Source organism: Podarcis filfolensis (assembly GCF_964270895.1).
Source record: "Podarcis filfolensis genome assembly, chromosome: 13".
Taxonomy (NCBI): domain Eukaryota; kingdom Metazoa; phylum Chordata; class Lepidosauria; order Squamata; family Lacertidae; genus Podarcis; species Podarcis filfolensis.
This window is the reverse complement of record NC_139615.1, coordinates 4,941,810-5,052,807: the sequence shown is the minus strand read 5'-3', so window position 1 is coordinate 5,052,807 and position 110,998 is coordinate 4,941,810. Positions and strand designations below refer to the sequence as shown.

Genomic DNA, 110,998 nt, shown 5'->3' with positions numbered 1-110,998 from the left:
TAACTTCTTCACATAAGTTTTGGATAAGTACGATGACTGACCAGAGCCATGCTGATTTATGTGAACATACAAGAAGGGATCAAATTTGGCAATTAATTCAAACAACCCAAGAAAGTTAAAATTGTTCGGTGAACCGGATGTTTCACCACCTCCCCTAAATGCTAAGTCACGCTTTGCCAACTGCAATGACTCACTGAAGGACGTGCCCACAATAATCCTGTCTTTTGCCACTTTCGTTTAATGGCACCACTTACTCATTCTTTCAGCTTATGAAACAACCTTGATGGCAGAAAGTGAGGAGGAATTAAAGAACCTTTTAATGAGGGTGACAGAGGAGAGCGCAAAATATGGTCTGAAGCTCAACATCAAAAAAACGAAGATCATGGCCACTGGTCCCATCACCTCCTGGCAAATAGAAGGGGAAGAAATGGAGGCAGTGAGAGATTTTACTTTCTTGGGCTCCATGATCACTGCAGATGGTGACAGCAGTCACAAAATTAAAAGACGCCTGCTTCTTGGGAGAAAAGCGATGACAAACCTAGAGAGCATCTTAAAAAGTAGAGACCTCACCTTGCCAACAAAGGTCCGTCCCAGGTGAGCGTGCGTGGGAGTCAGGAGGGGCCGACTCCTGTTCACTCCCAAATTCTCTTCCAAGCATCAACCCTGCAAGGCGGAGCAGTGGGGGAACTGGCTGGGCTTCTCCTTTGAACAGCCAGACTCTGGGTGGGAAACAGGAGGAGGGAGAGGGAAAATAAAAACCTCGCTGGCTTTCATCAAGGTTTCTGGAAAAGTCCCGCAGCTGCAGCGTCCATGGCTAGTACCTACAAAATCCGGGTTGCCACAGGCAACTACCTGTGTGCAGGGACCATGGATTCGATCTCCATCACTTTGGTGGGGTCTCGAGGGGAGAGCCCCAAAACCCAGCTGGATAAATGCGGCAAAGACTTTTCGCCCGGAGAGGTGAGTGCTTTGGGTTTTCGGAAGGCTGCCTAGCTCAGCATTGTCAGATTTCAGCAGGATTTTAGCGCAGCCCTAATTTTTCATTTCATTTCAGTTTTAATTCATGTACGGCCTTTCTATGTTACTATACACAAGGCGGTTCACAGCAACAAAATATACAGCAAAGAACGCACACCTTATAATCATCTGATCCAATACAAAAAGCCATAACAAAACGTAACTTTAAAATGGAATGAAATAAAGTAATACGTAATAACCTATTAGGGACGCGGGTGGCGCTGTGGGTTAAACCACACAGCCTATCACTTGCCGATCAGAAGGTCGACGGTTCGAATCCCTGCAACGGGGTGAGCTCCCATTGCTCAGTCCCTGCTCTTGCCAACCTAGCAGTTCGAAAGCACATCAAAGTGCAAGTAGATAAATAGGTACCACTCTGGCAGGAAGGTAGATGGCATTTCCGTGCGCTGCTCTGGTTTGCCAGAAGCGGCTTAGTCCTGCTGGCCACTTGACCCAGAAGCTGTATGCCGGCTCCCTCGGCCAGTAAAGCAAGATGAGCGCCGCAATCCCAGAGTCGACCACGACTGGACCTAATGGTCAGGGGTCCCTTTACCTTTACCTAATAACCTATTAGAATATAATAGTGCATGATAAAATTAACTCTCAAAACATCAAACAGACACTTAGCAATGACAATAAACAATGATCAATACAAAGGACTGAAAGGCACAATGCATAAAATACCACGGTGCATGCAAAACCATGTAAAAGGATCAAATTAAGAAACAAAGGCAACATCCAAAATGATTATTTTTAAAAATCCATGAACTCCAGTGCTCCCTTCCCAGCTGCTCCTGCTGTTCTGATAGCCTAGTGATGGGCTAAACCTTCGTGAAGATGCAGGTGATGGCGTGAGTGGGTGGAGAGATAAACTCAAAACTGATTTATTGTGTACAGAACACTTTTGGGTTGGGTTAACTCTCAGGCTTACTGCCAGAATCCTTTAAGAAAGTCCTGTGTCCTTTTGCCGGAGGGGAAGGCGGTTGCGAAAACACCACCTTCTTTGCGTTTCGCAGCCTCTTTCGGTTGCCATGATGCCTTTAACAATGGGTAGGCAAACTAAGGCCTGGGGGCCGGATCCAGCCCAGTCGCCTTCTGAATCCGGCCTGCAGACGGTCCGGGAATCAGCGTGTTTATCCATGAGTAGAATGTGTCCTTTTATTTAAAATGCATCTCTGGGTTATTTGTGGGGCCTGCCTGGTGTTTCTACATGAGTAGAATGTGTGCTTTTATTTAAAATGCATCGCTGGGTTATTTGTGGGGAATAGGAATTCGTTCATTTCCCCCCCCTCCAAAATATAGTCCGGCCCCCCACAAGGTCTGAAGGACAGTGGACCGGCCCCCTGCTGAAGACGTTTGCTGACCCCTGCCTTAAACTCTCCCCTTCTGCCTCTCAGGTGGGTGAATATGTGGTCCAAAGCAAACAGGACTTGGGTCCCATCCTGCTGGTCCGGCTGCACAAGGAGAAGTACAGCATCTTCCCTCAGACAAACTGGAACTGCAGCTATGTTGAAGTGGCCACCCCCCAGGGAGAGACATATCGCTTCCCCTGCTACCAGTGGCTTCTGGGGTTCCAGACCCTCGAGCTCAGAGAAGGGGCAGGTGAGAGACCCTGTCCGGCTTTCTGGTATTTCCACAGAGGGGAAGGAGCGACGCTTTTCTGGCTTGGCGTATCACACCCAAGACTTCCTTCCCACCCGATTATCATCCCTCATGGCCAAAGGCTCCGTGCTGCCACAGCCACCCACTCCATGAAGGATATATACAGTGGTACCTCAGGTTACAGACGTTTCAGGTTACAGACTCCGCTAACCAAGAAATAGTGCTTCAGGTTAAGAACTTTGCTTCAGGATGAGAACAGAAATCATGCTCTGGCAGCACGGCAGCAGCAGGAGGCCCCATTAGCTAAAGTGGTGCTTCAGGTTAAGAACAGTTTCAGGTTAAGAACGGACCTCTGGAACGAATTACCGTATTTTTCGCTCCATAAATTTCCCTCCTAAAATGTAAGGGGAAATGTGTGTGTGTGTTATGGAGCGAATGCAGGGGGGAGGCAGGGAGGAAAAGCCCCTGCGGCTCTTGTGGGCTTTTCCCCAGGAGGGAGAAGGGACTGATGTGGCCAGTCAATCCCGTTTCCCTCCTCGTGTAAAAGCCTGCAGGAGCCGTGTGCTCCTTAAAGGGTGCGCGGCTCCTGTGGGCTTTTCTACAAGGTGGAGGAATTCCCCCACCTCCCGCAAAAGCAGGGAGAAGGTCCCTGAGCTGCTCTTTGGGGCTGTGGGGGGGGGGGCTAACCGGGCTTTCCCCTCCAGCCGCGAGAAGATCTGAGCTGGGATAATATTTTTTCCCTTGATTATTTCCCCCTCTGAAAACTAGGTGCGCCTTATGGTCAGGTGCACCTTATGGAGCGAAAAATACGGTAAGTACTTAACCCAAGGTACCACTGTATATATTTCATTGTAATTATGATTGTTATTGACTCGCTCTTTAGCCAAAAAGGCTCCAGGTGCGGCTTACGAGGTCTGTGGCAAGGTAGTATCTGCCCTGAGGCTGACAATCTGAAAGTCATGACACAAAAGGAAAAAGCGATGGGGAGGGAAGAAGAAGGGAAGCAAGCTCAGGCTTGAGTTCTGGAAGCGGCAGTCCTTATTAGAATTAGATCTCTGGTTCTCCAAAGACAGGGCTGTGGCCTCAAAGCTGGCCCTGGGTTCAGAGGGATGGAGCCAGGTTGCCAGAGAAAGCCCCGCCCTGCGATCTTTCCTCTCCCCCAAAACTCTCTTTCCATCCCGCCCGCCTCTCTCCCCTCCAGCCAAAACCGTTTGCATGGACAAGGAGAACGAGCTGCTCTTACAACATCGGAGAAATGAGCTGCGAGCGAAGCGACAGGCCTACAGGTGAGCAGATTCTGTGGCTAAGCTCACCTGAACGGGCCAGGAGTCAGCTGCAGGGACGAGGCAATCTGTCAACATTGGGTTCTCCCCGGACAGCGCCATATTGTACAATTGAAAGCACATTTCATACATGGCTTCCCCCAAAGAGCGCATGCAGTATTTACCGTATTTTTCGCTCTATAGGACGCACCTGACCATAGGACGCACCTTGTTTTAGAGGGGGAGAACAAGAAAGAAAAAATCTCCCCCTCTCTGCTCAGCGCCCCTTCAGCGAAGCGGCAGGAGAAACGGAGCCCCTTCCATTTCTCCTCCCGCTTGGCTGAAGGGGCGCTGCGCAGCTCTCCCTCTCTGCTGAGGCCAGGAGAGTCTTGCTCTCCCGGCTTCAGCAAAAGGAACCCGAAGCCTTCGGAGTGCAGCGCAAGGTCCTGCTGCGCTCCGAAGGCTTCAGGCGGCTATCCCTGAAGCCTGTAGCGCACCGACCCCTCTCGCTCTCCAGGCTTCAGCGAAAGCAACGCGTAGCCTCCGGAGCGCGGAGGAAGCGCTCCCTCTGCGCTTCGGAGGCTTCGCGTTGCTATCGCTGAAGCCAAGGAGCCTGCATTCGCTCCAGAGGACGCACACACATTTCCCCTTAATTTTTGGAGGGGGAAAAGTGTGTCCTATAGAACGAAGAATGCGGTAGGTTCCCGAGAATCTCAGCAACTTCCTACTCCTCATGGTTGGCGTAATATGCTTGGCAGTGTGAAATCTCAGGAACCGAATAAGATTTCAGGGCGCTTGCTGAACCGTACATTTGAAGCGCTTACTGCAAAGGAAACTGGGAGCTGTCCTTCGGCAAGGGTGCTGGGAATTGTAGCTCAATGAGGGGGAACTACATTTCCCAGGGTTCTTTGGGAGAAGTCGTGTGCGTTGAATGTATGGTGTGGTTCTCCCCAGAGTTTCTCACTTTCCCCGTCTTTAGTTTTCCACATTTCCAAATCACTTTGAGGGGCTTTTTCTAAGTGCCTGCGAAAATTTAGCAGCATTTCACGGCAAAATTCCCTATGCTCGTTTTTTTAAAGCACTTTTGAGTAATGCACACAGTTCTGCAAGCAATTTTCATCAGATATAATGCACATTTGTATTTTTGCTGATACGTTGATTTTTATGCAGTTTCCCCCCATTTATGGATTTTTGCAAACGTTTATGTTTATTTGTTGGGACAGATATAAAGAATACCAACCGGGCTGGCCCCAATGCCTAGATGTTGACTGCGTAGACAATTTGCATCCAAACGATCAGTATTCCTGCAGGCGATACAGTGCCTTCCAGGTGCAAATGGTGGCTTCGTAAGTATCTGTTGGGACATGGGTGGCAGAGGCGGGAGCTAGAGGAGGGATGAGAGGAGTTCCCCAGGATCTGAACTTGTGCAATAATTCTGGTTCAACCGTTTTGCTCATAGCAAATTTCTCACCCTGATCTCGCCACTGTGATCCACGCAAGTTATTGTAACTCGCTCTACGTGGGGCTGCCCTTGAGACTGACCCAGAAACTCCAGCGGGTTCAGAATGCCACGGCGAGACTCCTTACGGGGTCCTCGCTGCGAGATCACATTCACCCGGTGCTTTACCAGCTGCACTGGCTCCCGGTGGAGTACAGGATCAGGTTTAAGGTGCTGGTTTTAACCTTCAAAGCCCTATACAGCCTAGGACCCTCGTACCTACAGGACCGCCTCTCCTGGTATGCCCTGCGGAGGACCTTAAGGTCCACAAATGACAACATTTTGGAGTTCCCAGGGTGCAAGGTGGTTAGACTGGTCTCCGCTAGGGCCAGGGCCTTTTCAGTACTGGCCCTGACTTGGTGGAATGCTCTGTCACAAGAGACTAGGGCCCTGTGGGACTTGACATCTTTCCGCAGGGCCTGCAAGACAGAGCTGTTCCATCAGGCCTTTGGCCAAGGCACAGCCTGACCCCCTCCTTTGGCAATCCTCACAGAACTCTAGCCCAATGGTTGCCATTAATCTGATTCGAATTAATTTTATAATGAAATGATTTTAGAATGTTTTATCATTCTACTGTTGTTAGCTGCTCTGAGCCCAGCTTCAGCTGGGGAGGGCGGGATATAAATAAAAATTATTATTATTATTATTATTATTATTATTATTATTATTATTAGATTTTAAATGTACCGACAAGGGAACAACCATGGATTGGCAAGAATGTACCTCTGTGTGGAATAAGTGGCGGAAGTATAAAATTCCCAGCCTTTTTGCCATTAAGACTTGTAGAGCAGACAGGAACTCAACAGGTGAAGTTCCTCGCTATCATGCTTATCTATGCTGTGGGAAATATCTATGCTGTAGCTGTTTTATTTCTGCCAGTCATGGGGGGAAGAAACAAGAGGAGCTTTGGAGACCCAGTATCCCCCACTTTTCAATATGTTTTATTTTCCTTTCTGAATGCCAGAGAAGTTGAGTTGAAACTGAAGGGCTTGCTGGATTGTAAGAATTCTTGGCGGAAGCTGGATGATGTACGGAGGGCTTTTTGGTTTTATCGATCCCCTGTTTCAGGTCAGTATCTCCATCCAGACCACATTCATCCTATAAAACATTATTATTATTATTATTATTATTATTATTATTATTATTATTATTATTATTTCTATACCACACTTCATCCAAAGATCACAGGGTGGTTTACAATATAAAAGCAAAACAAAAAACATACCATGACAACAAACAAAACCAATAAACTCACTCCAAAGGCCTTAGAGAGTTTAATTAGCCAAAGGCCTGGGAGAAGAGGAATATTTTTGCCTGGCGCCGAAAGTGATGTAGTGAAGGTGCCAGGTGAGCCTCTCTAGGGAGAGAGGATTCCACGAATGGGCAGCCAACGCAGGAAAGGCCTTTCCTTTTATTGCCACCATCCAGACCTCATATGGAGGCACACAAAGAAGGGCCTCAGGTGATCACTGGGTCCAGGGCAGTTCATCTGGAGAGAGGCAGTGCTTGAGGTCTTGCAGTCCTGAGCCGTTTAAGGCTTTATAGGTCAAAACCAGCACTTTCAATTGAGAACGGGGAACTAATTGGCAGCCAGTGCAATTGAGCCAGGATTGACATTATCTGCTCAAATCTTGCCCCGGTGACCAACCTGACTGCCGAATTCTGCACCAGCTGAAGTTTCCAAAGCATCTTCAGAGGCAGCCCAGCATATAACAGGTTGTAATCATCTAACCCCAAAGAATTCTGGGAGCTGTAGTTTGTTAAAGATGCTGAGAGTTGTCAACAGACCCCTGTTCCCCCCTCAGAGGGGTAAAATCCCCAAAATTCCTTGTGAAAAGCAATTGATAGTTAAACCACTCTGGGAATGGCATGGCTATGATCCTAAAATCTCATTCAGCTCCTGAGATTTCACAGTTCCAGCATCTTTTCCCAGCCATAAAGACAGCAAATTCTTCTGGCTGAGATTTCCAGGAGCCTAAATTCTGCACCTGCTACCACAGTCTAACTCTAAGCCTTTTTCTGTGGCCACGCAGAATCCTGCCAAACATGCAGACCTATTAGACCCACTCGGTCTCAGTCCAGTATACCTGAAGGAGCGTCTCCACCCCCATCGTTCTGCCCAGACACTGAGGTCCAGCGCAGAGGGCCTTCTGGCGGTTCCCTCACTGCGAGAAGCCAAGTTACAGGGAACCAGGCAGAGGGCCTTCTTGGTAGTGGCGCCCGCCCTGTGGAACGCCCTCCCACCAGATGTCAAAGAGAACAACAACTACCAAACTTTTAGAAGACATCTAAAGGCAGCCCTGTTTAGGGAAGCTTTTAATGTTTAATAGGTTATTGTATTATTATTGTAAGAGCTGTTCAACAGTGGAATTTGCTGCCAAGGAGTGTGGTGGAGTCTCCTTCTTTGGAGGTCTTTAAGCAGAGGCTTGACAACCATATGTCAGGAGTGCTCTGATGGTGTTTCCTGCTTGGCAGGGGGTTGGACTCGATGGCCCTTGTGGTCTCTTCCAACTCTATGATTCTATGATTCTATGATTTTAGTGTTTTGTTGGAAGCCGCCCAAAGTGGCTGGGGGGACCCAGCCAGATGGGTGGGGTATAAATAATAGATGATGATGATGATGATGATGATGATGATGATGATGATTATATTACTTTATGGATGGGAGGAACTGAGGACTGAAGGACTTTTGCGGTTCGTCCCATCTGCCCCCACCCCTGAATAAAGGCCTCCTCTAGCACACCCACCAAAGGAAATCTGTCCTCTCTGATACCTTACCGTGGACATCTCTGTGTCCCCAGAATACGTCAGCACGCACTGGGATGAAGATGCTTTCTTTGGGTACCAGTATCTCAACGGAGTGAATCCTGTCGTCATCCGGCGCTGCACTGAGATCCCCACCAATTTCCCCGTCACACATGAGATGGTTGCCAAATCCTTGGAGAAGAACAGCACCCTGGAGGAGGAGCTGAAGGTAAGAAGACAGGGCGGGGGGCCCCCACCTTCCTAACACAGCCTCACAAAGATCTCAGCTGCGATCAGGGATACCCTTCGCTCTATCCTCTTGCTTTGTTCCTTTTTCGTGAATTGTTGAGCCCACTCTGCTTTTGCTGCTCGTTCTCTTTCGCAATTTTGATGCTCTTTCGTAAGATTCCGTAATTATCATTGAAAGCTTTGGTTGTTTACATTGTCTCCAATAATTTCACATAGTTTTGCTACAGACTTGGGATGTATGAGTCAATGGAAAGAAGATACAATTTATATTATTAGACAGGCAGCTAGACAGATGCCACTTTCCTTTTCTTTTCAAAATAATTTTTATTAATTTTCCGATACGATAATCTTTATGGTCATTGTCCCATACAGAACAACGAAATTGAAAAAATCTACATCAGACGTTCAAAAACCAACAAGCCTGCTATCCCAGCTATCCCAGCCTGGTTAACCCCCTAAAAACTCTGATACCCCATAATTGAATACAATATACTCCCACAGAGACTACCTTATGCTACGTTTAAAACCAAAATCGCATTTGGATAGAAACTGTTTCTCAGGCGGCTAGTCCTAGTCTTTATAACCCTGTCCCTTCTTCCAGAAGGCAGAAGCTGAAAGAGATCATTTCCGGGGTGCGCACTATCCTGCGCTATCTCTGCAGCTTTCTTATGGCACCTGAAAACATAGATTTGATCCAAGGTGGGAAGAGCGCACCTAATTATTCTCTCCGCAGTCTTTACAACCCAGGACAGCATTGTTTCCCCCCTGACCGTGCAGCTCCCAAACCACACACACAGACCATAAGTTAATACACTCTCCACAGTACAATTTGAACATATATAATCACATCATTATTTCCACTTGACCTCTTTGGCTCTTTTGAGCCTGTCAACTTCCTCCCCTCCCACCTCTTGGCTTTCAAAGTAAACCTTCATATCACAGCATTTTATATATTTGCGGGCCCACGCACTAACCCTGTCCTTGGGTCCCCTCCCCCCCCCACAAAGGACGAGACCTGACAAGCAGCTATGGGTTCGAATTGGCCACAACTTTATTGAATTCAGATGTAGGCAACCTGGAAATGTCCTTGGAAGGTATTCCTCTCAACCCCACGGGGGGCTGAGGATGTGGAGGAAGAAAGTTGCAATGTGAGGGGACCACAACTGTGAACTTACACAGCGCACCCACGCACACAATGTGAGTTTGACCTACTTGCTGCCTCTCTAGGGCCAGGGACTCCCACAAACACCCTTTAATGCAGCCTTTCTCAACCTGTGGGTCCCCAGATGTTGTTGAACTACAACTCCCATCACCCCTAGCTAGCAAGGCCAGAGCTCAGGGATGATGGGAGTTGTAGTCCAACAACATCTGGGGGACCCACAGGTTGAGAACCGCTGCTTTAACGGGACCTGCAAAAACGCCGTGGCATGGGGGGTGCATGAGATGTCACCCCCTTTCACTCGAAGATAGACTAAAGGATACCTAACATGAGTCTTGGCCGGGGACCGGCCCCTAAACGTACCCCCAGGCCACACCCCCACTGACAGCCCATTGGCCCACCAGGTGGGGGGGCCAAGCCCGCAGTTACCTGGTGGGTGACACCTGGCCAGGTGGCACTGCTCGGGGCCACAGACTCCACCCACCTGTTGGGAAGGGGTGAGCAGGAATTTCCAGTTCTAATAAGACATCACAAAATACCTCCAAAGTTTAAATAAATATGGAAACATATATTTTTTAGATGTCCTTTTTATGTTGAGATTCGTAGAGACCGGTAATGAGAGGGTTCTTCATCCAACAGAATGCGATTAAAAACAAGAATAGAGAGAAAGGAAGGAAGGAAATCCTGAGACAAATAATGGACAATGAACAAAAATTAATTAAGAAACCAAATAATCTGAAAATAAAACAAAACATCAAAGCCCTGCAGACGCAATTCGCAATGATTATAAACAAAGAGGTGGAATGGAATATCAAAAAGCTAAGACAAAGAAATTTTGAGTTCGCCAACAAATCAGGAAAATGGCTTGCATGGCAAATTAAGAAAAGAAAGGAACAAAGTACAATTAACAAAATTATAGTGGATGGAGAAGAGGTAGAAAATCCCAAAGGTATTAGGAAAGGATTCTTGGACTTTTACAACCATTTATACAACAATAGAGAAAAGAATAACATGAAGAAAATAGAAAGATTTCTAAGAGAAAAAAAGGTGCAAAAGATCCCGACAGAAAAGAAAGACAGACTGAATGCTCCAATTGAGAATGAGGAAATAACTGAGATTATAAAAGAATTGAAAAAAGGAAAGGCACCAGGACCGGATGGTTTTACATCTAGTTATTATAAAGAACTGAGGCATACCTTGACAGTACCATTGAAGGAAGTTATGAATAATATTCTGAAACAACAAGATATTCCGGAAACGTGGAAAGAAGCCTTTATTACACTTATTCCTAAGCAAGATTCCGATTTGACACAAGTGAAGAATTATAGGCCGATCTCATTGCTGAACACAGACTATAAGATTTTTTCTGGAATATTAGCTAAAAGATTAAAAAAGATTCTGCAGGAAACTATTCATGCAGACCAGGCAGGTTTTCTCCCAGGCAGACAGATGAAAGACAATGTGAGAAATATAATAAATATTATAGAATATCTGACTGCCAGGAATGAGAAACAAGCTATATTAATGTTTGTGGATGCGGAGAAGGCCTTCGATAATATATCGTGGGAATTTATGCTAAAAAATTTAGAAATGATGGAAGTTGGAAGCGACTTCTATAATGGAATAAGGGCAATTTATTCAGAACAAAGAGCGAAATTGATTGTAAATAATATACTTACAGAAGAAGTTAAGATACGAAAAGGTACTAGACAGGGATGTCCTCTATCACCATTGTTATTTATAACGGTCCTGGAGGTCCTCTTGTGTTCAATTAGGAATAATGGAAAAATAAAAGGAGTGACAGTCGGTCAAAATGAATATAAAGTTAAAGCCTTTGCCGATGACCTGGTAATAACAATAGAAGACCCCAAAAACAGTTTAAATGAAGTATTAAATGAGATAGATCAATTTGGCAGAGTGGCCGGATTTGTGCTAAACAAGAGGAAAACTAAAGTAATGGTCAAAAACATGGACCAGAGTATGATAGAAGAAATGCAAAGAGAATCAGGGATTGAAGTGGCTAAAAAGATAAAATATTTGGGAATCTGGTTAACCCCAAAAAGTATTGACTTATATCAGAACAACTATATACCGGTGTGGAACGGAATTAAGAAAGACTTGGAAACTTGGAGTAGAATGAAATTATCTTTCTGGGGCAGAATATCAATGATCAAAATGTGTGTGCTCCCAAAGATGTCATTCTTGTTTCAAATGATCCCTATAATCAGGGGAACAAAGATCTTCAAAGAGTGGCAAAGAATGATTTCAAGATATATCTGGCAGGGCAAAAAGCCTAGAATACAATTCAAGTTATAAACAGATGCTAAGGAAAGAGGCGGTTTTGCCCTGCCAGATTTGAAATTATATTATGAAGCGTCTTGTCTCTGTTGGTTAAGGGAGTGGATAAAATTAAAAGACAACAAATTACTAGACTTAGAAGGTTTTGATAATAGATTTGGTTGGCACGCCTATTTATGGTTGGAGAAGAAGAAAATCCACAAGGGTTTTGATAATCATATTTTCAGGAGCTCCATAATTGAAATATGGGATAGGTATAAAAATATATTGGAACCGAAAGTTCCACACTGGTTGTCACCACTAGAGGTAATGAGTGTAAAGAAAATTAATATGAGAGAGAATTGGATTACCTATGGTGAGTTAGTAATCAAAGAGGGGGGGAAATGGAAAATGAAGCCATATGAGCAAGTTAAAGATTATGTTTATGACTGGTTGCATTATCTTCAGGTAAATGAAATGTTTAAAAAGGACTTTAAAGAGAGAGGATATACAGAGAAAAAATCGAAATTTCAAACAGAGATAATTGACAATGATGTTAAGATAATGTCAAAAATGTACAAAATACTTTTGGAGTGGCAAACAAAAGATGAGGAGATTAAGTCGGTAATGATACACTGGGCCAGAGATTTCGGTTATAATATACAGTTGGCTGACTGGGAGAAGGTATGGAATGAAAATATGAAATTTACTGCATGCATGGCGTTAAAGGAAAATATTATGAAAATGGTATATAGATGGTATATTACACCCGTAAAGTTAGCAAAAATGTTTAAAACATGTAACAAGTGTTGGAAATGCAAAGAAAAAGAAGGATCATTTTATCATATGTGGTGGGAATGCAAGAGGGTAAAGGGTTTCTGGGAAATGATATATAATGAGTTGAAAAAGATGCTTAAATATACGTTTGTAAAAAAACCAGAAGCCTTTTTGTTAGGAATAACAGGAAGAGAGATAAATAGAAGTGATTATAAACTTTTTCAGTATGCAGTAACTGCGGCAAGAATACTAATGGCCCAAAAATGGAAACAAGAGGAATTACCGACCTTGAATGAGTGGAGAACGAAGCTTTTGGATTATGCAGAATTGGACAAAATGACTGGAAAAATCAGATATCAGAAAGACCACAAATTCATCGAGGACTGGGGAAAGTTTACGGATTATCTGAAAACTATCTGTGATGAACAGACAACGCTAGTGGGTTTTAAGGAGGCTTTGTGATAGTAAAAGGTATATTGTAAAAAAGAAATAGTGAGGAAAGATAATAGAAAATTGGCAATAGCATATAGAAAATGCGTGAAGGTTAAAAAAAATGGATGATTGAGGGATGTGTTGGTGGAAGTTCAAAAATCGGAAATTTGTAAACATGGTTGTACGGATTTATTTGGGAAGCAAAAATTTAATAAAAATTTATTATAAAAAAAAAAAAAGAGATTCGTAGAGACACCATTGATCCTTTGCTGAAGAGGCTCACCCATCTTTCAGACAAGTCTAAACTTAATTCTCTCCTCTTAGGCAAAGATCACAAGGCATCCTGGCTGGTAGCCAGATTCTGCGCCCAGATTTGTAGGCATATATCATCCTCTAGAATAAAATAGCTTACTAGGGAAATGCTGAAGTTGCCCTTTGGGGCGCCTCAGGGTCAATTTCTTATGGTAGCCCAAATCTCAGTTGTACGGGTGTATGTATATATCTCAATTTTAACTCATGAGCTATTGCTGCAATCTGCTCCAATTGTATATTTTATCTTTATGAACGCTGTTTGTCTTCTTATGTTATGTGAGCTGGTCTTTGACTGTAATAAATTATCTATCTATCTAAATATAGAAAGGTAAACAATTTCTCATTACAAATCTTCAGATAACCCTACTAGTGTTGTTAACTGCTTACAACGATCTTTCAAATATCGTATAAATTTACTCCAGTCCTTTTGGAATACTTGATCATGCTGGTTTCAGATTTTCCCCGTCAGCTTTGCCAGTTCCTCAAAGTCCATCGTTTTTATCTTCCACTCTTCTTTCGTTGGTATTTCTTTCTGTTTCCATTTTGGGGCTAAAGGGGTTCTTGCTGCTGTTGTTGCATACATGAACAGTCTTTTATCTTCCCTTAGTACCTCTTCACCTACTATACCCAGTAAAAAGGCTTCTGGGCTTTTTTAACAAAAGTAGTTTTGAACATTTTCTTTAACTCATTATATATCGTTTCCCAGAAAGCCTTTACTAGATGCCATTTTTCATTTTGGAGGCGTATTATTGTCCTACCTCACCCCTCCGTCCTATTAATGGCAGGCTTTGACTTACAGAGGGGACGCGGGTGGTGCTGTGGGTTAAACCACAGAGCGTAGGACTTGCCAATCAGAAGGTCGGCAGTTCGAATCCCCGTGACGGGGTGAGCTCCCGTTGCTCGGTCCCGGCTCCTGCCAACCTAGCAGTTCGAAAGCACCTCAAAGTGCAAGTAGATAAACAGGTACTGCTTCAGCGGGAAGGTAAACTGCGTTTCCGTGCGCTGCTCTGGTTCGCCAGAAGCGGCTTAGTCATGCTGGCCACATGACCCGGAAGCTGTACGCCGGCTCCCTCGGCCAGTAAAGCGAGATGAGCACCGCAACCCCAGAGTCGGTCACGACTGGACCTAATAGTCAGGGGCCCCTTTACCTTTACCTTTACCTTGACTTACAGAAGGGCACCATCTTCCTCATCGACTGCCAGATTCTGGAAGGCGTCCCGGCCGCCAAACTGAACGGTTCCCTCCAGCATATCTCCGCTCCTCTCTGCCTCCTGCACTCGACTCCCCTGGGGGAGATGATCCCCATTGCCATCCAGGTAACGCCCCGTCTCCCTCTGGGGTGGCAAATTCTACCAAGCCCCACCCCGGAGCTGGAGGGATTAATTCTCTTCCTCACCCTCTTTCTCCCCCCCCCCCTGTACCACAACACTCAGGCCCTTCTATTATTTCAGTTCCCATGAAACATCCCAGAGTAATTGACAATAAAAACATAGATATTTTTTTTAAAAAAGGATGATTTCAAATCCAGGGCAGACGCAGAGTGGGATCGGAATCGCTGCTTCAAAAGGCGTGTTGAGAAAAGTAGACATGTTCGTTTCAATGGGTCTGTCCTGAGCAGGGCTTAGTTGACTACAGCGCTTTGGTTTACCAGCAGGGGTCAGCAAACTTTTTCAGCCGTGGGCCGGTCCACTGTCCCTCAGACCTTGTGGGGGGCCAGACTGTATTCTGGAAAAAATATATGATGAATTCCTATGCCCCACAAATAACCCAGAGATGCATTTTAAATAAAAGGACACATTCTACTAATGGAAAAACACACTGATTCCGGGACCGTCCGGGGGCCAGATTTAGAAGGTGATTGGGCTGGATCCGGCCCCCAGGCCTTAGTTTGCCTACCCATGGTTTAGAGCAGTGGTGTCCAAACTTTTTTCAAAGAGGGCCAGATTTGATGAAGTGAAGGGCCGTGAGTTGCTGAGCGTTTTTTAGTGTTGAAGTTGTTGAGGTTTTTGGGGGATTTTACCCCTGGAAATAAACTGTCACAGGGGCCAGATTGAACCGATTAGGCCCCCGAAATGGACTTTGGACATGCCTGGTTTAGAGGATAAAGATTCCTGGCTTTGTGACGCTGCCTCATGGATGGAGGCCTGGTGGGTGAATAGTTTTGTACAACTCAGAAGTGCAAACATATTCCTACGGAAGCCTGACTGCAAAAAAATATGGGTTTACTCCGTGTTGACCTGCGAAACCATTTTCACTTCCCTCCCAAGCATAGCTGTCAACTTTTCCCTTTTCTTGTGAGGAATCCTATTTGGAATAAGGGGATTTCCCTTAAAAAAAGGAAAATGTTGACAGCTATGCTCCCAAGGGACTAGTAACTTGCTCTCGAAAAACGACGACGGCCTCAACAATGTTTTCCTGTTTCCAGCTCACCCAGCAACCCGGACCGGAGAGCCCCGTCTTCTTGCCCACCGATTCGGAGTGGGACTGGGCGCTGGCAAAGCTCTGGGTGCGAAACAGCACTTTCCACATCCACGAGGTGCTCACCCACCTGCTGCACACCCACTTGGTGGTGGAAGTCTTCCTGCTGGCAACTCTGCGGCAACTGCCCATGTGCCACCCGGTGCACAAGGTGGGTGCGGGTTGCAGGGGAGGCTTTTCCATTTGACTTTGCAGAGAAATCATTTGGTCAGTTTGGAAGTCAAAATGGTTTCCAGGGTTGTTTTCCTGTGCTGCTTCAGACATGTGGTTTGTATATTTATGTACGTGTTTGCTTGGTACATTTATGAACATTTATTATATATATAAGACCTTAAATTTTTTATTTCATTATTATTAGGGAATTGGCTTGGCAACATTTGTGTCTATTAGTTCCAATGGCATGCAAAGAAACATATGTTGGGAGGAAATCACTCTAAACCTCCTTCATGGGATGTTTTTAAACAAAGGGAGGGGTGGCCATCTGCCACGGATTTTTTACCTGCATCGTAGGGGGTTGGACTTGATGGCCCTTTGAGGTCCCTTAAAGGTAAAGGGGCCCCTGACCATTAGGTCCAGTCGTGACCGACTCTGGGGTTGCGGTGCTCATCTCGCCTTATTGGCTGAGGCAGCCAGCGTCCAGCTTCCGGGTCATGTGGCCAGCAGGACTAAGCCGCTTCTGGCGAACCAGAGCAGCGCACGGAAACGCCGTTTACCTTCCCACCGGAGCGGTACCTATTTATCTACTTGCACTTTGACGTGCTTTTGAACTGCTAGGTGGGCAGGAGCAGGGACCGAGCAACGGGAGCTCACCCCGTCGCGGGGATTCGAACCGCCGACCTTCTGATCGGCGAGTCCTGGGCTCTGTGGTTTAACCCACAGCGCCACCCGCATTGGGGTGCCTTACGATTCTGCAATTCTATGAAAATATTTGTGGAGGGTGGACATACCCAGAGTTGGCCTGAGCAAGGTTTGGGGAAGGGGATGATCTCACCTCTCCCTTGGGCTCCCCCTACCCTCTGTGACCTCCTTTCTCTGACCTTGTTTTATTTCTCTCTCTCACCTGCAGCTGTTAATCCCACACTTCAGATATACGCTCCATATCAACGTCCTGGGCAGGGGGAACCTCTTTGCTCCAGGCGGCCTCATAGACCTGGTAAGCGCAGATTTGCTTAACCCTTAGTCGTCTGATCCTGGGGGCAGTTGTCCACAATTAAGATTTTGCGCCACATATGGGAAATAAACTGTTAATAATAATAATAATAATAATAATAATAATAATAATAATAATAATAATAAATTATTTATACCCCACCCATCTGGCTGGGTCTCCCCAGCCACTCTGGGCGGTTTCAAACAGAATATTAAAAACACGATACAAGATCAAACATTAAAAACTTCCCTAAACAGGGCTGCCTTCAAGTGTCTTCTAAAAGTCAGAGAGTTGTTTATTTCCTTGACATCTGATGGGAGGGTGTTCCACAGGGCGGGCGCCACCACTGAGAAGGCCCTCTGCCTGGTTCCCTTTCACCTCACTTCTCGCAGGGAGGGAACCACCAGAAGGCCCTCAGAGCTGGACCTCCGTGTCCAGGCTGAACGATGGGGGTGGAATATGCACAGCTTGCAGACTTAACATAGAATGAGAGAACAAGAAGAACATATATTTAGAGAAGATTGGAAAGCGTTTATTGAATATATGGGAAATAACTGTGTACAGCTGAAAATGCTGGCAGCATTGAGATAAATTCAGCAGTGTAAATAAGTTTTGATGGATGGAATACTGAATGGTATAGTTTTTGTAAAATATGCAGGGTTTTTTTTATATGTAACATGAGCCATGGAAAGCGGAGAAGGGAAGTCATTGATATCTTAAGGATGTAAGAAAGAGTACTTTAAACTGTAAAACAGAAAATTTAATAAAAAATTATATACAAAAAAAGAAGAAATAATCATAATAGCAGCAATAATAATAATATAATGAATACAGGTGCTTTCCTGTTTCTGAGCTCAGCAACTTTCCTGCTTTACATACCATCCAACTTTTTCAGACCCCAAACTGGGACATGTGTCTTCTGGGATGCTCTCCCAGGAGATTTTCGCGACCCATACCTTTCTGCCCTCCCAGGTGCTTTTTCAGCGCAAGAGCACCCAAAACGGCTGCCGTGATCTCTCATGAAAAAACGAGATGTCCCGTTTTTCCCAGGGCACTTGGCGGTTTTGCATTTGCTCCTCCGTGTTACAAGCTCCTCAAAAAGGGCCTTTTCTCTCTCCCAGGCTATGGCCACGGGCTTCCACGGTCTGTCACACCTGCTGGCTAAAGGTCTTTCAACACTGACATATTCCACCCTCTGCCTCCCCGACGACCTCCGAGAGAGGGGGCTGGAGTCACTCCCCGGCTACTACTACAAGGAGGACGGCATGAAGCTCTGGGAAGCCATCGAGAAGTGTGATCCTGGCTCTGGGAGGGTGGAGAGGGACAAAGCAGAAAGCGAGAGCAAGCCAGTACGTTTCTGAGCGCAATCCAAAGTGTTGGTGCTGACCTTGAAAGCCCTAAACGGCCTCAAAGACCCAGTAGACCTGAAGGAGCGTCTCCACCCCCATCGTTCTGCCTGGACACTGAGGTCTAGCGCCGAGGGCCTTCTGGCGGGTCCCTCACTGCGGGAAGCGAAGTTACAGGGAACCAGGCAGAGGGCCTTCTCGGTGGTGGCACCCGCCCTGTGGAATGCCCTCCCACCAGGTGTCAAAGAGAAGAACAACTACCAGACTTTTAGAAGACATCTGAAGGCAGCCCTGTTTAGGGAAGCTTTTAATGTTTAATAGGTTATTGTATTTTAATACTTGGTTGGAAGCTGCCCAGAGTGGCTGGGGAAACCCAGATGAATTATTATTATTATTATTATTATTATTATTATTATTATTATTAGCCTTCCTGCTGGGGACACTGGGAGGGTTGCAGAGGCAGACCTCCAGCCCATCTCTTCAAATCCTGGAATTCCTAGACTTGGGAAGGAACAAGATTTAGACTATTGCTAAGTAGGTCGTGTCGTTTGCAAGCATAATCTCACTGGGGGAGAAGCCATCATTACGGACACGCTTAGGTCAAGAGAGTCTCTCTGGCGCCTTCGTCGGTAAGATGGTTCAACCATCAGACATAAAGTCTGTGAGACTAGATGAGGCCAATGGAGGCCCATCTGCTGCAGCATTCTCTTTTCACAGTGAATAATAATAATAATAATAATAATATACCTGTATACCATTGTTCAGCCCGGGCACTGAGATCCAGTGCTGAGGGCCTTCTGGTGGTTCCCTCATTGCAAGGTTACAGGGAACCAGGCAGAGGGCCTTCTTGGTAGTGGCACCCACCCTGTGGAACACCCTCCCTTCAGATGTGAAGGAAATAAGCAGTTATCTTATCTTTAAAAGACATCTGAAGGCAGCCCTGTTTAGGAAGTTTTTGATATTTAGTGCTGTATTGTTTTTAACACTCGATTGGGAGCCTCCCAGAGTGGCTGGGGGAACTCAGCCAGATGGGCGGGGTATAAATAATAAATTATTATTATTATTATTATTATTATTATTATTATTATTATTATATTACTAATAACTAATATCCTGCCCATCTGGCTGGGCCTCCCCATCCACTCTGGGCGGCTCCCAAGCGAATATTAAAAACATGATAAAACATCAAACATTAAAAACTTTCCTAAACAGGGCTACCTTCAGGTGCCTTCTAAAAGACAGATAGTTGTTTATTTCCTTGACATCTGGTGGGAGGGTGCTCCACAGGGCAGGCACTACCAGAAGGCCCTCTGCCTGGTTCCCTGTGACCTCACTTCTCACAGGGAGGGAACCGTCAGAAGGCCCTCGGAGCTGGACCTCAGTGTCCAGGCTGAATGATGAGGGTGGAGATACTCCTTCAGGTCTACTGGGCCTTTGAGGCCATTTAGGGCTTTCAAGGTCAGCACCAACACTTTGAATTGTGCTCGGAAATGTACTGGGAGCCAATGTAGGTCTTTGGGGACCGGTGTTATCTGGTCTTGGTGGCCGCTCCCAGTCACCAGTCTGGCTGCTGCATTCTAGTCTAGCATGCGACAGTCGTGCTTTGTCAGCTGGGGACTGATGGGAGTTGTAATCCCACACCTCCGGAGGGACTGGGCAGAAGGGAAAACCATTTCCTCCTCCTGTGCCCTCACCAGCCACTGCCACCGACGCTTTCCCTTCTCCTCTCACTGCTGCAGCTTTGTGAAGGGCATTGTCCATCTCTACTACAAAAGTGACAGTTCTGTCAAGGAGGATCCTGAACTCCAGGCCTGGGTGGCTGAGATTTTCGACAAGTGCTTCTTCCATCGAGAGTCCTCTGGTAAGATCTGCTTCCCGTGCCCTCTTCATCGCGAGCTACAAAAATGGCCGCCGGACCCTGAATCGCCTCATTCTGCGACCACCTCTGGTGGAGGTTGGGGGGGGTCAGTTGAGTGGGGTGGCATCTTGACCCCGATTTTGCTCTCCTTCCAGGCTTCCCTGAGCATCTAGAAATCATTGCCCAGCTCACCAAATACCTCACCATGGTGATATTCACCTGCTCCATCCGCCATGCCAGCGTCAACAACGGCCAGGTTGGGGTCATCATCTTTCTCCTGTTCTTTAACTCTGTGGAATGCAAATGATTGCATAGAGAGGGAGAGGAGAGGGAGAATCGTGTGTACGTGTGAGAGAGGGGGGAGTCAGAACAGCATTCCTTATCCTCATGGAAGGGGACGCGGGTGGCGCTGTGGTCTAAACCACTGAGCCTCTTGGGCTTGCCGATCGGAAGGTCGGCGGTTCGAATCCCCGCAATGGGGTGAGCTCCAGTTGCTCTGTCCCGGCTCCTGCCAACCTAGCAGTTCAAAAGCACACCAGTGCAAGTAGATAGATAGGTACCGCTCCAGCGGGAAGGTAAATGGCATTTCCGTGCGCTGTGGCACTCCTCACAGTCTCCCGTTGCACCAGAAGCGGTTTAGTCCTGCTGGCCAAATGACTCAGAAAGCTGTCTGTGGACAAACGTCGGCTCCCTCGGCCTGAAAGCAAGATGAGCGCCGTAACCCCATAGTCCCCTTTGACTGGACATAACCATCCAGGGGTCCTTTACCTATCCTCATGCCCCCCAGATGTCATTGGACTTCAGTTCCCACCAGCCACAACCACCACAGCCAATGGCCAGGTGAAACAGGAGTGGTCTCCAACAACACCTGGAGGTCACCAGGTTGGGGAGGAGTGGTGTAGACAATTCTGAGCCAGGTGGGCCAAGGGACGGCATCCGTAGAAGGCAGTTTCCAATGCTGGTTCCCCAGCCTCACCCAATGGAGAATCTCCTTCCTTCGTCCAAGGTCCGATCCCAGCGAACATCCTGCGGATCTCCCAGCTGACCCATCTCCCCAGGCGGAGGCGGAGGAAGGGAGGAAGGGTGCCAGGTATCTTTTGACCACCCAGGGCCCTCTAACCTAACCAGCTCTTCTTCTCCAGTTTGATTTTGGCGCCTGGATGCCCAACTACCCCTCCTCCATGAGGAAGCCGCCCCCGAAAATCAAGGGCGGGGCGACGTTCGAGAGCGTCCTGGAGACTTTGCCGGACGTCAGCACCACCTGTAACACTTTGCTGCTCCTTTGGCTGCTTAGCAAGGAACCGGAGGATAGGGTAAGAGGAAGACGGGAGGGACGTTGATGGGGGGTGTTTATTGGGTTGTTATTTTGATTATATATGTTGTGGTTTTATGTTTTGATTTTGTTCGGTGAACCGCCCTGAGACCTCCGGCTATAGGGCAGTATATAAATTCAATACAGTGGTACCTCAGGTTACATACGCTTCAGGTTACATACGCTTCAGGTTACATATGCTTCAGGTTACAGACTCTGCTAACCCAGAAATAGTGCTTCAGGTTAAGAACTTTGCTTCAGGATGAGAACAGAAATCGTGCTCCGGCGGTGCGGCAGCAGCAGGAGGCCCCATTAGCTAAAGTGGTGCTTCAGGTTAAGAACAGTTTCAGGTTAAGTACGGACCTCCAGAACGAATTAAGTACTTAACCCGAGGTACCACTGTAAATCAATCATCATCAGGGGTCAGCAGACTTTTTCAGCAGGGGGCTGGTCCACTGTCCCTCAGACCTTGTGGGGGGCCGGACTATATTTTTTGGGGGGAAATGAACGAATTCCTATGCCCTGCAAATAATCCAGAGCTGCATTTTAAATAAAAGGGCACATTCTACTCATGTAAAAAACACACTGATTCCTGGACCATCTGCTGGCCGGATTGAGAAGGCGATTGGGCCGGATCCAGCCCCCAGGCCTTAGTTTGCCTACCCATGATCATCATCATCATGGACTCTTAGAATTGTAGAGTTGGAAGGGAAACCGAGGGTCATCTATTCCAACCCCCCACATTGTGGAAATCTCAACTAAAGCATCCATGACAGATGGCCATCTCCTTATCCGGGACACAGCACAGCCAGAGCAAGAAAAGGTGTATGCTGTATTCTGCTACAAAGCAACCAAAGGGCCAACCTGAACAGGACAGTGTCGAGTAGTGGTTAGCGCTGGACTAACTCAGCGATAAGGCTCCCTTGGTGAAGCTGGGCTAGTCATTCTCTGTCGGCCTGGCCTACCTTGCAAAGTTGTTGTTAGGGTAAAAGTGTGTTGAGGAGAAACCATGTATGCAGCTGCCATGAGGCCCTCGGAGGAAAAAGGGGGGGGTGAAGGGTGGGATTCAATTAGGTTTCACTCACTGAAATAAATGCACACAGTTAATTCGGTTCAGCAAATCTGCTCTGAGGAAAACTTAGTTCAATACCACGCTAAATGTAATAATATTAGGAATGTTGGGGGTATTAGATTCATTTCACATTTATAGGCAAAATTACCTAATTCACACTTTTTTGGGGGGTGGAGAACACAAATCGGAATGCAGCCATCTGTTGGAAGTTGTATTTGCCTGAATTTTGCAATGCGATTCTCTAACCAAGCAAGATGTTACCAAAATACAACATAATCAAGTGAAAAATTGTACGTGAGGCAAAATTTCATACAAAGAGGTTATATTAGGAGAAACCCGCACCGAAATGCTGATTAATTTTCACGAGGAATTGCTTTTTATTTTTTTATTTTGATACTTTTGCAAATTCATGGCAATGTGAATAACTGAATTTTAGAATGGCAAAATGAGAAACTGAGAAAAACCAAAGCCGACAGATTCGCCCATCACTAAACCATATAATCTGAAATTCATTTTGTTTATTTAACAAATCTTACACGCGGCTTACTAGAACAAAACACCTCTAAGCAATTTATTGTTTTCCTATAAAGTGGTTCAATTAATTGTTACGGCTCTGAATTTTATTGTGTTATTAACTTCCTTAGCGGCTCATGGGCTATTACCACCAAGAAGTTATTCCCAATGTTGAGTCAGAATCTCCTTTTTGTAACTTTAATCCATTGGTTCAGGTCCTGCACTCTGGAGCAAGAGGAAACAAGCTTGCTCCATCTTCCATGGAACAGACCTTTACCTATTTGAAGATCGCTATCATTGTCACCTCTTAGACTCCTAAACATCCCCAACTCCTTCCACCATTCAGACTTGGACGCCCTACTCTACACACCTTCCGGCTTGTCAATATCATTTTTTAAACTGTGATGTCCAGAATTGGACACAGTATTCCAGGTGGGGTCTGACCAAGGCAGAATAGCGTGGGACTATTACTCCCTTTGTCCTGGACACTAGACTTCTGCTGATGCAGCCTAGAATAGGATTAGCCTTTGTTGCTGCTGCATCATGCTGCCGACTCGTGTTAAGCTTGCGGTCTTTTAAGACCCCCAGTTGCTTTTCACATCATCTATGCTTTTTTATAGGGTGGGGAGTAGAGGGCACTGGGGACGAGTTTATGTGGGATGTAATCCACTGGGAGCAGTCAAGTACAACATTCCTTGTTTTCCTAGAGTGGACATGCAAGGGAATGTTTGGTCCAGCCAGTTGAAACTTCCTGTTCCTCCTGGCCTGGAGCATCCGTCCTTGCACATAGGACTAGTGGGTGGGCATGGCCTTTCCAGACCTGGTAAAAGGACAAGGCATGCTGCTACTCTCCCTCTTTCCCATCTTTTTTTCATCCTGAGAACTTCCTGAAATGAACTGCTGGCTGCCAGCCAAGCAGTCTCTCAGGTCCTCTCCCTTATGGAGTAAACCTGTTAGTACAAGTTTGTAACTTTAACCTTAAGCCTGCCTTCAGGGATCACACTGTGCTCTGCCTGATCTTCTTATTGGTTAATGAATATGACTGTGGTGTCTTTATTCTTTTAGGAGGGATTCAAGGAGTTGTTGTTGTTGTTTAGTCATTTAGTTGTATCCGACTCTTCATGGCCCCCTGGACCAGATCACGCCAGGCACTCCTGTCTTCCACTGCCTCCCGCAGTTTGGTCAAACTCATGCTGGTAGCTTCGAGAACACTGTCCAACCATCTCGTCCTCTGTCGTCCCCTTCTCCTTGTGCCCTCCATCTTTCCCAACATCAGGGTCTTTTCCAGGGAGTCTTCTTCTCTTCTCATGAGGTGGCCAAAGTCTTGGAGCCTCAGCTTCAGGATCTGTCCTTCCAGTGAGCACTCAGGGCTGATTTCCTTCAGAATGGAGAGGTTTGATCTTCTTGCAGTCCAGGGGACTCTCAAGAGTCTCCTCCAGCACCATAATTCAAAAGCATCCATTCTTCGGCAATCAGCCTTCTTGATGGTCCAGCTCTCACTTCCATACATCACTACTGGGAAAACCATAGCTTTAACTATACGGACCTTTGTTGGCAAGGTGATGTCTCTGCTTTTTAAGATGCTGTCTTGTGTTACCAGGCAAATATTAGAACATGTTTCAATCTGGACAAGCCAGATTGAATTGCGTATTGTCTTAAGAAACTCACACGAGTTTGCAACTAGCTTTCTGCTGTGTAAAGGAACTTGCTAATGCAAATTAGGAAGGATGTTAATAAACAATATACCCTCTCCTGCCACCCTGAACATTCCCACAGTTTATAGCACCAAGGGGGCAGTGGCCCCCAAAGGTTGGGAAACACCTTTTCTAGAACCTCACCCTCGTTTCTCGTCTCCCTCCAGAGACCGCTGGGCTGCTATCCTGATGAACATTTCACAGAAGAGGGGCCGAAGGAGGTAATCGCAGCTTTCCAGAACCGCCTGGCCCAGATCTCCATGGAAATTGAGGAGCGGAACCGGAGACTGCCTCTGCCGTACCACTATCTCAACCCCCCGGAAGTAGAAAACAGCACGTCCATCTGAGCACAGCTGTCTCCCAGCCTGCTCTGCAAAGAGGCGCCTTGAAGACTACGGTTCCCAAAACCAGAAACCCAGGGATGCCCTATGGACCTGCCACACCCCATAGCGTTGAAACGTTGAACCTCCAAGTTGGGCTTTCAGGCCTGATGCTTGCAAAGGTGACCAGATCCGGCAGGAGAGTGGAGTTGTCCATCTTTTCCAGCTCTATTTTGTACGGCATTCACTACTGGTTGCTCCTGAAACTGCTCGCCTGCTCCTCCAACACCCCCCAAAAAATATATTGGAGAAACTGCAGAACACCACATGGCGATGGTGCACCTTCGAAATGCACCTTGGCCTCCTTTCTCCCGGACCCCTAGGAAATCTCAGGCCTCCAAGGCTAGATTTGGGACAGGTAGACGAAGTTGCATCTTAACCTAGTCGAACTGTGAAAGTCATTCCCACGGGAGGCAGCGATGGCTGTCAACTTGGGCAGCTTCGAAAAAAAAGCACACCGGTTGGTGGAGGATAAGGCTGGAAATGTCTGCGAAGCCTGAATGGCTAGGTTCTCCCTCCACTGTCAGAGGCGACGTGTCTCTGAAAACTAATTGCTGGGGCTCATCTGTGGGGAGACCGCTGCTGCTGATCTCAGGTGCTGCTTGTGGACTTGCCCCCGGGATATCTATGTTAGGATATAGTTCCGTTCCACCTTAAAAGGAACAGGCATGACTGTTGTGTGTCACATGCCTGTTTACATTCCAGCACAGCTTGCTGGGAACTTCCATTGTATATTGCTTTTGCTATGCTGCTGTTTGCTTGGACACGAAGGGAAGGAGACATGTTTTTCCTTTGTTCCTGATGCTGAATAAACGCTTGTAAATAACGCTTACACATGTCTCTGTCCGCCACTTCCGTTGTGAGAAGTTGTTCACTCTGCTGATAAGAGCGTGCTCAGCTTCTGAAGGCTTCTGAGGCTCGAGTCACTGATCGATGCTGTTCTGAGAACCGGAGTTCGCCTGGCTTCCGGCCGGTGGCTGGAGCCAGCTGGGGGCCTGCCAAATGCCCCCGTCTCCCCGGACGCATCCCAACAATCTGCTTGGCTGCTGTGAGAACACGATGGTGGGCCTAGATGAGTCTTTCATCTGACCGAACATGTGCTCTTCCTTCCTTCCTAAGTTTCGCTAGTTTCAAAAACAACTGGTTTTCCAACTTGTGCACCAGTTGCTCTTATCTTTGGCCACTTTCCCCCTGTATTTCTAGGGAGCGACTAATAAACATTTCCCTTTCAGGCTTGCCTAACCATTACAGAATCATAGAACTGTAGAATTGGAAGGGACCTGAGGGTCATCCAGTCCATAGCTGTCAACTTACAGATTTGAAAATAAGGGACCAGCAGCCTCGAAAATAAGGAATCAGCAGCTAAAATAAGGGATTTTCAGGGCACAGGTATGTTCAGCTTCTGAGCCCCTCCGAGCCAAAGGCAGAAAGCCCAGCCAGCAGCCAAATGAAGCCTCAAGCGGTGGTTCCCACAGCGCAGCAACCCGGCAAAGGGGATGCAGCAAGGAAAACCACCGTCACCTCTCCGCTGGGAAGCACTGAGCAAAGGCGAGTCCCCAGGCAACGCGGCCGATTTGATTGGCACAAGGCATGCAAGCTCCACCCCCCAGTCATTCTTAGACTCCTTATTGGGTGAGCAACGCAGCCAAGCAACCCAGTTGGAGCCTCCCTCCTCCCTGGCCGGCAGGGAGGGAGGGAGAGGAGCTGCTTCCTTTGAAACCCGGGAAATTTAAGGGACATCATCAATAAGGGACAGCAGCGGGACACGGCGCTGGGATAAGGGACTTTCCCGCCAAATAAGGGACAGTTGACAGCTATGATCCAGTCCAACCCTCTGCAATGCAGGATTCTCAGTGAAAGCACCCATGACAGATGACCATCCATTAATATATCTTGTGCCCCAAATATTTGGTTTTGGTGAGTTGTGGAAGTAGTGTGACTATTTGGGATACAATTTGAATTACTTTTTTGAGGGAGATGTATACAAATGCCCCCATTTTCCTAGCAATCGGGGTGTCTTGGGTTACCCATCTTTCAAATGTTATGGCTTTAGCTCAGGCTTCGCTCAATGGGGTGGTGGCCCCCAAATGTTTCGGACCACAATTCCCATCAGCCCTGGCAACATATGATCATGTCACGGATGCTTAAGTTGAGATTCCTGCATAGCAGGGGGTTAGACTAGATGACCGTTGGGGGTCTCTTCCAACTCTACAATTCTGTGACTCTATGGCTCTCTGTTGGCCAATGGGAGTTATGTTCCAAAACATCTGGACGCCACCCTGTGCTTGCAGTAGGGTGTAGGATTATTGTGACCAAGGAACAAAGCCGCAAGCAGGAGAGTCAGAGCAATGTTGGGCGTCTGCTTGAATCCAAGGCTGTGGCTATGGAACAAACTAGAGTCTCTTGGGATCAGCTCAGGTTGTATATATCGTATGTGTAAATAAACCATATATCATAAAGACACCACAGTCTTTGCTGTGCCTCATTCCCAAAAGGGAACACAAACTCTGGCGAGTGTCTGGAACCCCTAAAACCTCACACCACTCTGTGTTTCCTTGAAGAGGGCCTGTGAGCGAGGCGTGTCTGAGCTGAAACGGGGGGGAGGAATAGCAATAATCCCTGAGCGGCTTGAGCAAACGGAGCAGCAGAAGAACAAGAAGTTCAGTGAAATGAAGCAGAGTGCGTGAGGAGCCTCATTAGAGAAAAAAGCGTGACACTGTGCAAGGTGAGGGCCCTGCTAGAAGACGGTGCTAACTGTATGTCATAGGATACTGGGGCTGATGGGAGTTGTAGTCCAAAACATCTGACAGGCGACTGTTTGGTGAAGTGTAACCTGCAACACCCACCACAAAGTGACTCACTGCGCTGAGGCTGATATTCACTGCATCTATGTGAATCACACTTATCAGAATGTGCACCCAAATATAGGCAAATGTAAGAGCGGCTTGAGATGGATTCACCACCTGCAGAGCTTATATAGCGACGCTGTTCTCTATCTCAGGCGGGTACAGGTACTCATAGCCAGAAGGGATCAGTTTGGAGACAGACTCGTTCCTTTCCTCGATTTCCTGGGAGATCCTGTGCAGGTCCTGCTGAAAGGCCTCAATGAGACCCTTTGGGGCATCCTCTGTGAAATGCTCCTCGGGATATTTCCCCAAGCGTATCTGTCAAAAAGAGGGAAAATATCTGGCTAAGCAAGAATAGCAGGCCCCAAGAGGCAGATACGATGGCGTTCCAGGATGGGGTTGCCAGGTCAGAGTCATCCCAGACCCTGAGATTTGAAGGCCCCTGTTGATGTCACAGGGCAGGCCCTGGAGATGGAGGTTAATTGGGAGAGAGGAGAAGAAGGGAGCAGAAACCACCTCCGCCCTTGCAAGCGGTTCCTGCCAGGCTGTAGCTTGCAAACGGCATGCACAGTCTTCTTAATATTTTCACTGTTATTATTAAAGGCACTCTTCATCTTTTAACCACAGAACTGTAGGGTTGGAAGACACCCCAGGGTCATTTTGTTGAACGGTCTCTTTAAATGTGAAGGTTCATTATTGTTCCACAAGATGTGTATTTCTTTAAGGGCCAGAGCAAATAATGTGACCTAGTTTTACAGCTGTGAATCAGTATAGCAGGTGCTGTTAAGTTGTGTTCATTAAGCTGTGTCAGCAATTGGGTATAGTATATAAAGAGCAGCACCTAGCTCTCCCAGTGCCCTGGTGGTTGGGTTGGTGGATGGGTCATGCTTATTGATATATTATAATTAATGTAAAAGGAGTTTTTGTTATTAAAACCTAGCTAAAATTATTTTAAAGGGACGCGGGTGGCGCTGTGGGTTAAACCACAGAGCCTAGGACTTGCCGATCAGAAGGTCGGCGGTTTGAACCCCCGCGACGGGGTGAGCTCCCGTTGCTCGGTCCCTGCTCCTGCCAACCAAGCAGTTCAAAAGCACGTCAAAGTGCAAGTAGATCAATAGGTACCGCTCCAGCGGGAAGGTAAACGGCGTTTCCGTGCGCTGCTCCGGTTTGCCAGAAGCGGCTTAGTCATGCTGGCCACATGACCCGGAAGCTGCACACCGGCTCCCTCGGCCAATAAAGCGAGATGAGCGCCGCAACCCCAGAGTCGGTCACGACTGGACCTAATGGTCAGGGGTCCCTTTACCTTTAAAGTTATTTTGTGTTCCTTGTAATGTGTGGTCTCCCCAGCAAGCTTTCTGCAGCACAACTAATCTGCAAATAGCCAACACATCTATCCCAACCCCCGGCAAGGCAGGAATCTCAGCTCAAGTATCCATGGCAGACGGCCACCCACTCACCATATCTGGAGATTTGGAACTAAGCAACCACAGCGTGCTCAGAATGGTGCAGGTGGTGTTGATGGCCGGGATGGTGTCTAGGTAGCCCTTCAAGTTTGCCGCCCCCTTGGTCTGAGGCGGCGGCTTCCTCATGGACGGGGGGAAGTTGGGCATCCATGCCCCCAAATCAAACTGTGAATAAAAGCAAACCCCCCCCCCCAAGGATTAAGAACGCAAAGAGGTGGGCTATGCAATCGAGAGGCATACAAATTTGTGAAATAAAGATAAATACAGGTGAAACTCAGAAAATTAGAATATGGTGGGAAAGTTCGTTTATTTCAGTAATTCATCTTAAAAGGTGAAACTAATATATGAGATGGCTCCCCAAATCAACACAGACTGTGGAAACTTCACACTGGACTTCAAGCATCTGGCATTGTGTGCCTCCCCGTTCTTCCTCCGGACTCTGGGTCCTTGGTTTCCAAATGAGATGCAAAAGCTGCTCTCATCAGAAAAGAGATTTGGGGAGCCATGTCATCAGCTGGTGTTGGTCCGCTGTGCTTCATTAAGTCCAGGGTCAACACAGCCGTCTACCAGGAGATTTTGGAGCACTTCGTGCTTCCTTCCGCAGACGAGCTTTATGGGGATGCTGATTTCATGGGCAAATTTATGGGCTATCGATGGCTACTGGTCAAAACAGCTACGCTTTTCTCTTTTGGCCCATTGACACCATAAAAGTAAACTGGTTCAACAGTCATTTTAACTCCCCAGAGAACCATTAGAGCTGTCTTGGGATCTTTTCCCAGAATTCTTTGGGGCAAGCCATGACAGTTACAACTATTATATAAAACCCAACATAGTTTTGTAGCCAGGCCTGCTTAGTCTGCCTCGCTGTCAGGGAATCAGGAGCAGGAGCACTAGGGAGAGAGGATTGGGAGAGCGAAGGGGAAGAATCCGAGGGCAGCGTAGGGGAGTATGACAGTGGCCCGAGAGATTCCATGAGCTTCTCCAGCGAATCAGAAGATTCCCAGAAGGGGGCGCCGATGGTCAGGGCAAGGGGGGTCCCAGGGGGGACGCACCAGAAACAAGGAGCCAGAGGGGAACCCCAAAGCAGCAGTGGAGGATCGGGACCAGTTTCCCCACCAGAGCGTAGTGGGGGGGAGGAGTCACGTGTGTCAGGAGCAGTGTCTCCTCCAGAGAGGGAGTCAGGGCTGACCACGCCTCCAATGGAGGGGAGGTCAGTTGCAGCTAGCCCCCCCGATGGGGGAAGCAGTGACAGCAGCAGTGGAACGGTCAGGAGGAAAGCTGCTGGCTGGGCGCGCGCCAAGTTCAAATGTGCAGGCGCGCGGAACAGCAGGAGACCCGGATGGGGAACCAGCTCCTAAAGCCCGCCGGAGGGAGGGAGAAGGCTCAGGGGAATCAGCGGGAGAAGAGGCTAGAAAGGGCGGAACCCCGGCGGGCAGGCGGACCCAGAGGAGGAAGGAGCAGCGGAGAAGGTGGAGCAAGGCTAGAATCTTAAATTGGTGTCAAGGGGGAGGAGACTCAGACGGAGCATCAGTGGTCTGACACTTGAGACGTGGAGCTGCGCGCTGCGGCTCTGGAAGTGAATCTGAACTTCAATAAAGACTTTTATACTTAACAACGAAGCAGCGTTGGTCCTTTGTGAGCTGGGACCTAGGGTAGCTCTGACACTCGCGATGTCTACCTGCCTGGAGGTGAATATGAGGGAGCACTCCTGTCCTACCTGCCCACTGTTGACGGCAGAGTGCTGGGCCGAGCTGGTATAAATCGCCATTGTGAAGAACTTCTTGACCTCTTTCACAGTTTTGAATGCGGAAGGGATGCCTGCGAAGAGGAAGAGGAAAGCTAAATCCACAACATTAATCAGGAGCGAGTCCTTTCAATAAGGAGGGGTGCAATATATGGGCAGGCCACGCATTGTGTTGCCATATGCAAATCTCGTTAGATTTCTTTCAAAAACTATGTAGTCCTCATGATGCTGAAGACCAGCTTTAAAATAGTGAGCATCTATTAATGGTTCCATTCCGTCCGACATTTAAAGGATAAATTCCAGGACACCGTTTTCCAGGACGCCATCTACCCATCTTTTCCTCGCAAGGGAATGGCGGCCATTTTGAACTTTGTAACCTTGCACGATTTCATGCCACAACCCCCCCCCAAAGAAACAGCGCTTTTCCCAGGCATGACACCCAAAAATGCATGTTTTGGGATGCTGCACAAGATTGCGGCCCTCAAAAACACTTTTTTTGGGGGGGGATCGCAGTACAGAAACATGCAAAATCATGGTATCCAAAATGGTCACCATTCTCTCGCGAGAAAAAACAGAGTGTCGTGGGTTTTCTGGGACACTTGCAGGGTATGTGGTGCTGGTGAGGAGATTTCACCCCTCCCATATCCAAGAATCCGCTGATGTTCTCTGCTGATTCTCCAGAGAGGAGGGGGCGGTTTCTGCTCTCTACTTATTCCGCTCCAGCCTCACATCAAAGAGACTGAGTGTTAGAGAGAGATTGTGTGTATAGATAAGGTTGCTGCTAAGAGCAGCTGAAGACACTCAGTGCAGTTCAGCATTTTCGTTTAGACCTCATTTAGCTCTGTATATAGTTGTGTATTATAGTTGTAGATAGAATAAAGAAGATATTCTACAGAGCTGCTCTCCGAGTCGTTTATGCTCTGCTATACTCTGCTGTGCGACGACTGTCTTCTTGTGGGAGTGAATCCGGTGCTCACAACTCTAAGCTGTGAGTCCACAGCACTTTGACCTGTTCCTGTGCAGAAGGTGGTCTCTGGAAGTGCTACCCAGCTCGCCTAGCCCAGCTGGGGCTGAAGTGGATGAGTCCAGTTGGTGGCCCTGGCTCAAGGGCGATGCAGACAGCTGGCCCTTTCAGGACCTTTGAAACTTCCAAGAGTCAGTTGGCAGATATTTTCTGTTTTATGGGGACTATTCACCTGTTTGACCTATTGACCATATACCTCAGTCCCATGTGACTTAGAGTTCATTGAACAGCATTAAGGTACACTGAGGAGCATGGCATGCATGGCTACTTTTATAACCATTGGTGGATTCTTAACCCCCTCCCTCTGTTCATTGCTGTAGGAAATCCCTTAATTTTATGAGGGCTGGGCAATACCAGAGGACTCTTGTTGCAGGAAGCCTTTTGTGAAGACGTCATGTATCCAGGACTGCAGCTCAAAATCATCCTGCACAGAGCGGTCGTCTTTGTAATACAAGTCGACAATGCCAGAGACAAATCTACGGGAAAGAGTCAAATAAAGGGGAAATAAGAGAATGCTCAGCTTGCAGAATTGAGGCCTCCTCATAGACCACTTGGTCCTCCACCCACAGAAAAAGGAGATTGTGGGATGCTAAGTCTCCTCCACATCCAGCACATTATTATTATTAATAATAATAATAATAATAATAATAATAAGGCTGTAAAATGGAAATAGAGGAGGGAACTGGATCAAGGGGTTATATCCCTTCTGAACTACAACTACAGACGCAAAATTCCCTTTACTTTGTCAATGGAGAGCTCCTAGGAATTTGTTGTTGTTGATTTATTTATACCCTACCCATCTGGCTGGGCTTCCCCAGCCACTCTGGGCGGCTTCCAACAGAATATATTAAAAACACGACAAAACATCAAACATTACGAACTTCCCTGAGCAGGGCTGCCTTCAGATGTCTTCTAAAAGTCAGAGAGTTGTTTATTTCCTTAACATCTGATGGGAGGGCGTTCCGCAGGGCGGGCGCCACCACCGAGAAGGCCCTCTGCCTGTGTCAGGGAACTGCCATCGGAGCCAAGAGTGGAGGTAAGGCTCCCCAATGATGCAGGAGAAGGGACCAGCAGGGAGAGAGAGAACACTTCCTTTGGGGAAGGAAATCGGCGTGACACCAGGAAGAAAGGGGAGCAGGGAAGGACTTCGGAGACATGGCTCCAAGACTCTTCCACAGACGCCAGCGGGGAGAGCCCAGGACCTCCGCTGGCCACGCCCACTCTGCGCAGAAGACTTCCGCGCAGGGAAGCTAGGCGGAGACTTGGCGTCAAGGAGCTTTTATGTTGGAAGAAGTTCAGGAAACACCCACTGACGGATTCTGCCAGTGACTGACACAGCCACGGAGAAAGGGCTGTCCAGCCAGGGAAAGGTTTAGCCAGACAACGTTGCCTAGAGCAGCAGCCCCCTTACGCACGAGCAACCCCAATTCCCTTTACAGCCTGGTTCCCTGAAACCTCGCTTCTCGCAGGGAGGGAACTACCAGAAGGCCCTCAGTGCTGGACCTCAGTGTCCGGGCAGAAAGATGTTCCACCACCTGAGTCGGAGCCCCCCAACCCCCCCTTTGTATTCCTGCACACAGATGCAAACACACGCACATCTCATGTCCACATCCTTGAATTTTGCTCCAGGCAAAATGGAGACCAACACAGTCCCACCCACGCCCTTCCTTGACCTCTCCACGGCTGCCCAGATCTTCAGTCCGTCCTCCTTGTAGTAATAATTGGGCAACGAGGACACCCCGCGAGCTTCCAGGTCTTCTGGGAGGCAGAGGGAAGAGTAGGTCATGGTCTTCAAGTCCCTTTGCAGCAGCTCAACCAAGCCCTGGAGTCCGACGCCAGTTGCCTGGAGACATGGGGTGGGGGAAAGGGAGTCAAAACCTGGAAGGAGCAGCAAAACCTGATTCTTCTCAGGCAGGGTAGCGAGACCCCAGGGCAACTTACCTTGTCGAAGACGCCATCCTTTGAAATGAGGCGCTCCCGGGCCAAGGCATTGATGTGGAGGGTGTAGCGGGTGTGGGGGATCAGGAGCTGTAGAAGACGGGAGAGGACGGCTTTGTTAATGGCTTAAAAAGAAAGACAAAGCGACCCCTGACCATTAGGTCCAGTCGTGACCGACTCTGGGGTTGCGACGCTCATCTTGCTTTACTGGCCGAGGGAGCCGGTGTACAGCTTCCGGGTCATGTGGCCAGCATGACTAAGCCGCTTCTGGCGAACCAGAGCAGCGCACGGAAACGCCGTTTACCTTCCCACCGGAGCAGTACCTATTCATCTACTTTGACATGCTTTTGTACTGCTAGGTTGGCAGGAGCAGAGACCCAGCAACGGGAGCTCACCCCATCGCAGGGATTCGAACTACCGACCTTCTGATCGGCAAGTCCTAGGCTCTGTGGTTTAACCCACAGCGCCACCCACGTCCCAGTTAATGGTGTAATGTACATCAAAATGGGGAGTGAGTCTATAATGTGCCAGTATTGTATGCTGTGAAGCCCAGCTGGAAATTTCGAAGCACCGACCAGAGAAGAGTGCCAGACCAAGCTGACGGAATGGCAAGATTGACGGGAAAGATCAGAAACCAGGAAGGCCAAATATTTGTGAAAGACTGGAATAACTTTTAAACGTACAGTCATACCTTATGTTACGTTTGCTTCAGGTTGAGTGTTTTCAGGTTGCGTCCTGCGGCAACCCAGAAGTACCGGAAAGGGTTACTTCTGAGTTTCGCCGCTCGCGCATGCACAGACATGCAAAAATGATGTCACATGCATGCGCAGAAGCGGCAAATTGCGACCTGTGCACGCGCAGACACGGGTTGCGTTCTTTTCAGGTTGCGAATGGGCCTCCGGAACAGATCCCATTTGCAACCAGAGGTACCACTGTATTTGAGAGACCACTGTAAACAGTTGAAATCATTGGCAGGAATACACTGCCACTACTAAAGTATAATGAACTCTGAATACTATGGATATATAATAGATGTTGTTTAGTTGTTTAGTCGTGTCTGACTCTTTGTGACCCCCTGGACCAGAGCACGCCAGGCACTCCTGTCTTCTACTGCCTCCCACAGTTTGGTCAAAATATAATAGACTTTGGTCGGCCCTCATGGCCCTTCACTTCATCAAATCTGGCCCTCTTTGAAAAAACTTTGTACACCCCTGTCTTAGAGTATTAGGATGAAACTTTAACACATGATAAAAGCCTGTGGTGTCATCAGGACAAGTTATTTGTTGTTTACTTTTTTTGTTTACTGTTTTAATAATTATTTTCTCAAAATTTATCTTCTGTACTATGAAAATAAATAAAAGCATTATTTAAAAAAAATAATCTGTGAGCATCCATCTTGGGTGCCATACTCTCTTTGTTCCAAGCTACTGAAGAGAATGGATGTGCTTCCTTTCTGTCTCCAGTGCAGTCTTTTAGGTAGGCCCGGTCCCAAGTTCCACCAGGCTCAAGGACACGGAATTGGCAGTCTCACCTTATAGAGCGGGTGGCACATGGGGAGGTGGCGCAGGGTGGCTATGGTGAACACCTCCGCCAGCAGGTGGGTCCGGAGCAGGTGGGTGAGGACCTGGTGCACCTGGAAGTCAGCGTTTCGCACCCAGGTCTTGGCCAGGATCCAGTCCCATTCGGGGTCACTCGGCAGGAAGATGGGAGCCTTTGGGCCAGGGGTCTGGCTGAGCTGTGGGGGTGGCAGAATACAACATTGGCTCCATTTATTCCTACTCTCTGTTTCCTGTTTCTTGGACAGTCTCTGTAGAGGACCTATACCATGACTACAGAGGTTCCTCAGGAGTCTTTGGTGAGATTCTTCCTCAAAAGCTTTTTGATAAATCTAGTTACAATAAATCGTAAGTTCTCTGCCCTGCTTATCAGGCTCTGGGATGCTGTCACGAGATCGGGAGAGCATCCCAGAATCCAGTAAGCAAAGCAGAGAAATTGACCGCTCTTTCCATGCCGGGAAAACGAAGCGTCACAGCTCTTTGCGTTGCATGCCATTAACTTGTAGGATTTCAAATGGACATCTTTCAATCATATAACTGCCGCCAGGAGCAGCTCAGCAATAACTCACACAGCGTCGGTGAAATTAACTCTTCATTCAAAGAAGCAAACAGCTCAGAAGGCCAGGCCTAGTGAGCACACAACTATTCCTGTTATCCAGGCATCCCCAACCTGCGGCCCTCCAGATGTTTTCGCCTACAACTCCCATGATCCTTAACTAACAGGACCAGTGGTCAGGGATGATGGGAATTGTAGTCCCAAACATCTGGAGGGCCGAAGGTTGGGAGTACCTGATCTAGCCCCAATGAGGTCCCCAGGCCTTCCCACAGCTACCTAAGTCTCCTCTTCCCCCAGGACCTTCCTAAGCAATCTGAGACTGCTTCGACTTGTCTCTCTTTGCTCCGCCCTTTTCATTCCTCCCCGTGTTCTGGGAGACCAGGCAGAGAAGGGAGCTGGTCGCAGCAGGAGGGGAAGACCCCCTAGATTCTTCACCATCCTCATTTCTGTTTCCTGGCCCCCTTTCTATCCACTCTTCTCTCCTGGCTCCGAGTCTGAACTGCTCTCTGCCGCAGCCTCTTCCTGCTCACTAAACCCTGTTGTCTCTTCAGCTTCCGACACCTTCTCCTCCTAGTCTGCTCCCTCTCCTGCATCTTACAGCTCATTGTCATCCCGCAGCCACTCCCCAGGCACTGAGCCTTCTTCCCTCGGGGGCTCCCCAGCTGTTGCCTCCCACCATTCCTTGGTACCCAGTCAGTCCATGACAGTAAGGTTGAAATCGTGCAAGTCGACTCTGCGCAATTGACAGCAATAACCGATTTAAAGTACAAGGTTGCAGAGCACCACGGAGAACCACCAGAGGTCGCCTTCCGTCCATGATAGAGGCACAGCCTCCCTTCCCCACTGCTATCTCCCAAAGCATCTTCTGAGCCCCCAGCTGCCCCAACCTGTTACCTGGATGGCCAGGGGCATAAGCTGCTCCTGGGCTGTGAGATGCAGCAAGCACAGGGGGGCTGCTAGGTATTGCTGGCGGTTGTTGTTGATTCCTGCAGACAGCCCCTCCAGGATGCGGTAGTCAGCAATGAAGATGGACCCCTTCTGTTTGGGAGAAGAACACAAGTCTCTGTCACAGCTCCATCTGGTACACAGGATGAGCCCCTACCTGCCCGCTGTCTGTCTCGCCAGAGTGGTGCATGCTCTGGTTATCTCCCGCTTGGACTACTGCAACACGCTCTACGTGGGGCTACCTTTGAAGGTGACCCGGAAACTGCAACTAATCCAGAATGCGGCAGCTAGACTGGTGACTGGGGGTGGCTGCCGAGACCATATGACACCGGTCCTGAAAAACCGTCATTGGCTCCCAGTACATTTCCGAGTATAATTCAAAGTGTTGGCGCTGACCTTGAAAGCCCTAAACGGCCTCAGCCCAGTTTTCCCAGCCACTCTGGGCAGCTCCCAACAGAATTAATGATAATAATAATAATAATAATAATAATAATAATAATAATAATAATAATAATACAATAAAACACCAAACATTAAAAACTTCCCTAAACAGGGCTGCCTTCAGGTGTCTTCTAAACGTCAGATAGTTGTTTATTTCCTTGACATCTGGTGGGATGGCGTTCCACAGGGCAGGCGCCACCACCGAGAAGGCCCTCTGCCTGGTTCCCTGTAACCTCACTTCTCACAATGAGGGAACCACCAGAAGGCCCTCAGAGCTGGACCTCAGTGAACGATGGGGGTGGAGACGCTCCCAGTATGTTTCCGAGTATAATTAAAAGTGTTGGTGCTGACCTTGAAAGCCCTAAACGGCCTCAGCCCAGTTTTCCCAGCCAATCTGGGCAGCTCCCAACGCAATTAATTATAATAGTAATAAAAAAGCAACAAAACATCAAACATTAAAAGCTTCCCTAAGCAGGGCTGCCTTCAGATGCCTTCTAAATGTCAGCTAATTGTTTATTTCCTTGACATCTGGTGGGAGGGCGTTCCACAGGGTAGGCGCCACCACCGAGAAGGCCCTCTGCCAGGACCACATAACACAGGTCCTGAAAGACCTACGTTGGCTCCCAGTACATTTCCGGGCACAATTCAAAGTGTCGGTGCTGACATTTAAAGCCCTAAACGGCCTCGGCCAAGTATACCTGAAGGAGAATCTCCACCCCCATTGTTCAGCCCAGACACTGAGGGCCTTCTGGCGGTTCCCTGCCTGCGAGAAGTGAGGTAACAGGGAACCAGGCAGAGGGCCTTCTCGGTAGTGGCACCCGTCCTGTGGAACGCCCTCCCGTCAGATGTCAAGGAAATAAACAACTACCTGACTTTCAGAAGACACCTGAAGGCAGCCCTGTTTGGAGAAGTTTTGAATGTTTGACGTTTTTATCATGTTTTTAATATTCTGTTGGGAGCTGCCCAGAGTGGCTGGGGAAAGCCAGCCAGATGAGTGGAGTATTATTATTATTAATAATAATATCACATCATCATCAAAGAGGAGAGGTGTGCTGCTTGTGTGCCTCTTCTGGTGCAACAGCGTTTCCCCATCAGCCGAGCTGCAGAGCGCTTTCCTCCTCACCTCCAGCTCCTTCTGCAGTGTGGTGGAGTCCCCAAGGGACTTGGCCACCATGTCCTGAGTCACAGGGAAGTTGGATGGAATCTCTGTGCATCTTTGGATCATTCTCGGGTTCAGACCGTTCAGAAACTGGTACCCAAAGAACGCGTCGTCCTTCCAGTGCTTCACGACGTATCCTAGGAACAGAGGGAGCTGCCTTAGACCGTGGAGCCGAAACAAGCGAGAGCCTCAAAACACAAGAGCATCAAGTCAGGGCTGAAGTGTGTGGAGATTTCCCTGCATGGGGAGCATCTGATATGGGAAGGGTCTCAGTTCCTCTCTTCCTGATCCCAGATAGCTTAGTCTACCTTTAACGTGGGTCTGCCTCCAGGATGCAAAATTAATAGAAGAGTCCGATCTCCTTGTCAGTTACTGATCAATTTTATTTTATTTTTTAAAGGTGCATTCAGGGGTTTTTTTGTTAGGGTTTTTTTTTGGGGGGAAGGGAGCTGTACAGTTTTCCTTTCAGTGTCAGGTAGTGTGGTGTAGCGGTTAGAGCCACTCCCATCATCCCTGGTCACTGGAATGCTGGCTAGGAATGATGGGAGTTGCAGTCCAACAGCATAAAGGGACCCACGGTTGAGAAAGGCCAGGTTAGAGTGTTCTGACTAGGACCCGGGAGACCAGGGTTCGAATCATCACTCAGGCCTGAAGCTCACTGAGTAGCCTCAGGCCAGTCACTGCCTCACATTGTAACCTACATCAAAGGGTTGTTGGGTGATTAAATGAGGAGTGGGAAAACTATATAAGCCATGGAGTCCATGGAGAAAAGGGAGGGATATAAATGCAACCAGCCAATCAATTTCTTGTTCTCTTTTGCTGTCTACTAACCTGCCCCGTTAGTAGGGACGCGGGTGGCGCTGTGGGTTAAACCACAGAGCCTAGGACTTGCCGATCAGAAGGTTGGCGGTTTGAATCCCCGCGACGGAGTGAGCTCCCGTTGCTCGGTCCCTGCTCCTGCCAACCTAGCAGTTCGAAAGCACGTCAAAGTGCAAGTAGATAAATAGGCTCCGCTCCGGCGGGAAGGTAAACGGCGTTTCCGTGCGCTGCTCTGGTTCGCCAGAAGCGGCTTAGTCATGCTGGCCACATGACCCGGAAGCTGTACGCCGGCTCCCTCGGCCAATAAAGCGAGATGAGCACCGCAACCCTAGAGTCGGCCATGACTGGACCTGGTCAGGGGTCCCTTTACCTTTACCTTTAACCTGTCCTGTATCGCCCAGCTGAAAGCCTCAAAGACTGGCCTGCTGCGTTGGATTGGTAATTATGACATTTAGTGATCTCATTTGCTCAAGAACTTATAACTGTTTTGCAACCGGAGTGGGTTAGGAGGCGATTATGCAAATTTCCCAGCCTGATTGCTTTGTCAACGCCAGTTATTACTTCATACCATTACTTAGTTGCAAACTGTCTCAAATTGCTTTAAGTTGCTTCAAATTTCATTACAGGTACATTGCTTCATTATTCTACAGACTTTGCTTTATAGCCAACAAATTCCGCAAGCTTTCCTAAAGCCATTAAGCTTTGGACGCCCACGAACCGAGCTACTCCCTGTTCCGCTGCTGAGCAAATTAAAAGCTTGACTGAAGGATCCAGTGAGCGTCAGCGTGTTGGCCAGGATTTGACGCTAACCTCAAATGGATCTCCGCATGAGCCAAAGGAGGTTTGGGCATGTTAAATCAGTGGCAACCGCTTTTGGGCTTCACAGGTCCCATTCACAGTAGGATCCATTGTGTTACTAAATCAGGAAAGAGCCCAGGACCAGATTTCTGGAAACCAACCCCGATCTCTAGGTAGCTGCAAATGAAATTCACACTATGGGGGGTCTATCAGAGGCTGCTTGCAGTGAGTTTTGAATAGGGCTACCATCTTACTGGACAAATCCGTCTCGGTGAACAAGAAGACTTTGTTGATATCTTCCAGTTTCTCCCAGGACTCTTGGCTAGTGGAGTACCCTCTCAGCTTGAGCTCTACCTGCCTGGAGTCAGAAGGGAACAAAGGGGGGGTGAACGTCAAGGGATGAAATGTGCTCTTCTTTGCCCTTTAAAGGTGCCCCATGAACAGGAAACCACTGCCCCCCCCCACTGCCGCCGCCAATCTATCACAGTGGTACTTTAGTTCTCCAACTCAATCCGTTCCGGAAGTCCGTTCCAAAACCAAAGCGTTCCAAAACCAAGGCGCGCTTTCCCATAGAAAGTAATGCAAAACGGATTACAGTGGATGCGAACGTGATCCGTGTGGGAGGCATGTTCTCAACCTGCAGCGCCGCGTCTGCGCACATGCCGGTTGTGATCCGGCGCTTCTGCGCATGCACAAAGCGTGATTTAGCGCTTCTGCACATGCGCAACCGCCGAAACCCGGAAGTATCCCATTCCGGTACTTCCGGGTTTTGGCGCGTCCATAACCCGAAAAAACACAACCTGAAGCATCTGCAACCCATGATATGACTGTAATCTGTTCCAGACTTTTAAAAACAAACCCCAAAACAGCAATTTGACATGAATTTTACTATCTAACGAGACCATTGATCCATAAAATGAAAGCAATAAACAGTGCTGCAGTCACACAATCAATCAATCAATCAGTAGCTGAACCGGGTTCTACACAGTCACACCCCCCCCAAAAAAAAGAGCCACAAAAATGCAAAATGAATAGCGAAAACAGACAGACCTCAGCGTAACACTCAAAACGGAAGTGTGGCGCTCAAATCGGAAGCATAACACTCAAAACGGAGCACGTCCGGCTTCCGAAAAAATGTTCACAAACCAGAACACTTACTTCCAGGTTTGCAGTGTTTGGGTTGCAAGTTGTTTGAGAACCAAGGCGCAAGGTACCACTGTACTTACTGAAAGCATTTGTACACTGCAATAGCAATACTCTTTGGGCAGCTTCCAAAGCTAAAATACAACAACGAATCAACCATCAATAGAAGTCAAGGCGAGAATTTCAGCAGCGGCCAGTAAAACAGTGTAATACGATACAGAGAGTATCACTAAATGCAGAAAAGCCATCATCTCCACCCCATGACATTCTCATGGAGGAAAGACATGGCGGATGAGCAATCTCACATGCTCTTTCTGAGGTGGCCTGCCTGGCACCAGCCTCGTCTTCCTTTTGGCGCCACACAAAGACAGTTTTTTGCTGGATAGCTCCGTCTGTTAGAGTATGGTGCCGATAATACTAAGGTCGTAGGTTCGATACCCATATGGGGCAGCTGCATATTCCTGCATTGCAGGGGGTTCGAGTAGATGATCTTTGGGGTCCCTTCCAACTCTACAATTCTATTTTCCTTGGTATTTGGGCAGCGCAAATGATATGATACTGAAATGTTCCATCTGCTATCAATATGTGTACATAATTTCATTATTCTATTATTATTGCTTTACTTTGATTGTCAGTCACTTTGGGACTTTTTTGGTATAATTATCATTATCATTATCATTATTATTATTATTATTTATCATTTGTACCTCACCCATCTGGCTGGGTTTCCCCAGCCACTCTGGGCGGCTTCCACAGAGACCAAAAATACACTAAAATGTCACACATTAAAAGCTTCCTTGAACAGGGCTACCTTAAGATGTCTTTTGAATGTAGTTTATCACTTTGACATCTGATGGGAGGGCGTTCCACAGGGCAGGCGCCACCACTGAGAAGGCCCTCTGCCTGGTTCCCTGTAGCTTTGCTTCTCGCAATGAGGGAAACACCAGAAGGCCCTCGGAGCTGGACCTCAGCGTCTGGGCAGAACGATGGGGGTGGAGACGCTCCTTCAGGTATACTGGGTATGTCCCACATGGCAGATTTCTGAGGGGATATCCTGAGATCTTTCCTAGGCACTGTAGGAGGTGCGAATGGCCAGAGCAACGTTGACTAGTGCTATTCCTCCTTCCAGAATTCTCCTTCCCCCTGTCTGCTTGTTATGTATTCAGTGGTCTGTGTTTGCCTGAGCTTGGGTCTGGACTAAGGAATCTGAGGCCCTGCGTTCTGATTCGATACATGCTGTCCAATCGCAGAACATTTCAGGATTTGGGCCTCTGCCATTGGCCCTGAAACTCTGAGTCATGATTCGCAGTTTGGAAGTTTAGACAGCCAATCACATTGAGAGTGGGAGTGGCCCAGGCCTTCAGAAATGTATATAAGCAGTTGCTTTGCCCCTGTTGTCCAGTTCTGTTAGTTCAACAAAGGTTCTTGCAGTTATCACTGTGTCTTGCCTCGTGGGAACCCACCTACACTTCACTGTTTACCACAGACCCTGGGCTGGAACTGCCTGTGCGTAGCCCAGAAAATGGTCTGCGTTAAGGAACATGATCTGCCACCAACATTGCGGCTTCTTTCCCCACACTTACTGGGCTTTGGAGCGATTGACAAAATCCGCCGCTTTGACGAAAGAAAACCTGATGTTTGTGTCCAGTTCCTTGGGGGATGCAACATCCAGATGGAAAGGGACGCCCTCAGCAAACTTCTTCCACCTGTGCAGAAGGAAATCAAGATCACAATGTCATGGACCAGCCACTCTGGGCAGCTCCCAACAGAATATTAAAAACACGATAAAACATAAAACATTCAAAACTTCCCTAAACAGGCCTTCCTTCAGATGTCTTCTAAAAGTCATACAGTTCTTTATTTCCTTGACATCTGGTGGGAGGGCGTTCCACAGGGCAGGCGCCACCAGCGAGAAGGCCCTCTGCCTGGTTTCCTGTAACTTTGCTTCTCGCAGTGAGGGAACCGCCAGAAGGCCCTCGGAGCTGGACCTCAGTGTCTGGGCAGAACGATGAGGGTGGAGACGCTCCTTCAGGTATACTGGGTGAGAAGCAAAGCTACAGGGAAGCAGGCAGAGGGCCTTCTCGGTGGTGGCACCCGCCCTGTGGAACGCCCTCCCATCAGATGTCAAAGAGAAAAACAACTACCTGACTTTTAGAAGACATCTGAAGGCAGCCCTGTTCAGGGAAGCTTTTAATGTGTGACATTTTAGTGTATTCTTTGTCTTTGTTTTTGTTGGAAGCCGCCCAGAGTGGCTGGGGAAACCCAGCCAGATGGGCGGAGTACAAATAACAAATTATATTATTATTATTATTATTATTATTATTATTATTATTATTACACTCTGAACATTGGAAATGAGGAATGAGGACTAAACACACCCACCCCTGAGAGCTGGAGGCAGAACCCAGGAATCCATTACACAGACACACAAACACACACAGGTTGCATGACTAGAAGTTTACAGCAGCCACACTCACTCGTAGCAAGATTGTCTTTGCTGAAGCTGCTTCTTCCGGTGTTCCTTGAGTGAAGGAAGAGTATCCATAGCTGGTGTCTTCGCTGGAGGGACACGCAGAGAGAGAGAGAGAGATGGTGTTTATTATGCCAGCCTGCTTCATTCGGTTCAGATCTGCTACAGTGGTCCCTTGGTTCTCCAACGCCTTGGTACTCAAACAACTTGGAACCCAAACCCTGCAAACCCGGAAGTAAGTGTTCCAGTTTGCGAACTTTATTCGGAATCCACACGTGCTCCGTTTTGAGTACCTCGCTTCCGTTTGGAGTGTTACACCGAGGTCTGTCTGTTTTTGCTATTTATTTTGCGTTTCTGCGTCTCTTTTTTTGTTTTGTTTTTGTGACTGTGTGGAACCCAGTTCAGCTACTGGTTGGTTGGTTGGTTGGTTGTGTGACTGCAGTACGTTGCTTATTGCTTTCATTTTATGGATCAATGGTCTCGTTAGATAGTAAAATTCATGTTTAAATTGCTGTTTTAGGGGTTGTTTTTAAAAGTCTGGAACGGATCGATCCATTTTGCATTACTTTCTATGGGAAACCGTGCCTTGGTTTTGGAACGCTTTGGTTTTGGAACCGACTTCTGGAACAGATTAAGTTTGAGAACCAAGGTACGACTGTAGTTTATATTTTCTTATGAACAGTAAATACCATTGGGGGGGTAGGCATGCTGTCCAAACAATAAAATGCTAAAAGATGATTTTGCAGAGTAGGGACCTTCTTCGTCTCTCTCTCTCTCTCTCTTCAAGCAAGTCTACTTACCCGATCCCTCCCTCAGCTCCAGGGTATCAGAGCCCGCAATCCACTGATAGCATGGAAATCTATAGACTTCTCCTTTGGGGGACGTCACGGTGACAAAACTACAGTACCAGCTAGTGGACAGCAGATTAGACGCAACTTCTTTGTGGAGACGGAGAAGCACGATTTCCCCCAGCTCCTGCTCACAGGTGACTTTGTAGTCATGCTCCTGCAACAGAAAAGTCGGGAGATCCAGAGGCAGCCTTAGAAAGCAGGAAGGGATGACAAAGAGACAGATTTCAACTCCAGGTGAAAAACCTCACCTTTAACTTAGCCTGTAGGCTCTATGGGAATTAGCAAAGTCCTCAGCCATCCTTGGTGCTGCGGACCTCAGAAGAACCCGATCCTCACTCAGGCAGCTAGCTGCTTGTTGGACTAACCTACCGTTATTGATGGATGCAACAAATTGAATTTACTTGCCTCAGCACCCCCTGCCCCAAATAGAAGCAGAGACGGTCTTTGCATCCCTACCCCACCCCCGTGATGGGTGAGTCATTCGAAGATGGGCCAGAACTCTGTTTGCAAAGATAGCAGTTTCTGGGAAGAAATGGGGAATTATTATTATTATTATTATTATTATTATTATTATTATTATTATTATTTAATATTTTTATATATTTGTACCACGCCCATCTGGCTGGGTTTCCCCAGCCACTCTGGGCAGCTTCCAACAAAGATTAAAAATACATTAAAATGTCACACATTAAAAACTTCCCTTCAGATGTCTTCTAAATGTCAGGTAGTTGTTTATCTCTTTGACATCTGGTGGGAGGGCGTTCCACAGGGCGGGTGCCACCACCGAGAAGGCCCTCTGCCTGGTTCCCTGTAGCTTTGCTTCTCGCAGTGAGGGAACTGCCAGAAGGCCCTCGGAGCTGGACATCAGCGTCCGGGCAGAACGATGGGGGTGGAGACGCTCCTTCAGGTATAGTGGACTGAGGCCGTTTAGGGCTTTAAAGGTCAGCACCAACACTTCGAATTGTGCTTGAAAACATACTGGGGGAAGTGAGCTTATCTTGAGAAGGGACCTTATCTCGAAACTTGCTTGGAATTCAAGTTCCCCAGGAGAGGAACTGGTGGGATGGGATTCTTGTGTTTTACTTGCTTGCAAAATTCTATCTTGTTCTGGATGTCGTCAAATATTCTGCTGATAGTTGTTTGTCTCTGTTGGGAGTGGCTCAGAACTTACAGGGTTAAGAGTTCTGAGTGATGACGCCTCACATTCTGAGGGCGGGGATAGAACACTGGGAGTGGCCAGTATCTCTGAGAGAGAGAAAAAAAAGACGCACGCAGTGTGAGAGAGAGTCGACATGAGTTGCGTCTCACCGGGAAGATTTACGATGTGTTGATCTGTACGAGAATAAAGGCTTTAAGATAAGGAGAGCTGCGTGTCAGCCTGAGTTATTGCCACCACACGACAGAACGTTTCAAGCTTCTGCTGCTGCTGTGTTTTACGCTCTGCTGAGTCAAAGGTCTCTGGAAGGGTCAGAGGAGGCGCAGAGAAGTGTGCCGGACCCCTGGACGTAATTGACTCATTCGAATAGTCTCACACTATAAAAACCCTGCTCTGATCTGGGTACGATGCTCAGCTTTTGGGAGCTATCCCACTGCAGCCAGCTGCGCAGATTAATAAACCAAAGTCTTTTCCTCAGAGAACCTGGTGTCTGTCTTATTGACTGAGAATCCTGCACCATTATAAGAAAATTTGGGGATCCAACTCCCCATCAAGGGACCCAGTACCCCAGAATCTTCCTGATGTAGAACAGAATGTCCCTATTTTCATCAGAGAAATGTTGGAGGGTATGCAATTGGTGTGGATGAGGCCCATTCATTCATTCATGGCATTTAGGTACTGCCCCTCATCCAGAGATCACAGGGCCCTCCTCCCCCCCCCCAAGCTGCTCACAGGGGTGTACACAGGTCACCCCATCTCATTTAATCCCCACTACAGCCTTGAGAGGTATAGGGTTAGGCTGAGAGAGGCAGTGACTGGCCCCCAAGGTCACCCAGTGAGTTTTGTGGCCGAGTGGGGATTCAAAGCCTGGTCTCCCCCAGGTTCCAGTCCAGCACTCTAACCATTGCACCACACTGGACTGCCTGCACTGAGTCAGACCATTGATCTGTCTAGAGCCATATAATCCATCACTGGGGAAGCTTGAGGGTCTCGTTCCCCTCCAGGGGGCCACTTGCGGATGGTGGGCTGGTCAGAGGCAAAGGTTGTTGGTGTTGTTATTATTTAGTTGTTTAGTTGTGTCTGACTCTTCATGACCCCATGGACCAGAGCACGCCAGGCACTCCTGTCTTCCACTGCCTCCCGCAGTTTGGTCAAACTCATGTTGGTAGCTTCGAGAACACTGTCCCACCATCTCGTCCTCTGTCGTCCCCTTCTCCTTGTGCCCTCCATCTTTCCCAGCATCAGGGTCTTTTCCAGGGAGTCTTCTCTTCTCATGAGGTGGCCAAAGTCTTGGAGCCTCAGCTTCAGGATCTGTCCTTCCAGCAGTGGCGTAGCGTGGGTTGTCAGCACCCGGGGCAAGGCAAGTAATTTGCGCCCCCTAAGCCGTGGATTTGCGCCCCCTAAGCCGTGGATTTGCGCCCCCTAAGCCGTGGATTTGCCCTAACCCCAGATGTTTCGCCCGGTGCGGCCGGCCCCCCCTGCACCCCCCACGCTACGCCACTGCCTTCCAGTGAGCACTCAGGGCTGATTTCCTTAAGAATGGAGAGGTTTGATCTTCTTGAAGTCCATGGGACTCTCAAGAGTCTCCTCCAGCACCAGAATTCAAAAGCATCCATTCTTCGGCGATCAGCCTTCTTGATGGTCCAGCTCTCACTTCCATACACCACTACTGGGAAAACCATAGCTTTAACTATACGGGCCTTTGTTGGCAAGGCAAAGGTAGGGCAGAGCAATTAATCTTAATTTCTCCTTTGTACAGTAGACCAATTCCTACACACACTTGCACATTCCTCTGCCCTCCACCTTGGCAAAGGAGAGGGATTATCAAAATTCCAGCATTTTTTCTACCATTGTGAAGTCACATGGCGAGGGGTGCATCCTGCAGAGATTCTCAAGGACCAGATAGAGTGGACCGGAAGACTTTGCCCCAGGACTTTGTTTCCTCACTCCTCATCCACACTGATTGCATACCCTTCATTCATAAATAAATGAAATATAAATGCAATAAATAAAAATATTGCATTCCTTTGCTGGACTTGGTTTCCTTCAGAACAAGACCATTACAAAAGCCGCTTGCAACAGAGTGCAGATTAAGTTAAGAAAGAAAATGTAAGTTTCACAACCTAGTTCTTCCGGATATTCTCCGGTTACGGGAACCAGGAGTTTGACAACAGCAAAGAAGGAAGGAAGAAGCCATGATACTCCTGGGGAAAAGAGGAAACACCCACCTGATTTCCCTACAGGAGGGCAAGCCGTTGCAGGATACAGAGTGGAAAACAGGCGGTGGGGGAAGGGTTAAGCATCAGCTCACCTTCCCCTGCCCTTCAATGCCCCATTATCACTCTTGCACTCAGAAATACAGCCTGGATTTTGTTAGAATGTGGGGCTTTTTTTGTTTTTTGAAAATGATTTTTATTGATTTTAAAATTTTAACAATTATATAATACCGTAACATAAAGGTAAAGGTACCCCTGCCCGTTCGGGCCAGTCTTGCCAGACTCTAGGGTTGTGCGCTCATCTCACTCTAGAGGCCGGGAGCCAGCGCTGTCCGCAGACACTTCCGGGTCACGTGGCCAGCATGACAAGCTGCATCTGGCGAGCCAGCGCAGCACACGGAATGCCGTTTACCTTCCCGCTGGTCCCTATTTATCTACTTGCACCCGGGGGTGCTTTTGAACTGCTAGGTTGGCAGGCGCTGGGACCGAACGACGGGAGCGCACCCCGCCGCGGGGATTCGAACCGCCGACCATTCGATCGGCAAGTCCTAGGCGCTGAGGTTTTACCCACAGCGCCACCCACGTCCCAATACCGTAACATAGCCACCATTATATCATTTGCTCTCAGTAGCACCTCAGAGACCAACTAAGTTTGTTCTTGGTATGAGCTTTCGTGTGCATGGACACTTCTTCAGATACACTGAAACAGAAGTCACCAGACCCTTATATATAGTGAGGGGTATTGCTCAGAAGGGTGGTGGGAATGGGTGATTGGCTGATAGGTGTCGACTGTTTACCGCTATCAGCCAATCACCCATTCCCACCACCCTTCTGAGTAATACCCCTCCCCACCCTCTCACTATATATAAAGGTCTGGTAACTTCTGTTTCAGTGTATCTGAAGCAGCCCCAGAGCTGAGCTGCAGCACCGTGCACAAGAGGAACCCCAGTTTCAGCTGCGTCCTCAGCACCAGCCCCACGAGTTCGCCCAAGCCACTGGCCCCCTAGCTGCTCAGCCCCCCGCCGCTGTGGGAGTCACTCTATGAATGAAAGGCCGCATCAGAATTTACCTCAGCATGGCACAGGGACTGACCAATCATTTCCCGCGACTCTGGAAAGCCATGTTGGAGATGCTTGCCTCGCCATGTTTAGGTAAATGCCAACGCGGCCTTTCAGCCTCGGACCCTTGACAGGGGTTTTCAAATGGCCGTGTGGGCCAGATTCATGACCCTTTCGGGCCGCATTTGGCCCCCGGGCCATTGTTTGCCGACCCCTAGTTTTTGCCATAGTATGGTGACCTTTACATTTGTTGTTGCTGGTGGCAGCAGGGAGATGACGGAGGGAAACACAGCGGTGGTATTTAGTCCCCATGTTCAAGCATCTATGCACAAGTATGTGCTTTAGAAGCTAATTGCATCCTTTCCATGCCTTCCTGCCAAAGATGTCTAGTGTTATGTATTGAAGTTCTCACCCTGGGCCAGCAGGGGGATACTGTAGATAGTTCAGGTCCACATATGCAAATAAGGGATCGAAAGTGACGTTCAGTGATTGGATAGTTTTAGAAAATTGTTACAGTTACGTTGTACTGGAGCTCTATATAAGCAGGCTGACTAAACTCTTCAGTTCAGTTCTGTTCTGGCCTGTGAATAAACAAGAACTGTTTGAAGAATTGCTGTGTCGTCTGATATGTTCACCCACAACTTAACACCCCCAACTGTGGCCCCAGCTCTGGAGCGGTCACTAATGGAAGGCGAGGCTCCACCTACATCTTCCTCACAAACTGTGGGGTGTGGAGCCGAGCCAAGCCGTTTCGGTGGGTCTGCCTGGCTCTCCAGAGACTCAGACCACCGCCGTGCCTGACCGTCCGCCGAGTCCGCTCTTGGTGGTTTCTTTGACAGCAGCGGAGCCAGGGAACTCGGGCTCAACGCCACATTTGGTCGCACCACAGTCGCAGCCAGAATCGGGTGGCCACCCAGACTCTGGTACTGGCCCTCGGCAGTCCGGCAGGGCTTCCAAGCGCCCAGCTTATTTAAAAGATTATGTTCACCGGACAAACTGCACATGTAAAGCTGTATGGTGAATAGGGTCAATTAATATGCTTATGTGCCTTACTGAAACCAATAAGGGTATTGCTGTATGTAATGGAACCACTATGATTGTAACTAATGCCTTATCTCAGTGGGGAGGGGTATTATGTATTGAAGTTCTCACCCTGGCCACCAGGAGTATCATGTACAGTGGTACCTCGGGATGCGAATGGGATCTGTTCCAGAGCCCTGTTCGCATCCTGAAGCGAACGAAACAAGCGACGGCACGTCTGTGCATGCGCGGGTCGCGTTTTGACGCTTCCGCGCATGCGTGTGATGTCATTTTGAGCGTCTGCGCATGCGCGAGCGGCAAAACCCAGAAGTAACGCACTCCGTTACTTCCGGGTTGCCATGGAGTGCAACTCGAACGCGCTCAACCCAAAGCACATTCAACCCGAGGTATGACTGTGTATAGTTTTCACTCAGGTTCACGTCAGTTAATTTAGGCGGGAAACCCTGGGTTGTTGTTGTTACAATGTTGACAGCCGACTGCCTATAAAATCAGGCCGGCTGAGCTGTTTGCTGTTCAGTTCAGTTCCAGCTTACTTATAAAGAACTACTTGGAGAAATCTCTGTGTCGTCTGCTATGTCCACCCACTATTTAATATCTAGGAAACCCCTGGGGTTGAAAATGAGCTCTGGGGCCCCATATGCATGTGTTATGCATTGATATTAATTGGAATCTGTATAATTGGCAAAACTCTGGTAATAATGGGTCAATATTATAAATTAATAAAGAAAATGTTTTAAAAAGAAATTACGTGGGTGTGGCCTTGAGATTTCCTTTCTTCTCCTGACCTAATTTTAAAGTCATCAATTTTCAGAAAGAGTTAACCTTGCTTGGGGGAAAGTGGAGAAGACCACACAAAATTAATAGGGCCAAGATGTCTCGTATTATTTTGAATTAATATTCTATGAAATCATCATTAGACATTTTTATATTGATGGGGTTTTATTCAAAACTCAGTGCATATAGAACACTCTGTTTAAATGTCACTTGGAAGTGTTTAACTGGATAACCACTGACTTGTTACACAGTATTGGGAAGGTGGGGAAAGCTATGGCCAGAGGCATAGAAATAAACACACCTAACTTTTTATCAGCAAGTTCTAACATGGAAAGAATGAGCAGGCAAAAGAGAAGGCTGATTTCAGGCACATATCAAACCAGCAAAGCAAACACAATTCCTTCTCAGGAGAAAATGCAACAACAGATTTTTCATTTTCCCTGTAGCAGAAAAGCATACTTAACATTTTACTTCTTAAATATTATTTTTTTTGCTCTTTGGGGAAGATTTGACTCTGCTTCTCAGTTACCCAGCTCATTGGAGGGAAATGTAAGATATGCCCTTTTTAACAAAATAAATGCTCTGCTGTCCGCCACCCCTCCACAACCCATCCCTTTCAGAACCACTCACCGCTCCTCTGTAGAAATCTGGGCCCCAGTTGTCCAGCACAGTTTTGGGGCTCTCGCCATGGGTGCCCACCAAGGTGGCAAAAACAGAGTCAATGGTGCCAGCACGGAGCTGCTTCCCAGTCACCACCTGGACGTTGTATGTGGCCATGCTGGAGGCTCAGGTAACGTGGAGTGGGCTAGCTGGCGTGCACGACCCCTTGGGAGCGGGATGTTCAGGACGTCCCAGGCACCCGCCTCTCTACCTCCTCTCTCAATAATGGGTCGTGCGAAGAAGCCAACCTTTTCAGCAAAAAGGAACAGCCCCACCCAGCCCTTCCTACAGCAGAGCTCCACCCCTGGTGCCCAGGTGTCAGAAGAAGATAGTGAACTTCAACCCACCCATGCCTGGAGTGGCCAAATTCTTTGGCCTGATCCAGGATCTCTGTGCAAGAGAGATAGAGAGAGAATGAATAGGTGTTTAAGGAAGACTTGAGGAAAGAGGAGGGAAAGAAAAGAACGAAGTGGGCAGAGATTAAAGAAACAAAGTGTGGTTTGATTTCATCACTTTTGGCAACAGTAAAACGAACAATTCATCTGCTGCTTCGCAGTATAGGAAGGTTTTGGGGGGGGGTCTTGAAGTAAACGGCTCTTTTGATAGATTTAATAAATTTTGGTGTGTGTTATGATTTGCATGTAAATGATTATTCCTTTGCTACACCTGCGGAGGAGTACAGTAGTATCTCTGGTTAAGAACTTAATTCGTTCTGGAGGTCCATTCTTAACCTGAAACTGTTCTTAACCTGAGGTACCACTTTAGCTAATGGGGCCTCCCACTGCTGCTGCTGCGCCGCCGGAGCACGATTTCTGTTCTCATCCTGAAGCAAAGTTCTTAACCCAAGGTACTATTTCTGGGTTAGCGTAGTCTGTAACCTGAAGCGTATGTAACCTGAGGTACCACTGTGCATAAATCCGGCACTGGAGAAAAGAAGCAAAGTGGATGCAGAACAACACCGAAAACAACTTTTGAGGAAAGATGTTGTTGTTCGGCTACCGCCAGAAAACTGGAGTCATCGTTGCAAGACACCGGAAGGTGCGTTTGTGGTTTTGTTTCTTCATTGTTAGAATTAACCAGCTGTGCTTGAGAAATATTGCTTGTGCCTGTCATCGTGAAGATCCACTGCCGATCTGCCTCTCCTCATCTGTAACAGAGATGGGTGGATTCCTGCCTGGCCTGCAGCTACCCAGAAACGGGCAGAAACTCAGCTGGTGAAGTTTTCCAAGCAGGCAAAATAGTGCAGCTAATAATATTCTTCTCCAAAGGAACCATTTAGCGCATGGTTTAACCCTTAACCTCTTTGTGTGAAATTTTGCCTCATATACAATTTTCACATGATTGTGTTGTATTTTTGTAACATCTTGCTTGACTAGGGAATCACATTGCAAAATTCAGGGAAATACAACTTCCAACAGATGGCATTTCGATTTGTGTTCCTCCCCCAAAAATGTGTGAATTAGGTAGTTTTGCCTATAAATGTGAACTGAATCTAACACCCCCAACATTCCTAATATTATTACATTTAGGGTGGTATTGAACTAAGTTTTCCTCAGAGCAGATTTGCTGAACCGAATTAACTGTGTGCATTTATTTCAGTGAGTGAAACCTAATTGAATCCCACCCTTCACCCCCCCTTTTTCCTCCGAGGGCCTCATGGCAGCTGCATACATGGTTTCTCCTCAACACACTTTTACCCTAACAACAACTTTGCAAGGTAGGCCAGGCCGACAGAGAATGACTAGCCCAGCTTCACCAAGGGAGCCTTATCGCTGAGTTAGTCCAGCGCTAACCACTACTCGACACTGTCTTGTTCAGGTTGGCCCTTTGGTTGCTTTGTAGCAGAATACAGCATACACCTTTTCTTGCTCTGGCTGTGCTGTGTCCCGGATAAGGAGGAGATGGCCATCTGTCATGGATGCTTTAGTTGAGATTCCCACATTGTGGGGGGTTGGAATAGATGACCCTCGGTTTCCCTTCCAACTCTACAATTCTAAGAGTCCATGATGATGATGATGATGATCATGGGTAGGCAAACTAAGGCCTGGGGGCTGGATCCGGCCCAATCGCCTTCTCAATCCGGCAAGCAGATGGTCCAGGAATCAGTGTGTTTTTTACATGAGTAGAATGTGCCCTTTTATTTAAAATGCAGCTCTGGATTATTTGTGGGGCATAGGAATTCATTCATTCCCCCCCCCCAAAATACAGTCCGGCCCCCCACAAGGTCTGGGGGACAGTGGACCGGCCCCCTGCTGAAAAAGTTTGCTGACCCCTGATTTAGCGTCTGCCTGTGTGCAGTTGGGCCAGCTCAGGAACACATCCTGACTCCTTGGGAGGACTGGGGGTGAGCCAGTGCTAACTTGGTTTAAGGGCAGAACCCCAACTCCAGTGTAAGCCCCGCTTGGACAGGTCAAATAATCCAACACACCCCTCAGGATCACTAGTCTGGCCCTTTAATTGCAGAGTTCGCACATACAATCATTTATGGACCAGCTGCAAAGCACCTACTGGGCATCCCCATAGGATACAGCGTATAAGGATCGCCTCTGCCATGTCGCAAGGATGCATATATTGTACACATACATTCTTAGCCTCCCCCACCCCCACAGATGCTACCGCTGCCCTGTACCCTGCAAAAAAACACCATTTACATATATTATTAAATAAAATATCCCAATGCTGATAATAAGAATGAAGAAAAAAGTACAATTTGTACACAGTCTATTAAAATGATAGACAAATTCTGAGGCCAGCCAATCCATGCCCAGTGGGGAAATGGTGATCGATTACCACTGCCTGCCCCTTTAAGGAAAATCTTTTTTTGCCTGGTGACAAATAACAAAAATCCCTTTGAAGAAATATAATCTTATATACATACTGCTTAATTGCATGTGCCATCTCACCACAGGACGACATGTCCTCTAACGGTTTTGCCTGCAGATAGTTTTGCTCTGCGTATTGAGCAAACTTTTGAAATTCAGACAAAGAATTGAAATTCAGAATTGATCCAACAACCCCTTTGAAACCAATTATTTGAATCCAAAGATGAAAATGAGCCAGGTTTTCGAAGTATCACCTGGGATTTCTGAGGAAAAATTGCTGCGGTGTGTAAATTTATAGCCAAAAACTCTTTTGAAAACTTATTTCCAATGCTTTTCTGAAACATAACTTGTAACACATAGGCTGTTTCAAGGGATATCCCATTAAGAAAACTTCCAGGGTGCAGAATACTATTCGCAATAGGTTTGTATATCAGAACAAATGTTTGCAGCCCCAACCCATCCTCAAACTTGCCCCAATTCCTTCCTCATCTCCTTGACTGCTTGGCCAGGCTGCAGAATGTCCAGCTGGAGGCTTAATGTTGAATACTAAATGACATCCCAGAGAGATCCATATTCTCACCCGGGAGATTCGGGGCTACTGTCGAGATACTCCACACACTCCTCACTTCTCCACTCTAAACAGCCCAGTCCCAAAGTATCTGTTTACTGTTCTTTATTACTGGTTCTAAAGAAACGTTGGGGCTCAAGGGTTTGTAATACGCGGCCACCCCCTTAAGAAGAAAAGCCAATTCTGAAAGTCCTGCAAGTATTCCCATCAGGAAACGCTGTCATCTAGTGGTTAGCTATATGAGCTGAATTCCCAAAGGATGGTTCGCTTGCTTAAACATGGGGCCATGATGAATCTCCAGGCACATCCTGTCTGATAAGGCTCCTCAACCTCCTCCCTCCCAGTTTAATCTCCACATGGAACCTGCCCCTGTTCTCCGAAAAGAGAAGGGGCAGTGAATCTACGCCGCGCCAAGGCCACTCTGCTACCTGCTGGGTCACTGCCGCATCTACAGACACAAGTGCTTAGGGTGGGGCAGGAGCAAAGCCTGCTCCCTCTAGCCCCAAACATGGCTCCATTTAACCAGATCACCAGGACTGTCCTCTATGGAATCACTGCCCGCAAGCATCCTGCACTGGCCACAAGAAACCATGACAGAGTCCCCCCCGTCGACCCTGATCTTCTCCGAAGAAAGCCGCTCCGAAAACAGAATGGACGTCCATCCTTTCATTATAGTCTGCGGCAATGGAGGCGAGAGAGAAGAATCCACAGCCGTTCTTGGATTTGGCCGGAAGTCCCGCCGCACGCTGGTCACTTTTCATTTTCCTTTTTGGTTGGAGAGTGAATTCTAGGTTGGCCAAAGGTCCTTTGTGAACCAGAGCCAGCAAGAGTGGCAGAGGAAGAGAGAAGAGTGAAGAAAGGGTGAGTCCAAGATGGCCGCGGGCGAAGGAGGCTGCGAGTCCCTCGAGCACCAACTGCTGATTCATCCCCCTTCCAAAGGTCGCTCCTGACTACCTGCCTCGCAGGCTGCGTGAAAGGCCTCATCAGAGTTGGTTAGAAAGCGGCGGCAGGTGCAGGCCACAGGTCTCTGTTGCTGTTTGAGCTGCATAAACAGGAGAAACAAAGTTAGGTAAGACCACAGAAGCATAGAGGAGCATCTAGTCTAATCCCTTGCGGTGCAGGAATATAAAGCTGTCCTTTACAGGGATCAAACCCACAACCTGGGCATTGTCAGGAACATGCTCTAAACCAACCAAACTATCCAGCTGATCAAAAGTGTGAAATGCCCCAGAGCAATCCACTCCACTATGGGGTGCTCTAGGCCATATCTATATGGCCAGAGAGAGAAATAAGTAGGCTGTAGGAAGTCCTACGATGCACTATCCTGTGCTGCAGCATATGGAATCACAGGATCATAGGACTGCGATCCCAGGGCCATCTAGCCCAAGTCCCAGCAATGCAGGAATCACAGCTAAAGAATCCCTGGTAGAAGGCTGTCCAACCTCTGTTTAAAAACCTCCAACCAAAGACAGCCCACCTCCTTACGAGGGAGTCCGTTCTACAGCCCAACAGCCCAAGAGCCCAACAGCTCTTGTTGTAATGGAAGGTAAAGGTAAAGGTAAAGGGACCCCTGACCGTTAGGTCTAGTTGCGGACAACTCTGGGGTTGCGGCACTCATCTCGCTTTACTGGCCAAGGAAGCCGGCGTACAGCTTCCGGGTCATGTGGCCAGCAGGACTAAGCCGCTTCTGACAAACCAGAGCAGTGCACAGAAATGCCATTTACCTTCCCACAGGAGTGGTACCTATTTATCTACTTGCACTTGGCGTGCTTTTGAACTGCTAGGTGGGCAGGAGCTGGGACCGAACAACGGGAGCTCACACTGTGCATGGGGATTCGAACCGCCGACCTTCAGATCGGCAAACCCTACGCTGAAGAAATCTGGCTTTCCTCAGCTTCTCATTTTCCCGTTCTTTTCCCACCACATTTCCACACCAGTTTGCATCTTCTTTTTTTAAAGTCCTCGCATTTCTTGTACATGTTTTTGTACTCAATTCTGCCCAATACACATGTTTTTTCAAGCAATGATACTCGCTGATATATGCAATTCTTTACACACACACCCCAATACATGCATTTCTTTACACATTCTTTGGTTGAAGATCCATGATGCAGAATGTGGAGAAGTATAAACACTGAAGGGTCTTGCATGGCAAATTAGGTAGCTTAACCCAGAAATTCAAACCAACCTGAATTTCTCCCCCAGTCCCTAACATCTTCAAATCCAGAAACCAGGCAGAGGAAAGAGAAAATGCAGGTGGCTCAAAGCTACTTGCTGGAGATGGAGCATTAGAAGTGAAGAGAGAAGACACAAGAATCCGAGACCATATAACACCCGTCTTGAAAGTCCTACACTGGCTCCCAGTACGTTTCCGAGCACAATTCAAAGTGTTGGAGCCCTAAACAGCCTCAAAGGGCCAGTATATCTGAAGGAGCATCTCCGCCCCCATTGTTCTGCCTGGACACTGAGGTCCAACGCCAAGGGCCTTCTGGCGGTTCCCTCCCTGCAAGAAGCCAAGTTACAGGGAACCAGGCAGAGGGCCTTCTTGGTAGTGGCACCCGCTCTGTGGAACGCCCTCCCATCAGATGTCAAAGAGATAAACAACTACCAAACTTTTAGAAGACATCTGAAGGCAGCCCTGTTTAGGGAAGCTTTTAATGTTTAATAGGTTCTTGTATTTTAGTGTTCTGTTGGAAGCCACCCAGAGTGGCTGGGGAAACCCAGCCAGATGGGCGGGGTATAAATAATAAATTATTATTATTATTATCCTTTCTCCACACCCCTGAAGTAACAGGAGGAGTCAGGGAACATCACATTTTGCAAGGATGGGAGAGGAGCTCCAAGTCTCTTGGAGGCAGAGGCTGGGCATGCAAGTCCAAGGGCACACGCTTCACTCCCCCTTCTGTCGCAGCCTCACCTCCATCACAAGTGGGCTCATGTTAACATGGCTGCTCTCTGGCTACGCATTCCCTCCGCGTGCTTTCTCTAGCTTCTTCCTTCGGTCTTCTGGAATCTCGTGCATGCTTATTCCATGGTTGCTCGCCCTGGAAGCAGAGAGGAGAAACAGGGGGTTCGTGTGGAGAAGGGGGCCATGTCCCCCAAGAGCCCAGAGCCCACCCTATTCTGTCCCAAAGCCGGATGTTCTGTTCCTTGTCCTCTGAACTCACCCTGGCTGTAGGTCAGGGGGCGTGGGGATGGGTTTGTTAAAGCCCGCACGACCTGTGAGCCAAAATGTCTCTTCAGTGCCTTTTCCCTGCGGAGAAAAAGAAAGAGGCTGATGCGGGTGCGAGGACATGTTTCGAATGAACTCCCTGAGCACCAAGAGCAGCAGCCCCCCAAAAAAATCCTTGCAACAGGTGACACCAGAAGCGTTTTGCCAACACAGCAGTTCCCAAGGCAGGTGCTACCTCCCCTTGGGCGAGGGGGCAGTGGGATTACCTGGGGGGGGGGCTAAGAGGCAAGGGGGCAGCAGTGGGCTAAGAACTTACTTCTAAACCACCTCTTAATGGTTCATGCCCAGGTGAGGGAATAACACATTAAAGAGAAATGCAGCCAAGAGAGATATACAAGCTTAGCGTCCCAGTTTATTAAGAGATAAGCGACAGCATTTCCAAACCAGGAGTTCAGAGGATCACCAGTTAGGAGAACTGTGTCCGAGGCACATTTTAACACAGCTTGCATGGGGTTTTCAGAAACATACTGGTTTTAGCTCATATAATGCATACGTGAAAGGTCAGGGAGCTAAAGCTGTTTTGCTTCTCTTCGTTATCCTCTTTCACCCATTACCTTGGGTGCCCCGGTCTCTTGATGCCTTAGACCGTTCATTTCACACACTTACTGTCTGTCTTCTTGACAAACAGACATCCAAAAAGTCCTTAACATACCGTTCCTATAGCTTCCCCCCGGGGAAGACTCAAGGCAAGAACAGCCTGTCACATAAACATTCTGTTGCTACACTATGCAAGCAGCACTCAGATATACAGGGTGGGTCAGGGCTGAGAAGTCCAGATAGTACAAAAGTCATTAGAGCATTGATACACAGGTTCCATTACAGAGGGTAAATGCAGGGGTTACAAAAGCACATACATTTTATTCAGTGCTAAATTCTATAAATTCTATTAAGTGCTAGATGGGCTAACTAATTTCATAAAACAAAGGAGGCACTGCAGGTGTAAAGGACTATCATCTTGAAAAGCTGGTTGTCACTGGAAAAGTTAATCCATTTTGCCAAATTAAATACACTACTTGGTTGTAAATCAATTTTGAATAAATGTGCAATCGATGGTTACGGTTTTGAATTCCATTGTGCTCTTATCTTCCTTAGTGGGTTGTGCAAACGGCTATTCTGAACAATGCTTTTTATAGGGTAGGGTAGGCGGCAATGGGGATGGTTTTATGCAACGGGGTGGGGGAGGCAGTGGCCCCAAACATTTTGGGAACTGCTGATCTAGCAGTTCTAAAGCACACACAGGTGTGTTGCCCACACTGGGGCTGCTCTGTTTGCTTCCCTGCCAGAGAAACCATCACCCATGGACACACATGCAAATGAAGGGGGCGTATCTTTTGCTTGCCAGAGGGCGCCCCCCTCCCCCATTCTAGGGATTCGGGTCTGTTCTGCATCCTCTGGGTGGAGCTTTGACCAGAGATAGGAATTGGAGGGTCCTTGCAGTCAGAAGACGCCCCTGAGGAGATTTCACCCCTCCCATATTCAAGAATCTGCTGATGTTCTCTGCTGATTCTCCAGAGAGGAGGGGGCGGTTTCTGCTCTCTACTTATTCCGCTCCAGCCTCACATCAAAGAGAGAGAGAGAGACTGAGTGTTAGAGAGAGATTGTGTGTATAGATAAGGTTGCTGCTAAGAGCAGCTGCAGACATTCAGTGCAGTTCAGCGTTTTCGCTTAGACCTCATTTAGCTCTGTACATAGTTGTGTATTATAGTTGTAGATAGAATAAAAGAAGATATTCTACAGAGCTGCTCTCCGAGTCGTTTATGCTCTGTTATACTCTGCTGTACTCTGCTGTGCGACGACTGTCTTCTTGTTGGAGTGAATCCGGTGCTCACAACACTAAGCTGTGAGTCCACAGCACTTTGACCTGTTCCTGTGCAGAAGGTGGTCTCTGGAAGTGCTACCCAGCTCGCCCAGCCCAGTCGGGGCTGAAGTGGATGAGTCCAGTTAGTGGCACTGGCTCAACGGCGATGCTGACAGCCCCTCCCTTGTCCCAGGTACCTTGAGCTCCGTCTTGCCTCGGAGATCCAGCTTGTAGCCCTCCTTGAGGTCATGTAGGATCTGAACAGTGCGGATGTTGACGTGGATTCGATAAGCTGCAGAGACAACAGCTGGGGGTGAGATGGGGGTGCCTCCGAGAGACATAACAGCATGAATTTCCATTTGTTCCCTAATCTATCGCCATAAAGTTTGATGGCTTTTTTTTTTATTATTGCCTTTTATTTGTATGTTTGTTGGAAGCCATCCAGAGTGGCTGGGACAACCCAGTCAGATGGGAAGGGTGTAAGAAATATAATATTATTATTAGTGGCATCCCAAGATGGTCAGCCAAGCTCATCCAAATTGGGTAGACTCCATCCCCAGCAGAAACCCCTCCCCCTGCAGCCCCCCAATCTGGGCCATGGGCTACTCACGCAGTCCTGTGGACTCCATCCGTGAGGCAGTGTTGACTGTGTCTCCGAAAAGACAGTACCGTGGCATCGTCAGCCCCACCACACCAGCCACGCAAGGCCCTGCCGTGGGAAACAGATCAGCCTTGAGCTCAGAGGTTTCTTCAACCTTAATGGCTCTCCCCATCACCTCTCCCCTCCTGCCCAGTTGAGCTCCCTTCAGAAGAGCCAAGTAAGAGTGGATAGGGCCACGAAGTACAGGTGGGCCCCTGTGGCTGGAGGCCATTGCAGCAGCCCTGCCTTCGTGACAGCCTACCTGAGTGCAGGCCGATGCGGATCCGTACTGGCACGTCTGGCATGTGACGCATCTTGAAGGTGCCGACAGCGCTGAGGATATCCAGCGACATGTTGGCGATCTCACCTGCGTGCCGGTTGCCGTTGCGCTTGGGCAGCCCGGAAGCAACCATGTAGGCGTCGCCAATGGTCTCCACCTGTTGGGAGAAGCCAGGTGGAGATGGAGCCCGTTCTCAAGGGAAGAGGCCATGAATTGCCTTCCCACACTGGGTTCCAGCTCAGAGGCCGCAGCAGAACCCAGAGCTCCACCGCGCTGCTGGAGGCAGCGGCTTCAGAAGCAGTCTGGGCTCCTTTAAGAGGAGAGGCTCCACCCACCTAGCTGCCCAGAGGAAGTTGCAGTCCTAGTTAAGGCTCAGTCGGGATTCCCTGGAATGAATGTCCACAAGCCTGCCTTGTCTGACAGCCAGCATGTGTGTGTCACATGGAGCTCTCCAGGGTGCTAACCACCTTGCTTCTTAGCCTTTAAGGATGTTGGCCTCTGTTTTATCAGACCTGCATCTATCATCTGAGTTGACTGACCTTTGCTTGACCTGACTTCACCTCCTGGATCCTAAATTTTTACTAGCAATATGTGACTTGTTTATCCCTGGACATATCTATATCTAGCACATTCTCCACTCAGGCTAAGATCCTGTCCCATGCCCAGGACAGAACCCTAGTAGGGGTTGAGTCCATGAGGAAAGAGGCTCCCCCAGTTGCCAGAGGGCCAGGGAGACCTGGGAAATGACCCTGAAGAACACCCCCCTCCTGATTATCACTAGGAAGCAGTTCAGGAGCCCTAGAATCATCCTCCCCTCCACTTCCCAGCCAATATGAGTTTCACTTGGCAACACTAAGCATGCATGTCGTCCTATCTTCTTTTCCTTCACATCCCTTGGATCCTCCAAGCCCCACCCTTTCTCTGCCTCCTGCCCACAGTAAAGGTGGCTGACAGAGCCAACAGGTCTGTAATGGAACCACTGTGATTGTAACTAATGCCTTATCTTGGTGGGGAGGGGTGTTGTGTATTGAAGTTCTCACCCTGGCCACCAGGAGTATCGTGTACAGTGGTACCCCGGGATGCGAACGGGATCTGTTCTGGAGCCCCGTTCACATCCCGAAGCGAACGTAACAAGCGACGGCGCATCTGCGCATGCACGGGTCGCGTTTTGCCGCTTCCGCGCATGCGCTTGACGTCATTTTGAGTGTCTGCGCATGCGCGAGTGACAAAACCCGGAAGTAATGCACTCCATTACTTCTGGGTTGCCGTGGAGCGCAACTCGAATGCACTCAACCCAAAGCACATTCCACCCGAGGTATGACTGTGTGTAGTTTTCACTCAGGTCCACGTCAGTTAATTTAGGCGGGAAACCCTGGGTGGTTGTTGTTACAATGTTGACAGCCGGCTGCCTATAAAAGCAGGCCGGCTGAGCTGTTTGCTGTTCAGTTCAGTTCCAGCTTACTTATAAAGAACTACTTGGAGAAATCTCTGTGTTGTCTGCTATGCCCACCCACTATTTAATACAGTGGTGCCCCGCAAGACGAATGCCTCGCAAGACGAAAAACCCGCTAGACAAAAGGGTTTTCCGTTTTTGAGCTGCTTCACAAGACGAATTTCCCTATGGGCTTGCTTCGCAAGACGGAAACGTCTTGCGAGTCCTGCGATTTTTTTCATTCCCCCCCCCCCTTTTTCTAAGCCGCTAATAGCCTTTTAGCCGCTAAGCCGTTAAGCCTTTAATAGCCACTAAGCCGCTAAACCGCTAATAGCGCTAATCCGCTAAGCCGCTAATAGGGTTGCTTCGCAAGACGAAAAAACCGCTAGATGAAGAGACTCGCGGAACGGATTATTTTCGTCTTGCGAGGCACCACTGTATCTAGGAAGCCCCTGGGGCTGAAAATGAGCTCTGGGGCCCCATAAGCATTTGTTATGCATTGATATTAATTGGAATCTGTATAATTGGCAAAACTCTGGTAATATTGCGCCAATATTGGAAAATTAATAAAGAAAATGTTTTAAAAAGAAATTACGTGGGTGGAGCCTTGAGATTTCCATTCTTCTCCTGACCTAATTTTAAAGTCATCAAGTTTCAGAAAGAGTTAAACTTGCTTGGGGGAAAGTGGAGACGACCACACAAAATTAATAGGGCCAAGCTGTCTCGTATTATTTTGAATTAATATTCTATGAAATCATCATTAGACATTTTTATATTGATGGGGTTTTATTCAAAACTCAGTGCAAATAGAACACTCTGTTTAAATGTCACTGGAAGCGTTTAACTGGATAACCACTGACTTGTTACACAGTATTGGGAAGGGGGGGAAAGCTATGGCCAGAGGCATAGAAATAAACACACCTAACTATTTATGAGCAAGTTTTAACATGGAATGAATGAGCAGGCGAAAGCGAAGGCTGATTTCAGGCACGTATCAAACCAGCAAAGCAAACACACAAACACAATTCCTTCTCAGGAGAAAATACAACAACATTTTTCATTTTCCCAGGAGCAGAAAAGCATACTTAACATTTTACTTCTTAAATTTTTTTTTTTTTTGCTCCTTGGGGAAGATTTGACTCTGCTTTTCAGTTACCCAGCTCATCGGAGGGAAATGTAAGATATGCCCTTTTTAGCAAAAACAGAGTCAATGGTGCCAGAACGGAGCAGCTTCCCAGTCATCACCTGGACGTTGTATGTGGCCATGCTGGTGGCTTAGGTAATGTGCAGTGGGCTAGCTGGCGTGCACGGCCCCTTGGGAGAGGGATGTTCAGGACGTCCCAGGCACCCACCTCTCTACCTCCTCTCTCAATAATGGGTCGTGCAAAGAAGCCAACCTTTTCAGCAAAAAGGAACAGCCCCACCCCTTCCTACAGCAGAGCTCCACCCCTGGTGCCCAGGTGTCAGAAGAAGATAGTGAATTTGAACCGATCCATGCGACGTTCCCCCCCAGGCGGGATTGGACAACTGACTGAGGTAGGCGGAGACCTCCAGATATCCCACCTGGGGGAAGGCGAAGCCAAGCCTGTGTTGATGGAGCCGCTCCAGATCCAGGGGCTGCGCGCGTCCACGCAAAGAGCGCCCCCCGTTTTATGCGGGGAGCGGTCATTAGTGAACAGGTAGCTTCCTCTGCTTGTGGATTTACTTATTCTCAAAAACCCTGTAAAAATGGGGTGTGGGGGAGAGAGAGAAAAGCAGGGCCGGATTTCGATGAAGAGAGGCTCTCAGCTCCTCCACTTGTGAGGCCCCTCCCAACCCCCCACCCTCACGACTAGAAGAAAATGGAAGCGTGTTATAAACTAAATTGAATGAAGTTCAGGTTTGATGATGGGTATTTAAAATTCTGCAATTCACAATTTCTCCTCTAAAGGACATCAGAAAACTTCATCAAAATTTGTTTGTCTAAGTTTGTACAGTGGTACCTTGGTTTGCAACCATTTTGGATTACAACCACATCAAGCCCGGAAGTGTGTGTCCCTTTTTTTGGATTACAACCCTTTTTTTTTTTTTTTTTTTTTTTGAGGCCCAATTGGCAAAAGCGCTCCTTGGGTTACAACCTGTTTTGGTTTACAACCGGACCTCCAGATTATGGTTGTAAACCAAGGTATCACTGTACAGAATGCTCAGTGCGGACAACCTCTCTTGAGACATCGTGGCCCTTAATTCATTTTAAATTCTTTTGAGTCTGGAAAAACTCCTCTCTCCCAAGCAGTTGGTGACCATAAAGCTAAGAAACAGCCACACATTTGTTTCCACATTAGGAAAGGCCATCTGAATTTTCCCCTTGTATATAATTTGATAAAGGTCTGTAGGAGACAGAGAGTGCTCTGCTGTGAGCCTATGGCTTTGTCTAACGTATAGGTGAAAGTGCAAAAGTTCATCAATAAGTTTCAGGTCAATATCTTCTGGGTATGCTTCCATCAACAGTTCAACACCTTGCTGAATTTCTTGCTTAGATGCTATCAGAATAGCAAGAATGGAAATACAATTGTGCAACCTCACTGTACACAGTACTTCCAATCCAAGGTTGTGGCTATGGAACAAACTAGAGTCTCTTGGGATCAGCTCAGGTTGTATATATAGTACAGTGGTGCCCCACAAGACGAATGCCTCGCAAGACGGAAAACCCGCTAGACGAAAGGGTTTTCCGTTTCGGAGGCGCTTCGCAAGATGAATTTCCCTATAGGCTTGCTTCGCAAGACGAAAACGTCTTGCGAGTCTCGCCATTTCCCCCCCGCTTTTTTCCCCCTTTTTCAAAGCCGCTAAGCCACTAATAGCCTTTTAGCAGCTTAGCCGCTAATCCTTTAATAGCCGCTAAGCTGCTAAATCGCTAATAGCGCTAATCCTCTTAGCCGCTAATGGGGTTGCTTCGCAAGACGAAAAAACCGCTAGACGAAGAGAATCGCGGAACGGATTATTTTCGTCTTGCGAGGCACCACTGTATGTGTAAATAAACCATATATCATAAAGACACCACTGTCTTTGCTGTGCCTCATTCCCAAAAGGGAACACAAACTCTGGCGAGTATCTGGAACCCCAAAAATCTCACATCATTCCTCTGTCACATAGAGGAGGGAGAAAGGTTGTTTTCTGCTGCTCCAGAGAAGCGGACACGGAGCAATGGATCCAAACTACAAGAAAGAAGATTCCACCTAAACATTAGGAAGAACTTCCTGACAGTAAGAGCTGTTCGACAGTGGAATTTGCTGCCAAGGAGTGTGGTGGAGTCTCCTTCTTTGGAGGTCTTTAAGCAGAGGCTTGACAACCATATGTCAGGAGTGCTCTGATGGTGTTTCCTGCTTGGCAGGGGGCTGGACTCGATGGCCCTTGTGGTCTCTTCCAACTCTATGATTCTATGATTCTATGATGGGGGTGGCGTGCAACACTGGTGTCAGAAGTGGGATCTGTGTTTCCTGGAGGAGGGCCTGTGAGCGAGGTGTGTCCGAGCTGAAACAGGGGGAGGAATAGAAATAATCCCTGAGCGGTTTGAACAAGTGGAGCAGCAAGAGAAATAGCAGTTCAGTGAAATGAAGCAGAGTGCGAGAAGAACCCCATTAGAGGGGGAAAAGCGTGACTCTGTGCGAGGTGAGGGCCCTTCTCTATAAGACGCACCAGACCACAAGACGCACCTAGTTTTGGGAGGAGGAAAACAAGAAAAAAAATATTCTGAATCTCAGAAGCCAGGACAGCAAGAGGGATCGCTGCGCAGCGAAAGCAGTGATCCCTCTTGCTGTTCTGGCTTCTGGGATAGATGTGCAGCCTGCATTCGCTCCATAAGACGCACACACATTTCCCCTTACTTTTTAGGAGGGGGAAAGTGAGTCTTATAGAGCAAAAAATATGGTAACTCACTGTGCTGAAGCTGATATTCACTGCATCTATGCAAATCACACTTATCAGAATGTGCACCCAAATATTTGCAAATGTAATACGGTAAAAATATTGGAAGAGCGGCGTGAAATGGATTCACCACCCGCAGAGCTTATAAAGCGACACTGTTCTCGATCTCAGGCGGGTACAGGTACTTATAGCCAGAAGGGATCAGTTTGGAGACAGACTCGTTCCTTTCCTCGATTTCCTTGGCGATCCTGCGCAGGTCCTGCTGAAAGGCCTCAATGAGACCTTTTGGGGCATCCTCCGTAAAATGCTCCTCAGGGTAGTTCCCCAAGTATGTCTGTCAAAAAGAGGGAAAGTATCTTGCAAAAGGCTGGCTAAGCAAGAATAGCAGTCCCCAAGAGGCAGATACGATGGCCTTCCAGGATGGGGTTGCCACGTCAGGATCATCCCAGACCCTGAGATTTGAAGGCCCCTGGTGATGTCACAGGGCAGGCCCTGGAGATGGAGGTTAATTGGGAGAGGGGAGAAGAAGAGAGCAGAAACCGTTCTATAACTTGCAACCGGTTCCTGCCAAGCTGTAGCTTGCAAACTGCATGCAGTCTTCTTAATATTTTCACTGTTATTATTAAAGGCACTCTTCATCCTTTAACCACAGAACTGTAGGGTTGGATGGGACCCCGAGGGTCATCTATCCCAACCCCCGGCAATGCAGGAATCTCAGCTCAAGCATCCATGGCAGACGGCCACCCACTCACCATATATGGAGATTTGGAACTAAGCAACCACAGTGTGCTCAGGATGCTGCAGGTGGTGTTGATGGCCGGGATGGTGTCTAGGTAGTCCTTCAAGTTTGCCGCCCCCTTGGTCTGAGGCGGCGGCTTCCTCATGGATGGGGGGAAGTTGGGCATCCATGCCCCCAAATCAAACTGCGAATAAAAGCAACCACCCCCCAAGGATTAAGAATGCAAAGAGGTGGGCTACGCAATCAAGAGGCCTACAAATTTGTGGAAGAAAGATAAACATGAAAGCTCTGCTTGATCGGAAATCTTGTTGGCAGTTTCAGGAGAAAGAAAAGACCTCGCCACACATCACATCATTAAACTGTGGAACTCGCTCCTGCAGGAGGCAACGAAGGCTGCCAATCTGGATGGCTTTGAATGAGGATCAGGCAAATTTATGGGCTATTGATGGCCCCTGGCCGAAACAGCTACGCTTTTCTCTTTTGGCCCATTGACACCATAAAAGCAAACTGGTTCAACAGTCATTTTAGCTCCCCAGAGAACCATTAGAGCTTTCTTCAGGGTGGAGCATCTTGGGATCTTTTCCCAGGATTCTTTGGGGCAAGCCATGACAGTTAAAACTATTATATAAAACCCAACAAAGGTTTGTAGCCAGGCCTGCTTAGTCTGCCTCGCGATGTCTACCTGCCTGGAGGTGAATATGAGGGAGCACTCCTGTCCTACCTGCCCACTGTTGACGGCAGAGTGCTGGGCCGAGCTGGTATAAATTGCCATCGTGAAGAACTTCTTGACCTCTTTCACAGTTTTGAATGCGGAAGGGATGCCTGCGAAGAGGAAGAGGAAAGCTAAATCCACAACAGTTATTAATCAGGAGCGAGTCCTTTCAATAAGGAGGGGTGCAATATATGGGCAGGCCACGCATTGTGTTGCCATATGCAAATCTCGTTAGATTTCTTTCGAAAACTATGTAGTCCTCATGATGCTGAAGATCAGCTTTAAAATGGTGAGCATCTATTAATGGTTCCATACCGTCCGACATTTCAAGGATAAATTCCAGGACACAATTTTCCAGGGCACCATCTACCCGTTTTTTCTCGAAAGGGAATGGCAGCCATTTTGAACTTTGTAATCTTGCATGATTTCATGCCACACACCCCCCAAAAAACCAGCGCTTTTTCCAGGCATGGCACCCAAAAATGCATGTTTTGGGGTGCTGCACAAGCTTGCGGCCCTCAAAAATGCTTTTTTTGGGGGGGTCACAGTACAGAAACATGCAAAATCATGGTATCCAAAATGGCCACCATTCTCTCGTGAGAAATAACAGAGTGTCGTGGGTTTCCTGGGACACTTGCAGAGTATGTGGGTGCTGGCCCTTTCAGGACCGTTGAAACTTCCAAGAGTAAGTTGGCAGATATTTTCACTTTCCATTTTATGGAGACTATTCACCTGTTTGACCTATTGACCATATACCTCAGTCCCATGTGACTGTTCATTGAACAGCATTAAGGTACACTGAGGAGCATGGCATGCGTGGCTACTTTTATAACCATTGGTGGACTCTTAACCCCCTCCCTCTGTTCATTGCTATTGGATATCCCTTAATTTTATGAGGGCTGGGCAATACCAGAGGACTCTTGTTTCAGGAAGCCTTTTGTGAAGACGTCACGTATCCAGGACTGCAGCTCAAAATCATCCTGCACAGAGCGGTCGTCTTTGTAATACAAGTCGACAATGCCAGAGACAAATCTACGAGAAAGAGTCAAATAAAGGGGAAATAAGAGAATGCTCGCAAAGAAATAGAGGAAAACAACAGAATGGGAAGAACTAGAGTTCTGTTCAAGAAAATTGGAGATATGAAAGGAACATTTCGTACAAAGATTACCATAATAAAGGACAAAAGTGGTAAGGACCTAACAGAAGCAGAAGACATCAAGAAGAGGTGGCAAGAATACACAGAGGAACTATACCAGAAAGAAATGGATGCCTCGTACACCCCAGGTAGTGTGGTTGCTGACCTTGAGCCAGACATCTTGGAGAGTGAAGTAAAATGGGCCTTAGAAAGCACTGCTAATAACAAGGCCAGTGGAAGTGATGGTATTCCAGCTGAACTATTTAAAATTTTAAAAGATGATGCTGTTAAGGTGCTACACTCAATATGTCAGCAAATTTGGAAAACTCAGCAGTGGCCAGAGGATTGGAGAAGATCAGTCTACATCCCAATCCCAAAGAAGGGCAGTGCCAAAAAATGCTCCAACTACTGCACAATTGCACTCATTTCACACGCTAGCAAGGTTATGCTTAAAATTCTACAAGGAAGGCTCAAGCAGTATGTGGATCGAGAACTCCCAGAAGTGCAAGCTGGATTTAGAAGAGGCAGAGGAACCAGAGACCAAATTGCAAACATGCGCTGGATTATGGAGAAAGCTAGAGAGTTCCAGAAAGACATCTACTTCTGCTTCATTGACTATGCAAAAGCCTTTGACTGTGTCGACCACAGCAAACTAAGGCAAGTTCTTAAAGAAATGGGAGTGCCTGATCACCGCATCTGTCTCCTGAGAAATCTCTATGTGGGACAAGAAGCTGCAGTTAGAACTGGATATGGAACAACTGATTGGTTCAAAATTGGGAAAGGAGTACGACAAGGCTGTATATTGTCTCCCTGCTTATTTAACTTATATGCCGAATTCATCATGCGAAAGGCTGGGCTGGATGAATCCCAAGCCGGAATTAAGATTGCCAGAAGAAATATCAACAACCTCAGATATGCAGATGACACAACCTTGATGGCAGAAAGTGAGGAGGAATTAAAGAACCTTTTAATGAGGGTGAAAGAGTAGAGTGCAAAATATGGTTTGAAGCTCAACATCAAAAAAACAAAGATCATGGCCACTGGTCCCATCACCTCCTGGCAAATAGAAGAGGAAGAAATGGAGGCAGTGAGAGATTTGACTTTCTTGGGCTCCATGATCACTGCAGATGATGACAGCAGTCACAAAATTAAAAGACACCTGCTTCTTGGGAGAAAAGCAATGACAAACCTAGACAGCATATTAAAAAGCAGAGACATCACCTTGCCGACAAAGATCCGTATAGTTAAAGCTATGGTTTTCCCAGTAGTGATGTATGGAAGTGAGAGCTGGACCATAAAGACGGCTGATCACCGAAAAATTGATGCTTTTGAATTATGGTGCTGGAGGAGACTCTTGAGAGTCCCATGGACTGCAAGAAGATCAAACCTCTCCATTCTGAAGGAAATCAGCCCTGAGTGCTCCCTGGAAGGACAGATCCTGAAGCTGAGGCTCCAAGACTTTGGCCACCTCATGAGAAGAGAAGACTCCCTGGAAAAGACCCTGATGTTGGGAAAGATGGAGGGCACAAGGAGAAGGGGACAACGGAGGACGAGATGGTGGGACAGTGTTCTCGAAGCTACCAGCATGAGTTTGACCAAACTGCGGGAAGCAGTGGAAGACAGGAGTGCCTGGCGTGCTCTGGTCCAGGGGGTCACGAAGAGGCGGACACGACTAAACGACTAAACAACAACAACAACAAGAAGAGACTGCTCAGCTTGCAGAATTGAGACCTCTTCATGGACCACTTGGTCCTCCACTCACAGAAAAAGGAGATTGTGAGATGCAAAGTCTCCTCCACATCCAGCACATTAATAATAATAATAATAATAATAATAATAATAATAATAATAGGGCTGTAAAATAGAAATAGAGGAGGGAACTGGATCAAGGGGTTATAGAACTTCTGAGCTACAACTACAGACGCAAAATTCCCTTCACTTTGTCAACGATTAGCTCCTAGGAATTTGTTGTTGTTGTTGTTGTTGTTGTTGTTGTTGTTAATTTATTTATACCCTACCCATCAGGCTGGGTTTCCCCAGCCACTCTGGGCAGCTTCCAACAGAATATATTAAAAACACGACCAAACATCAAACATTAAAAACTTCCCTAAACAGGGCTGCCTTCAGATGTTTTCTAAAAGTCAGAGAGTTGCTTATATCCTTGACATCTGTTGGGAGGGCGTTCCACAGGGCAGGTGCCACCACCGAGAAGGCCCTCTGCCTGGTTCCCTGTAATCTCGCTTCTCACAGGGAGGGAACTACCAGAAGGCCCTCAGCGCTGGACCTCAGTGTCCGGGCAGAAAGATGTTCCACCACCTGAGTCGGAGCCCCCCAACCCTCCCTTTGTATTCCTACACACAGATGCAAACACACGCACATCTCATGTCCACATCCTTGAATTTTGCTCCAGGCAAAATGGAGACCAACACAGTCCCACCCACGCCCTTCCCTGACCTCTCCACGGCTGCCCAGATCTTCAGTCCGTCCTCCTTGTAGTAATAATTGGGCAACGAGGACACCCCGCGAGCTTCCAGGTCTTCTGGGAGGCAGAGGGAGGAGTAGGTCATGGTCTTCAAGTCCCTTTGCAGCAGCTCAACCAAGCCCTGGAGTCCGACGCCAGTTGCCTGGAGACATGGGGTGGGGGAAAGGGAGTCAAAACCTGGAAGGAGCAGCAAAACCTGATTCTTCTCAGGCGGGGTAGCGAGACCCCAGGGCAGCTTACCTTGTCGAAGACGCCATCCTTTGAAATGAGGCGGTCCCGGGCCAAGGTATTGATGTGGACAGTGTCGCGGATGTGGGGGATCAGGAGCTGTAGAAGACGGGAGAGGACGGCTTTGTTAATGGCTTAATGTACATCAAAATGGGAAGTGAATCTATAGTGTGCCAGTATTGTATGCTGTAAAGCACGGCTAGAAATTTCGAAGCACCGACCAGAGAAGAGTGCCAGACCAAGCTGACGGAATGGCAAGATTGACGGGAAAGAAATACACAATTGTGTAGAAATACACAATCACTTTGAGGTCCTCTCCCCTAGCATGGAAGACGAAGAGCAGACTCCATTTGAGGATCTCTCCCTCATTACAGTCGATCAGGTATATGAAGACGAGCAGCAAAGTCAGTCCTCAGGGAATGTGCAGGCTACCTTGGAACGGACAGCTCACGGAAGAACCCCGACCAGACCTAAGAGGAGGCATGTAGTGGTGATAGGGGATTCCCTACTGAGGGGAACAGAAGCAGTGATCTGTGGGCCTGACAAGATGTCTCGGGAAGTGTGCTGTCTCCCCGGGGCTAAGATCCAAGATGTAACTGAACGACTGCAAGGAATCATAAAACCCACTGACAAATACCCCTTCCTCTTAGTTCATGTGGGAACCAATGACACTGCAAGCAATAGCCTCCAGAAGATCAAAAGAGACTACGAGGCTTTGGGCAGGAAACTAACATGCCAGGTGAGAGTGGCAAAGGGCAAACACAACCCACATTCCTTTTATAACATATGGCAAATGTTTATTGAATGCATAAATTGTTCAGACCGTGACAGGAATCCACCCAGCACTCATGGGAAAATGTGACTTGATCTCTTAGATCCGGCCCCTGTGGCAGTTTATTTCCTGGGGTAAAATCATAAAAAAGCTCATAAATGGGCAGCCTTTTTTGGACTTTGGACAGCCCTTTGGTCGGCCCTCACGGCCCTTCACTTCATCAAATCTGGCCCTCTTTGAAAAAAGTTTGGTCACCCCTGTCTTGGAGTATTCAAACAGAACACATGATAAAAGCCTGTGGTGTCGCAACTTCCGGCGGAGCGCGATCTTGCCGCAAGCGAGGGATTCTTTGCAGAGAAGAATCCCAGCTGTTTCGGGTGGAAAAGGGGTGCTACAGGGCGCGGTAGCCCCCTATAAAGCCTCTGGAGGGTGTCCAGGGGTGTCGGGTTCCCGGCAGTGCCCTTAAAACTGCCCGTCTGGCCGTCAGGTAACGCCCAAAAGGGGCAAAGAGTACGGCGGAACGGGTTAGTGGGCTATCGGGAAGCCATTGCTGCACCCAAATAGCGAAGCCCCGAGCTTGCAAAGAACAGCGCTTCGCTCTCAAGATTAAGAAATTTGGACCTAAATTAAGCTATAAACTGCAAGAGGTGGAACCAAGGAAGGCTCCGAAAGAATAAAGATACTTTTTCAAGTTCGGCTGTCATCTGGGATCAGCTTTGACGCAGCAACAAATGCAGAGCTGGAAAGCGAAAGTAAGTAGCCGCTAGCGGCTATTGTTTCCGTTTTCCCCGTAACTTTTAGAAACAAAACAAAGAAGCTAAAAAGTAACTTTGCCAAGTTCTAAAGAGGCTGAAAGAAGTATTGGACCGAAAGGGGGAACAGAGGAAGTGTTGTGGTAAATAGAGACCTTTGATGGATCGGAGGACTTACAGAGAACCAAGTTCTTTGTCTTCCCACTTTCGCTTTTAAGGATAAAGAAACGAGAAGCTTCCGACGCCATTGTTAATAGTAAAATAGAAGGGAATCTGAAAAGGCTGCAGTTGCAACGTACAGGATTTAACATCTTCTTTGTATCTTCAATCTCCTTATTAATTGGATTTATAATTTCGGTATATAAAAACAAAAGCTGGAATTTGTTTATCTGGACTATTAATTTATTCACCCCGGATTTGGGCACGGACACCTAGTGGAGGGATTAAGTTACTACAACTTGTTTTTCTGTGCTTCTTCCAATGTTAGTGGAATTTTTTTTTCTTCTTTTTTGAAGTGACCTTGGCTCCACTTCCTCCTTGTGCTGTTTTTCCTTTCTCAGTGGAGCTTCCCTCTTCGGTTATTTGTGGCTATTTTCTGCAGACACTAAACACCATTTTTTTGGAATATTAAACAGATAATCCAGACATTAAATTTAAGGTTTAATCGGTTCTCCGTATTGATTCTGTGAAAGGACCATCCCATCCTAAGTGGAATATATAATTTGTATTTGGAGTTAAGTTCCTCATTTTTTTCTTTTTAAAATTTTGATCTCTTGGATTTACACTCTATTTGGATTACAATTTGGATTACAATTTTATTTGGATTACAATTGAGGCAAGTACAAATACAGAAGGAAGAACCCAATTAGGATTAGCCCAAGTGGGGGCAAGAAGATTGTCTTCAACTTTGGTCAACTTTGGTCAGGATTGTGACTTCCCCTTTAACTTTCCCTATTAAAGGGGGACTAATTAATCTTAAATTAATTCTTTTTCTTTTGGAAATTATAAGATATTTTTATTTGTAAAAAAGTTTGTGGGTTTTCCATCATAGCTATTTTTTAAAAAATTTAAAATTTGTAAATTGGTCATATTTGCTGTGATTTGAACAGGTGGGGAACATAATAAAGGATATCTTGGGTAAAATGACACATCAACAAAACAAAGGGATGGAGGGGGGGACACCAACTGACAGGAGACCGTCAAAGCAAGAATCTGATTTTAGAGCAGAAATATTGAAAATGTTTGCAGAAATTAAACAAAGTGAAAAGAACTTAGAAACAAAATTAGAACAAGTAGATAATAAAATGGAACAAGTGGATAATAAAATTGGGGAAATGGATAAAAAAATTGATGAGACAGTTAATGAACTGAAAGGGCAAATAAAAGAGGTTTCCAAAAGAACACAATCACTAGAAGAGGGGTTGAAAAAGACAAAATTGTGATGTCGGAATGAAGTTAAGTGGTTTTAGCAGTAATGTTATAAAGGAGTATGTAAAAATGGATTGTTAACAGGTGAGAATGTAAAGTTATAATATATCAAGGTAAAGGATTAAGATAAAAAGGATTTGCTGAATTAACTAACTGAACTGGAATACAAAAAAAGGGAGGTGTGAGGAGGTCAGGGAAACAAGTAAATGAAAGACAAGTTATGAAAAGATTGATTTGTTTTTAACTTTTTTTATTTTTCTGTATTTTGTATTTTCTCTTTTTTCTTCTTCTTTTTCTTCTTTTGTAACTTTTTTGAAACTTTAATAAATATCTTTTAAAAAAATGAAAAAGACAAAATTGGAGATGAGGGAAGTGAAATGAGAGGAAGAAAGAATGAAGGTGGAGATGATAGAAATAAATAAATCGCAGGAGGAAATTAAAGATGCAGAGACAGAGGGAAGTCAACCTAAGACTGAGATCTGTACCGGAAATTCAAGAACGAGAATGTTAAAGAGAGACTGATTACAGAACTGGCACAATGGCTGGAGATCCCTGTAGAAGAAGTGGCAAAAACAGTGCAAAATGCATTTAGGATGAGAGTGAGAACAACCAAGGCAAGGAAATTTCCAGGTGACTGCTTAATTACGTTTAAAGATCGAGAGATGATAAATTTGATACTACAGAAGAATAGAGAGAAAAGACTATATATAGATGGGAACTACATAATCATCTTCAAAGATATTCCGACAAGGCTGTTGAAACGAAGGGACCCCTATAAGCCACTGGTGCAGATTCTCAAGAAGAATAAGATTGACTTCAGATGGGAATTTCCAGAAGGAATTTCCTTTTTCTATAAAGCTAAGAAACGTAAGTTGACAAGCCCTGAAGAAATAGGGAAGTTTACGAGAAGATACAAAGAATTGCAAGTGGAAGAAGAAGAGGTCAAAGGTGCAGAAGGAGGAGTAGGACCCAGGGACGAGTCAGAATCAGTGGAAGAAGAGAGTTCCGAAAAAGAAGAAGAAGAAGCAGAAGAAAAGGAAGACAGGTTATAAGTAAAATAACGTAAATTTATTTAATTGGCTTCTATCATGGCTCTAAAACTATGAAATTGGAATATTAATGGGATGAATGACAAAAAGAAACGAAATAAAATTGTACAATTTTTTAAAAAGAAAAATTTGGACATTATATGTTTACAAGAAACACATGTGGCAAGGAGACACAGAAAAATTTTGATCAACAAAAGACTAGGGAATGAATTTATATCTTCGGAAAAAGAGAAAAAAAGAGGGGTTGTTTTATATATCAAAAACAAAATTGAAGCTCAACAAATATTTAAAGATGAAGAAGGAATAATTATAGCAGTTCAGATCAAATGGCAAGGCGAAAATTTAATAATTGTCGGGATCTATGCACCTAATGGAAATAAGACTGAATTCTATAAAGCTTTGGAAGAAAAACTTTTTGAACACATGGACCAGAAAATCATAATAATGGGAGATATGAATGGAGTGGTTTCATTGGAAATGGATAGATTAAGAGAAGGAATAAATAAAGAAGGGAAACCACCTAGGACCTTTTTTACAATGACCAAGAACTGTAACTTGATTGATATCTGGAGACTTAGACACCCACTGGAGAAGCCATTTACTTACTATTCAGAACCGAATCAGTCAATGTCAAGAATCAATCAAATATGGGTATCGAATGAATTGACTCCAAGAATCCAACAAATTGAAATACAACATAAAGTAATTTCAGATCACAGTCCAATAAAAATGGAACTTAAAGGTTTTGAAGAAAGGACGTTTAGATGGCGAATTAACAATTATTTGTTGGATGATCAGAAGATTATAGAAAAAGCACAAAAGAAATTAACGGAATATTTTATAGACAATTCTAACAAAGGTACAAAGATGAACATTATTTGGGACACAAGCAAAGCAGTTATGAGAGGATTCTTTATTCAGCAGAACTCACTGAAGAACAAACATAGGGGAAAAGGGGAAAAAGAAATTCTAAAGCAGATCATGGACAATGAGCAAAAATTAATTAAAAAACCAAATAATTTAAAAATCAAGCAAGAAATCAAGACACTTCAAACTCAATTTGCAATGATAATAAATAAGGAAGTGGAATGGAATGTTAAAAGGTTACGACAGAAAAACTTTGAGTTCTCTAACAAATCAGGTAAATGGCTTGCGTGGCAAATTCAAAAGAGAAAAGAACAGAATACAATTAACAAAATTATTATGAACGGTGAAGAGACAGTTAACCCGAAAGAAATTAGGAAAGGATTCTTGGACTTTTATAGGCAATTATATAGAAATAAGGAAAGGAATAATGTGAAGAAAATAGAAAGATTTTTAAAAGATAAAAAGGTGCAGAAGATCCTGAGAGAACAAAAAGACCAGCTGAACACCCCAATAGAAGTTGAAGAGATCAAAGAGGTTATAAAAGAACTGAAGAGGGGAAAGGCCCCCGGACCAGATGGATTTACATCAGGATATTATGAAGAAATGAGAAATGTTTTGATGATACCATTGAAAGAAGTTATGAATAATAGTCTAAAAGCAAGAGAGATCCCAGAAACATGGAAAGAAGCATTTATTACTTTGATTCCAAAACAAGATGCGGATTTATCCCAAGTTAAAAACTACAGACCTATTTCACTGTTGAATACGGACTATAAAATATTTGCGGGGATTTTAGCGAAGAGAATGAAAAAAATATTGATAAAAACTATCCACAAAGACCAAGCAGGGTTTCCGCCAGGCAGACAAATGAAAGATAACATAAGGAATATAACTAATATTTTGGAATTTCTGACTGCCAGGAATGAGAAACAAGCGATATTAATGTTTGTGGATGCTGAAAAGGCATTTGATAATGTAGTATGGGATTTTATGCTGAAAAATTTAGAATATGTGGAAGTGGGGAAAGAGTTTTTCAATGGAATCAAGGCAATATATACAGAACAGAGAGCTAAGCTGATAGTTAATAATGTAGTTACAGAAGATATAAAGATATCGAAAGGAACAAGACAGGGTTGTCCGCTCTCGCCATTGTTATTTATAACGGTCCTTGAGGTCTTTTTAAATGTGATTAGACAAAATAGTTCAATTAAAGGGGTGACAGTAGGATGAATATAAAGTAAAAGCCTTTGCGGATGATCTGGTTATAACGATGGAAGAACCAATGGAAAGTGTTAAAAAAGTATTGAAGGAGATTGAACAATTTGGAAATGTAGCCGGTTTTAGATTGAATAAGAAAAAGACTAAAATAATGGCTAAATATATGGAGCATAATACGATAGAAATAATGCAACAACAGACAGAGATAGAGGTGGTGAAGAAAGTAAAATACTTGGGAATTTGGTTAACTCCTAAAAATATTGACCTGTTCCAGGTTTGGAAGGGAATAAGGAACGACCTGGAGGTGTGGGGCAGAATGAAACTGTCTTTTTGGGGCAGAATTTCTATTATAAAGATGAGCGTGCTTCCAAAGATGTTATTTTTATTCCAGACTATCCCCATTATTAAGGGGATAGGGATCTTTAAGGACTGGCAAAGAGTGATTTCAAGGTATATATGGCAGGGCAAGAAGCCAAGAATAAAATTTAAACTATTAACAGATGTAAAAGAAAGAGGAGGCTTCGCCCTGCCAGATATGAAATTATACTACGAAGCAGCATGTTTATGTTGGTTAAAGGAGTGGATTAAACTAGAAAATATGGAATTGCTAGACCTTGAAGATTTTGACAACAGATTTGGTTGGCACGCTTACCTATGGTGTGATAAGAAGAAAGTACATAAAGGTTTTGCAAACCACATTTTCAGGAGTTCGCTAATAGAAGTATGGGACAGGTATAAGAGTCTTTTGGAACCGAGAGTTCCACATTGGTTATCCCCGTTGGAGGTTATGTGTGTAAAGAAAATTAATATGAGAGGTAAATGGGCTACATATGGGGAAATGGTGATTAAAGAAGGAGGAAAATGGAAATTAAAACCATATGAACAAGTTAAAGATTATGTGTATGATTGGCTGCATTATTTCCAGGTAAACGAAATGTTTTAAAAAGATATAAAGGAAAGTGGTTATGTAGAAAAAGACTCTAAGTTCCAAATAGATATAATAAATAATGAATATAAAACTTTGTCAAAAATGTATAAGATATTGTTGGAATGGTACACGAAAGACGAAGAGGTTAAATCGGTAATGATACACTGGGCCAAAGACTTTGGTTATAACATTCAATTTGAGGATTGGGAAAAACTGTGGAAAGAAAATTTAAAATTTACTGCATGCACGGCGTTGAAATAAAATGTTATGAAAATGTTTTATAGATGGTACATTACACCGGTAAAACTTGCAAAAATGTATAAAACATTTAATAAGTGTTGGAAATGTAAAGAAAAAGAGGGAATGTTTTACCATATGTGGTGGGAATGTAAGAAAGTGAGGAGCTTTTGGGAAGTGATATATAATGAATTGAAAAAGATGTTAAAATACACCTTTGTTAAGAAACCAGAAGCTTTTCTCTTAGGGATTACAGGAAATGAAATAAGAAGAAAAGACTGTAAACTTTTCCAGTGTGCAGTTACAGCCGCAAGAATTTTATTGGCCCAGAAATGGAAACAAGAGGAAGTACCGACGATACAAGAATGGAGATCGAAATTAACGGACTATGCGGAACTGGATAGACTGACTGGGAAAATAAGATATGTTCAAAACCAAAAGTTCATCGAAGATTGGGGAAAGTTTGTACAGTATCTGAAAAATGTATGTGATGTGCAAACAACGCTAGTGGGGTTTCAAGAAGCACTGTAAAAGTATGAGATGTATTGTCAATAAGAAATAGAATGGGGAGAGAAGACAAATGGCAATACAATGAAGGGAATGCGTAATTGAAGAGTAAATATGGATGATTACCAGAGAAGCGGGAGGAAGTCAAAAAGTTTAATTTGTTAAAATACGGAGAAAAATGTATAATTGTGTTGGAAAATTAATAAAAATGATATGGGGAAAAAAAGATAAAAGCCTGTGGTCTCATCAGGACAATATATTTGTTGTTTACTGTTGTAATAATTGTTTTCTCAAAAATTATCTTCTGTACCATGAAAATAAATAAAAGCATTATTTAAATAAAAATAAAAATCTGTGAGCATCCATCTTGGGTGCCGTACTCTCTTTGTTCTAAGCTACTGAAGAGAATGGATGTCCTTCCTTTCTGTCTCCAGTGCAGTCTTTTAGGTAGGTCCGGTCCCAAGTTCCACCAGGCTCAAGGACACAGAATTGGCAGCCTCACCTTATAGAGTGGGTGGCACATGGGGAGGTGGCGCAGGGTGGCGATGGTGAACACCTCCGCCAGCAGGTGGGTCCGGAGCAGGTGGCTGAGGACCTGGTGCACATGGAAGTCAGCGTTTCGCACCCAGGTCTTGGCCAGGATCCAGTCCCATTCGGGGTCACTTGGCAGGAAGATGGGAGCCTTTGGGCCAGGGGTCTGGCTGAGCTGTGGGGGCGGCAGAATACAACATTGGCTCCATTTATTCCTACTCTCTGTTTCCTGTTTCTTGGACAGTCTCTGATCCGTAAGAGGACCTATACCATGACTACAGAGGTTCCTTAGGAGTCTTTGGTGAGATTCTTCATCAAAAGCTTTTTGATGAATCTAGTTGTGGGATTTCAAACCGCCATCTTTCAATCATATAAGTGCTGCCAGGAGCAGGTCAGCAATAAGTCACACAGTGTCAGTGAAATTAACTCTTCATTCAAAGAAGCAAACAGCTCAGGAGTCCAGGCCTAGTGAGCACAGCAACTATTCCTGGTAGATCTAGCCCAGGCATCCCCAACCTGCGGCCCTCCAGATGTTTTGGCCTACAACTCCCATGATCCCTAGCTAACAGGACCAGTGGTCAGGGATGATGCAAATTGTAGTCCCAAACATATGGAGGGCCGAAGGTTGGGGATACCTGATCTAGCCCCAATGAGGTCCTCAGGCCTTCCCACAGCTCCCTAAGTCTCCTCTTCCCCCGGGACGTTCCTAAGCAATCTGAGACTCCTTCATCATGTCTCTCTTTGCTCCGCCCTTTTCATTCCTCCCCATGTTCTGGGAGACCAGGCAGGGAAGGGAGCTGGTCACAGCAGGAGGGGGAAGACACCCTAGATTCTTCACCATCCTGACTCATTTCTGTTTCCTGGCCCCCTTTCTCTCCTGGCACCGAGTCTGAACTGCTCTCTGCCTGCTCACTAAACTCTGTTGTCTCTTCAGCTTAAGACCCCCTAGATTCTTCACCATCCTCATTTCTGTTTCCTGGCCCCCTTTCTCTCCACTCTTCTCTCCTGGCTCCGAGTCTGAACTGCTCTCTGCCGCAGCCTCTTCCTGCTCACTAAACCCTGTTGTCTCTTCAGCTTCCGACACCTTCTCCTCCTAGTCGGCTCCCTCTTCTGCCTCTTACAGCTCATTGTCATCCCGCCACCACTCCCCAGGCACTGAGACTTCTTCCCTCAGGGGCTCCCCAGCTGGTGCCTCCCACCGTTCCTTGGTACCCAGTCAGTCCATGACAGTAATGTTGAAATCGTGCAAGTCGACTCTGCGCAATTGACAGCATTACCCGATTTAAAGTACGAGGTTGCAGAGAACCACCATAGGATGCCTTTGGTCCATGATGGAGGCACAGCCTCCCTTCCCCACTGCAATCTCCCAAAGCATCTTCTGAGCCCCCAGCCGCCCCAACCTGTTACCTGGATGGCAAGGGGCATAAGCTGCTCCTGGGCTGTGAGATGCAGCAAGCACAGGGGGGCTGCTATGTATTGCTGGCGGTTGTTGTTGATTCCTGCAGAGAGCCCCTCCAGGATGCAGTAGTCAGCAATGAAGATGGACCCCTTCTGTTTGGGAGAAGAACACAACCCTCGGTCAAAGCTCCATCCGGTATGCAGCATGAGACCCTCCCTGCCTGCAGACCGTCTCACCAGAGTGGTGCATGCTCTGGTTATCTCCTGCTTGGACTACTGCCATGCGCTCTACGTGGGGCTACCTTTGAAGGTGACCCGGAAACTGCAACTAATCCGGTATGTGGCAGCTAGACTGGTGACTGGGAGTGGCTGCAGAGACCACATAACACCGTTCTTGGAAGACCTACATTGGCTCCCAGTACGTTTCCAAGCACAATTCAAAGTGTTGGTGCTGACCTTGAAAGCCCTAAACGGCCTCGGCCCAGTATACCTGAAGGAGCGTCTCCACCCCCATCGTTCAGCCGGACATGAACTCCAGTGCCAAGGGCTTTCTGGCGGTTCTCTCCTTGCAATAAGTGAGGTTACAGGGAACCAGGCAAGGGGCCTTCTCGGTGGTGGCACCCACCCTGTGGAATGCCCTCCCATCAAATGTCAAGGAAATAAACAACTATCTGACTTTTGGAAGACATCTGAAGGCAGCCCTGTTTAGGGAAGTTTTGAATATTTGATGTTTTATCATGTTTTTAATATTCTGTTGGGAGCTCCCCAGAGTGGCTGGGGAAACCCAGCCAGATGGGTGGGGTAAAAATAATAAATAATAATAATAATATATCATCATCATCATCATCATCGGTGTGCAGCTTGTGTGCCACTTCTGGTGCAACAGCGTTTCCCCATCAGCCGAGCTGCAGAGCGCTTTCCCTCCTCACCTCCAGCTCCTTCTGCAGTGTGGTGGAGTCCCCAAGGGACTTGGCCACCATGTCCTGAGTCACAGGGAAGTTGGATGGAATCTCTGTGCATCTTTGGATCACTCTCGGGTTCAGGCCGTTCAGAAACTGGTACCCAAAGAACGCGTCGTCCTTCCAGTGCTTCACGACGTATCCTAGGAACAGAGGGAGCTGCCTTAGACCGCGGAGTCAAAACAAGCGAGAGCCTCAAGACACAAGAGCATAAAGTCAGGGTGAAGCGTGTTGAGATTCCCCTGCATGGGGAACATCTGATATGGGAAGGGTCTCAGTTCCTCTCTTCCTGATCCCAGATAGCTTAGTCTACCTTTTACGTGGGTCTGCCTCCTGGAGTCATGAAACGAATGCAAAATTAATAGAAGAGTCTGATCTCCTGGTCAGTTAGCGATCAATTTTATTTTATTTTTAAAAGGTGCATTCGGGGGTTTTTTGTTAGGGTTTTTTTTGGGGGGAGGGGGTTGTACAGTTTTCCTTTCAGTGTCAGGCAGTGTGGTGTAGTGGTTAGAGCCACTCCCATCATCCATGATCACTGGCAGTGCTGGCTAGGAATGATGGGAGTTGCAGTCCAACAACATAAAGGGACCCACGGCTGAGAAAGGCCAGGTTAGAGTGTCTGACTAGGACCTGGGAGACTAGGGTTCGAATCCTCACTCAGGCCTGAAGCTCACTGGGTAACCTCAGGCCAGTCACTGCCTCACATTGCAACCTACATCAAAGTGTGGTTGGGGGACTAAATGAGGAGGGGGAAAACTATATAAGCCATGGAGTCCATGGAGAAAAGGGAGGGATATAAATGCAACCAACCAATCAATTTCTTGTTCTCTTTTCCTGTCTACTAACCTGCCCCGTATCGCCCAGCTGAAAGCCTCAAAGACCGGCCTGCTGCGTTGGATTGGTAATTATGCCATTTAGTGATCTCATTTGGTCAACAACTTATAACTGTTTTGCAACTGGAGTGGGTTAGCAGGCGATTATGCAATTTTCCCAGCCTGATTGCTTTGTCAACGCCAGTTATTACTTCATACCATTAATTAGTTGCAAACTGTCTCAAATTGCTTTAAGTTGCTTCAAATTTCATTACAGGTACATTGCTTCATTATTTTACGGACTTTGCTTTATACCCAACAAATTCCGCAAGCTTTCCTGACGCCATTAAGCTTTGGACGCCCACGAACCGAGCTACTCCCTGTTCCTCTGCTGAGCAAATTAAAAGCTTGACTGAAGGATCCAGTGAGCATCAGCGCGTTGGCCAGCATTTGACGCTAACCTCAAATTTGCATGAGCAAAAGGAGGTTCGGCCACGTTATATCAGTGGCAACCACTTTGGGGGCTTCACAGGTCCCATTCACAGTAGGATCCATTGTGTTACTAAATCAGGAAAGAGCTGAGGACCCAGATTTCTGGAAACCAACCCCCCATCTCTAGGTAACTGGAAACGAACTTCACACTATGGGGGTCTATCAGAGGCTGCTTGCAGTGAGTTTTGAACAGGGCTACCATCTTACTGGACAAATCCGTCTCAGTGAACAAGAAGACATTGCTGATATCTTCCAGCTTCTTCCAGGACTCTTGGCTATCGGAGTAACCTCTGAGCTTGAGCTCTACCTGCCTGAAGTCAGAAGGGAAGAAAGTGGGGATGAATGTCAAAGGCCGAGGATGAAATGTGCTCTTTCTTGTCCTTTAAAGTTGCCTCATGAACAGGAAACAGCCCCCCTCCCCCTGCCCGGCCAATCTATTACAGTGGTACCTTGGTTCTCAAACTCAATCCATTCCGGAAGTCCGTTCCAAAACCAAAGCGTTCCAAAACCAAGGCGTGCTTTCCCATACAAAGTAATGCAAAACAGATTACTGTGGACGCTCGGGTTGCGAACGTGATCCGTGCGGGAGGCCTGAGGTGGCCTGCCTGGCACCAACCTTGTCTTCCTTTTGGCACCACACAAAGACAGTTTTTTGCTGGATAGCTCTGTCGGTTAGAGTATGGTGCCGATAATACCAAGGTCGCAGGTTCGATACCCATACGGGGCAGCTGCATATTCCTCCATTGCAGGGGGTTCGAGTAGATGACCCTTCAGGTCCCTTCCAACTCTACAATTCTATTTTCCTTGGTATTTGGACAACACAAAGATATGATACTGAAATGTTTCATCTGCTATCATATGTGTACATAATTTCATTATTATATTATTATTGCTTTACTTTGGTTGTCAGTCAGTTTGGGACTTTTTTTGGTATGTCCCACATAGTGGATTTCTGAGGGGATATACTGAGACCTTTCCTAGGCATTGCAGGAGGTGCGAATGGCCAGAGCAACGTTGACTAGCGTTATTCCTCCTTCCAGAATTCTCCTTCCCCTTGTCTGCTTGTTATGTATTCAGTGGTCTGTGTTTGCCTGAGCTTGAGTCTGGACTAAGGATTCTGAGGCCCTGTGTTCTGATTCGATACATGTTGTCCAATCGCAGAACATTTCAGGATTTGGGCCTCTGCCATTGGCCCTTCAACTCTGAGTCGTGATTCGCAGCTTGGAAGTTTAGACAGCCAATCACATTGAGAGTGGGAGTGGCCCAGGCCTTCAGAAATGTATATAAGCAGTTGCTTTGCCCCTGTTGTCCAGTTCTGTTAGTTCAGTAAAGGTTCTTGCTGTTATCACTGTGTCTTGCCTCGTGGGAACCCACCTACACTTCACTGTTTACCACAGACCCTGGGCTGGAACTGCCTGTGCGTAGCCCAGAAAATGGTCTGCATTAAGGAACGTGATCTGCCACCAACATTGCAGCTTCTTTCCCCAAACTTACTTGGCGAAATAGCGAAAGACAAAATCAGCCTGTTTGCCGAAAGAAAACCAGATGTTTATGTCCCGTTCCTCATTGGAAGCAACGTACAGATGGAAAGGGATGCCCTCAGCAAACTTCTTCCACCTGTGCAGAAGGAAATCAGTATCACAATGTCATGGACTGGTTGGATGCAAAGGAATGGTGGAAGGAAGCAGCTGGGGAACCACCAAGAGAGGAAGGCTCAGAGCCCAAAGACTGGTGTTGGGACGATGCTGAGTGGTCAGAGGGAGAATCCTGCGAAGAAGAGATATCGGAAGCTGAAGAGGCAACAGGGCTTAGTGAGCGGGGAGAGTCTGTGTCAGAGTCTGTGTCAGTCCAGAATCAGAGGTAGAAGCTGAAGGAGGAGAGGTGGGAGGTCGAGAGGCAGAGGTGAATCAGACTAGCGAAGAAGGCAGGGGGCCTCTCCCTCCTGCTGTGACCAGCTCCCCTCCCCACTGGTCACACACAGACACACACACACCCCTGAGAGCTGGAGGCAGAACCCAGGAATCCATTGCACAGACACACAAACACACACAGGTTGCATGACTAGAATTTTACAGCAGCCACACTCACTCGTAGCAAGACTGTTTGTCCTGAAGCTGCTCCTTCCGGTGGTTCTTGAGTCTTTGAAGAGTATCCATAGCTGGTGTCTTCGCTGGACGGACACACAGAGAGAGATGGTGTTTATTATGTCAGCCTGCTTCACTTGGTTCAGATCTGGTACAGTGGTCCCTTGGTTCTCAAACGCCTTGGTACTGAAACAACTTGGAAACCAAACACTGCAAACCCAGAAGTAAGTGTTCCAGTTTGCGAAGCCGAACATGCTCCGTTTTGAGTGCCACACTTCCGTTTGGAGTGTTACGCCGAGGTCTGTCTGTTTTTGCTATTTATTTTGCGTTTCTGCGGCTCTTTTTTTGTTTTGTTTTTGTGACTGTGTGGAACCCAGTTCAGCTACTGGTTGGTTGGTTGGTTGGTTGGTTGTGTGACTGCAGTACGTTGCTTATTGCTTTCATTTTATGGATCAATGGTCTCGTTAGATAGTAAAATTCATGTTTAAATTGCTGTTTTAGGGGTTGTTTTAAAAAGTCTGGAACGGATCGATCCGTTTTGCATTACTTTCTATGGGAAAGCGTGCCTTGGTTTTGGAACGCTTTGGTTTTGGAACGGACTTCTGGAATGGATTAAGTTTGAGAACCAAGGTTCCACTGTCATTTATATTTTCTTATCAACAGTAAATACCATTGATCACCATGTTGGGGGGGCATGCTGTCCAAACAATCAGCAGGCTAAAAGATGATTTTGCAGAGTAGGGACCTTCCCCCCCCTCTCTTTCTTCAAGCAAGTCTACTTACCCGTCCCCTCCCTCAGCTCCAGGGTTTTAGAGCCCACAATCCACTGATGGCATGGAAATCTGTAGACTTCTCCTTTGGGTGACGTCACGGTGATAAAACTACAGTACCACCTACCGGACAGCAGATTAGATACAGCTTCTTTGTGGAGACGGAGAAGCACGATTTCCCCCAGCTCCTGCTCACAGGTGACTTCGTAGTCATGCACCTGCAACGGAAAAGTTGGGAGATCCAGAGGCAGCCTTAGAAAGCAGGAAGGGATGATAAAGAGACAGATTTCAACTCCAGGTGAAAAACCTCACCTTTAACTTAGCCTGTAGGCTCTATGGGAATTATCTTTTTTTTTTTTTTTTTTACTAATCTTTTTATTGATATTTTGGAAACAACATCAAACAATACAAAGAAGAAAAAAGACTGAAAAGAAGAAAAACAAACAAACAAACAAACAAAAACAACAACAACGCCTATAAACATAAAACAAACAAACCAACATAACATCACTCAATTGACTTCCTTCCATCTCAGTTTAGGCAAAATAAACTCATAGCTTATCTGCAGTTGTATTATATCAGCTCTTTACATTGCAGGTTTTAAATTCTGCCCACTGTGATTTTGGTAATACCTAGATTGATTTCAATGTAACTTACAAATTTACTCCAGTCGTTCGTAAACTTAACGTTTTTTTGATGCCTGATTTTTTGTGACATTCTAGCTAATTCTATATACTCATATAGTTTCATTTGCCATTCTCTAATGGTGGGGATATTTGAAGTTTTCCAGTTTTGCGCTAACAAAATCCTGGCGGCCACCATTGCATATTGAAAGAATGTTTGGTCTTCATTTTTGATCTCCTCTCCGATCATACCTAAAAGGAACGCTTCAGGTTTTTTGGGGAAGGTGTATTTTTGGGGAAGGTGTATTTCAGTATTCTTTTTAATTCATCGTAAATTTGTCCCCAAAATCTTTTCACTTCGTCACAGGTCCACCACATGTGAAAGAAATTACCCTCTTTAGTTTTACATTTCCAGCATGTGCTGTCTCCAGTCTTATACATCTTCCCCAGTTTTGCCGGGGTGATGTACCAACAATACATCATTTTCTCCATATTTTCTCGGAGAGCAGCACATGCTGTGAACTTCATACCTTTCTTCCAAAGTTTTACCCATCTGTCAAACTCCAGATTATATCCAAGGTCTCTGGCCCATTTGACCATGACTCCTTTCACCTCTTCATCTTTAGTATCCCAGTCTAACAGTTGGTTATACATTTTGGATAGAAGTTTAGTATTACTTTCTAAGAGGTGGCTCTATGGGAATTATCAAAGTCCTCAGCCATCCTTGGTGCTGCGGCCCTCAGAAGAACCCCATCCTCACTCAGGCAGCAAGCTGCTTGTTGGACTAACCTACTGTTTTTGATGGGTGCAACAATTAGAATTTACTTGCTACAGCACCCCCTGGCCCAAATAGAAGCAGACACGGTGTTTGTCTCCCCACCCCACCCCTGTGATGGGAGAGAAATGTGAAATAAATAATAATAATAATAATAATAATAATAATAATAATAATAATAATAATTTATTATTTGTACCCCACCCATCTGGCCACTCTGGGCGGCTTCCAACAAAGATTAAAAATACATTAAAATGTCACACATTAAAAACTTCCCTGAACACGGCTGCCTTCAGATGTCTTCTAAAAGTCTGGTAGTTGTTTTTCTCTTTGATATCTGATGGGAGGGCGTTCCACAGGGTGGGCGCCACCACCGAGAAGGCCCTCTGCCTGGTTCCCTGTAGATATGCCCTTTTAAAAAAAAGAAATTCTCTGCCGCCCCCGCCTCCCCCGCCCCCCGCATCCCATCCCGTTCAGAACCACTCACCTTTGGGCCCCAGTTGCTCAGCAAAGTTTTGGGGCTGTCGCCATGGGTGCCCACCAAGGTGGCAAAAACAAAGTCAATGCTGGTAACCACGGCGTGCTTCCAAGTCACCACCTGGAGCTTGTATGTGGCCATGCTGGAGGCTCAGGTAATGTGGAGTGGGCTAGCTGGCGTGCACGACCCCTTGGGAGCGGGATGTTCAGGACGTCCCAGGCACCCTCCTCTCTACCTCCTCTCTCAATAATGGGTCGTGCAAAGAAGCCAACCTTTTCAGCAAAAGGAACAGCCCCACCCCTTCCTACAGCTCCACCCCTGGTGCCCAGAAGAGGATAGTGAACTTCAACCCACCCATGCCTGGAGTGGCCAAATTATTTGCCCTGATGCAGGATGCCTGTGCAAGAGAGATAGAGAGCTTGCCTAACCATTACATAATCATAGAACTGTAGAATTGGAAGGGACCCGAGGGTCATCCAGTCCAACCCTCTGCAATGCAGGATTCTCAACGAAAGCACCCATGACAGATGACCATCCATTAATATATCTTGTGCCCCGAATATTTAGTTTTGGTGAGTTGTGGAAGTACTGTAACTATTTGGGATACAATTTGAATTACTTTTTTGAGGAGATGTATACAAATGCCCCCATTATCCTAGCAATCGGGATGTCTTGAGTTACCCATGTTTCAAATGTTGTGGCTTTAGCTCAGGCTTTGCTCAGTGGGGTGGTGCCCCCCGATGTTTCAGACTACAATTCCCATCAGCCCTGGCAACATATGATCATATCATGGATGCTTAAGTTGAGATTCCTGCATAGCTGGGGATTAGACTAGATGACTGTTGGGGGTGTCTTCCAACTCTACAATTCTATGATTAAATGGCTCTCTGTTGGCTGGGGCCGATGGGAGTTATGTTCCAAAACATCTGGACGCCACCCTGTGCTTGCAGGAGGGAGTAGGATTATTGTGACCAAGGAACAAAGCCCCAAGCAGGAGAGTCAGAGCAATGCTGGGCGTCTGCTTGAATCCAAGGTTGTGGGTATGGAACAAACTAGAGTCTCTTGGGATCGGCTCAGGTTGTATATATAGTGTTGTTGTTGTTTAGTCGTTTAGTCGTGTCCGACTCTTCGTGACCCCCTGGACCAGAGCACGCCAGGCACTCCTGTCTTCCACTGCCTCCCACAGTTTGGTCAAACTCATGTTTGTAGCTTCGAGAACACTGTCCAACCATCTCGTCCTCTGTCGTCCCCTTCTCCTTGGGCCCTCCATCTTTCCCAACATCAGGGTCTTTTCCAGGGAGTCTTCTCTTCTCATGAGGTGGCCAAAGTCTTGGAGCCTCAGCTTCACGATCTGTCCTTCCAATGAGCACTCAGGGCTGATTTCCTTCAGAATGGAGAGGTTTGATGTTCTTGCAGTCCATGGGACTCTCAAGAGTCTCCTCCAGCACCAGAATTCAAAAGCATCTATTCTTCAGCGATCAGCCTTCTTGATGGTCCAGCTCTCACTTCCATACATCACTACCGGGAAAACCATGGCTTTAACTATACGGACCTTTGTTGGCAAGGTGATGTCTCTGCTTTTTAATATGCTGTCTAGGTTTCCCATCGCCTTTGTCCCAAGGAGCAGGCGTCTTTTAATTTCATGACTGCTGTCACCATCTGCAGTGATCATGGAGCCCAAGAAAGTAAAATCTCTCACTGCCTCCATTTCTTTGCCAGACCATATTTTGTGCTCTCCTCTTTCACCCTCATTAAAAGGTTCTTTAATTCCTCCTCACTTTCTGCCATCAAGGTTGTGTCATCTGCATATCTGAGGTTGTTGATATTTCTTCCGGCAATCTTAATTCTGGCTTGGGATTCATCCAGCCCAGCCTTTCGCATGATGAATTCTGCATATAAGTTAAATAACCAGGGAGACAATATACAGCCTTGTTGTACTCCTTTCCCAATTTTGAACCAATCAGTTGTTCCATATCCAGTTCTAACTGTAGCTTCTTGTCCCACATAGAGATTTCTCAGGAGACAGATGAGGTGATCAGGCACTCCCATTTCTTTAAGAACTTGCCATAGTTTGCTGTGGTCGACAAAGTCAAAGGCTTTTGCATAGTCAATGAAGCAGAAGTAGATGTCTTTCTGGAACTCTATAGTATGTATATAGGAACTATATATAGTATGTGTAAATAAACCATATATCATAAAGACGCCACAGTCTTTGCTGTACCTCATTCCCAAAAGGGAACACAAACCCTGGCGAGTGTCTGGAACCCCGAAAACCTCACACCACTCAGAGATTGGGGTGGCATGCATTAGAGAAACAGGGGGTTCGTGTGGAGAAGGGGGCCGTGTCCCCCAAGAGCCCAGAGCCCACCCTATTCTGTCCCAAAGCCGGATGTTCTGCTCCTTGTCCTCTGAACTCACCCTGGCTGTAGGTCAGGGGGCGTGGGGATGGGTTTGTTAAAGCCCGCGCGACCTGTGAGCCAAAATGTCTCTTCAGTGCCTTTTCCCTGCGGAGAAAAAGAAAGAGGCTGATGCGGGTGCGAGGACATGTTTCCAGTGAAGCACCAAGAGCAGCAGCCCCCCCAAAAATCCTTGCAACAGGTGACACCAGAAGCACTTTGCCAACTTCACCGACACAGCAGTTCCCAAGGCAGGTGCTACCTCCCCTTGGGCGAGGGGGCAGTGGGATTACCTGGGGGGGGCTAAGAGGCAAGGGGGCAGCAGTGGGCTAAGAACTTACTTCTAAACCACCTCTTAATGGTTCATGCCCAGGTGAGGGAATAACACCTTAAAGAGAAATGCAGCCAAGAGAGATGGACAAGCTTAGCGGCCCAGTTTATTAAGAGATAAGCGGCAGCATCTCCAAACCAGGAGTTCAGAGGACCACCAGTCAGGAGAACTGTGTCCGAGGCACATTTTAACACAGCTTGCATAGGGTTTTCAGAAACATACTGGTTTTAGCTCATATAATCATACGTGAAAGGTCAGGGAGCTAAAGCTGTCTTGCTTCTCTTCGTTATCCTCTTTCGCCCATTACCTTGGGTGCCCCGGTCTCTCGATGCCTTAGATCGTTCATTTCACACACTTACTGTCTGTCTTCTTGATAAACAGACATTCAAAAAGTCCTTAACATACCTTCCCCTCTGGGATAACTGAAGGCAAGAACAGCCTATCACATAAACATTCTGTTGCTACACTATGCAAGCAGCACTCAGATATACAGGGTGGGTCAGGGCTGAGAAGTCCAGATAGCACAAAAGTCATTAGAGCATTGATACACAGGTTCCATTACAGAGGGTAAATGCAGGGGTTAAAAAAGCACATACATTTTATTCAGTGCTAAATTCTATAAATTCTATTAAGTGCTAGATGGGCTAACTAATTTCATAAAACAGAGGAGGCACTGCAGGTGTAAAGGACTATCATCTTGAAAAGCTGGTTGTCACTGGAAGAAGTTAATCCATTTTGCCAAATTAAATACACTACTTAGTTGTAAATCAATTTTGAATAAATGTGCAATCAATGGTTACAGTTTTGAATTCCATTGTGTTCTTATCTTCCTTAGTGGGTCGTGCAAACTGCTATTCTGGTCTCGGATCTGAGACCAGGGAGAAGAATCGGTAGAAGAAGGTTGGAAGAAGTTTAAAGACTACCTACAGAAACATTGCAAAATTAAGGAATGTTAGAAGGATGCTGGAATGAAGTTATGTGGTTTTAGCAGTAATGTTATAAAGGAGTATGTAAATATGGTTGTTAACAGGTGAGAATGTAAAGTCACAACATATTAAGATAAATGATTAAGATAAAAACAAAGATGGAAAGGATTTGCTGAATTAACTAATTGAACTAGAATACAAAAAAGGGAGGTGTGAGGAAGTCAAGGAAACAAGTAAATGAAAGATAAGTTATGGAAAAATTTATTTGTTTTTAATTTTTAATTTTTCAGTTTTTTGTAATTTTTTGTTTTATTATTTTCTTTCTTATGTTTGTAATTTCTTGAAATGTTAATAAATATTATTATAAAAAAAGCAAACTGGTATTCTGAACAATGCTTTTTACAGGGTAGGGTAGGCGGCACTGGGGATGGGTTTATGCAACGGGGTGGGGGAGGCAGTGGCCCCAAACAGCTTGGGAACTGCTGATCTAGCAGTTCCAAAGCACACACAGGTGTGCTGCCCACACTGGGGCAGTTTGGGTGTGCTGCCTGTGGGATGTAAACACAGGAGCAGTCAGTGACAACATTCCTAGAGTGCAACTGGACTTCTCTGCGACCCATCCCCTCTGCAGGGAGGTGGAACCAATTCGGATGGTCCGCCCCCGCCACTTAATGGATCCAAATGGTTTCCAGAGAGTGGTAGGGGATGCTTTATCCCATGTTGATGGCCTTTCAGCTGATTCCCTGGTGGCCCGCTGGAATGTGGAGTTAACCAGGGCTATTGACTGTTTGGCTCCGAAGCGCCCTCTCCGATTGCATGGAGCCCGGACAGCCCCGTGGTTTTCCACAGATCTGAGGGCAATGAAACAATGAAACAATCGTTGAGACGGCTAGAGCGCCGGTGGCGGATAACTCATTCCGAATCTGACCGGACACAGGTTAGAGCTCAACGTCGAGCCTACCAAGTGGCGATAGCGACGGCGAAGAAGAATTTCTTCACCGCCTCTATTGCATCTGCAGAAAACAGCAGCAGGAGACTTTTTCAGGTGGTTCACAATTTAGCGGAACAACCTGCAACATCGGGGCCCGGTACGGGCCACATGTTCTCCTGCAATGATTTTGCAAAGTTTTTTGCAGATAAAATCGCTCAGATTCGGGAAGAAGTAGACTCCACCGTGGGAGCAGGGCCGGGGCGGGAGAGTGCTAGAGTTCTGTCTAGTCAAGTTGAGTGGGATCAATTCCAATCTGTTACCTCCGAGGATGTGGACAGGCTGCTTGGACGAGTGAAACCAACCACCTGTCTCCTGGATCCTTGCCCATCCTGGCTTATAAAAGCTAGCCGGGAAGGACTGGGCGATGGGCTTCGTGGGGTGGTGAATGCTTCCCTCCGTGAGGGAGCCTTCCCAGACCCGCTGAAAGAGGCGGTTATTAAACCGCTTCTTAAAAAACCATCTTTAGATGCGGCCACGATGGCCAACTATCGCCCAGTCTCAAATCTTCCATTCTTGGGCAAGGTGATTGAGCGAGCGGTTGCCGAACAACTCCAGGCACGCCTGGAAGAAGCGGACCATTTGGATCCCTTCCAGTCGGGATTCAGGCCTCATCATGGGACTGAAACTGCCTTGGTCGCACTGGTTGATGATCTCCGGCGGGCTAGGGACAAAGGTGAGAGCTGTTTCCTAGTTCTGCTGGATCTCTCAGCGGTGTTTGATACCATCGACCATAACATCCTTCTGGACCGTCTTGAGGGGCTGGGAGCTGGGGGCACTGTCATACAGTGGTTCCGCTCCTTCCTCCTGGGCCGTGTTCAGAAAGTGGTGGTGGGGGATGAGTGTTCAGACCCCTGGGCTCTCACTTGTGGGGTGCCTCAGGGTTCTGTCCTCTCCCCCATGCTTTTCAACATTTACATGCAGCCGCTGGGAGAGATCATAAGGAGGTTTGGGCTGGGTGTTCATCAGTATGCGGATGATACCCAGCTCTACCTCTCTTTTAAATCAGAACCAGTGAGGGCGGTGAAGGTCCTGTGTGAGTGTCTGGAGGCGGTTGGAGGATGGATGGCGGCTAACAGATTGAGGTTGAATCCTGACAAGACAGAAGTACTGTTTTTGGGGGACAGGAGGCGGGCAGGTGTGGAGGATTCCCTGGTCCTGAATGGGGTAACTGTGCCCCTGAAGGACCAGATGCGCAGCCTGGGAGTCATTTTGGACTCACAGCTGTCCATGGAGGCACAGGTCAAATCTGTGTCCAGGGCAGCTGTTTACCAGCTCCATCTGGTACGTAGGCTGAGACCCTATCTGCCTGCGGACTGTCTCGCCAGAGTGGTGCATGCTCTGGTTATCTCCCGCTTGGACTACTGCAATGCGCTCTACGTGGGGCTACCTTTGAAGGTGACTCGGAAACTACAACTAATCCAGAATGCAGCAGCTAGACTGGTGACTGGGGGCGGCCGCCGAGACCATATAACACCGGTCTTGAAAGACCTACATTGGCTCCCAGTACGTTTCCGAGCACAATTCAAAGTGTTGGTGCTGACCTTTAAAGCCCTAAACGGCCTCGGTCCAGTATACCTGAAGGAGCGTCTCCACCCCCATCATTCTGCCCGGACGCTGAGGTCCAGCGCCGAGGGCCTTCTGGCAGTTCCCTCATTGCGAGAAGCAAAGCTACAGGGAACCAGGCAGAGGGCCTTCTCGGTAGTGGCGCCCGCCCTGTGGAACGCCCTTCCAGCAGATGTCAAAGAGATAAACAACTACCTGACATTCAGAAGACATCTTAAGGCAGCCCTGTTCAGGGAAGTTTTTAACGTGTGATATTTTACTGTATTTTTGGTTTTTATGGAAGCCGCCCAGAGTGGCTGGGGAGGCCCAGCCAGATGGGCGGGGTATAAATAATAAATTATTATTATTATTATTATTATTATTATTATTATTATTATTAACATGGGGAGGGATGTCTGTCCAGCATGCAAGTAAACTTCCTGGGGATGGACTTCCTCCGCATGTGACCAAAGGTGGGTGTGGCCTCACCTGTGCAGGTAAATGATAAAAGCACAGGGCAGGCAGCCATCTCTCTCTCTCTGCCATCTTGAAAGACCTACATTGGCTCACAGTACGTTTCCGAGCACAATTCAAAGTGTTGGTGCTGACCTTTAAAGCCCTAAACGGCCTTGGTCCAGTATATCTGAAGGAGCGTCTCCTCCCCCATCGTTCTGCCCGGACACTGAGGTTCAGCTCCGAGGGCCTTCTGGTGGTTCCCTCACTGCGAGAGGCCAAGTTACAGGGAACCAGGCAGAGGGCCTTCTCTGTAGTGGCGCCCGCCCTGTGGAACACCCTCCCGTCAGATGTCAAAGACATAAACAACTACCTGACATTCAGAAGACATCTGAAGGCAGCCCTGTTCAGGGAAGTTTTTAATATGCGACATTTTAGTTTATTTTTCATCTTTGTTGGAAGCCGCCCAGAGTGGCTGGGGAAACCCAGCCAGATGGGCGGGGTACAAATAATAAGTTATTATTATTATTATTATATATCTTCCTTCGATGAGGAAACATCTAAGGATGCTCTCTTGGCTCCCAGCCAAGAGAGGAGAGAAGGACTATCTTGCTACAAGATAGATTCTGAATGTATGTAACCTTTTTAAGCTGCCTGCCTTCTAGGATCATATTGTGAACAGAACGTGAGTAAACTCTTTTATACTTTTATAAAGACTGTGTCGTGTCTTGTATTTTAAGAGGGAGCAAAGGGGAAATTACCAGAGTAATTATTATAGTGGTTCTAGCGAACCTGTGCAGACATTACCGTTGCGAACTAAAAGGGGAATGTCATAAATTCTGCTGATATTTTGGGAACTTGTTAGCACAAGTTGGATTAGGATATAATCTCACAATATATCCTCTCCTGCACCCCTGAACATTCCCACACTGCCCACACTGGGGCCGCTGTTTGCTTCCCTGCCAGAGAAACCATCACCCATGGACACGCATGCAAATGAAGGGGGCGTATCTTTTGCTTGCCAGAGGGCTCCCCCCCTCCCCCATCCTAGTGATTTGGGTCTGTTCTGCATCCTCTGGGTGGAGCTTTGACCGGAGATAGGAGGGAGAATTGGAGGGTCCTTGCAGTCGGAAGATGCCCCTCCCTTGCCCCAGGTACCTTGAGCTCTGTCTTGCCTCGGAGGTCCAGCTTGTAGCCCTCCTTGAGGTCATGTAGGATCTGAACAGTGCGGATGTTGACGTGGATTCGATAAGCTGTGGAGACAACAGGTGGGGGGGTGAGATGTGGATGCCTCTGGGAGACATAACAGCATAAGAAGGGTCTTCTGGATCAGGCCCATCTCCTCCAGCATCCTGTTCTCACAGTGGCCAACCAGATGCCCGTGGGAAATCCACAAGCAGGATTTGAGCACATGAGTCCTGCTCTCTCCTGTGGCTTCCAGCAACTGGTTTCCAGAAGCATTGCTGCCTCCATAGCCCTCGCCTCCTCCATGAATTTGTCTATCCCACTTTTAAAGTCATCTGTGTTGGTGGCCATCACTGCCACCTGTGGGAGCAAGTTCCATGGTTTAACTTCACGCTGTGTGGAGGAGGACTCTCTTTTATCCATCCTGAATCTTCCAACACTTCATTGGCTATCCATGAGTTCTATTGTTATGAGAAAGGGAGAACCCCCCTCCCCCGACCAATGGCTGGGATTCCAAAATGTGCGAAAGGTTCCAGGTTTAATCCTCAGCATCTCCATGTGAGGCTGAGAAAGGCGCCGGCCTGAATCCCTGGAGAGCCATTAATGCCACCATGGATCGAAGCTTCATACACAGCAGAGGCCCTGCCACTGAGCTATGGCCCTTCCTCAAATTTCCATTTGTTCCCTAATCTATCGCCATAAAGTTTGATGGCTTTTTTTATTATTGCCTTTTATTCCTATGTTTGTTGGAAGCCACCCGGAGTGGCTGGGACAACCCAGTCAGATGGGAAGGGTGTAAGAAATATAATATTATTATTAGGTAAAGGTAAAGGGACCCCTGACCATTAGGTCCAGTCGTGGCCGACTCTGGGGTTGCAATGCTCATCTTGCTGTACTGGCCGAGGGAGCCGGCGTACAGCTTCCGGGTCAGGTGGCCAGCATGACTAAGCCGCTTCTGGCGAACCAGAGCAGCGCACGGAAACGCCGTTTACCTTCCCACCGGAGCGGTACCTATTTGTCTACTTGCACTTTGACATGCTTTCGAACTGCTAGGTTGGCAGGAGCAGGAACTGAGGAATCCCGTGGCGGGGATTCAAACCGCTGACCTTCTGATCAGCAAGTTCTAGGCTCTGTGGTTTAACCCACAGAGCCACCCGCGTCCCTACAATATTATTATTAGTGGCATCCAAATTGGGCAGACTCCATCCCCAGCAGAAACCCCTCCCCCTGCAGCCCCCCAATCTGGGCCATGGGCTACTCACGCAGTCCTGTGGACTCCATCCGTGAGGCAGTGTTGACTGTGTCTCCGAAAAGACAGTACCGTGGCATCGTCAGCCCCACCACACCAGCCACGCAAGGCCCTGCCGTGGGAAACAGATCAGCCTTGAGCTCAGAGGTTTCTTCAACCTTAATGGCTCTCCCCATCACCTCTCCCCTCCTGCCCAGTTGAGCTCTCTTCAGAAGAGCCAAGTAAGAGTGGATAGGGCCACGAAGTACAGGTGGGCCCCTGTGGCTGGAGGCCATTGCAGCAGCCCTGCCTTCGTGACAGCCTACCTGAGTGCAGGCCGATGCGGATCCGTACTGGCACGTCTGGCATGTGACGCATCTTGAAGGTGCCGACAGCGCTGAGGATATCCAGCGACATGTTGGCGATCTCACCTGCGTGCCGGTTGCCGTTGCGCTTGGGCAGCCCGGAAGCAACCATGTAGGCGTCGCCAATGGTCTCCACCTGTTGGGAGAAGCCAGGTGGAGATGGAGCCCGTTCTCAAGGGAAGAGGCCATGAATTGCCTTCCCACACTGGGTTCCAGCTCAGAGGCCGCAGCAGAACCCAGAGCTCCACCGCGCTGCTGGAGGCAGCAGCTTCAGAAGTAGTCTGGGCTCTTTTAAGAGGAGAGGCTCCACCCACCTAGCTGCCCAGAGGAAGTTGCAGTCCTAGTTAAGGCTCAGTCGGGATTCCCTGGAATGAATGTCCACAAGCCTGCCTTGTCTGACAGCCAGCATGTGTGTGTCACATGGAGCTCTCCAGGGTGCTAACCACCTTGCTTCTTAGCCTTTAAGGATGTTGGCCTCTGTTTTATCAGACCTGCATCTATCATCTGAGTTGACTGACCTTTGCTTGACCTGACTTCACCTCCTGGATCCTAAATTTTTACTAGCAATATGTGACTTGTTTATCCCTGGACATATCTATATCTAGCACATTCTCCACTCAGGCTAAGATCCTGTCCCATGCCCAGGACAGGAGCCTAGTAGGGGTTGAGTCCATGAGGAAAGAGGCTCCCCCAGTTGCCAGAGGGCCAGGGAGACCTAGGAAATGGACCCTGAAGAACACCCCCCTCCTGATTATCACTAGGAAGCCGTTCAGGAGGCCTAGAATCATCCTCCCCTCCAACTAACTCAAGGCCAGGCCACTTCCCAGCCAATATGAGTTTCGCTTGGCAACACTAAGCACCCGTGTCGTCCTATCTTCTTTTCCTTCACATCCCTTGGATCCTCCAAGCCCCACCCTTTCTCTGCCTCCTGCCCACAGTGAAGATGGCTGACAGAGCCAACAGGTCTGTAATGGAACCACTAAGATTGTAACTAATGCCTTATCTTGGTGGGGAGGGGTGTTGTGTATTGAAGTTCTCACCCTGGCCACCAGGAGTATCGTGTACAGTGGTACCCCGGGATGCAAACGGGATCTGTTCTGGAGCCCCGTTCACATCCCGAAGCGAATGTAACAAGCGACGGCGCATCTGCGCACGCGCGGGTTGCGTTTTGCCGCTTCCGTGCATGCGCTTGACGTCATTTTGAGCCTCTGCGCATGCGCGAGCGACAAAACCCGGAAGTACCTGAAGCGTATGTAACCTGAGGTACCACTGTGCATAAATCCAGCACTAGAGAAAAGAAGCAAAGTGGATGCAGAACAACACCGGGTTAGCTATATGAGCTGAATTCCCAAAGGATGGTTCGCTTGCTTAAACATGGGGCCATGATGAATCTCCAGGCACATCCTGTCTGATAAGGCTCCTCAACCTCCTCCCTCCCAGTTTAATCTCCACATGGAACCTGCCCCTGTTCTCCGAAAAGAGAAGGGGCAGTGAATCTAGGCTGCGCCAAGGCCACTCTGCTACCTGCTGGGTCACTGCCGCATCTACAGACACAAGTCCTTAAGGTGGGGCAGGAAGAAAGCCTGCTCCCTCTAGCCCCAAACATGGCTCCATTTAACCAGATCACCAGGACTGTCCTCTATGGAATCATTCTGCATTGGCCACAAGAAACCATGACAGAGTCCCGTCCCCCGTCCCCCCTGTCGACCCTAATCCACTCCGAAGAAAGCCGCTCCAAAAACAGGCCTCCCTCCACATCCATCCTTCCATTATAGTCTGTGGCAACGGAGACGAGAGAGAAGAATCCACAGCCGTTCTCGGATTTGGTCGGAAGTCCTGCCGCACGCTGGCCACTTTTCGTTTTCCTTTTTGGTTGGAGAGTGAATCCTAGGTTGGCCAAAAGTCCGTTGTGCACCAGATCCAGCAAGAGTGGCAGAGGAAGAGAGAAGAGTGAAGAAAGGGTGAGTCCAAGATGGCCGCGGGCGAAGGAGGCTGCGAGTCCCTCGAGCACCAACTGCGGATTCATCCCCCTTCCAAAGGTCGCTCCTGACTACCTGCCTCGCAGGCTGCGTGAAAGGCCTCATCAGAGTTGGTTAGAAAGCGGCGGCAGGTGCAGGCCACAGTCTCTGTTGCTGTTTGAGCTGCATAAACAGGAGAAACAAAGTTAGCTAAGACCACAGAAGCATAGAGGAGCATCTAGTCTAATCCCTTGCGGTGCAGGAATATGTAGCTGTCCCTTACGGGGATCGAACCCACAACCTGGGCATTGTCAGCAACACACTCTAACCAACCAAGCTACCGTATTTTTCGCTCTATAAGATGCATTTTTCCCTCCTAAAAAGTAAGGGGAAATGTGTGTGCATCTTATGGAGCGAATGCAGGCTGCGCAGCTATCCCAGAAGCCAGAACAGCAAGAGGGATCGCTGCTTTCACTGCACAGCGATCCCTCTTGCTGTTCTGACTTCGCTTTGCTGGAGAGGCGCTGCGTAGAGAGGGAGAGAATTTTTTTTTCTTGTTCTCCTCTAAAACTAGGTGCGTCTTATGGTCGGGTGTGTCTTATAGAGCGAAAAATATGGTATCCAGTTGATCGAAAGTGTGAAATGCCCCGGAGCAATCCACTCCACTATGGGGTGCTCTAGGCCATATCTCTATGGCCAGAGAGAGAAATAAGCAGGCTGTAGGAAGTCCTACGTTACACTATCCTGTGCTGCAGCATATGGAATCACAGGATCATAGGACTGCGATCCCAGGGCCATCTAGCCCAAGGCCGAGCAATGCAGGAATCACAGCTAAAGAATCCCTGACAGAAGGCTGTCCAACCTCTGTTTAAAAACCTCCAACGAAAGTCAGCCCACCACCTTCCGGGCATTAGAAGGGAAGAGAGAAGACACAAGAATCCGAGACCATATAACACCGGTCTTGAAAGACCTACACTGGCTCCCAGTACGTTTCTGAGCACAATTCAAAGTGTTGGTGCTGACCTTGAAAGCCCTAAACGGCCTCAAAGGCCCAGTATGCCTGAATACCCCCATTGTTCTGCCCAGACACTGAGGTCCAGCGCCGAGGGCCTTCTGGCTGCGAGAAGCCAAGTTACAGGGAACCAGGCAGAGGGCCTTCTCGGTGGTGGCACCCACCCTGTGGCACGCCCTCCCACCAGATGTCAAAGAGAACAACAACTAGCAAACTTTTAGAAGACATCTGAAGGCAGCCCTGTTTAGGGAAGCTTTTAATGTTTAATAGGTTCTTGTATTTTAGTGTTCTGTTGGAAGCCACCCAGAGTGGCTGGGGAAACCCAGCCAGATGGGCGGGGTATAAATAATAAATTATTATTATTATTATTATTATTATTATTATTATTATTATTATTATTATTATTATCCTTTCTCCACACCCCTGAAGTAACAGGAGGAGTCAGGGAACATCACATTTTGCAAGGATGGGAGAGGAGCTCCAAGTCTCTTGGAGGCAGAGGCTGGGCATGCAAGTCCAAGGGCACACGCTTCACTCCCCCTTCTGTCGCAGCCTCACCTCCATCACAAGTGGGCTCATGTTAACATGGCTGCTCTCTGGCTACGCATTCCCTCCGCGTGCTTTCTCTAGCTTCTTCCTTCGGTCTTCTGGGATCTCGTGCATGCTTATCCCGTGGTTGCTGGCCCTGGAAGCAGAGAGGAGAAACAGGGGGTTCGTGTGGAGAAGGGGGCCGTGTCCCCCAAGAGCCCAGAGCCCACCCTATTCTGTCCCAAAGCCGGATGTTCTGTTCCTTGTCCTCTGAACTCACCCTGGCTGTAGGTCAGGGGGGGGGGATAGGTTTGTTGAAGCCCGCGCGGCCTGTGAGCCAAAATGTCTCTTCAGTGTCTTTTCCCTGCGGAGAAAAAGAAAGAGGCTGATGCGGGTGCGAGGACATGTTTCCAGTGAAGCACCAAGAGCAGCAGCCCCCCCAAAAATCCTTGCAACAGGTGACACCAGAAGCACTTTGCCAACTTCACCGACACAGCAGTTCCCAAGGCAGGTGCTACCTCCCCTTGGGCGAGGGGGCAGTGGGATTACCTGGGGGGGGGCTAAGAGGCAAGGGGGCAGCAGTGGGCTAAGAACTTACTTCTAAACCACCTCTTAATGGTTCATGCCCAGGTGAGGGAATAACACCTTAAAGAGAAATGCAGCCAAGAGAGATGGACAAGCTTAGCGGCCCAGTTTATTAAGAGATAAGCGGCAGCATCTCCAAACCAGGAGTTCAGAGGACCACCAGTCAGGAGAACTGTGTCCGAGGCACATTTTAACACAGCTTGCATAGGGTTTTCAGAAACATACTGGTTTTAGCTCATATAATCATACGTGAAAGGTCAGGGAGCTAAAGCTGTCTTGCTTCTCTTCGTTATCCTCTTTCGCCCATTACCTTGGCTGCCCCGGTCTCTCGATGCCTTAGACCGTTCATTTCACACACTTACTGTCTGTCTTCTTGATAAACAGACATTCAAAAAGTCCTTAACATACCTTCCCCCCTGGGATAACTGAAGGCAAGAACAGCCTATCACATAAACATTCTGTTGCTACACTATGCAAGCAGCACTCAGATATACAGGGTGGGTCAGGGCTGAGAAGTCCAGATAGCACAAAAGTCATTAGAGCATTGATACACAGGTTCCATTACAGAGGGTAAATGCAGGGGTTACAAAAGCACATACATTTTATTCAGTGCTAAATTCTATAAATTCTATTAAGTGCTAGATGGGCTAACTAATTTCATAAAACAGAGGAGGCACTGCAGGTGTAAAGGACTATCATCTTGAAAAGCTGGTTGTCACTGGAACAAGTTAATCCATTTTGCCAAATTAAATACACTACTTAGTTGTAAATCAATTTTGAATAAATGTGCAATCAGTGGTTACAGTTTTGAATTCCATTGTGTTCTTATCTTCCTTAGTGGGTCGTGCAAACTGCTATTCTGGTCTCGGATCTGAGACCAGGGAGAAGAATCGGTAGAAGAAGGTTGGAAGAAGTTTAAAGACTACCTACAGAAACATTGCAAAATTAAGGAATGTTAGAAGGATGCTGGAATGAAGTTATGTGGTTTTAGCAGTAATGTTATAAAGGAGTATGTAAATATGGTTGTTAACAGGTGAGAATGTAAAGTCACAACATATTAAGATAAATGATTAAGATAAAAACAAAGATGGAAAGGATTTGCTGAATTAACTAATTGAACTAGAATACAAAAAAGGGAGGTGTGAGGAAGTCAAGGAAACAAGTAAATGAAAGATAAGTTATGGAAAAATTGATTTGTTTTTAATTTTTAATTTTTCAGTTTTTTGTAATTTTTTGTTTTTGTATTTTCTTTCTTATGTTTGTAATTTCTTGAAATGTTAATAAATATTATTATAAAAAAAGCAAACTGGTATTCTGAACAATGCTTTTTACAGGGTAGGGTAGGCGGCACTGGGGATGGGTTTATGCAACGGGGTGGGGGAGGCAGTGGCCCCAAACAGCTTGGGAACTGCTGATCTAGCAGTTCCAAAGCACACACAGGTGTGCTGCCCACACTGGGGCAGTTTGGGTGTGCTGCCTGTGGGATGTAAACACAGGAGCAGTCAATGACAACATTCCTAGAGTGCAACTGGACTTCTCTGCGACCCATCCCCTCTGCAGGGAGGTGGGACCAATTCGGATGGTCCGCCCCCGCCACTTAATGGATCCAAATGGTTTCCAGAGAGTGGTAGGGGATGCTTTATCCCATGTTGATGGCCTTTCAGCTGATTCCCTGGTGGCCCGCTGGAATGTGGAGTTAACCAGGGCTATTGACTGTTTGGCTCCTGTCAGGGAACTGTCATCGGAAGAACAGGTGGTGGAGGGGCTCCCAGAGGTTGAGAGAGACTTATCAGCGGAGGAGGGAACCAGCAGGGGACGAGAAAGAGCTCCAAGGGAAAGCGAGTCAGAAGAATGGCTCAGAGACAATTCCAGCGAGAACAGCGAGGAGGTTTCAGGACCTCCTATAGGGACACCCACTCCTCGCCGGAAATTGTTACGTAGAGAGTCCAGAAGACGTGTTTCCGTTAAGGAGCTGTTATGCTGGAAGAAATTCCGTAAACGCCCACTGTCGGATTCTGCCAGCGACTGACGGAGCCATGCTTATGGCGCTCCGTTACAGACAGTGGTTTGTGGACTTAGCCAAACACTGAGGGACTAGGAACTTTACGCACAAGCAGCTCAACATCCCATCACAGCAATCCGACAGTCCCTGAAAGCAGCTTGTGCAGAGAAGGCATCATGAGCAACCCAGCCGGAACCGGAGATGCAGGAGGAGCTGGAGCCGGTCCAAGCCTGGAAGAAAGGTACCGGGTGTTGGAGGTCCAGCTAGCGCTGCAAACGGTGAGGCTCGATGAGAGGAGGGCTCAGGATGCAGAAAAGGCAAAGGCCCCCCCACAAGCAAGAAAGATGCCAGGATTGGTGCAGAAGTTTGGGGGGGATCCCAGGAACTATCAAGCCTTTAGGACAGAGATGCAGTATGCCCTTAATCTGCAGTTTGATGACTTTCCCGACGAGGAATCGCGAGTGGCGTTTGTGGTTAGCCATCTCGAAGGGGGGGCGAGAGACTGGGTTAGACCCCTGATGGCAGGGCATAATGAAGTCTTGAAAGACGCACGGAAGTTTTTTCGCGCCATGGACCTGATGTTTTCCAGCGACATTGAACAGGGAGTGGTGCGCAGACAGTTGATGGCTTGTAAACAGGGGAGCCGATCTGTCCGTGAGTACTGGACTGAGTTTACTATGTTGATACACAAATTGGGGTGGGATCTGTCAGCAGAACCCATTCAAATGCTTTTCGAAGAGGGACTTTCTTCGGCTGTGAAAGACGAACTTTCCCGGGCGCCCAGGGCAGAGTCTATGGACCAGCTGACCAAATCTCGCTGACCATTGGAGCACGCCAGGAGGCTAGAGCCTTGGAGAAGCGGGAAGGGAAAGGGGAGCGTTGGAGGGATTTCCGCATTCCAGAGATTCCGGAGCCAACTTTCCCGCCCGCAGAGCCGATGGAAGTTGGAACAGCGCGCGCGCGGGCAGTTTCAAATCCCAGTGAAGGGCGGAAGAAGGAGGGGAAGAGCCCCAAGTAATGTTATCTCTGCCAGCAGCCAGGTCATTTTGCCAGAGTCTGTCCACAAAGAAAGGAATGGCAAGGGATGGCAGGAGCTGTTGGGGGAAAGGAGGAGGAAGGGCAGGACCAAGTAAAAGCCAACGCCTGACTGCCTCCATCAGGGCACAGCAGTCAGGCCAAGGAGCAGTAAAAGTGCCCACGCCGGAACCTCCGAGACCAGCCCTAGTGATAGAGGTGTTGCTAGAGCTGCCAAATGGACATCCCTTAAAGATAAGGGCGCTATTGGACTCAGGCAGCTCCTGTAATTTTATGAGTAAGGAGTTTGCAGCTGAACACCAGATACAGACCATCCCTTTAAGTAACCCCTTGCAGGTAACCACGATCGATGGGAGAGAGCTGTTGGGAGGAGAAGTCAGCTTACAGACCGTCCCAATGGTAATGAGGGTAGCCAGGCACACCGAAAGAATAGCGTTCAATGTGGCCACCTTGGGAGGGGCTCCCATTATTTTGGGGATGAGCTGGCTAGCGTTGCATGATCCGCTAGTGGGTTGGCATCAGAGAGTGGTCTCCTTTGGGTCAGCGCATTGCCTAGAACATTGCAAAGAGGGCAAGGCTCCAGAAGGGGCAAGGGCCTTTCTAGCAGGAACAGAAGTAACGGACAAAAGAAAGGTGCCCAAACAATACGCTGACCTGAGCAATGTCTTCAGCGAAAGGGAAGCAGACAAACTACCACCGCATAGACCCTTTGACTGCCAGATCAATCTAGTCCCTGGAGCCCAGCTCCCTGTGGGCAAGCTGTATGCCATGTCAGACAGGGAAATGCAGGAGTTGAGGGAGTTTATTGACAAAAACCTGAAGAGAGGTTTCATCAGAGAGTCCAGAGCGGTGGGGGGCAGCCCAGTGTTTTTTGTGGACAAAAAAAACACGGATAAACCGAGATTGGTCGTGGACTACCGGGCCCTAAATGCCGTGTCGGAACCAGTGGCTTTCCCTATGCCCAGAATTGATGACATTTTGACCAGGGTGAGGAAGGGAAAGATTTTTACTAAACTGGACCTGAGGGGAGCATACAACCTGATACGGATAAGGAAGGGGGATGAATGGAAGACAACGATGTTCACCCCTCTAGGGGCTTTCGAATATCGCGTTATGCCCTTTGGATTACAAGCAGGCTCAGCATGTTTTCAATCGTTCATGAACCACGTCCTGGGACCTCTGCTCTACAAGAATTGTGTGGCGTTCCTAGATGACGTGTTAGTATATTCAGAGAATGAGGAGCAGCATGTAAAGGACGTCAGGGAAGTGTTGAGCCAACTGCAAGCTAACCAGCTGTGGGTGAAATTGGAGAAGTGTCAGTTTCACACCAAGGAGGTGGAATTCCTGGGGTACCGCTTGTCAGACAAGGGATTAGCCATGGATCCAGGCAAGGTCCAGGCGGTACTGGAATGGAAGACACCGAGAACGAAAAAAGATGTGCAAAGATTCTTAGGGTTTGGGAACTTTTATCGGAAGTTCATCAAGAACTTTGCCCATTTAACGGCTCCCATCACGGACTGTCTCAGCAGCAAGAAGAAATTTGTTTGGACGGCAGAAGCGGAGCAAGCATTCGAAGAATTGAAAAAGGCCTTCGCTTCGGAAAAGCAGCTCCTGCACGTGGATTTACAAAAACCCATGAGAGTGGAAACGGACGCATCAGACCGGGCGGTGGGGGCGGTGCTTCTTCAGCCGGGGAAGGATAAGTCGGAGTGGAGACCGTGTGCCTTCTTCTCGCGGAAGTTAAACAAATCCGAGAAGAACTACACGGTATATGACCGAGAACTACTCGCCATTCACGAAGCGTTCCGGAAATGGAGACACTTACTAATTGGTGCACAACACAAGGTGCAAGTATGCACGGACCACAAGAATTTAGAGTACTGGAGAACGGCACGAGTGCTCAACCAACGGCAAGTGAGATGGGCACAGGAGTTCTCCAAATTTTATTTTGAAATTTGCTATGTGCCAGGCCCAGAAAACGTCAGGGCGGACGCTCTCTCACGCAAACCAGAGTATTTGGAGGGGGAGGGAGCACCCGAAGAGAGACATATCATACCAGAGGACCACTGGGTGTGTGGGGCGGCGTTGGTGGGGCAAAGGGAACTGGTAGAGGAGACGCAGAATGATGAATACGCCCAGAATAAGCTCCAAGGTCTAAGGAGGGAGGGAGAAAACTCCGGAGGTTTTGAAGAAAGAAACGGGGCTTTGTATTACAAAGGGGCACTATATATACCCGAAGGGGAATTGAGAGGGAGAGTACTCAAACAGATGCACGACAGCCCTACCGCAGGGCATTTTGGGCAACACAAAACCATGTGGTTGGTTACCAGGGAATTTTGGTGGCCCAGGGTGAGGGAAGATGTAAGGGAGTATGTAAGAGGGTGTGACCAATGCCAGCGAGCCAAGGGAGAAAGGCGGGCGCCGGCGGGGTTGTTAGAACCGTTGCCCACACCAGAGAGGCCATGGGAGGCGGTATCGATAGATTTTATGACTGATCTGCCGAAATCCAAGGGGAAAACCGCCATACTGGTAGTAGCAGACCTGTTAACTAAGATGGGCCACTTTGTAGCTTGCTCACATGCAGTCACGGCGGAAGAGACAGCTAAATTGTTTGTAGAACATATTTTTAGACTGCATGGCGCCCCCTTGAGGGTGGTCTCAGACCGGGGCAAACAATTCACGTCCAGGTTCTGGAGGAAGCTCATGAGCTTACTGCACGTGGAGGTCAATTTTTCGACTGCCCGGCACCCAGAAACCAACGGGCAGGCGGAAAGAGCAAACGGTATCCTCCAACAATACCTGAGGTGTTATGTCAATGACAGACAGAACGATTGGGTGGAAAAGTTGGCGCTGGCGGAATTTGCCTACAATAATGCGGAGAATGTGTCCACCGGGATGAGCCCCTTTTTGGCTAATTATGGGTGCCACCCCAGGGCATTTCCAGGGGGAGGAGGGGAGAGATGGAGCGTCCCAGCCGCAGAACTGTTTGTAGAAGAAATGGAAGCGATCCATCGTCAACTCCAACTCAACTTAGAAAGGGCCAAAGAACAATATAAGAAGCAGGCAGACAAGGACAGAAGGGAAGGTGAAACTATAAGGGTGGGGGATCAGGTGTGGCTGTCCACCCAAGGACTGCCGTTCAAGGGGGGTTGCAAGAAATTGAGACCCAAAAGATTGGGACCATTTGAGGTCATTCAACAGGTTAACCCAGTAGCTTTCAGACTCCGGTTACCGAACCACATGACACTGCACCCAGTATTCCACAGGTAATTACTGTCACCGTATAGGGGGGGGGAAAGAAGGGGTTTCCCCACAGGGACCAGTCTTAGAAGAGAGGGAAAGCAGCAACCATGTGGCGGAAATCCTCGACTCCAGGTGGAAGGGTAATCAGGTGGAGTATTTGGTAGCGTGGGAAGGGGAACCGGAGTCAGAAAACACCTGGGTGACGGCAGAGGAAGTCAATGACAAGGTCGTGATCGAAGCGTTCCATCAAAGGTTCCCCAGGAAACCTCAGTCAGTAGCGAGGTTCCGGAGGAAGTACTTTGGCACCACCGAAGAGGAGGAGGAATTTGAAGGATTCACGGGGTCAGAGTGGGAAGAAGGAATAGATTCCGAGGAGGATGAGTACTTAGAAACCCGAAACAGCAACTGGTGGAGGAAAATGTTCGAGACTTCGGAAGATGAGGGAAGTTCTTTCAGGGGTTTTGCTCCCTCGCCTCCAGCAGAGGAAGGGAGGGGAGGGGGTGGAGGGGGCCCTGGGGGGGAGGTGGATGTCAGGGAACTGTCATCGGAAGAACAGGTGGTGGAGGGGCTCCCAGAGGTTGAGAGAGACTTATCAGCGGAGGAGGGAACCAGCAGGGGGCGAGAAAGAGCTCCAAGGGAAAGCGAGTCAGAAGAATGGCTCAGAGACAATTCCAGCGAGAACAGCGAGGAGGTTTCAGGACCTCCTATAGGGACACCCACTCCTCGCCGGAAATTGTCACGTAGAGAGTCCAGAAGACGTGTTTCCATTAAGGAGCTGTTATGCTGGAAGAAATTCCGTAAACGCCCACTGTCGGATTCTGCCAGCGACTGACGGAGCCATGCTTATGGCGCTCCATTACAGACAGTGGTTTGTGGACTTAGCCAAACACTGAGGGACTAGGAACTTTACGCACAAGCAGTTCAACATCCCATCACAGCTCCGAAGCGCCCTCTCCGATTGCATGGAGCCCGGACAGCCCCGTGGTTTTCCACAGATCTGAGGGCAATGAAACAATGAAACAATCGTTGAGACGGCTAGAGCGCCGGTGGCGGATAACTCATTCCGAATCTGACCGGACACAGGTTAGAGCTCAACGTCGAGCCTACCAAGTGGCGATAGCGACGGCGAAGAAGAATTTCTTCACCGCCTCTATTGCATCTGCAGAAAACAGCAGCAGGAGACTTTTTCAGGTGGTTCACAATTTAGTGGAACAACCTGCAACATCGGGGCCCGGTACGGGCCACATGTTCTCCTGCAATGATTTTGCAAAGTTTTTTGCAGATAAAATCGCTCAGATTCGGGAAGAAGTAGACTCCACCGTGGGAGCAGGGCCGGGGCGGGAGAGTGCTAGAGTTCTGTCTAGTCAAGTTGAGTGGGATCAATTCCAATCTGTTACCTCCGAGGATGTGGACAGGCTGCTTGGACAAGTGAAACCAACCACCTGTCTCCTGGATCCTTGCCCATCCTGGCTTATAAAAGCTAGCCGGGAAGGACTGGGCGATGGGCTTCGTGGGGTGGTGAATGCTTCCCTCCGTGAGGGAGCCTTCCCAGACCCGCTGAAAGAGGCGGTTATTAAACCGCTTCTTAAAAAACCATCTTTAGATGCGGCCACGATGGCCAACTATCGCCCAGTCTCAAATCTTCCATTCTTGGGCAAGGTGATTGAGCGAGCGGTTGCCGAACAACTCCAGGCACGCCTGGAAGAAGCGGAACATTTGGATCCCTTCCAGTCGGGATTCAGGCCTCATCATGGGACTGAAACTGCCTTGGCCGCACTGGTTGATGATCTCCGGCGGGCTAGGGACAAAGGTGAGAGCTGTTTCCTAGTTCTGCTGGATCTCTCAGCGGCGTTTGATACCATCGACCATAACATCCTTCTGGACCGTCTTGAGGGGCTGGGAGCTGGAGGCACTGTCATACAGTGGTTCCGCTCCTTCCTCCTGGGCCGTGTTCAGAAAGTGGTGGTGGGGGATGAGTGTTCAGACCCCTGGGCTCTCACTTGTGGGGTGCCTCAGGGTTCTGTCCTCTCCCCCATGCTTTTCAACATTTACATGCAGCCGCTGGGAGAGATCATAAGGAGGTTTGGGCTGGGTGTTCATCAGTATGCGGATGATACCCAGCTCTACCTCTCTTTTAAATCAGAACCAGTGAGGGCGGTGAAGGTCCTGTGTGAGTGTCTGGAGGCGGTTGGAGGATGGATGGCGGCTAACAGATTAAGGTTGAATCCTGACAAGACAGAAGTACTGTTTTTGGGGGACAGGAGGCGGGCAGGTGTGGAGGATTCCCTGGTCCTGAATGGGGTAACTGTGCCCCTGAAGGACCAGGTGCGCAGCCTGGGAGTCATTTTGGACTCACAGCTGTCCATGGAGGCACAGGTCAAATCTGTGTCCAGGGCAGCTGTTTACCAGCTCCATCTGGTACGTAGGCTGAGACCCTATCTGCCTGCGGACTGTCTCGCCAGAGTGGTGCATGCTCTGGTTATCTCCCGCTTGGACTACTGCAATGCGCTCTACGTGGGGCTACCTTTGAAGGTGACTCGGAAACTACAACTAATCCAGAATGCAGCAGCTAGACTGGTGACTGGGGGCGGCCGCCGAGACCATATAACACCGGTCTTGAAAGACCTACATTGGCTCCCAGTACGTTTCCGAGCACAATTCAAAGTGTTGGTGCTGACCTTTAAAGCCCTAAACGGCCTCGGTCCAGTATACCTGAAGAAGCGTCTCCACCCCCATCATTCTGCCCGGACGCTGAGGTCCAGCGCCGAGGGCCTTCTGG

General features: G+C 47.5%; 6 protein-coding genes and 2 long non-coding RNA genes across 10 annotated transcripts in view; 1 reads left to right on the top strand and 7 right to left on the bottom strand.

Annotated features, from left to right (window-relative positions):
- The first annotated feature begins 701 nt into the window (after positions 1–701).
- On the top strand, positions 702–27,515 carry LOC310746817 (arachidonate 12-lipoxygenase, 12R-type-like). The gene is made up of 15 exons (XM_083580944.1): positions 702–960; positions 2,415–2,619; positions 3,821–3,905; positions 5,105–5,227; positions 6,344–6,447; positions 8,181–8,353; positions 14,503–14,646; positions 15,756–15,959; positions 16,875–16,961; positions 18,080–18,249; positions 20,044–20,165; positions 20,318–20,418; positions 21,305–21,475; positions 24,921–26,396; positions 26,935–27,515. Exons 1-14 carry the CDS (start codon positions 811–813, stop codon positions 25,098–25,100), a joined length of 2,019 nt encoding a protein of 672 aa, XP_083437070.1. The 5' UTR covers positions 702–810; the 3' UTR covers positions 25,101–26,396; positions 26,935–27,515.
- Positions 22,900–24,078, bottom strand: LOC310747015. Its single transcript, XR_014540833.1, has 2 exons — positions 24,020–24,078; positions 22,900–23,942 (listed from the first exon to the last, which is right to left on the bottom strand). It is a non-coding gene; the product is annotated as an uncharacterized lncRNA (long non-coding RNA).
- LOC310746816 (hydroperoxide isomerase ALOXE3-like) lies at positions 26,970–52,357 on the bottom strand. The gene is made up of 14 exons (XM_083580943.1): positions 51,762–52,357; positions 44,836–45,040; positions 44,043–44,124; positions 43,149–43,271; positions 40,677–40,780; positions 38,770–38,942; positions 37,155–37,298; positions 35,680–35,883; positions 34,152–34,238; positions 33,884–34,053; positions 32,565–32,686; positions 31,160–31,260; positions 29,437–29,607; positions 26,970–28,297 (listed from the first exon to the last, which is right to left on the bottom strand). The coding sequence occupies exons 1-14, from the start codon at positions 51,906–51,908 to the stop codon at positions 28,106–28,108; spliced, it is 2,025 nt and encodes a 674-aa protein (XP_083437069.1). The 5' UTR covers positions 51,909–52,357; the 3' UTR covers positions 26,970–28,105.
- LOC310747034 lies at positions 29,670–30,066 on the bottom strand. Its single transcript, XR_014540859.1, has 2 exons — positions 29,881–30,066; positions 29,670–29,715 (listed from the first exon to the last, which is right to left on the bottom strand). It is a non-coding gene; the product is annotated as an uncharacterized lncRNA (long non-coding RNA).
- A 1,871-nt stretch (positions 52,358–54,228) lies between the features above and the next one.
- LOC310746989 (retinal guanylyl cyclase 1-like) lies at positions 54,229–61,284 on the bottom strand. The gene is made up of 6 exons (XM_083581275.1): positions 61,114–61,284; positions 60,822–60,920; positions 60,409–60,503; positions 58,349–58,434; positions 58,099–58,225; positions 54,229–56,223 (listed from the first exon to the last, which is right to left on the bottom strand). The coding sequence occupies exons 1-5, from the start codon at positions 61,262–61,264 to the stop codon at positions 58,141–58,143; spliced, it is 516 nt and encodes a 171-aa protein (XP_083437401.1). The 5' UTR covers positions 61,265–61,284; the 3' UTR covers positions 54,229–56,223; positions 58,099–58,140.
- A 2,370-nt stretch (positions 61,285–63,654) lies between these two features.
- LOC310746821 (hydroperoxide isomerase ALOXE3-like) lies at positions 63,655–88,717 on the bottom strand. Its single transcript, XM_083580949.1, has 14 exons — positions 88,449–88,717; positions 86,577–86,781; positions 85,798–85,879; positions 85,204–85,326; positions 83,917–84,020; positions 82,376–82,548; positions 81,456–81,599; positions 80,020–80,223; positions 71,772–71,858; positions 71,504–71,673; positions 68,825–68,946; positions 67,924–68,024; positions 67,216–67,386; positions 63,655–66,797 (listed from the first exon to the last, which is right to left on the bottom strand). The coding sequence occupies exons 1-14, from the start codon at positions 88,578–88,580 to the stop codon at positions 66,606–66,608; spliced, it is 2,010 nt and encodes a 669-aa protein (XP_083437075.1). The 5' UTR covers positions 88,581–88,717; the 3' UTR covers positions 63,655–66,605.
- Positions 88,718–99,187: 10,470 nt separating this feature from the next.
- The window catches only part of LOC310747003 (retinal guanylyl cyclase 1-like), a 67,846-nt gene continuing 56,035 nt past the window's right edge, over positions 99,188–110,998 (bottom strand). For all 3 annotated transcript variants that reach the window (XR_014540827.1, XM_083581296.1, XM_083581295.1), the window contains exons 3-4: positions 101,385–101,511; positions 99,188–99,997 (exon numbers count right to left, since the gene is read on the bottom strand). Coding sequence is in view for 2 of the 3 variants with exons in the window: in XM_083581296.1 (XP_083437422.1) it covers positions 101,427–101,511 (85 nt within the window). In the remaining variant the exon portion in view is untranslated. The remainder of the gene's footprint in view (positions 99,998–101,384; positions 101,512–110,998) is intronic.
- The window catches only part of LOC310748495 (retinal guanylyl cyclase 1-like), a gene marked incomplete at its 3' end in the record, with an annotated part of 20,942 nt that continues 11,590 nt past the window's right edge, over positions 101,647–110,998 (bottom strand). The window contains exon 4 of the mRNA XM_083584326.1: positions 101,647–101,718. Within this exon, the coding sequence (XP_083440452.1) occupies positions 101,647–101,718 (72 nt within the window). The remainder of the gene's footprint in view (positions 101,719–110,998) is intronic.

Excerpts from the sequence above, each read along its gene's own strand:
- LOC310746817 (XM_083580944.1), top strand. The coding sequence starts at position 811 with ATGGCTAGTACCTACAAAATCCGGGTTGCCACAGGCAACTACCTGTGT. Across the intron at positions 14,647-15,755 it reads TGATCCCCATTGCCATCCAG|CTCACCCAGCAACCCGGACC; the intron begins GTAACGCCCCGT and ends TCCTGTTTCCAG. Across the intron at positions 18,250-20,043 it reads CTCTGGGAAGCCATCGAGAA|CTTTGTGAAGGGCATTGTCC; the intron begins GTGTGATCCTGG and ends TCACTGCTGCAG.
- LOC310746816 (XM_083580943.1), bottom strand. The coding sequence starts at position 51,908 with ATGGCCACATACAACGTCCAGGTGGTGACTGGGAAGCAGCTCCGTGCT. Across the intron at positions 43,272-44,042 it reads CAAAGACAATCTTGCTACGA|GTGGAAGAAGTTTGCTGAGG; the intron begins GTGAGTGTGGCT and ends CCTTCTGCACAG. Across the intron at positions 31,261-32,564 it reads CCTGCAACAAGAGTCCTCTG|GCATCCCTTCCGCATTCAAA; the intron begins GTATTGCCCAGC and ends TCCTCTTCGCAG.
- LOC310746989 (XM_083581275.1), bottom strand. The coding sequence starts at position 61,264 with ATGGTTGCTTCCGGGCTGCCCAAGCGCAACGGCAACCGGCACGCAGGT. Across the intron at positions 60,921-61,113 it reads CCGCATCGGCCTGCACTCAG|GGCCTTGCGTGGCTGGTGTG; the intron begins GTAGGCTGTCAC and ends TTCCCACGGCAG. Across the intron at positions 58,226-58,348 it reads CCCCCTGACCTACAGCCAGG|GGCGAGCAACCATGGAATAA; the intron begins GTGAGTTCAGAG and ends CTCTGCTTCCAG.
- LOC310746821 (XM_083580949.1), bottom strand. The coding sequence starts at position 88,580 with ATGGCCACATACAAGCTCCAGGTGGTGACTTGGAAGCACGCCGTGGTT. Across the intron at positions 84,021-85,203 it reads GTCTTTCGCTATTTCGCCAA|GCAGGTAGAGCTCAAGCTCA; the intron begins GTAAGTTTGGGG and ends TTCTGACTTCAG. Across the intron at positions 82,549-83,916 it reads CACTGAGACGGATTTGTCCA|GATACGTCGTGAAGCACTGG; the intron begins GTAAGATGGTAG and ends CTCTGTTCCTAG.